Source organism: Pangasianodon hypophthalmus, chromosome 14 (assembly GCF_027358585.1).
Source record: "Pangasianodon hypophthalmus isolate fPanHyp1 chromosome 14, fPanHyp1.pri, whole genome shotgun sequence".
NCBI classification, from domain to species: Eukaryota; Metazoa; Chordata; class Actinopteri; order Siluriformes; family Pangasiidae; genus Pangasianodon; species Pangasianodon hypophthalmus.
The window spans coordinates 20264404-20396165 of record NC_069723.1 but is presented as its reverse complement, the minus strand read 5'-3'; the positions used below and the strand labels follow the sequence as shown (position 1 = coordinate 20396165).

Sequence of the window (131762 nt, the reverse complement as noted above, 5' to 3'; positions counted from 1 at the left end):
ATAACAAGACAAAAAAGCAGCTTCTCACATTACCAAGAAACCAGAACACCCTCCGTTTTTGAAGGCTTTCCCACATCAGAAAATTTAAAGTTACAGCTTTACCTCTGACACTGGAGACTCCTTTCGAAAATGCTCACATATTTGCTTTTTAATGTGGTGCATCCGCCTTACAAGTCCCTATGTAAGTTGTTACAATAGAAATGATGTTATTCATTTCTATTAAGTGTAAGATGGAGCGCATTAATAAAAACCTGTGACTTGCCTTGTAGCCAAAAATGCCGTCAGAGCGGCTGTTATAGAAAATTAATCAACACCTTCTGACCAATCAGAATTGAAAATTCAGTAGCACTGCGGAATAAGTTTTTCTTTTTTTTATTTTAATTGCTTCACATTTCTTCACTCCATTTTTTCTGCCTCATATTCTCATTAAAATCAGAACAAATTCCAGATTTGAAGAAGGAAATGATTCTAATTATCTCGTCTAAAAATATTCAGGTCAGCACAGGAACAAAATGCACCATGGTGCTCTGTAAGTGGTGATCATCATCATTGACATGGTGTGTCTTTCAGTTCAATCACTGTTGATTGGTGAAGTTGTCTCAGTATGCAGATATTTTCAACATTAAAAAAAAAAGATTTAAAAAGAAGTTGATATTTAAAGAAAATACAGTCATGGTCTTCAGTTGGTGTTAAACTAGATCATATGGAAGCTAGCCCCAGTGTTGAACCTTATTAAACCATGGCACTGACACAAAGACTACCAATGTTCCCTTTCAAATATAAGTTACAGTGTAACCTCTATATGAGGTGAAGACCTGTTCAAGCCAAGGGAAAAAAAGAGAAAAAATGATTGAGTCTTACGACCCTATATTGTAATTATGACCGTTCAGCAGCATAACTAAAACATTCAAAATGACATGACAGATAAGTCAAGTCTGTTTAAAGTGTCTTCTGATAAATTCAAAGGAGACACCCAACATGTATGAAAATGTCTCAAGTCACGGTGTGCATTATAACCGAGCTTCACCGTGCTGTCTAAGGCAGCAGAGCTGAAAATGAAACCACCACAGAAGGATGGGATATGAAGTGAAAGCAGATGAGTCTGGCAGATTTTTCACTGTAGTCCCCCTGCTCTTGTCTGGATGCTGCTCCAGCTGGGTTTGGTCCAGAGCTACTAAAGAGCAGAATACTTGACCCTCATCAGGTCAGGACTGACTGACAAACCCAATGCATGCACACAGACTAATGCTGGGTAAAGCTGGAAATAATCTGACCTCTTTTTATGTTTGATTTAAGTTGGCAAAAACAGCTCATAGTTTTCCTTGGCCTTGGGATATCTGATTGATAAAACCAGTGATTCATAATCTATAAGACATGAATCCAGGAGGCTGTAAAGGACTGAACTGTAATTGAGCAAGCTGACTTTTCAGTAATATGATTCATATGCAATGCCAAAAGCAAAGTGTTGAAAATATCACAGGACTTGTGTTAATTCCTGCACCAAAAAAAAAAAAAAGGCCTGCTGCTTTCTAATGGAAATTACGGCCTCTCACGTTATGTTTTGTTTTCCATGCACATGTCTGTGTGTGCCAAAACTTGTTATTCACCTTCCATTTCTTGCTGTTTTTCCTTTATCTGCCAAAAGAAAATAAACAGGCCGTAGATATGACTGTGAGTGTGTCTTTCTGTGTATTCAAATAGAACTTGTGAAATCGTCAACATGGGAAGAAGACATTACACACTCGCTGTTCAAGTGATTAAAGTTGTGAGAACAATGAGCCTTATTTATCAAGCTGGATTAATTTTTATTATTTGTAAATCAGTTGCAGGGGTATTTACACAGTACAAATTTGGTATTCATGAAAATCCAGTTAGTTGGGAAAAATGTTCAAACAGAAGGAAGAGTTAGTGTGTGTCTATGGTAGCTGATGACATACTTTTAGTAGACGTTTTTATTTTGAAAATATTTACATAAAACTTTACTGAAAGATTGATAAATGAGGTCCATTGTTGGTATCTGAACAGGAAATATGGACGCCAAGCATAAGCTAGCTAATAACCGAGGCCTACAATTTAGCTAGTACATTAAACAAGAGTGTAGTGACAATGCATGAAAAAGATGTAAGGAGTATGAACGTCATATGTGCTGCTAAATTACTAAGAAAATACAATATATCATTAAAATTACACATACAGAAGCATTGACAGCTAAAGCAAGTTTCCATGAATTTCACCATACTGAGAAACATAAATATTGCGTGACTACTTATAAACTTTGAGCTATTCAAAAATTTCAACTTTCAAAGCAGTGAGTGGTTCATATGGAATCTTTTCATAAAACACACGACCTCATTTAATATAGCATTTGAGTCCACATATTGTCACAGATTTTCTTAGCCAGCTAGCTAACCAAACATTTCTGAGACGATTTTTTTTGTTGTTTATTTAAACTTTGAGGTTTCCAGACGACTCAAAAGGTTTCTCATTTACAGACAAATCATCCATCTACCCCCCCTCCCGAAACTACAACATGGAAAACTCAGGAGAGTGCAGAACCCTGGTGGATGTGGGACGGCGTGTAGTTCCGTCTCACCTTCACATGAGCACTGTCGTGTTTGCTAACTTCTACAAGCGTCTGTGAGAGCTCAGAGTGTGTCTGACATGAACCTGGGATCACTTAACGGGCCACAGACCAAGGTGCTCTATAAATCTTTACTGCTTTTTGCCGGCGTGCTGGCAGAGAAATGTAGGCTACCATGTGCTCATATGTGTGTATGTGTGCCTGAGTGTCTTTGTAAAAGAGACAGAAGAAATATGCTCATAGGTTTCAGTAGGTGCTATACAATATCATGTGAGAGCTAGCGCCAACGTTCTGCCCTTTTAAGAGCAAATACCCAGGCATGTCAAAGGTCTATCGATGTTGTTTCAAATATTAATGTTACAGTTGAACCTCTTTGTGAGGTGAGTGACTGTTCAAGCCAAGAGAAAAGAGAGGAAAATTTGAGGTTTGATCTCAATAACCCTTCTTTTTACACAGAATATCAAGTTCTTGTCTCACCATATCATTTATGTGACTGTGTTGCATTCTGTGGGGGGAGTGTTTTGCTTTTTTTTCTGTATTGTGAGCTGCTTCTATTCTTACGGCAATGAAATGATGTGAAAATATTGCAGGAATTCTGCTGATTTAATGTCCATATCAACATCAAGCCACATGCAATCCCACTTGAAATGACCGTGCTAACGTCAAACATATTTTCCCATCTTTTTAAGTAGAGCTGATGGAGGTTTCTTGTTGGCTGAGATACCCAGCAGCTCTTTTTTCATTTGCTGGAAGAGATTATTCATGGATCTCAAATGCTAGTGGTTGAGAGTGAGCGCAATAAAAGTCACAATCATCAAGAGAACTTAAGAAAGTGTCATTTGGGACAGTCTACATCGATACTACTTCACAAAGTAGACTTGCTAGAAAAGAGAATGTCAACTTTTCACTATTGAAAACTGTTCAGTAGCTTGGCTAATGAATGGTTGCTATGATTCTGCCAGAGCACAGGGATGCCAAACAAATATAAGACACAGATAAGTTACAAAAAATATCTATGATTTAGTTTATTACACAGTAAAACAATGTGTCTACATGAATACTGCTTCACAAAGAACACTCTTCAGCAAAGAAAACAAAACATCTTATGCAACCTAATGCAACCTATTCGGTAGCTAGCTAAAAACTCTTTTGCTAATTGGCTACTTAGTGGTTCATACATTCAAAGAGCACAAAGATGCTAAACAAGTATAAGACACAGTTACAGATTTCATCTTATTACATAACCATTCAATTGTTACTATCATTAAAAAAAAAATCATAAAGCAACATATTTCCACACCAACATTTTTCCCACACCAAAACTGTCATAATAAATATATTTTGCACCTCATATATAAAATCAAAAAACAAACAACATAAAAAACATTTTTTCCACTGATGCAGCACATTATGGGAAACTGATGCAGCACATTATGGGAAACACAGACAGCCCCTAGATTACACCCAATGAAAAACAACTGCTCTCATAGGCTTCCATTGCCTTCTATGAGTATCCACATGGAACTGAAATTGATATATCAAAACATGTTGGAGACTCAGCAATCATTTGGAAAAAGGTTCTCGGATCTGATAAGACCAAAACTGAACTTTTTGACCTTGGCACAATGCTCTACGTTTAGTGGAAACCCAACACTGCTCATCACACTGAGAACGCCATCCACAAAGTGAAGCATGGTGGTGGTAGCATCATGTTGGGGGGATGCTTTTCATCAGCAGGGACGAGGAAACTGGTCAGGGTTGAGGGTAAGATGTATGGAGTCAGATACAGAGCAATTCTTAGGAGAAAACCTGCTCCAATCTGAAAGAGATGATGACCCTGCCAACAAGACAATAACCCTGCCAAAGCTACACGGGAGTGGATCAAAACCAAAGAACCTGAATGTGTTAGAATGGCTCAGTCAAAGGCCAGACCCCAATCCGATGGCAATACACAGACTCTTTACCAAGAAGAATGGGCAAAAATATCAGGATCCAGATGTGCAATGCTGATAGAAACATATCCCAGAATACTTGCAACTGCAATTGCAGCCAAAAGTGTTTCTACCAAGTATTGACTCAGGGGGTGAATGCTTATGCAACCAACAAACATTTTTGTCAAAATTAATATATTGTGCACCTTTAAGTGTTAGACATATTGTCTAAATTAACTGGTAAAAATCCCATTTACTCTGGAGAGGAAAACGTTGAAAATTGTGCATACGTCTCTCACATGCACTATTTAAAAAAAAACAATATACAGAATGAAGAAGAAAGTAAAGAGTGTGAGCTAATAAAATTAGCCATTATAACGACAGTTACAGCTGGTATAAATTCTAGTTTACGATGAATAAATTTATGATATGATAATGTGAACATAGCTCCACATGTGACTGAAACATCACAGGAAAAGGAAACCTGCTAAAAACTTTCTCATGCAGTGTTAATTTATGGTTGCCTGGAAGCAGGTTTTTCACAGCCGACATCCTGAGAAACAAACAGCATGAATAAAGCGTCCATGATTTAGGACATGTTTAGGAAGTGGTTGGATAATTTTCTGCTGTGAGTTGTAAAATATTTAACAAAATATACTTTCAAAAAAGTGGTGGGGACACAGTGTGCCCAGTATCCCCAGCGTCCCTGGTGTAAGTTACACTTATACACTACAGATACAGTTGACAGAAATAAGGGTTTAAAAGCACTGGAATAGTCCCTTAACCTTGTTTTCCAGTATAGTACAGTTCCAAGTATTAACAGTCCCAGTTTACTGTGCTTTTACTTTCAATTTCCCCTAATCGCCTTGTCCATCAATGGTCACTACTATGACCATTTTTTTGTTTTAACAAGGTCATTGCCAAATCTAATTTTGTGAACACAAACATCTTCCTATCAGATCTTCCTCCCTTTCATGTGTGGTCAGAGATTGGATGCATATCCAGCAATGACAGTACAACTGGATTGAGATCTAGAGAATTTCACTTTGTATATCACTGCTGTCTCCTCTCCCGCACACACACATTCATCTCTGAACTCCAAAGTGGCAGTAATAGCTGTAAAAACAGCAAAACGCTTTGTATCTGGCCTTTATTTCATCATCTTGCACTAATAATATACTGCTGGCAAGCTGTCAGAGAAAATAATCTTGGGGATGAAGGCTTGCAATGCTAGTTTTAGTTTTAGCGCTACTGCAGTAATGGTGTTTTTGTTGTTGGATATGACGCAGGGAAATCATACAAATGACGTTATTGATTTAGAAAACAAGCACATGTGGGTCAAGAGGTATGTTTTTACTAATAACAGATACGAGTCACGTACAACACAGGCATAAGGATTTGATGCGATCAGAGATGAAAATCACTATTCAGAAATTAGTATTTTAATGCCAAAACAACCCTGTTAACATCTGACTGCTTTTGCACCCCACTGATTCAGCTGCCTTAATTTCCTGGAATACTTGTGTGGATGAATGTGATATTTCTTTTCCAGAATAAAATCACACACAACATGCCAGATATGAACGTTAATCTTCAGATATTTTATTTTTTAATTGTTGAACTTTCAACTGTCAGGTTTTCTAGGTGTTCCAAGAATGTTTTTTCTTACATAACATATCTAAAGTAAACGCTCCTATAAAGTTGCTGCATTTTTTTTTTTTTTCATAATTAGTTTTTCTAATGTTCAGGTCCCCAGGTTTGATCCTGAGTGGAGAGTTAATGGTTTCTTCCCATCTCCCAAAAACATGCCAGTAGATGGACTGGCTATGCTAAATTACCCCTGCATGCCTACTGTTCCTGGGACTCCAGATCTCCGGATATACTTGTTGAAGATGATCCTGATGATCCTGTCTAACTGGAAACGTTGAAAGATCTTTGTTCCAAGAATATTGTGAAGCAATGTAGTATTGCAGAGGATGTGTTTAGATTATAGCCGAAATGTTGCTGTTGTAATGTTACATCCACAACAATAATCATTAGATTTTGATTCTACAGTTTCATTAACAGTAGGTCAAGCGTCTTCGACATGATTTCATTTGCTGCTGTAAACAAAAAGCGAGAATTGGGTGAATTTTTGGAGCTGCATTAGAGAGCCATCAGGGAAAAAAATGGTTTGTGGGTGTTTTCTATTAATCAGCTGCAGCTTTAGGGGGGATCGTAGGAGATGGAAAGAATTCAGAGAACTTGGGTTTAAGCTCTGAGAATCCTGCTTGGCACTGAAAGGTCGATCCCTCTGGATGAAGAGGTGAGAGTAAAGTGTAGGAGTCACAGAACTCAGGGAAGAGACATGAAGGTGACAGGGTGTGAAAACCAGTCATGGAGAATTGTAGTGGTGAAGAATGGTCAAGTAGGAAATATTTTAGCTAAGATGGAAAAGTTTCATGTGTGGTCCTTCTTTCTAATTTATTTGGTTATTGCATGGATTTCTTTGAGACACACATAACTAGCATCAGAATATGATTTATAATAGTGTGTATTAATAATGAAAAAACTGACATCAGTTTTATCCCAGTTTCTGGAGTGTGTAATAAATTCTCTATAAACTGTTTGCCCACAATTTGTCTTTAGAACTGTCTGAATACCTTTTTATCCTCAGAACCTCTTTTGGATTCTCTTGATATTACACCCGCACCTCCCACCCCACCCCCGTGGTCCCCTGACATTTATGTTGATGCAACCTTTTGCACTCAACTGAATATTTACTTAAGTATTTTTTATTGAATGTGTCTAATGGTAAACTACTCAGACCGTGCATCTGGGGAAAATCCTTCTTATTTCCTCTTTAACCAGAATTCTTACCAACTAATAATATGGTTCAGCCTTGTGACTGGGTTGTTTAAGATTGCAACGTACAGTGCCTTGTGTAAGTATTTACCTCTCCTTGAGCTTTTATACATTTTGTAATGTTACAGCCTTGAACTGAAACATGGTGGTGGTAGTGTCATTTTGAGCATTACTTGGTTGTTGCTGTCTTTACCCTGTCACTGACTCTTGGTGGACAGCCTCCTCTAGGCAGAGTTGCAGTTGTTTTATATTCAGTCCATTTTTTAATAATGGATTTAATGTTGTTCCATGGATGTTTGAAGTTTGTGATTTTTGTTTTTGTTACCAAATGCTGATTGATTGTTTCACAGCAACAAGGGTGAATACATATGCAATCACAACTTTTGTGTTTTTATTCTTCCCACCTCCCAAAAAAATGCCAGCAGCTGGATTGGCTATGCTAACTTGCCCCTAAGTCTGACTGAGTATATATTGTAGATATGTGTATGTCTGTGTGTGCATGGTGCTCAGTGATGTACTTGCATAGGATTGAATCCTCTTGCTTCACACCCAGTGTTCCTGAGATAGGCTCCAGATGCACCGTGACCCTGAAGATTGAAGATCAACAAATGAATGAATCCTATTAAATACCTACTAACACATAGAAAAAAACGGACAGAACAGTCTTATTGTTAAGTTACTGTTTGTAGGTAAAAGGGGAAAGTTTGGGTATCTACATCAACATTACTGAGCCAATTCTATCTGTAGTGACAGAAACTACAGACTTGCATATGGAGCATAATTAAAAAGTTTAACATTTTGTCACATAACTTCATAGAAATGAATAGATATCCAGGCCAGGTTCTGCAAATTAGGGCTGACAGTACTGCATTCTCAACTATTTATAGTCCTATTACTTTTCCTGGCTACAGAAAGTGGCCATAAGTCAGCAAAAACTCTCTGAAATTGGCTGTGTAAGCAAAAGTGTGCAAGAAAGAGATTGATCAATATGATTGAGGAGTGTGTAGTTCTTTTGTTAGTAACGTGATACCGTTGCACTTGAATGTTGCCTGTATTATTTCAACTTTAATGTAATTTTTAATCTTGCTGTCCTCTTTCTCTTTTTGATTCACTGTACCCCAATCATATTCACAGCTACAACTGAGACACCATCCATATATACATATATATATATTCATATTCACATGGAAAATCCATCTACAGCCACCTCCATTTTGTTAATGGTGTTAGCATAGTGTTGGCTGAGCGATTCCATACATTAGGACCACAACTTGGAAAGGATTACTCTGCAAGCGTCCGTAGAAAGCTAATGCTAAAGAGTCTAACCTTCCTCTAATGCCTTCATGTGTTCTCCCAGTGGCCCACCCTGCCTGCTTTTCCTCCTCGCTATAGCACAGTGGGAGAAACCACACTCCTAAAAAACCAGGCCTCCATAAACCAGTCATCTTAAGACCCCAGAAAGAAACGGCACCGACTGAGCACATCTGAAATCACACTCGCAGGAAGGCAGTGCTGGCATTTAGTATATCCTTCAGTAAATCAAAGATGCCATTAAGTATTTTCACATGTAACAGGCCTCCAGTATGTGGTCCTAATCTTTAATTTTAGCCTCTAGTTAGAAGCAGCCCTTAAACGGATATAAAAATGTTGCCATTGTACCAGACATGGTGTGCTCTAAAAATGGAGCAGATGTACGTTCTTTAAGGCTATACATTTCCCTTGCATTATAGAAAAAAATCGTTTTGTGTGAATTTGGCAGTAAAGCAGTCAGGAGTGTAGTTCTGATTTATAGCTATTTCTGGCGCTCCCAGAGCATGCTAAAGCATAAACATTAATTGGTAACAGTTGATCACAGCCAAAAAGCTTAAAAGCTGTGGATAGCTGACAACTTCATTAGGAAAGATTAAAAAGAGATCAGAGCTAAACTAACTCCTTCCCGAGGCCACATGGAACAAAATTGCGTTCCTGAGAGTTTTGTACTGCTTGATAAGGTTTAAAATGTCCATCTTGGAAGTCCTTTTTTTTTTTTTTTTTTTTTTTTTTTTACTGCCTTATGGTTCCACTCTGGTGGGCTGTAGAAGCTCAACATTTAAGGTTTCTTGCTAATGGTTTTAAGTCAGAATGCACCTTTAGGTCCTTAAGCACAATCAGCTTAGCTCTGTGCTTTGACTGTATTCTTCCTCACTTGTGAGTCATTTTGAATAATAAAAAAAATGGCTGCCAAATGAATAAATGCAAATCGTGTACAAATTCAATTCAATTCAATTTTATTTGTATAGCACTTTTAACAATGGACATTGTCACAAAGCAGCTTTACAGAAATAAATACATTCAAGAGGAACCAAACTCAAAAGGGAACTCATCTGGGTGCTAACGGATAGTGCAATTATAAATAAATACCTGTGCACTACATGGACCAATAGTGCAATTGTGCAACCAGTAAATTCATCACAGTTTTCACAAGAAGTCCAGTTTGTTGAACCTATCCACTGTCTAGTGATGGAGACCAGAGTGCAAAACTGCTCATGGCAACTGCAGCCCCAAAGCAAATCTACCTTGTTCAAAAGAGTCAGATGTGTGTTATTGTAAATTAAACATCTCAACACTTACCAAAGAGTTACTAGTCTTTTTGCTTTGTGAGAGGTGAAAAATAGACAGCAAACACACTGTGAGAGAGCAAAAGACAGTAAGAAACAATAAAGCTCCCACTAAAACAAACAACAAACAAAAAAACCCTTTAGGGAAAAAAATGTCAGATCTAGAACTTTTAAGGGTTTTTCACTTAAGCATCAGTGTGTTTTTTCTGTCAATAAGAGTTCCAGTCTAGAACCTGCTAACTCTTAACTCTAAGCTAAGAACCCTTAACTATATAAAAAATAAATGAATAAATAAAAAAAACCTTAAAAGAATTTATTTGTAAGATTGTGGTCCTTGGGTCCTTGATTGCTTTTACGAAATCAAACGTGTCAAACATTATATTAATTAATTCATTAATTCATTCATTCATTCATTCATTCATACATACATTCAATCATCTTTAGTAACCACATTAGCATGGTCAGGGGTGTGTTCAATCTGGAACCTATTCCAGAAATACTGGGCATGAGGTCAGAATCATATTTATTGGGAAAAAAATATTGATATTGCTGGGCACTGGACCTTTAAAAACTGCAATAAATACAAAATATTGGTGTTTTTTTGTACTGAATATAGGACTGTGACTTATCTGCAGTATCCAGATGAGCATCCCCACTAAAGAAAGGGTGAGACTTGAGCATAAACTATTTTTGGGAAGTGCAAATCTTTAGGTTGTCCATGCGGGACCATCCACAACAGCAAAAGGTGAGTCACAAGTGCAGAAGCTCCTAGCAGAAGTAGAGCATCAGGATAAATCAGGCATTGACATCATTTCAGGCCACAGCAGAACACATACAGCTTGAAAGAGAGATAAAAGAGAGAACAGATTAATAGATATGCTCTTATCTTTCAGTGATAACTAAAGCTAACTAAGTTAGATGCATAAGCTAGCTACATAAGAGACAATGTCACATAATGTTGACTAGCTTACTTTAACCTTGAAGAAGACTTTGAAGAAGACTTTTGGTTTACTACATTTACTGAAAAAAAAAACTGTTTATATGCTTACGCCATTTTCTCTCAATTCACCCATTTGCCAATTCCCACCCACTAGCTCTCCCAATCACATGACAGTTACCAGCCAAGGAAGGTGATTTGCTTTTTCCAAGACACTTGAAGCCTCTATATCTTTCAAACTGCTGCTCATGCTACATCACAGGGCAACGTAACACACTCAGAGGAAAGCACTAACTGCCCTCTTCTGCATACATGAGCTCACTGATGTCCATGATTGGCTAGTGTCACTGTGATTGACAGGTGACAGAGAGTATGCCGTCCCACTCACCTAGAGAATATGGCCAGCTTTGGCCATCTATGGTTGTGGCATCATTGGGATTCAAACTTGTGATTTCCCTACAATTAGGTGAACGCTTTTCTGTTTTCAGGAGCCCACAAAATTGTATTGAACTCCAATTGGGTGAACAGAATTAAAGAATTAGCTGCTCCAAGAAGGACACATGTAATGCTGCCTTCCAATTTGTCCAAAATAAGAAGTCCTAATTCAAGATTGTGCATCTGCTACATTCACTAAGTAACCACAAAGAGGGATGGAAATTCAGGTTCCCCAATGGCCATTTAAAAAAAAACAATGTGTAGGTCTTGAACAATTAACATCAGCACTGGCGTGTCCTTAACAGCTAACAAGGACACTGCAGGAGAGGAATGGCCTAAGGGAAAGAGCAGGTGCCAGTGCAACATGATATAAAGATGGAGTCCAAGATCTTTTCAGCAAGACGTTCACTCATACTCACAGAAATGTTTGCCAAGAAATTTCCACATAATAAAGAATAAGAAGCTTGTGGTAAGGCATATGAATAAAAAACTGGGCAGACCTTATGCTTGAAATGTAAGAGTGGGAGAGTTGAATGGACACCCTGTAGGGAGACACTCTGTCACGTCTGTCAGCCAAAGCTGTTCAGTAGCAGGCTAGATGAGAAAAAATAAAATAAAATAAAATAAATACATAAATACAGCTCGTATTATTTTTCACCAGCTTTTGTTGCTCTTTAAGATTTTTATATGGGAAATTTATCTAGCTTGTAAAAGAAAGATAGATAAATAAATAAGATGTACAAAACGAGACTATAAAATATTCCTCCTATCAGCCTTGATAATTCTCGACCTTGTCTACCTTGGGGGATTTCCAAAAGGTTCAGAGAAACGTTTCAGAGAAAGTTTCAAATAGAACCTTTAAGGAACACATTATTGTGAGTGTAAGATCGACTCAGAAAGAAAATTGAAAGCATGATTAGTGACTATGAATAGCTCACATTAAAAAAAAATCTTGGAAAAAAGTTTTAAAAATATCTTGAATATAGTAGAATTTATCTAGTATTTCTCATTTGCAATTATGACCCTTCAAATGGTGAAATTTTGAAAATTTTCTACTATATACAGTTCTGAGAACCACAGACTTTCCTGGACACCTGACCATCACACCCATGTGTGGTTCTTCCCCAAACTGTTGCCACAAAGTTGGAAGCTCACAATTGTATAGAATGTCTTTGTACGCTGTAGCATTACAATTTCACTTTACTGGAACTAAGGGGCCCAAACCTGTTCCAGCATGACAATGCCGCTGTGCACAAAAACGAGCTCCATGAAAACATGGCTTGCGAAGGTTGGAGTGGAAGAACTTGAGTGTCTCGCCTAGAACCCTGACCTCAACCCCACTGAACATCTTTGAGATGAACTGGAATGCAGACTGCACCCCAGGCCTCCTCACCCAACATCACTGCCTTATCTCACTAATACTCCTGTGGTTGAATGAACACAAATCCTTACAGCCACGCTCCAAAATCTAGTGGAAAGCCTTTCCAGATGAGTGGAGGTTATTATAACAGTAGAAGGGGGACTATATCTGAAATGGGCTGTTCAAAAAGCACATATGGGTATGATTGGTCAAATGTCCACATTCTTTTGGCCATATAGTGTATGCTATCAGCAGAAAACTCAATATTTTTGCCAGTTTTCCAGATATCCAACAGGTTTTTCCTGGTCACCACACATAGATGATTATTAAGCTTATTTCTAGATGTTTACTAATTTCAAGCATAGCTAAGATTAAAATTAGCTAAATTATCTGCTAAGCTTGACATTAGTAAAATGTCTATAAAAAAATTTATATTTAGCATAAGTTCATAATTAGAAATACTATATTAACTTAATTATTGAAGATATTTTCACTTTTCTGCATTGCAAATGAAGTGCTCAACTAGGATTGGATGATAAATAAATATCAAATAATATTTATAAAGTAAAATTATGATTTACGCCACTTATCTTGCCTTGTTTTCAGAGAAAGTTGGAGTATTAAGCTGTCACTCCAGTCACTGACTCAACTGTCTAGCACACTAGATGACTAGGATGTCAGTTTGTTTAGTGTCCTCCCCTCTACAAGACAAATGTTCCCAGAAAAGACAGCATACCAAGTCTTCTCTCATTGGCTCTCCTCCGTACTGTGGAGAGACTGGAAGATGTCTGTATTCACTCCATCAATCTCGTTCTCTATCCAGCCCCAGAGGCCGGGCCAGTATGAGAGCCAGAGAACCACCGAGATGGAAACCTAAAGAGAATAACCAGGACTTGTGCTGATGAGGTTAGAACAACAGAGTCGCTACTCAAGAATAACAGTGTGACAAAAAGAAGGTTAGTTTTTGAGAGACTTTCCAAACTAAAGTGCCTAAAATTCTTAATTTAAATTATTTTTCTGGATTATTTATACTTTTCCACTCTAAAATTTGTTTTCACCTCCTGCCACAGGTTGATATATAGATATATTGAGAGTTGGTGCAGGTCCACAGGTAGCAGCTAAATCAAACAAACGTTTTCACAAGTCACTTTTTAAGCACTTGAGTCTGTCATTGTTTAAAAGTTTGTCCAGGCATCCTCGATGAGAAGGCCCCGCGATCTCATGAGAACAGCAACGGAAATGTTGTGTCTGCAGCCATCGATCAGTTTGTCTGAAAAATAAACATGGAGAATGGCAAGCATGGCAGGTCACGAGATGAGAGCTGAGGCCATAAACAGTGTCTCGCCTCATGATTGTGGTGTTGATTTTTGAGGTTATGTGAAAAAAAAAAAAGTGGACATGGCTCCATCCTGCTGGTTCTTTCACAGGAACCTGTGTCATGAGTTTATGCAAGACATTTTGAGACAGTGTGTGCTTCGACTAAAAGTCAAAGCCTCTGTTTTCAGTGGAAGAGTCTCGGTTTATGAAACATTAGAATAAACCAAAATACCTTCCATAAACATTTGACTCAGCCCATGTAGAATTTCTGGCATCGCAGTTGCTGCAGTATGTCATCGAAAATGAATTAGGATGAAATCGATGAGTTAAATACACATTGTGAATAGTGTTTGGCGGTTTGGATGTATTTGATGGCATTCTAACCCAGCTGTAAATTGTTCCGTAAATACCACATTTAAAAATTAAAAACTTTGCCCAAAACGTTTAATCAATTACTTCATCATAAGGATTTGTTTGGGGTTTTCTGGTTTTCTGTTTGCTTTCATAATAAGGTGTGATTGATCAGCTGAGGCAACTTAGGAGTATAAATGATCAGGCGTAACCGCTAAGAAGCCTAAACGGTACTGATTAATTCGGTTCAGTTTCAATCCGAGCTTTGCTTTGCCAGTATTTTGACTAAGCAATGGCATCTCTGAAGACATTTCAGAGCTAATGATGACTAGCCAGCTGAAGTACATTTTATTCTGTCAGCAAGACTGATTTACCAAAACAAGGCATTGAGTACGTACTGCGTGCGTATCAATGTAAATGTCTCCAAGAAACCAGATTTCTCCCTTTTCAATTAAGCATGGCCAGCTTTCAGGCCTGGCCTTCTGAGCCAGACTCTCTTTAATGAAAATGAGGCGAGAATGAGGTAGTGCAATGGTTCCATCATGGCGGACATGAGGAATGAAAACGACAAAACAGAACAGAGAAATTAATCAAAATACTGCAAAGCGTGGAAGCTTGAGGATTGAGCAGCTGGGAACACTAATGAGAAGCAGCCCAGGGTGTCTGTTAAGTGACAGAGGCTGAGCGGTAGGGATGGAGTCGGAGTCACGGTGGCCTTCCTCTCCCCACCACTGCGGCATACTCGTTCTCTGGCAGCGTAAACCAGGGAGGCAGGGCAGCCTGAAAATGAGAACCAGACCCCTTCATCTCCACCACTGGCTCTCTTCGCCCATGGCTGCTGTTTTTTTTTTTTTCTGCGTCTTACGTTGAGGGAAAAAAAAGGGAGCATGCTTCAAAAATAGATCAGGCTCGCGTGCCAATGGGGTTTTGAAGACTCACTTTTTTCCACTCCCTCTAGTCACGCAAGTGGCCTGACAAGACCTTGAAGAGCAAGGGAGGGGAAAAAACAGAACATAGAAAAAAGACAGAAGGAAAAGCAAAATCCCTCTGGAGGTTTTTTTTGGGGGGTGGAGGGGGGGTGGGGGTGTGGGTAGCAGTAGGAAGACACCACATTTTAATTTGCCAGGAACTCAGGTAGAATGCAAAGGGTTGCCTGCAGGTACACAATGTCACATTTTCATTACAGATATTCTCAGCTATCTGCACACACTCATAGGGTATCTTCAGGATTTTTCCTGCTTGTGCCAATTTTCTAAATTTAAAACACACAATTCCCCTTTTAATACATTAGATTCAGTCCTCTGAGCACATTGCTGGACACTTGTTGATTCGAAATACCGTCTGTTTTTGCCAGCCAAGCTCGGTCTGACTCATTATGAAAGCGTCTTTTTAAATATGAGACATAAGACCAGCAGCCTTTCTCTGTAAAAGCTATTAAACTCACCAGTCGGTATTGTCATTATATTCACAACGCTATGCCAGTCTCTTTCAGAAAGGGGGCACGAAAGCTCTTTGGAACGACAGAGTAAAACGTTGCATTTTTATGCATGATAACTGAAGGTATCAGGTTATTTAAGTATCTTATATCTGAATGTGATCATCTTGTCAACCTAGTAGCACTAAACCTAGTGTTAGTTGTAAGAGACTGAGCCATAGGGTTGAGTTTTTCTCGATTCTTCATTAATTAAAGGTTCGGAGTATATACAGGTATGAACACTAATCCCACCCCTAACCCAAACCAGATATTTTTTTCATACAACCTGTTCCTGCATTCAGGTTTAACATGGAGTGGGTGTGACTTAACGAGAAGTGGTTTCTTTCTTTCTTTTTAATTAAATATGAATCCTGCCACTATGTCTGCAGAAACACTGGAAAACAAACCCAGAGGTAGAAAGGACAGCACTGTCAGCATGGTGTGTTAATTCCGACTCTGACAGTTCCTCGACCACAGCTAAATCACTTGAGTTCATAATTGCTCCAACTAAGGATGTTTCTAATCCCATTTATGTAGTTATTATTTTTGTTTATACCTGCCTGCAATATATTCTAACAAACTTAGTTTGTTCTATTTCCCAAAATATAAACAAACTAGTAGCCTAATTTAAACCAATGTGACCCTGACCAGGCAGTAACTAAGTATGAATGAATTAATGCTGTAAACACAACTGAGGTGCCACTTGTTCATAGTTGTTGTTTGTCATGAGCTTCATATCTGGCAGCTTGACAGACATCATGCTTGTGCCTCCTAATCTGTATTTATATCTGTTTGAGTTTAAGAACGTGTTATATGTTCATTACCAATAATGTATTCATATTGGTTACATCCCTAAACCCTAGGTCTTTTCTAAAGGTAAGGTATAATCAGCAATTGTGGTGGAGGTTAGCTTATTCTATCTGTTTTGAAATTCAAAATACAAACGGTCTTCCATGTCTGCTTTAAAATTACTTCTGACAGCCAAGTAGGGGCGTCTCCTTGATTGTCTGAGTTTTCATATCAATTTTAGTGGGGTGTATTTAAGTGCTTTTAAATATTTACAGAATCTGAGGTGATGCAAAAAACAGAGTTAAGTCCTTGGAGCATAGTTTATTGAAGGTGCTGGAATAGGAAAGAAACATTGCCAGATTTCACTAATAGTATTTCAACTTAAGAGCTGTTAATCCCATATTTTAACTAATCAGTAAGCACAAGTGAATCAGTGGCTACAAGCTAGAAAGAAATCTTCTATTATCATCTGAAAGAAATATTATCATCTGAATCAACAAGTGTTCTCAGGACCAAGACTAGTTTGCAGGACTTAGATTACATATCCAGACACAATATAACCTGTGTTGACTCACATCACTTTCTGCTTCAGCTTTGCCTCATCAAGCTATAGCACTGATGCCAATGGATGACGTAATGTTAGCTTGCTCTTGATTTAAATGTCTCCCCTTACCTGACCTTTTAGCACTGAGATCTGAAAGACTGGGACATGGCCTGGATACATGTTAGATTTACTTTTCACTTGGGTCTAAATGCATCTGGATTTTTTGGAACAGCACTTGATTCACAGCTCCATGGCTGGGTCATGATTTGCATTTCAAAGTACACACTTCATCATTAACACCAAGTCCAATGCTTTGAGTGAACCTGATATTGCTTTGCAGCAATGCAATCTAGATACAATGCTTGATGTATTTTTCAGTTAAAGCCAATTGAACCTGGTTTGGACATAATGCAGGAGGTGAAATCCATCAGGATTGAACTCAAAAGGATGCAGAAATGAGCAGCAATAATCATTAGTCACACAAATTGAGAGCTATATTTTCGTACTATTTTCCGTTATACAATTAGCATCGCCCTGATTTTAATGCCTTCTCTGTGAAATAATTAAAGCATCTAAAGTGAACAGCTGAAATAACAGACCTGCTCTTTACATGGAGCAGTGTGGGAAGTCAGACGCTGTTAGGTTAGGACAGGTAGAAAGACAGAGGCACGATTTTTCCATTGTGCTAAACAGATACACCTGCACTGAAATCTTCTCAGAAGAAAAAGGTAATAAACTGTACGTTTGGTCCCTTAAGCAGCTGTCTTTTGCATCTTATGTATGTCTCTTTTGTATCTTTCGCCTGGGAATTGAACATTTTCTTTAAAATTCATTTAAGGCATGGTTTTCCTACTTTCAACATGCTTGAAGATGAAAAAAAAAGACAGCAACACTTTATAGCACATTCATAAGCACTGAGTACATTTGGAGATTTTATACAGGGCTTATACCAAACTTGTGACATTAGGTGTTTCACGTGACTTTGTCTTTACATGTATGAATGAAGAGAGAAGGACCGTCAATTATCACTAGGGGCTGCCTGAGATTTCTTTTTGACAGATTATTAGGTTTTTTAAATTTATTTTACTTATTCATGACATTTTGAGAAGGTTGTAGAAGATATACACTGTGCTTCATTTATAAATGCAAATTTGATTTCACCTTAAGTTTGAGGGCATTAAAATTATTTATTTGACTGCCATATTGGCTTAATAAATAATTGAACTTGTATTGGCGTGGTGCTTCATAAGAGTTTTGAATGCAAATAGACTATCAGAGTTGGTAAGCATTCAGTTCAATGCTCCTATAAGAAAGAGATACAATAAATGTACCTCCTAAAGGAAGGATGAGACTTTATAAAAGATTTTTCAATACTTAATGAATTTGCTGTTAGTAAGCACTATGAATGTAACCGATTATGAATACATTAGCTGGAATGAACAGATACAGTTACCAATGGGAGAACACTATTTGTTTTTTGAAAGCCTGCCAGAAAGGATCACAGGGCACCTGGTTGAGGCTAGTGGCGTGAATTAGGAAACGATTTCACAGGGTGCAACAAAAACATCACATGAGTGGGATATGAAGCTGGGCAATGTGTTTACAGTATTCTTAGTAAATGCCTGATCAGGGTTAAGGAGGTTTTAATTGGGTTACTAGTTTTTGGAAAATAGAACCAACTAAAATTTTTTTTTTTAGAAATTATTGTACGAGGGGTCCAAGCAGGATTAAAAAAGAAGTCTCATGCACATCTCTAGCTGAGATGAATTATGAACTGTAGTGATGTCACTGTCAGAGCCAGAATTCACACAGTGCTGACATTTGTAAATCTGGATGTTTTTCCAGTTTTTCAGGAGCCAGAATGAGTGGGTGCGTAGATGTTAGGGAGGAAAGAAGGAAGGAAGAGGAAGGAAGAAAGGAAGTAAGAAATGTGGTTTAGGCCACACCCACTTTGGTTTTAAGTCTGAATACAAATACACATACAGATATTTGGAGCACTAAACAGATATAGATACAGATAGTATCACTACACCACTAGTAAACACAAAGTAACAACTTCTAAAAAGAAACTCACAGTCAACCAATAATAATAATAATAATAATAATAATAATAATAATAATAATAATAATAATAATAGTTCTTTTATGTAAAGGGCAATGTACTTCTTAAAGTAAAAAAAAAAGGAAAAAAAAAGACATACAACAATCTAGTATTTCCTTATAAAATATTTATGCATTCCTTATGAAGGCCCAAAGTAGGTACAATTTAAATAAAGTGTGACCAAAGATATGAAAATCTTTATAGTAGTGGGTCATGATTCAAATGGTTTTTTGACTGTACAATAGTAGTTTTTCAAAAGCACATTATATTCTCGTTCCCATGTGAAAGACACATACAAATTTTTATTTAAAAAGTACATTTGAGAGTACCACCTCTGTGACAATCAATAGTACAGATGTTTCAGTGGATAAACTGCTGTTTTTGGATACAAATTTTAAATCTGCATCGCTATTTCACTCGTACTGGAATTGCCGCATCCTGATTCCATCTGGTGCTTACTTACTTACTCTCACCACTGATGCTCTAGTTTATTCTCAGGCTTAGCTACTGATCTATCCTTCATGAGCTTCAAAGGTCAGAGGCCTTGCGCCTTTTGATATGATTAGATGATTAGATATGGTGAGATTTTGCCTTCCAGTTAAAACAAGGCCTTGATTCAATTTAAAAGTAAAACTAAATATAGAGAACAGAGAATATTAACGTCAACTATACACACTCTTTCATCATAGACCTTACACGAAAATCCTTGCAAAGATTCAAAAACAAACTGCCGTGAAAAGAGAAACGTGCGAGGAAAGGATGGCAGTTCTGGTTATGAATACATTTTAATCAGGCACTTTAACAAATACAGTACAAATGTACTCTTGTCCAGGAGACTGTAATGAAATGGTCAACGAGTCCTGATTAACATTTACAAAAGCAGAAATAAACAGCTGTTTAACCTTTGGATTATGAATTACAAAGGTTGGAGAAGTGACAAGCGAGGTTTAGAGAGCAACATTATTCATAGGGTACCACATAGTCAGCTATATGGTGACTTTACAGAGAACACAATTCAAATGAACCATGAATCTAAACATCTGTACATTTATTTTTTCCTCAGAGACATCATAGATATGGCACATCCTGAATTTCACAGTTAATTGGATTCAGATGTTGCTTGTTTATGCAACAGTACATGATTAGCTATCTATAAGACACCTAAATAAAAGCAGCACTGGCAGCGAGGCAGAGCAAGTTATTATACTACAAACCGATATACACAAAAAATCACTAGACTGGAATAATGACTCACTGCTCACCAAAACTGACTAACTCTATTAGTCGGGGAAATCAAGTTTACTACAACAAGCAGCTAGCAAATTATTAGGCACAGTGGGATTGGGTAATGATTAAGAAATGGCAATTTTCTGGAAATGTTACAGCTTGATCATATTTTTAATGCAATTAAAAAAAATAAATATATACATATAAAACCTGTCAAAATAGAGGCAAGCGCTACTTCATTGAAGAAGGACAAAGGAAAAAAGTACAGAAATTTAGACAAATAGAAAGCAACAGAATACAGGCCTAAAAAATACTATGGTTGCTAAAACTGAAATGTGGTAGCACTTTATTTTATTTTTTTTTATTAAGCTCAAATTAGACAGGTTTATTCACTATGTTGTAGTCTTTATTAAGAACTGTTTCCTACATATCTAGAGCTTTATGTAAAAGTGACTAATAGTTACATTATTACTGTGATAATGCACAATAAACACTTTATTAAATCTATACAAACTACTGAACATGAAATAATATCTTTTTAGTCCCTAATTTCCTATTAGTCTGCTAGCCAGTGATTTAGTGCCCAAGTCCCTAATAGTCTTCATTAAATTTTTACTTTAGTATATGGAGCACATATTAAAGTATTAAAGACTTATGTGGATTTTCTTAGCTCTATCTAGAACTTAAAATTCTAACATGGAAAAACAGGACTAAGAACACGTTAATTTATTATTATTCATGCTCAGTAGTTTGTATAAGAAAGTTTTAAAGTGTTTATTGCACATAATCACTACAGATAATACAATTATTAGTCATTTTTATATAAATTATATGTAGTAATACAGATATTTATGAATAAAGACCTATACATATTGAATAACAATTTTACAAGAGTCTAATTTGAGTTTAATTAAACCTAAATTAACCCCTTCTATGTGTTTATTAAAATAAAGTGTTATCTGAAATCTAGCTGCAGCTTATACGCACGTGAAAGAAAGGCATAGCCATGTGTTATGAACACATTACTAGCACTCTTAACAAGGCATCATTTAACTCCATCAAGGACATATTTTTGATTGCAAAAGGCAGAAATGATTGCAACCATGTGAAGGCCATTCACAAATAGCAATGGAAATCCAAAATACAGTACATTCTTTTTTACAATAGGCAAAAATTTTTAAATTGTATGATGACACCTTTCCAACTGAGCAGCATTTTCTATTCTTTCAAATGCAACCGTAAGTAAACACTGATAAAGCTTTGATTCTGGTAAACAGTATGAAAAAAAAAATCACTCAGTCTACCAAAAAAGGCATGGAAAAGGTCACAAACCACTGCCCCAACATATGTGTAACACAGCAGACAAGAAGAAAGAATTCTATAACCTCTTTAGCCAGTGGTATGGGTGATGCCTATTTTATGTAGATTATAGGCCAAATCTCTGTAAGTAAATTGTGACTTTTTCAAAGTTTCAAAATATTTAATGAAAATAGACTCAATTTTTTAACAGCCAACAATTAAAGGTACTGGCATGTAGTCAAAGAAACACTTTCTTTCTCACCAATTGGGCTACTATGAGAAGTCCTGACAGTCAAAAGTAATATCAACTTATAAAGGCTTTTAATGCTGTATCAGGAAAATATTCAAGTTAATAAGGTTATTTCTGATGACTTTTTTACACAATACTGAAATTAAGAATCAGTTAGTCATAACTGCAGCCATGTAGTCAAAGCTATCTTAAAACCAAACTACCACCATTATAAAATGACAATAATAAAATTTGATTTTTGTGAAGTTTTTCTTAATTTTGGCCTGTAGTGTATTTTTGCAAAGTTGATGCAAAATTGATCTGTAGTTGACTTACAACTGATTTTAATACTGTACCTCAGTGCTGTTCCATAATGTTGTTCAGATGCACATCCAATTAGTTTCTTCAGAAAATTTTTACTTTTTTACAATTTTACAACATTCCTCAGAACTTATGGCCAACCCAACAGAACTGCCTTCAGCAACAAACGACTAATTGAAAAGCAACATGCCAGACTGCCAAGCAGATTTCCAGTTCCAGTAATGCACATTATTACAGGTAAAAAGTGTATTTAAAAAAACAACAAAGTCAAGTGCTGCCACAAGCTGCCATAAGAAAAAATGGTGTACTGACTAGAATGTGAGATGGCTTTTTGTTCCTCCTGCAAAATGTTATTTAGAATTGGGATCTTTATTTGGACAAACAATGTATCAAATTAATGCAGAAATGGATGACTCACTTTACACTGGCCTTTGTTGTCCCACCCATTTTATGGAAAGCAGGACAATAATTGCTTTTGTATGAACTAAAAAATTTAGCAAGTCTTCTCACTCAGTATTTGTACTGAATACTGCTGTTCTTGCTAAAAAAATAAATGTTCAAACAATATGGCGAGAGTGCTTATGTTTCAAAATAAAGTTGCTCCTTATTTCTTATTTGTCATTTCCTAGCCAGGTTAGTTATGTGTGCCCATAGTGTAGGAGGAGAGCAGCATAAGTAACTAAATGCTTCATAGTCTTATGTCTGGTCAACCTGTAAAAAAATTTGGCCCTTTATAAATACTGAAAAAAAGACTGAAAAAAGTTCTTCATAATATCAAAGAAAAAAGTAAGACCATTATTTTAACACTGTTAGAACACTTGCAAATGCCAGCTGTAAACTAGATCAAAATTTTGTTACTTATTAGTACAGTCACATATATACAAATTCAAATGTATAACAGTTTAATCAGAAAATGGTATTAATTAATGCCATTTTCTAGTCCAAAAAACACAAATATCAGTACAAAAATATATCATACAAAAATGTCTTACTTAATAAAACATTAACATCAAAATTAGCTCCCGTGTAAAATGTGCAAATGCAGGATAGCACATGTCCTTTGCTATCTAGCTATGTTTTCTGGAGGGAGCCTTTTAATAAGCCACTGTCTGTGTCCATCATGATAATTACACACTGCACCCTCAACTCTCTGGCCAGCCAGTGAGGCAACATGACATTTCACATGACATTATCACCATGTTGGACATCTGTCATGTACAGGGTCCTGAGTCAAGTAGGATGCTTTATGAACAGTAGAAAACTTGAAGGTTAAATCCTAAGCTCAGTCTCCTCGCTGTGCTCTACAGAGTGTTCATTTGTACTAATAATGGAGGCAGATGGGCCATGGGTAACACCAAATGGTGAGATGGCTGGAGAACGGGCTGCAAGTGGGGATAAGGAGGGTGAGAAACTGGGTGACATGGCTACTGAAGAGACCGAGCCATCATGACTGATCGGTGATCTTTTTAAGGTGGACACTTGGGGAAGTGTTCGTCCAACAGCAGGTTTTGGAAGGACAGTTTTAGCCCCAGGATGAGCTACTGATGTGATAAGAGGAGGGGGGTCAATTCGAGGCTTGGGGTCTGGTTTTGCTTTGGGCTGAAAGGGTCGGCGTGGGTTAACTGGGGCATTCTCATCCTTTAACCGAGCGATTTCTGTAAATACATTAGCCAGCGGCTGGAACTGAGGGCACCAGTTAAGGAGGTAATCCCAGTTGTAGCTGCCCCTCAGTTCTTCATCACTAGCCACTATTGCTGTGAGAGAACCATCCACTATGGGCTTCCCATCCTCTGGGAACGTATAGTCTTTAGACTGAGAGATGCTAAGCCCTCTTCCTACCCCAAGGTATCCCCCACCGTCATCCCGATACACTGCTGTCTGTCCTGACAAGAGACTTCCACTTAGGCTTCCCATCTTTTTCCCTTTAAGCCACTGGTTTATGTCCATTCCAGGCTCACCGGAGATGTCTGAGAGCTGATCAGCATCTTGCTGGATCCCAGAGTCAGGTCCACGGGCAGCTATATGCTCCTGCATGGAAGATGAAATACTAGAAACTCGTGGATACTCATTGATCATTCGGATCTCGTCATCCTCTGCTGCTTCTGCCTCAGCCGAGCCTCTACCACTAGAGTGAGAAGGATCCAGTGACCCTCCTCGAGTGTATGGTCCTCCTCCACCTGCACTCTGGTCTTCAGCATATCCAGGTAGAGCTTGGTGATAAAGTTTTTCACTTCCATGAACTTTGGGTTCATCAAGAGTATCTAGTACTGTACCAGGGGTCAACATTCTAGCTCGAGTCTCTTGGTACTTCTTCCTTCGAGATCGCAGAAGGTAGAGCACCACAGCAATTATTATCAAGACCACTATAGCTGTCAAGGACGCAGCAATAACACTAGCTAGCAGAATGTTCATGTCTGTAGTTAAACCAAAGGATGTGTGAGTGACATCAATGGCAATCTGTGCAGTGGCTACACGGGAACTCTCCAATGGGCTATGCGCAATCACCTCTAGAGTCACTTGCCGGGTCTCCCTTTTAGATCGGCCGACATGCCGGCCATAAGCATCCATCTTGAGGGAAATCACTCCTGTAGAGATGTTGATCTCAAAGTAGGGAGAAGTCTCAGCTAGACTGTACAGTACAATGCCGTCTACACCCCCATCCTCATCTTTGGCAACCACTTGGCCAATGCTCTGCCCCTTCTTTGCTCCTTCAGGCACATGGAAGGCAATGTTTGAACTGGTAAAAACAGGGTCATACTCATCTTCTCCAGTCACATACACCTGAACTGTAGCAGTTGCAGAGTAGTTTCCTGCATCCACTGCCACAGCAACAAAGTGAAATGTGTTCACCTTTTCAAAATCGAAACTGAAGCGGGTCCGAATCTCACCAGAGGTCTGGTTAACCGTAAATGACTCTCTTCCATTTCCTGATTTATCCATTATGTAATATTTAAGCTGGCCAAATGCCCCTGCGTCATGATCAATAGCATGCAGTATGGTGACGAGGGTGTTTTGAGCCTGATTCTCTCGAATACTTGCTGTCAGTGTTTTAAGTGGAAAGAAAGGTCGATTGTCATTGATGTCCTTGATCTCTATAGTAACAGGGGCAAGAGCAAAGTGGCCCTGTCCATCTGAGGCTTGCACAATAAGTATGTGAGATGATTCTTGCTCATTGTCTAAAGACCTCCGTAAACGGAGAGCACCAGTCCACTGGTCTAATGAAAAGAGCTCACTTTCATCTCCAGAGATGATTGAGTAGTGCACCTCTCCATTAGGTGTGGAGTCTGGGTCAAAAGCAGATAACTGAAGTATGTCTATTCCAGTCTCAGCACCTTCACTTAGGACAACATTGTATTCTGCCCTGCTGAAGGCTGGTGGGTTGTCATTAGTATCCATTACTGTGATTACAACAGGGACACTTGAGCTTCGTTGGGGAATGCCACGGTCTGAAGCAACAATAGTAAGATTATAGGTATTCACAACTTCAAAATCAAGCCTCTCTGCTAAGACTAGAGTTCCAACTATCTGAAATCCATGGCCCTCGAGGAAGCGTATGCTACTTTCAACTTGAAATGCATTGCCAGTGTTTCCACTGGCAATGGCAAAGTCAAATCCACAGTTGTCCCTAGACAAGTCTCCATCCACAGCCTCCAGTGTGAGGATGGTGGATCCAGGGGGCTCGTCCTCTGATACAGCAGCTCTGTACTCAGTTTGGTGGAACACAGGGGCATTATCATTGACATCTGACATATGGACTTGCACTGTAGTAAAACCAGTCAGTGATGGATTACCACCATCACAAGCCTCAATTACCACCAGGAAGGATGGGCGCTCAGAATCAAACCCAGTGCTCTGTTTGATGAAGAGTGTGCCTGTATGAAAACAAAATATTAAGTTGTGAATTAGCACCTGAATCAAACAGACATCAAGCCCATAAACACAGACACAATTTTGGGGTTTATGAAGACAACAAATAACAAACACTTACCATTACTTGGGTCAATGTAGAATAGGTCTCTCGTTGACACAACTCTATATGTGACCTTGCCATTTTCTCCAGAATCTTGGTCAGTAGCAGTCACAGTAATAACAGAACTACCAGCTGGAGAATGCTCAGCAAGTGTCACCTGAGAAAGAAATACAAACAGATTTATTCTTGGCTGTTAAAAACTACTTGGACAAAATCATTAAATACACACATAACAGGGTAACCTTCAATGTGAGTTTGATTGGGGTTCCCCTGGGAAAGATTTAAATGATTAAGTAGCCTGAAGGTCTGAGTAGTTTGAGAAAAGAACTGCTGAACATTATGTGCGATGGGACAATATTTGATACAGAACAATGAAATATGCCTTTTCCTACAGCTTCAGATTTAGGTTCACAGCCAAAATATGTCATTTCTCCAATGGACTGCACCTGATAAAGGTCCTGCGTGAAGACTGGGGCATTATCATTCACATCCTCCACCAGTATTGTCAAATTGGCCTCACTCTGGTGCATGGAGTCAGATGTTCGGACGGTCACTGTATACCACGTCCTCTCTTCGTAGTCCAGCTGGCCGGTTAGGGAGACCCCTCCTCCATAGCGATGTATCCCAAACTTCCCCTGGGAGTCCGTGTCCAGGTGCAGTGTATAAGAGAGGGCAGGACCAGAGTCCACATCATTCCCCGTCACTTGGGTGATCACTGTCCCAATCAGCGTGTCTGGAAGGAGCAAAATGAAATTTAGATCCTGAAACTGATTTATAATGAGGTCACCTACAATAATACTGTGTGTACATGAGTAGGCTATTACAGCTTTTCTGCCTTAGGCTGTCATGTCCATGTATTTGCTTTTAATTTTCACAATCCCAGGAAAACATGATACTACATCCTTCTGACAGGATATGATCACCAAGATCTTTGGGGGAGAGGCGGTAATTGTAATTGAGTTGACCTTTCAGCTCTGTTAGCCTGGCTGTTTGCCCAATGCAGACCAGAGTGGCTAGATTTCACTGATAACATCAATGGTACTGAGTTCACCCAGCAGTCAACTCACTCTCAGGAACTCGCACTTCGCGAGGAACCGGGATAGTGGGTCGGTTGTCGTTCTGATCCACTATGATAACAGTGAGAGTGGCAGAGCCTGCTAATCGAGGGCTGCCCCTATCAGTGGCTGTGATGACCAGCCTGAGGACACAAAAAAACAACATTAAGTCTTTTGTTCACAAGGAGAACATTGCTGCAACCAACACAAGTGAGCGCCAAAGGAGTTAATACTTAGTCTGTGTCCAAATTTCTCTGTCCATGATGGCGGCTGTTGAGATGCTTCCTGTGAGAGGGTCGATCTTGAACAGGCCGCTCATGGACGATGACCTGATGGAGTAGGTCACCTGTCCGTTCTGACCTTGGTCAAGGTCGTCTGCCAGAACCTGAGGAAATTACAAATTTGGAATGAAAATACAGGCGGATTTACAACAGCTGCTCCAACGTAATGTGAGACTGGGAGCAATATTGGGTTTGGAACGTTCCTTTTTTTGTTGGAAAAAAGAGAGAAACAAGTGAGGCTGTTAAGAACAGCTGAAACTATATTTTAATCAATGGTAGTGAAAACACTGAAATGAAAGCAATGGAACTTTACTGGTCTACAACAAATCTGTTCCATTAAAAGACATGGGGATTGCTCCACAACCTCACACTTTCACCACTATAAAAAGTCAACCACTATGAAAACACTGGAGGCAAGTGACTGTACCTGAATGATGGGGAAATCATATCCCTGGGCCTCCCTAACATAAGCAACATAATTGTGGAGCTGGAAGCGTGGCAGGTTGTCATTGACATCCTGCAGGATGAGGTTAACTGCCATGAAGGAGCTGGAGGATGCAGTTTCAGCTTTGATCACTAACCGAAGTCGAGGGGTCTCCTCAAAATCCAGCCCTCTGGAGCTCTCCACCCATATCTCACCTAAATGTACAGATGATGTATATTGGTGCCGTGTGTTGATTGGTTCCAAATGTTCTAATTGGCCAATGTCTCCATATTTTAATTTAGAATTCTCAGTGCAAACCTACCTGTAGTGGAGCTGATGCTGAAAGACTGTAACTTGTTACCACTGAAAATGCTATAGGTAATGCCACTCCGGGAGCCGTCGGGATACTGGGCCTGAATCTGTACCACAGCAGTACCTTAGGAAAACCACAATGCAGATAAAATTACACTACTAGTACAAATTTCAATGAACACTGTGTCATTATGTAACATATGGCATTTAAAACACATATTCCAAATTCAGTAATGGCTCTTGAATTTACAATTGGGGTTAAAGAAGTAGCAGCTTGTCCATAGGGGCAAGGGGGGGCAGAGCCCCATCATATACTGTACAGTGTATGGCCAAAGGTTTGTGGACACCTGACAGGCATACCCATACGTGCTTTTTGAACTTCTCATGCCATAGTTAGTCCCCCCTTTGCTGTTATAATAACCTCCACTCCTCTGGGAAGGCTTTCCATTAGATTTTGGCTGTGGGAATTTGCCAATTCAGCCACAAGAGCATTTGTGTTGTCATGCACTGATGTCAGGTGAGTAGGCCTGGGGCGCAGTCGGCATTCATCAAAAAGTTATTCAGTGGGGTTGAAGTCCACTCCATCCTTGGCAAACCATGAAGACATGGTTTAAAACATTTTAAGCTAGGATAATTATCAGTGTATAAAGATAGTAACTGTGTATTCTTATTTCCCTTGTTGTAGAAACACATTGCTCTGCAGCTATAAGCCGCTCAAGTGTAACACTGTTGTAGATTATAGTTTTAAATGAAGTTCCAAATATGAATGGATCTGAATGGGTTTCTGTGAGGTTTATGCTTCACTAAGTAAACAAACAGTGCATAAGAATGCAGTAGGACAGACAGAGTTGTGTATTTACATGTCATGCATCTCCCAGAGCTGGTGTGGATTTAAATTTTGATTAAAGTCAATGTGTAAATGTTCAATTAGATGTGAACCTACTGGGCAGATGTTTAGGCATTGTTTGTGACCTTGATATATTGCATTAGATAATTAAATGCATTTCCTGTAGAATGTATTAGAAATTACATTTCTATCAAATTATAGTATTTAAGTTCACCACTGCTAGGTGCCAGAACTCCACTCTCACACACTCTTGCCAATTTAAACCAAAATTGCAATTGATATAAATCCAGTGGCTCATTGTGAGGATGTAACTAACACCTATACTGTACTTATTCACTGGTGAGTAATACAGTCATAGGTTTTGCATGTATGAAGTTTGCAGTCCCAAATCCATAACAGCAGATCCAAACAGATGTTTAATACTGACTAAATTCTGGCATGTTCATACAGCTTACATCACATCATGGTGGGTGAAGTATACTACAAACTCCCTGGAGTTTGGACCCAGCTCTGTACCAGGTGTAAGTATCATACCTTTGGCTGCATTTTCTTGTAGGCTGACATCCCTGGAGGTGCGGCTGAAGCGGATTCCATTGTAACTCTGTTCGCGGATATAGACCACGACCACTCCCAGTGAGGACTGTGGAGGGCTGCCTTGGTCCATGGCCTGGACTATGAGTGTCCTCTGGCTTTGAGTGAGGCCATGAAGTCTCTCAGTGGCTTGAATGTCCCCTGTCAATGAGTTTATGGTGAAGCCTTTTACAGGGTTGGCAAAACGATAGAAGACAGAACCATTAGCCCCGAAATCCTTGTCCTCCGCTCTCATGGTGGCCAGCACACGATGACTGCCGAAGCTGCTGCTGGACACATTAATGATGAGGGGATCTGTGATGAAGAAGGGTGCATTGTCATTCACGTCGAGGATGTGAATAGTCACTTGAGCTGAGGAATTGTGAGGATTGCCAGCAGAGGAATCCACAGCAAACACCTGGAAGCTGTAGAATGCAACCTTCTCCCTGTCAAGTGTTGCAGCTGTGACAATGCGACCATTGTGCTGGTCCACGATGAACATACCCTTGGACTCTTGGCTCAGGAAGTAGACCACTTGGCCATTGGAGCCTTCGTCCTTGTCAATGGCAGTCACCTCAAGCACGAACGTGCCTTCTGGGACATCCTCATCAATCTCCACCAAGTAGCTGCTACTGGCGAAAACAGGACTGTTGTCATTGAGGTCCAAGATGCTGATGTCCAGAGTGGCAGTGCTGCTCAGGGAAGGAGTGCCCAGGTCTCGAGCTTCCACAGTGAGGGTGTAGCGGGCTTTCTTCTCTCTGTCCAAAGCCCTGGAGGTGGACAGTACACCAGATTTCTTGTCCAAGTGAAAGTCACCTGAAGGGTCCCCATCTTAATAAATAAACAAAAACAATGCAAATTATAAGGTATTCAGTTTGGATAGTATTATTTAAATAGTAATGGACTGCTTTATCAGTTCAGCTCAGACTGTGAACTTGTGAAGCCTTTTCTTTAAGATCAGAACACAAGGACCCTACACAAGGAAAAAACTACTACTAATTACTAGTTTTAAATGTGTGGAATTATTATTATTATTATTATTATTATTATTATTATTATTATTTACCCACTGTGGTCAATTAATTAAAGAAAAAAAGTATTCCATTTTATAAAAAAAATCTTTGTATTTAAGGACTATTTAAATGTTGTCAATCAGTCAATCTAAGAAAATGATCTATCTACCTAAATAATAAAATTAGTGGACAGCAAAACATTTGTGACATTGGTGACATCAACTGCAGTACACCAAACATTATGGCCAACAAAACAACTGGACATAAACTGTCATGACAAAATGTTAATGACACCTTTATGATATAGCTGTGTCTATGTAACTTTTGATGCAGGCTCAAGGTAAATTTTTACCCTAAGTGTTCTTGGTATATGGGAAGTATATCTTGAGCTACATTTAAAAGTGAAATACAAAGTACACACTTTTAAAATGTACTGTATTCCACAAATTAAAATTAACACAGGGCCACTGTGTATGAAAAATACACAGGGCCATTGTGTATGAGATTGTTAGGAGTACTGCTGTTAAATAATTGGATTACTGAAAACCTTCCTAGACCATTTGACAAAATTAGTGACAACCGCTGTCAACTTTATGATTCCACATACCACATAATCACTTTTATGATCCCAAAGTGGAAGACACATAAAACATAATAAACAAGAGCAACACTTGTAAACATATGAACACAGAATTCATGGTTCCAGCAGCTCTTACCTGTGATTTTGTACTGCACGAGCCCACTGTCTCCTGAGTCCAGGTCAGTTGCTCTCAGAGTGAACAGAGTCACCGGCTCCTGGTTTTCTGGTACTTCAAGACTGTAATACACTCTGCCAAAAGCGGGCCTGTTGTCATTCTCATCCAGCACTGTGATACGCACTGTGGCCTTGGCAAAGTTAGACGGAAAACCGCCGTCTTTGGCATAAACTGTTTAAAACAAAGATTAACATGAAGAGGGTTTTTTTTAACTTCATCATCTGAAAGAATTTGCTGCTCGTTTCCTGTAGCAGCTGTGTTATGACATTAAATTGGCATAACTGAACACATTTTCAGTCATGAATTAAGCAATTACATGCCTGCTTGGCAACTGTTGAAAGAAGAGCCAGATTTTTTGCTCACTATAATGCTGTAAACAAGCAATTTTCTCTCAGTACCTGTCACAGTGTAGTCCTCTTTGGTTTCCCTGTCCAGGGATCTGGTGGTTGATATAACACCTGTCACTGGATGGATGGTGAAAACATCATCTCTCAGCCCTCCATATGTCACAATGCCATTGCTCCCTGTAATAATAATAATAAACTTTATTTATAGAGCACTTTAATGAATAAAAAAATATTAAAGTAAATAAATAAAAATAATTAAGCTATAAATACCAAACCAGAGGAAGTATTTTTCAATTAAATGCCATATATGATACATGTAAATTTATGTTAGGGAAAAAACATGTTTAAGTAATCTATAAAATCTCATCTATGTTATAAACAGATTTAAACCTGACTCTCTACGCTCTATCCATGTCTCTAATCTTTGCTTTCAGGGCACATGCCACAACTGCTGTTTGTCACGAAACGAGTAAATGCAAGCGCTGTGCTGGATCATTTTTTATTTGTTTTTTATTTGTTGTTTCTATTGCTGTATTAGCAGTTGGCTTTACTGGCCTTCGCCTTGGTTTTTTGGATGCCAGGTTGCGTGCTAAAGGCAAACAATCTGGCAGAGCATCACCTGTTTTCTGCCCTAATCGCTCCTGGGGAGTGAGTTTATAATCCTTCTGTTTTATTCGCTCCTGAGTAAGGCCTGGAGAATGCAGCCCTAACTCCGCCAAATCCATTACCATCAATTAAAACCAGCCGCTGGTATTCACATGTGTAGCTCAAGCAAGCACGACAAAGATGTGAGAGAAAAATGACGCTAATAAACAAAAATGCTTGCCGCACGCTTGACAGGCACAAGACGAACCTCCAATATGCAGAGAAGTTTAAATTGACAGCAGCTGAGCAGATAGTGTGGCTTAAATTAACAGAGGACAAGAATCAGGATGTTAATTATAACTCCGTATGAAAAATGTTTACAAAATGGAATGAAACTACAGGACAGCAATACATAGTAGCTTTCATAGCTACATCAACTGGTATTTGTAGCAGGAATGTAACATTTCTTGAAATAATTCTTTATTTGTTTAATTCAATATTTCTTTAATTCATAGTAGTGAATAATATGATTTAGGATAAAAAGTAATAAATAAATAAATAAATAAATAAATAAAGTGTAACAGGATATTAAGGAGTTAAAATTCTTCAGTGTGCTACAGGGTTACGTCTTACCTTGGTCCAAATCTGAAGCTGAGACAACCAACACAGTGGCGCCTGCTGGCTGGTTTTCAGTGATGAAAGCCTCATATATGCTCTCTTCAAAAACGGGCACTTCGTCATTCACATCAATCACCTGCACCGTCAGCTGCTGAGTACTGGACAGCCGGGGGACGCCGTGATCCTCGGCTACTACAGTCAGATTAAACTGGGCCTGCTCCTCACGGTTAATAGGCTTCAGGATAGAGAGAGACCCTGCGGGAGAGCGGAACCATGCTGAGAGTTTCTCAATGCACAAAAACTTAACAGCTTATGTAACTACCTTAATAAGTTTTCTTTTGCAATCATTAGTTGATAACATTGTTTTCTGCCACTTTAACCCAGAGCTTAATGCTGATCCCTATTTACATGTTCCCGCACGGAGTGAGCTGCTTGCATGCGATTCTCCCTGCCACATTCATAAAGTTAAGAGCACACATGGTGAGCCAACGCCTCTCTGTGGTGCACAAATGAGATGAGAACTCAAGGATGGCTAGACAAGAAGGAGAAAAAAACGTCTCCCCACACTGAGCCTTCCCTACCTGAATGTGAATTATTTTGCCTCTGTAACAGCCCGCAGTTTATGAGTTTTTTCCACAGTGAACATTTCAGTGCTGGGAGGGAGAGAGCAAACACGAGCTCAAGACACGCAACAGCTCTGCCTGCCGTGCCCTGCTGAAATTAGGGCTGTCCTCGCCTGGGATGCCAGCATAGCACGAACAGCCATTGATCTGATCTCTATTTCACGCTTTTGCACAACCCACCACACCCGTTTAGCCGAGCAGCAGCGATCAGGGTCACTGAAGGCTGTTTTGACTCTGGTTCTTATTTCTACTGAGTTTCTCACTAGCAGTCAGCTAAGATTCCCCTGAGCCATTAATCTGGTTAGAATTACCAGTTCAAATAGATATAGCCCCTTTGACTCTGCGATGATCCCTCTCAGAGTAAAGAGTCTGCCTTCATGCTCATGCTGGGGTTAATGCTGGGAAAGTTTCACTTTTGAGGAAAATTCCCCATCTTCAAATGAATCCAAAAACATTACACTGAGGTACAGGCAACAGAGTTCGTGAGAAGGGACAGTGAGGATGCTATAATTTGGAAAAAATGTTTGAAAAAGACGGGGATTGTGGTGCAAACAGGGTCTGAACCCACATGGCATACAGGCTCCTGCACATGTTTGAACTGTTTCCATATTTGTGCAGTCTTCTGACTTGTTAGTTCAATGCCTGGTGGAGCTCACAACAAAGCCTGCCGGAGGAGAGAAACACGCCACTCTGTCTGTCGGTCGGTTGGTTTGTCTGGAAATAAACACGCAGTAAATAGCTACCAGCAGTGTGGGGCATGATGTCTACTGCTCTCTGCTCTGCATCATAACATTGTAACAGTGATATAGTACTCGAGTCCTGGACTTGGACTCTTTCCATATGTAGACATGGACTTCAGGTTGTGGGACTTTAACATGGATGTTAACATTTTTACTGAATTTCACTTGCTCTGATGCGTAAAATCCAGTGGCTTGCATCCTCGAACTTTTCACATTTTGCGGTATTACAACGTGGAACTGAAATGGAGTTAGGTATATTTATATTGAGATCTTGTTGCACCAGATAATTTAGAGTTTTCACAGCAATGGGGGTGAACTATTAAGCAATCACAACTTTTACAATTTTTTCTTTGGAAACTAATTTTGCAAACTATTTTGAGTACTTGGGACTTGACTTAGCTGTAAAACAAGATGACTTGATATTCATGTGGACTTAAATGAACAAGACTTGACTACAACACTGCAATGCACACGCACTGATATTCAGGTTTACACACAGAGTAATTTCCACACACACAGTGAGTAGTTTGAGTGAACATTTGGGTAGACACATGTTCAGCAAGGATCCCTACTGAAACTCTGAACATCATGGATGAACATCATCTACACTAACCATACCACTTTTAAAGCATTACAGTGAAGTGAAGTTGCAGTTGAAGTGAAGACAAGAGTTTTATTTACACTGCACAAAAATCAATTCAAATTATTAATTCATTCATCTTCAGTAACCGCTTTATCTTGGTCAGGGTCACGGTTGATCTGGAGCATCCCCCTGGAACACTGGGCATGAGGCAGAAATACACCCTGGATGGGATGCCACTCATGCACACACACACACACACACACACACACTCATTCAACATTGGGGCAATTTAGCATAGCCAATCCACCTACTGTATTTGAGAGGTTGGAAGAAACTGGAGAACCAAAAGGAAACACACACAGACACAAAAAAGTACATGTTAACTATAAAGAGACAGTAACCAATGCTCAGGATCAAACTGGGGATGTTCAGAGCTGAGGAGGCAATACTGTCCGAGAGTGCATCCAGCATTGATTTTAACTGTGCATTTAAATAGTAGTTTAATAAACCATTTAAACCTGTATTGTGTAAATAAAAAGGGTTAGATGTTTTAGCATGTCTTACCAGTATTGGGGTTGATGCTGAACTTGCCCTCAGCATTGCCATCCTGTATGCGGTAGGACACGCGACCATTCTCGCCCTGATCCGGGTCCTGGGCCATGATGTACAGCAGGACAAATCCCACCGGCTGGTCCTCCATGACACTGACCACAGTTGGTGAGGTAAACACAGGGGTGTTGTCATTGACGTCCGTAATAAAGATCCGGGCTGTGACCTTACCATGGCGTCGCTGACTCACATCAAGGGCTGAATCAGTGGCTTGGACTACCAAAAGAAGAGAAGAGATGTTCTCATGATCCAGAGTCTGACCCAGGGTCAGGATGCCTGTGCTGGGGTCCAGCAGCAGAAGGTCTGAGCTGCTGGGCCATTGCTGAATAACAGAATAGCTCAGTTCGCTGTTTGGGCCGCTCCCGTCCTTGTCAGCAGCCTGAAAAGTGTAGATAGAAGATCCAGGTTCCATGTTCTCAGGCACCACAATGGTGACAGGATCTTCAGGGAACTGGGGTGAATGATCATTACTGTCCTGCACATCAATCTCCAGAGTGACAAAATGGCTCCTGGGAAGCGTCGTGGAGAAATCATCCACTTCAATTTGAAGCGTGTAGCGTGGTGCATGCTCAAAGTCCAGCTCACAGGCCAGATACACGTCCCCGGTTTGGCGGTCTACTACAAAGGTTCCATCCCGATCTGTACCACCCACTACCGTGTAGGTGACCTGACCCGATTCAGGAAGCGAGTGAGTGTCTGGAGTTCGCACAGAACCTATGATTGAGCCTGGCTTCGCTCCTTCCACTGGGTTAAACGAGATGGAGATCTGGTTGGAGGTGGAGGTCCCCTTATTAGAGCTGAGAACCTGCCAGAAAAAAAAAAACAAATATAACAAAAAAATTCTTTAAGTGTCTTTAGAATTGAATGTTTTCTTCCATTTTATTTGAAAGAAAACAAATGAGAATCAGTTGTTTGTGCCATTTAAAAAAAACTGCAAATAAAATCAAACCACTAACATCTTGTGGACAACATTTTTCTTCTCGTTTCCCTACGAATAATAATAATAAAAAAACTTCTTGGCCATTTTACAGGATCAAACAACAAGCCTTCTGGCGTTAATCATAGTTAATCAGATGGCTCGGCAACTGCCAGGAAAAATAATGCTGGAGTAAAGAAAGCATAATCAAAATAGGAAATTGTTTGAACATTTAAATCCACTATAAGTCATATTCTTTTAAAAACAGGTGATTTTTACACACCCTTAATAACCAATCAGAGAAACTTCAAAGAACAAGTGGTATGCAGTCTAATGGGAAAACCGCACGCTTTCCATTCTACATTCATATGACATGTTTTAATAGTTAAGAGAATAAAACAGAAAACAAGACAGATATATATACAGAGCCACACAGACTCAAGGAATGACGTACACGAGACCAGACGGTCAGACAGATGGGCAGACACAAGCATGAGCAGACAAACAAGCAGACAGACGGAGAGAGGATGTGGTGCCTGTTTGAGTTAGGGTCTGAGACTCACCACAGTGAATAAATCAACAAGGGACTACACAGAAATGTATTACTTATGGCATTCTATTAGGACAGGAAAGATGAGATGAGATGTTTGGGAAAGACAGTGAACTTTAGCCAGCAACACAGGTGCTCATAAATGAACTGTTGACTGTGGCCATGCTTAACTCCCCACAGACACCTTCACTACACTGGCAGAAAAAACGATTCACATGGAGCCAAAGGCTCTCCTTAAACTTAATATGACACTAGAGTGATTAATTCCACATTAAGTAATGAATTCGCCATCAAGAACATGAACATGAGATCACTTCCTTTCGGAATTTTTAAACCGATGACATTCGAGCAACCAGACTTAATGGGCTCAGGCGAAGGAGCTTGCTTTAATCTGGTCGCGTATCAATTATCAGTCTCAGTCTTTGTTTTGGAACACATATGGGGAAAATGAAAAGATTAAAAATTGCACAGCGTAGGATTTTCCCAACATTTCCAAGCAGAGATTTACTACTGCTGCTGTCCGCCGAGTCTGTTTCAGTTTAGCTCGTTCATAAATCATTATCTTCATTAACAGTCTCAAGGATATTTAGGCAAGGAACTTTTTCATTGCCCAGAGAGCTACTGAACACTCTTGAATCAAGAGAGAAGAGCCCAGGCACAGTTACAGCAACACATCTGAGAAATATTCTCTCGAATTCTCAAAAGTTTCACATGTTATCATTCAAACAGTTGCAAACAACTGCTGGCATAAAAAAGGGACCATCGAGAGTAAGCTACTGGTAGACACATTTTTTCAGGACATAAAATGAGTCTTTTTCTTGGCAACAGATTCCAGGACAGTTGCAGGCAGATAATAAGGGCTGATTATTACTTATTATACCTCAGCACTGTTGAATTCTCAAAGCATATTGGTCAGTAAGTGAACAATTTCCTATAAAAGCAGCTTTGACAGGACTGCAGCTCATTATAACATTATCATTTCTATAGGAAAAGCTCATTCAATCAAATATTAAATATTCAATATACATTCGATATAAACTGTGATATATACTCCTAAAATAATTATTAATAATAATAATTTAAAATTAATAATTTATTGATTTAATGTTTATTTATCAATTTTGAAAATGCTAGTATTTGTGCTTTTTTGATTTCTCTTTAACATAACAAACTGAATTTTTGTCTTATTAACTTCAAAACGGACAAAAAAGTAGATGATGAGTGATTAACTGTTTATAGCTAATGTATAAGTAATAACAGGAACTTGTTTTTTCAGATGTTCCACAACATTAAATGTAACTATAAATGGATAAAAAGTATGATGTGTTATTTTTTAATAAACTAAAAATGGGAAAATATGACAATATAAGACATATAAAACACTTTAGGATGTGCTGTTGTTTGAAAATAATCAAATTAAGGGTGGTAAGGCAACACACTATTGCTTCATTGATTATTTTCCTATAACAGCATGCTCCACTGTGTTTTATTCCTTACTTAACCGGGGTATTGACTGGTGAAATAACTTTGTTCTACTTACATACTACAGAAATATAACATCAATATCACTATTGTAGACATTAATATTCTAGACTTTAAAACTGCAGACAGAACAAACAAAAAGTAAGCCAGAAGAAGAAAAAAAGAAGAATGTAAAAGAAAGTGAATGCCAAAAAAACATCTGTGGGAATAATAAAAACAAAATGCCAGAACATGTGGTTGTTCTGGCACTTAAATAACAAAATAACTCCAGGGGCTGGTCGAGTGGCATTGTGGGTAATGTAGGAAACAGTTACATGTTAATGAAAGAAGTTTTAACCGAAAATGATGCTGAGCAAACCTCAGTGCTAGAGCTTGGTTTCACTGTGGGTAAAACAGACTGCCGTGGAGCTTACCTGTATTCTCAGAGTAGCTGTGGAGCTGCGGGGAGGTGAGCCACGGTCTGTGGCCATGATGGTGAAGGTATATTCAGGCCTCTCAGCATGGCTAAGCGGGGAGGACGAGTGCAGCTCCCCGGTGATGGGGTGCAGAGAGAAGCGTTCGGCCCTGAGACCTGCTCAGCATAATATGCAGTACAGACAGATTATTCTGGAGTCTGATATCTTGGTTCTTTGCAAAGAAGATTTTGTTGTATTAATTATTCTTGTTTACTTATTTCCAATAAGACCACTTTAAGTATATTGAAAGTGGGAGCACAGACACACACGGACTACTAATATATCTCTTTGGACTAGCGTTCATGCTCCTTTTAATGACAGACTCAATGTGGACTCCACATGGGATTTCAAATCCAACATACAGAAGCCATGTTAAATATATTCAAATAAGATGTCACTTTAGATAGCAATGAATAAGAGAGACACTAGGTTAAATATATGGCCATGTTTTTTACTATATGTGGCTCTTCCCCAAAGTTAGATGCACACAACTGCCTAGAATGTCTTTGTATGGTGTAGCATTACAATTTCCCTTCACTGGAACTAAGAGGCCCAAACATGTTCCAGCATGACAATGCCCCTGTGCACAAAGCGAGCTCCCTGAAGACACGGTTTGCCAAGGTTATAGTGGAAGAACTCAAGTGTCCTGCACAGAAATCTGACCTCAACCCCACCGAAACACCTTTGATATGAATTGGAATGCTGACTGAACCGCAGACCTCCTCGCCAGACTTCAGTGCCCCTCACTAATGCTCTTGCGGCTGAATGGGCAAATCCCCACAGCCACGCTCCAAAGTCTAGCGCAAAGCCTTCCCAGAAGAGTGGAAGTTATTAAAACAGCAAATATGGAATGGGATGTTCAATAAACACATATGATGGTCAGAGGTCCACAAAATTTGGCCATATAGTGTAAACTGTTAATGGGATCTCTTTGGAATAGCCAAGTTTCCAAGCTGCTGCTTACAATAGGCTTAATATGGACTCTGTATGTGAACAGTGGGAAACCAATTTTAAAAACCAATTTTAAAAATCCCACAACCAATATATTTTATGTGGCATAGTATATTGAAAGTGAGATCCCATTGTCCACATTAAAGCCAGAATGACTCTTTCACCTGACAGTGAGTAGAAAATGGTCCCATTTTCTCCCTCGTCTGGGTCTTTGGCAGTGACGGTGCCAAGTAAAACCCCTGATGGCTGTCCTTCCAATACCTACACACACACACACACACACACACACACACTTCAGTAATATAATAGCTTCAGTCATCAACAGCGGAGTAGCCTGATAATATTACTTGTTTTACATAAACCATTATAAACAATCCATACTGACAAATACATTTTCTACTCATAAATTTACTCAGAAGTTCATAAATGTTACTCATTTAAGCAATATTACACGAGCGAGAATGCGGTTATACTGAATATTGGCACTCAGTCTGCAGATTCATGCCTATGCCAAATCACGGCCATGCTGATATTCAGTATAACCACATGATTGCGAACGTGATATTGCTTTTATACAACAGTTCTATAAATAAGACATTAATATCACGGAACTGACATTTCAGACATCATGGCCAAATGTTTTGTTTATTTTTGCTCCATTAGTGGAAATAGATCCCAAAGAAGCTACACTCACTGACAGACCCTCAGCTAGCTGGCTAGCTAGGCCACATTGATTTGTACATTCTCATTAAAGGTGCTTCCAGTGAAACTGGCTTCTCTTTTCATCTGATGAGCTTTCGTATTTTAAGTCAAACATTATATTCAGACTAGGAAGTGGAATTTTAAGTGGCGAACAAAAAAAGCCCCAAAAAAACAAACAAAAAAAAAACCTCACTGCTTCCCCACCACTACCTGCTTAGGTTAGGTAACTATTACGACTTGATTGTAGAAATTCGACCCTGTAATTCAGAAAACCACACAGTGACTCATGGTCACTCTTTGTTCACCATAATGGGTAAGTTAGCTAGCTATTTAGCTTAGCTGTAGCTGAAGTTTTCCTTCGTCTAAAACTTTCCCTTATTGGCGTGCCATTCTTTCAAGTCCTTGAGCCTATTTGTTCAATCACTGAGATCAAACATAGTCGTCCCTAAGTGACTTTAGTAGACAAATTTGACCTAAAACACCAATTTATATAATCAGAATTTATAGAATTCACCATTACACCCATGTTTTCAAGATTAGGGGTACTATAAAAAAGGGCGTGCTTATTCTAAACAACTTTTTTACACACAAGACAACACAGTCATCACTGTAATTTTAACCCAGGTGACACACTGACTTCCACATCACGATTTTTACATTACGTCCAGTGCTCCATGTTACCTGCATAAGAAGATCTCTGCGGGTGAAGAAGGGAGCATTGTCATTTTCATCCAGCACCGTGATGAAGGCTGTCCCAGTGGCACTGCGAGGGGGAGTTCCACTGTCCTGTACCACCACCATCAACTGGTAGCTGGACTGGTGCTCTCGATCCAGTGCTAACCTAGTGCTGATCTCACCTGCGGATAGGGACGTCAATAGTGAGACACAGAGACCAGTACATAGATACATGTAGATATCAGAGTACCAAAGCAACATGCAGTGATGGTGTTTCCATTATTTAATGGTGTTCCAAATTTATTCAATAAGATTGGAGTTTACACTTAAAAAAACCTCAGTAAAAGCACCATATATATTAACAGATGCCTACATATCACACACTAAAAAAATATCTTGCTGTTTTTATAATAACTTGTACAGAGACTTGTATGTCAGATGGTCCACATAAACAAATTTTTAAAATGTGTGTACTCATTAATATTTCTGTATAATATGACATTTATTTAACATGTTCGGAAGGAGTCTCCAGTGTCTGTGCTTTGAAACAGCTAGAGTTTTAGCTGTAACTTGAAGTTTTCTGAATTGGGAATGTCTTCTGGACAGAGGAGTTTGCGCTTTGCTGTTTCTTGATAACATGACAAGCTGTGTTTTCTTTTGCTTGTTTGTTTTTTTGGCCTAATTAACTTCAGGAGAGAAAAAAGAGACGATGTTAAGGGAACAACTGTTTATAACTGCTATAACATCTGATAACAAGAACAAGCCTGTTTTGTGGACGTTCCACGACATTAAACATAACTGTAAACAGACAAAAAGTATAGCATGCCTTTTTTTTGCACTGTTTCCATCGGGACACATTACAGCACCCTATTGTTAATTATTTTCCCATATCAGCACATCCAGCTGCATTATATTCCTTACATATTATATCAAACTGTATTATGAAATTTTTAATCTAGGCTCAGACACTGTACTGTTTACTGTTCCTGCTAAATAAATATGTCACTATTATTTAGTAGTTAATATATACACAGCCTATGACTGTGCTTTGTGGAGAGTGCAGAATGAAAAGAGAGAGGAATTGATGGAGAGGTTGTATGAATAATCTACAGACAGCAGGGGCTAGACGTGAAGTATTGGTGACAGAAGGTTTTGATCGCACAGATGGCCCTCCCCAGATGTTCCTGTGATTCCTCTCAGTACCAGCGGTGACAGAATCATAAACTAGGAGCTGTTAGAGATTCCTCTGCCTTCTGCTTGGGGCGAATGTGTGGAATCAAATGGACTGAGTGTCATTTATCACACTCCAATGATTTATCGTACACTTCTATAATCACTGAGCACTGAATATCCAGAGCACAATAGGCTCAGGGCCATTAATCACATTCCTACATTTCTAATTATTTCAACTGTAATTATTGAAACATTTGGAGTGCAAAATGGAACTGGAAAAGGACTAAAAAAGCAGTGTATAATCTTTGTAATTAAAAGTGGAAATAGTTTAAAGGTATAAGTGAACTTTAGTTTGTATACAGCATACTGACATTAGCTGTGAGAATGTTCACATTATAAATACATTCTATGACTGATGCATCAATACCATTATTTTTAGACTGAGTACATGTTTTTTTTTTTTTTTTTGGCATTTGTCAATACCAATATTGAAATGAGTAACCTACTTAGCAATCAGGGGCATCTTGGGAAATGTTATTAAGCTTCATTTATGATCGTTGCTGCTTTGTGTTGCTAGCAATGAGTTCCTCATGCTAGCAACAAGTTTTATGTTTAAGATGTTATAGCGATTAAACAGTATCTTTAACAGAGAGAGTATGGTGAGAGCAAGCGAGAGCAGGATGCCAGCTGAGATGAATCTGCATTGCACCTCGGCTGGAGAACAAATTGTAAAGCTAAGTGGGTCTCTGTGCTCGCAGAACTGAAGTGCTCTCTATCACATGCTAACAGGTTCTCTGCAAGCTCACGTCACTGCTCTACTCTCACAAATATGAATAACTAAGTGTTTGCTCAAATCCACAGCACCTTGCACTGATTTTTTTTTCACAGTTTGCATTTTTTTTTCACAGTTTGTCTGTGTTGCATTGAATGCCATTAATTTTGAAATATCTCCAGGTCACGGTCATTTTGTGTCATCTGTTCATTAGGATTACATCTCATAGTATCACGTGGTATCGGATGCTGGTACTGGAGCAAGAGTAAATTAGCACATTATCAGACCGATCCCAGATACCATAATAGAAAAACACTTTTTAATTTTACTTTTTTGAAAAGGTATGGGACATATCAGCAGAAAAGCCACAAGCAACTCATCAGGTTTGGTGGTTGTACCTGAAAAGATGTCGGAGGACACTAAGAAGTAGGAAGGCACAGTATATGATGATCACCTGTGTGTGAGTTGATCTGAAAATGGCGATCCGGGTGCAGGAGTCGGTAGATGAGGCGGCTGTTGAGCCCAGTGTCTCGATCTGTAGCAGGCACCCGGCCAAAGCCCGATCCAGCTGGCAGATTCTCTCTTACAGCCAGGAAAGCTCTCTCCTGGGTAAAGCGAGGTGAGTTGTCATTTTCATCTGTCACTGAAACACGTACAGTGGCACTACCTGTCTTTTTCAGCTGCCCATGTCCGGATGTGGCCAGGACTGTGAGAAGGTACACCTCTTTAACCTCACGGTCCAGGGCGCTCTTTACAAACAGCCAGCCACTGTCCGAGATAATGCCAAAGCCTGCTGCGTCTCCATCTGTTTGCAGGTGGTAAGCAAGGGGGACTGCAGTGCCGGATCCGGAAGTGATCCCACCATCTCTATTGAGTGCACGCACCTGCAGAAAACGGGTGTTGAGAGGCGTGCCCTCCTTCAGCTCCACGCGGTAGCTGAGGGTGTCAAACACCGGCCCTTGGCTATTCTCAGCCTGCACATGCACCACCAGGGTGAAGGTGGCACTGAGCTGGGGTGCTCCCATGTCCTTGGCAAGAACCTGCAAATCATAGCGTGGCACTGTCTCATAGGACAAACTTCCAATCAGACGAATTTCTCCACTGCTACGGTCCACATTGAAGGTTCTCTGAGCACCACTGGAGAGCAGGTCGAAGGTCAACGCGCCGTTAGCACCAGAGTCAAGGTCCTCAGCCTGAATCTTATATACCACAGTGCCCATTCTTGTATCATCAAGAAGAATTAGAGATTCTGAAGATGATGGAATGAAGGTGGGAGCATTGTCGTTGACATCTACCACCGTGATATGGACACGGGTTTGACCAAAAGCTGGCGGGTTCCCACTTTGTGCCTGAACCTCCAGCTCCACAACGGGCTGGAGCTCATGGTCCAGAGGTAGACTCGTTCTCAAAACACCTGTCTCAGGATCCACTGTGAAATAACCAGTAGGGTCACCAGAGCAGATGGTGTAGGAAACATCCTTTGAGACCCCTGAAGAGAGAGAGAAAGAGAGAGACAGAGAGGCGGGGAATGACAGAGAAAGCAAATGAGAATACAAGAACCAGAGCCTGATCAATCTACAAATGTGTTCAGCACATAAACTCTAAAACCTAAAGTTATTTTTTCATCACATGAAACCATGATGGAGTACTTTGAACGTCCAAAGAAAATTGTTAAAAAACTTAAGTGGTAAAATGGAATTTATGATTAATGTTGATTCTAAATGAGGTGTGTACAATGGCCCAGGGCCTATTTGTACAAGTGGTGTCGAGTGAAGAAAAAAAAATTAACGCCGCCTTTCATCACGTTTGGTCACGTGGTCCAAAGGGACTGATGAATCTGAGTATGGACCCTGAGTTATATCACGTGTGAGCACTACTATTGCTCTGTCTACCCATGGGGCCTCACAGTAAACACCTTTTCTTCAGCTCACTCACCGCTCTTGGTGCTGGCACGCACAGTGCCCACTTGGGTCCCACGCAAGGCATCTTCAGATACAGTGAAGTAGTACTGAACCTGTTCAAACACAGGAGGTGCCACCAGACCAGCCACAATGCTGATGTTGACCTTGGCATTTACTGGAGCTGTGAGGCCACCCCCATCCTGGGCTGAGACCACCATCGCGATGACTGTGTTTGCCTTCCCATGCAGAGAGCGTGATAGTGATATCACTCCTAAAAAATGAAACAGCTCAATTAGCACGAGCTAAGTGCCAGCAACCTATAAGTCAGCCTTCAAACAATGCAGGCCTTTAAAAAGACATTTTATTTTTGTATTTCATGGATTCATAGATCGTACATTTTTACATATATATTAATATGTTATGTAAGATTAAAACTTAATGGTGCTCAACTCACCAGTGTCTTTATTCAGAGTGAAGAAGGGTGAACTTCCCCCAGGTGCTGTACGGTATATAACCCTGCCATTCTCTCCTGCATCGGGGTCATGGGCCGTCACCCGGACAACAGAGGTGCCAGGACTGCTCTGAGTACTTAGACTCACAGCATAGTGCACAGGGTAGAAGGTTGGCCAGTTGTCGTTAACGTCCACCAGGTCGACATGCACATAGGCAACAGAGCTCAGGCCACCCTGAGGGAACAAGAATTGTTCAGTTGTTACTACCTCTTGGATCCTAGCTCTTACCCTAGTTTGGCAGAATCAGTAAGACAAGGCATTATAATATTTATAATAGCTTTGGGTTAATGTTCCAACGGAGATAGATGTTCCCTGAAGGCACAGACATTTTAAAGGTAAAGGTAAATTGATAATTTCTCCAGAGAGTACTCCAATCTGTCAAGATGACATGACTACCGCTGTGTGAGCAGTGAATACTATAGAGCCTTCTTCTTTTAGGCAAGGAAGAAAGCAAGGCAAGCCTCCAACTTATTAAATATTACAGCTCTTTAAGGCTCCGCTCTCTGAGATTACTTTAACATGTCTGCTGCAATTTCCTTTCGCTGCTGCACAATGATTTTAAGTGTTATTTAGGCTGCCATGGCACAAGATGCTGTGCAACTCTTAAAGCATTACCACGAGACCCATTCCAAGTTTCCTCTTGAGCTTTTTTCCCCTGCCTTCTTGAATGCAAAAAATCCTGAATGCCTTCCTACAAAGGCTTATCTAGCCAAAGAAGCTCTGGTGCACAGCTTCTGCAGGGATTAGCATCAAGTTATGTCAATGTATTTTTACCCACATTTCTCCCAATTTAGTCATTATCACTTCCCATGCTATTATCTAGTTCCTTCCTACTAATATGACAGCCACCAATCTGGGAAACCGAAAGCTAACGCATGTCATCTCATATATGCATACTGTATACAGTAGAACAAAATTTCTAGCCTCCATAACCATGCTTGGTGGGCTTCTCTTTGATTGGGACAGACAGGAGTGTTTTCAATCTCAAAAGTTTCTGTAAACCGAAAAGACATTTCATTATTGCACTCACAAAGGTAATGTTTTCTCAGATACCCTGTCAAGTTAGCATAGATTATCCAGATGGCTAGAATTACCATTAAGGATTATCACATTTATAAATATGACTAAAAAGTCCTCTTGAACCCTATTCAATTGGCTCATGTTTGCTAGTTGACTAACAAATGTCTGAAATGTGCATATATTCTTCCCACTTCCCAATGTTTGGCGAACGCACTCGATGAGGGAAGATTTTATTCTAATATTCTGGGAAGCTAGCTAGCATTGAGGATTCTAAATATTTATGAACGTGATTACTCAGAAACCCTGTCACGTTAGCTCATGTTAGCTAGCTGGCTAGTGTAAGGACCAAAGATTATTATTATTTATGAATATGATTTTACACATTATGTTGCACCCAAAGAGCAGAGGTTTGTACACAGTACTATGTGTAGCAGTCTGGGGAAAACCCATCAGATGATGCTGTGACTGGCAAACGGTCAATGTTTCACATTTTAAGCTAACTTCCTGGAAAGATGATGTTGTATTACACAATTACACAACAGTTTAACTAACACACTGTTTAAAAAAAGTCAGTCTGTATGAAGATGTCTACAACCATAATATCTAAGTGTGATTTCCTCACACAGTGAGTGTCTCGTTTTTGGGTAGCTATATGCTGTAATGAAGTGGACATAAGTTTATTCAATTCAGTTTGTAATCAAATACTGGCTGTCAAAATGTCTGCGATGCTCCTATGCTGCTTTAAGATGCTAAAGTTTTACTTTTTACAGGACTGTAAAATGTTAAAGCTTTGCTACAACAGTAAAATAAAGATGGTGTGGCACATCTGGTGCTGGTTGATGACGTTCAAGTGATTTACCCCATCCACGGCTGTGACGACAAAGTCGTAGCTGGCAGGGCCCTGGTCACGGTCCAGACTTGCACTGGTGCAGATTTGTCCACTTTCTTTGTTGATTGTGAAGTGAGGAGGGGCTAAGCTGCCAGGTCCAGAGCCCAGAGAATAGGACACAGAGCCAAACGAGCCACCATCAGCATCCCTTGCTTTCACCTGCGGAAAGCAGAGACTCAATAAACTCATCCCAATAATCTAAAAAATAAAATGCATGTATTAAAACAACCTAAATCTACTGCACCTATAGAACAGTAGAATAGGGAAGGAAACATGTCTGAAGCAGGACCACACAACCTTTCCCACTATTAACCCTGCATCATTAAGCAATTACACTGGGCATTCATCTCTCTTCAACATGCTATATCCAGACACACACTGCCATACATGAAGACAATTTCTACCTCTCTGGAAGCAAGCAAAGAGCATATAATGACTTTCACAGACATAGAACACAGGCTAGAAATCATGCCAGATTAAGAGATGGATGCAAGGCCTGAAGAGACACTTTAGCTGGGTTTTGCTTTGAAATAAACTGCAAAAACAACCAGTTTTGTTGATCTTCATCCAACTTTTCTAACTACTCATAGCATAGAAAAGAGCAAAGTTAGTCATATTTTTTCTAAGAAGTAAGTTTTCTAAGAAATTCTGTAATACTCACCATATACCCATTATATAAGAACAATGTACATTCATGTATGCACAAATAGACAAAACCTACAGGTTGTAACAGATTTGTCAGATTTACACAAACATATTGATGCCATTAGAATAATTACAGCTTAATGTACTTAACAGTCTTCTTCAGGCCTAAAGCTATTAGATTATAACCCTCATGTACCCAATATATTTAGATCAGAAGCCCATAAGCTAAAGAACAAAGCACAGAACTGCAGGAAGATGAGCTCACACAGCTGAGATGTTCCCCCTTTTAAAATCTCAGGTCCTGAAGCTCCTTCAGATATTTTACAATCTATCAGGGGGTACTATATTAATAAACACCGCTTTACCACATGCTAAGCCTCCCACACTAGTGTGATAGAAGTCATAAGCACGGTGATGGTTCCAACCTGAGGCAGCAAAGCGTTCGACTGAGGACGTGCCTCATGGACAAAGCGATTTTCCATGAAGACTTGGCTTGACTAAAGAAAGCACAAGGACAGCTCACTCCGCGCTGGGTCTCTATCTAGCAGAGAATACGAGCTCCCGCACAGCACTCTAAGATAAACATTTCCTTCTGGTTGCTGGCCTTACTGGTGACTACTTCAACTACTTGACACAAGATATGCAAGGAGAGAAACACAAGTCTTTCAATTTCATTTGAACTGTGGCAGGACTGACATGTTTCTTTTACTTAGGAGTCAGAAAGTTGGCTCACTTGTTATGTGCATATGAAATATTTATGATTCTATGGAGCGATAATGTAAAGCATTATTAGGTTACTAAGGATGAAGGATTAAAAGGCACTTAGGACTGAAAGCTGAAATTGAACATTTCATTCCCGCACTATGGCGAACTACTGCATCTACATGTTCAATATAGTGGTTTCTGGAAAATGGGAATGAAGTGGAGGACACCATTTCAAGGGCATGTTTAAGTGTGTGGTAAGATGGCCTTGATTAAGTTGACTGCCACTTTATAATAAAAGAGCATCCAGAGTTCACTCAAACACAAACATCTTGTATCATTCAATCACTCTTTCATTGAATTCAATTCAATTCAATTCAATTTTATTTGTATAGCGCTTTTAACAATGGACATTGTCACAAAGCAGCTTTACAGAAATAAATGGATTCACAAAAATATATTGTAAATATTTAAATTTATCACTGTGAATTTATCCCTGTGAATTTATCCCTAATGAGCAAGCCAGTGGCGACGGTGGCAAGGAAAAACTCCCCGAGATGATATGAGGAAGAAACCTTGAGAGGAACCAGGCTCAAAAGGGAACCCATCCTCATCTGGGTGCAACGGATAGTGCAATTATAAATAAATCCCTTCTATTGTGTACTATATGGACAAATAGTGCAATTGTGCAACCAATAAATTCATCACAGTATTTGCAAGAGGTCCGGCTGGTTAAAATCTATCCACTGTCCACTGATGGAGTCCTGAGTACGAAGCTGCTCGTGGCAACTGCAGCCCCAAAGCCACTACAGCAATCGCAGTCCCAAGCCATTACAGTACAGCTCCCCATATGTGATCCCCAAGCCATCTCCACAGCCCCCAGGTGGCACCATCCCCAGCAATCCAAACAGTTCTTGTGAATGGGATGCCAGTTTATGCTCAGGGCATCATGTACACACGTCCACACATATTCACACCTAGGTAGAACTTAGAACAGACAATCGACCTACTGGCAGATTTGTTTGGGAAGGAGGTGGGAAGGAACTGGAGAACCCCAAGGAAATCCCCTCAGACACAGCAAGAACATGTGAAACTCAACACAGACAGTTGCCCAAGCTCAGGATCAAACGGGGTACCCTGAAGCTATGAGGCAGCAGCAATACCGACTACAATACCATGCCACCCAACATCTTGTATAGCTCTACAAGCCAAAAAAAATCCTTTAGGGTGCAAGATGGAAACCTTTTTTTTTTTTTTAAAGTGTGTAACAAACCCCATTTCTAATCTTAACCTCAGTACCCTGGACTCACTCATATTTGGGCTCAACAAAACGCTAAATACATGTGTCTGTACTTTTTGAAAGGTCCGTTTGCATTTGCAAGCATAATAACAGACATCTGTTGGCCGGTTCAGAAGTTCAACGGTGTCTCAATCGTAAGTGGGTCAAATAATCCAGAAACTTTTCTCACGTCTACTTTCCTAAATTCTTACCTAAATCCTTAGTGCTTTACTTGCTTTTCACTCACGCAGTCAGCCTTAAACACACAACACATGCTGATATGTCTACAGGCACATGCAAGATATTTCACAGAAAACATGATTTCTGATCATACCCGTGTACCAACAGGACAAAGGTTTTCTGGCTAAGTGGTCACTCAATCCTTTTCATTGCGGGTGAGAAATCGAGAGAATGCTAATGCTGGACCCCTGCGAACAAGCAGCTGTTTCTGCTTTTTTTCTGAGTGTGACACAATGAGAGCTCCACTAGAGAGGTGAGGGCAGAAATTGGCTGGGGGCTATGTTATCTTAGAAAGGGCTGGTGTAGCCAAAGATAATGTACCGATTCCTGTTGTTCATGCACTGTTTCTCTTTCCTCACTGGAAGCTTCAACCAAACGCCTTAAGATTCAGGAGACAAAAGATGGAGACACTGCAGCTCATACAATAGCACTGGCACTGGAAGATCAGTGGTGCACCGGCGTTCCTCATGATGCTCAATTACTGGGTCTTCAGAGTGCCAAGACTTTATTAATTGCTTCGAGGAAAACATGAAGTATTTTTACATCAGGCAGACTTCCAAGAGTCTTGACGTGTGGTTCTGACAGTTCTAATCAGTGTTTCAGTTGTATGTCCAGCTGCCAAGTGACCTTGCATCATTGGTTTACTGTTTTATTCAGAATGGCCTCTAAACAAACCAATTAGAAAAGCAAATTCACCAAAATACTAGCATTCTGCATCCAACACAACCAGAATGTGAATGCATGCTGTGAGCAATGTCTGATGGCAATTACTAGGCCTGCCTGGCTTGACTTAAATTGGCCCATAAAAAGACATCGAGCCTCATTTATCAAGTTGGATACAAACTAATTTAGAAATATTTAGACAAGAAATATGGTATTCATGAAAATCCAGTTTCCAGTTTCGAAAAAAAAATTGTATGCTACAAGAACTCCTGATTATGTATAAATTTATAATATTTACAATATTCATTAATAATTCAATTTATAATATAAGTAGACTCAGTTGATCAGCTTCAAATGATATAATTGGCACAAGTTACAGAAAATTTAAATACAGATTACACTGTCACATTTAAATCATTTATTAACTTAAATTTCACTCACAAATGTTTGTGAAATTGTTTATATTAATGACTTAAAGAAATCCAAAAAATCCATAAATTAAGACAAAATAAGAATAGCTATTCAATCAGGGCAAAAGTAATGGCACCCTATAAAAAGAAGTGTTAGTATTGGAAGATTTAGCACTAACTGCGCTTAGGAGGTGCTCTTTCACCATTTTGTTGGCATTTTGTTGTTTTCAGCTCTCTGTGAGCTTTGTCAGCATCATTAAATGTAAATCACTGATGCCATAAACATGCTTGGTAATTTATGGCTGATTGGCCTGTATCAATATACAGACAAGGACAAAGAAAATCAATGTTAGCGAAACTTTCATAATCCTGGTGAAAATCTTCAAAGTTTCATTTGGCCAAAAACGTTTACACACAACTTTACTAAAAGGCTGATAAATGAGGACCAATGTCTTTGGTCTGTTTTTCTTAGACTGCTGTGTATATTCTTTTTTCAGTCTATACTAAGGTTGATGGATTGTGCATGACCACAATATTCATCTTCTCTATATCTTTGAAGCAACATATTAAAAATGATCATATGATGATCATATGATCATCTTTCAAATGTCCTTGTATTCACTGGGTAAAGCACAGTATATCTATATCACATCATATGTGTTGTGTGATGTTGCAGTAGGACATTCATACACTACTGTACTGTATAAAGTTGAGTATTGTCTTGAATGTGAAACACATGGAACATTACGTCAACGTGACAGAGGCAGTCAGTAGCACTGGCTAAGTGTGATGTTCAATAAGAGGAAATTACAAAATACACAAAACCATCGGGGAGTGTATTGGCACCATTTCAAAAATTACATGGCCTCCCCATGAAGTAAAACAGAGAACGGTATGATGCAATGCAATAAGAAATACAGTACCAAAGTGTTTTTGCTGAAATATTATAATTGTACTGTTCCAGGAACACAACATCAGTGTGCTTTGTATATATCAAGTGCTTTGTATATACTGTAATGTTTGAGGGTGACGCAACAGGGCGGAAGTGGAAGCCTTTTCCCTTGTCTGTTATTGTACTGCTATTCTGCAATATCTAAATTTTAACTACTGGCAACATTTTTCCAACAAAGTTTGAGAAATTGTTATTTGGCATAGAAAATGTGTACCTACTAAAGAGGAGGCAGTGTAGAAATGCAAGCATTTTATTGATAATACAGTGGCGTGTTTGGTGCAGGAAACATAAAGAAGGAAACATAAAGCAAGATCTGTGGACTTTAAAAAGAAAAAAACATCAGGTATAATAATCAGGTATGAACGCTAGTGTTGATCCAGAAAAGGATGATTGAAGTAAGTTCATTCCTTAATTCGTTCCTCTGTTCAAGTAACAGCTTTATCCTGGTCATAGTAGATCCATAGTGTATCCTGGAAAGACTGGACACGAGGTGCGAATACACCCTGAACGGGGGACACTAGTCTACCACAGGACACTGGAGTAAGTTTTAGTTGATAATCTCAGATTATGTATGGTTACATATAGTTTGTATAGGTATAGGCTGCATTAGCCTTTTCCTCATAGACCTAAATATTGCAAAAATAGCATTTGTGCATTTAGATGTGTTGCTGCATACGAAGCTGGTTCTCAGGTGAAGCAAAGAAAGATCAAAGACAAGATCTAGCACATTCTTCAGAGTCTTATGAATAAAGCCAAGCTGGCTGACAGTGGACAATGTTCTTCACTATCTCAGCATGGCTTTTTATTACAGTTCTCAGTCAAATTCCCTGAATTATGATAGATGGCTTAAGCTACATATATACACATACTATACATATATATATGTATATATATATATATATATATATATATATATATATATATATATATATATATATATATATATATATATATATATATATATATATATGTATGTATATGTATAGTATGTGTATATATGTAGCTTAAGCCATCTATCATAATTGTTATATATATAAAAAGAGATGGGGAAAACCTCGAAAGAATGAGACTGTATAAAATTAATATAGAAAGCTTGAGAACGGATAAGAGCAAATAACCTGAAAAAAGTACCAATGCATATTGGATAATGTTGATTAGTTAAAAAAAAATAAAGACATGAGTTATCACAGCTGTTTGCTAGACTTTCCCTCTCTAACTCTTACTTTCTCTGTCTCAGTCTCTGGCATAAGATCAGAGAGCCAGAGAGTTGAGTCAAGGGGGATGCTGAGATACCTCCCACTGTCCACTGCCTCCCTGACTGTCGACAGGAAGGAAAGCAGCAGGTCTCTGCAGCAACTCAGAGCCATGGAGCTGAAGCAGTTCTGACACAGCACACACACACACAAACGTGTGGGAGAGGGCTAAAAAATTCTACAGAGGACAAAAAAAGTACCAGCAAGAGCATGAGGGCATGGCAGGCTCAGATAATGTAGAGAGAATAAAGCCAAACGCCTCCTTTAACAAAGTAGAAAGCATTTGATAGAAATGATAAACGATTCTGTTACACAACTTGGATATGTTTTTTTTTTCCCTGAGCTAAGTGCTAAAAACCTCTTAAACAGCACTTTTAGCAAACAATTTACTTACAGGAGAGTGTGACTGGATGAGAAAGCCAAAGGTCTTGGATAAACTTGCAGTTTTTTTCATCCATATCATGGACAGATTTAGTTTACTCCTCAGAAAGAACAAAGAAAAATGACTGCTGAACAAAACAAGTAATTCCTTATTTTTACATTTCAACAGGATTTGTGTTATAAAGGATCACCTTATCAAGATGCATATCAGGCTAACATTACACAGAAATTCTCTGAGACATGCTTCCCGTCCTCCATCCATCAATCGTCAATCATCAATCCTCTGATCTGCAGAGGTCTTCCTTCATCTTTTATGTCCTCTCTTCCCAGTGACCAGAAGATAATCCAGAAATGGGCATGATCTGGCGCTTTTGAGTTAGCACTCAATATTTCTCCATAACATCTTCTATATAATAGTTCAGCGTGACATCAGCGGAGCCGTCCTCCAGATTTGTGGAGTGCTTGGCGCCTTCCAGATGTCTATTAAAAAGATTCTGCTGTATTTTGACATCTCTGTAAAACATCATATACATGTCAAAACTGCTGAGCGTCTTTATTCGGTTCGTGAGCAGTGCAACCTGGGTTGAATCCCAAATATGTAACCGTGTGAGCCGCTGGCCAAGACACTATCATCATCATCATCATCACGCACTGACCGGTCAATGCTGGAATGGAGTCCAAGTGCCTCCCTGAACCCTGAGCCAAAAGTTAAAGAATTGCTATGGATGTTGGGGATGTAATCTGAGTTTTAACAGAGTACAGAGAAACACAGAAATGCATTTTATTAGTTGCTGATGCCCTGGTTTGTTATGTAAACTATTAATCAAGAATTAATAGGATTTGATTAAAATTCAACACCACAGTCAAAAAGGATTAAATCTAAGGACTGGATTTGGTCCAAATGCTGTCTTCTTCAATCAACTAGATTAAGGGCATATTTTATTTTAGATCAGCAATGCAAAAAGTGCCATATAAAAAAAACAAAAAAGTTTCAAAACCCCTCTAGAGAACCCAGGTGTGAAGAAGTCTTAGAGGAGCCAGACATTAAAAATAACAAAGTCTTCACGCATTGCGGCTTTTCGTCTCTCACCTTGACGTGGTATAAGGTGCAAAAGTTTGGCAGCAGAAGAGAAGAGTGCTAATTCAGCGTAACCAGAGGTAAGTACAAGGAGGAGCACAGACAGACCGAGGAATAGGGTTTCCTTCTCTCCTGTCCTCCTCTCATGTGAGGTTTGTCTTTCAGCTGGGCTTGCAGCTGGAGGCGATTAAAATGCTGGACAGTTTATTGAGGAAAAAACGGAGGGCATGTTTTGTTTTTTTTCAGAAAAGCAGGGTGTATAGCAAGAAAATAAGGTAGGGGAAAAGAATCAACACCAAATTAAAATTAAGGAAAATACACATGAAGGTGACCTACATGCCATGGCCAACACATCCCAAAGGGTACCTATAAGAAGACGTTAGGGCGGCTTAAAAATGACCAGCCAAAGTAAATCTACTCATACAGCTCACTCAGGCATCACGTCGTCCACCACCGCAGACAAATTTCTCCCAACAAAAGCCTTTCCTTTGGCAGAGTATATAAGCAAAATCGAAAGCTCCAACGGGAAGGTAAGCTGACAAACGCTTCCACTGCAAAAGCATGACAGAGGCAGCACAAAAAGTCACCACCGCCATCTCTGTCTCGCGCTGTGCATCTCCAATTACTTTCCAAACTTTAAAGGGAAAAACTCATTTCTGGCTCTTTTACACCAGCGTGCCGATCAGTGGCTTAGTTGCTGGAATAAGACGAAAAATAGAGCTCTTGGGGAAATTGCTAGGTTTCATTTGTGGCCTCGCAGGGCACTCACTTTAAATAACAAATCCCTGAACAGATGTGGATACTGCTATTACGGGTCAAGAATGGAAGTATGAGTGTGTGAGGGAGTGTTGGTGAAAGGGGTTGGCTTGCCATCTAGCTGGGTGTAATATTTCCATGGCTCGTGAAATTGTTTGCTATTATATAGCCGACAGAGTCTGACATGTGGTTTAAATCATTAATCTTTGCGCTTATCTCTACACCACTCCACAGCTTGATGGGGCACTGTTTCAAAGAACAGTTTCAAATCAACTCCTCCACGTCTGTCCAAGGTGCTATACGTGACCGTGACAACATTTTGAAACTTTGTGTTAATAGCACCAGTATTTGCATACCCACTTTTATTTCTAATTAGCTGTCAGAGCCAATCTTACTTGTGTAACAACCATGTGAGTCTATTGGGTAATGACTAACAGGGAAATATTAAAACTTGTAAATATGTGTGACATTTAAAAGCCATACAAGGTGTGCTAAAGTTAAAAGGTATTAGATTCTCAGTTAAATAAGGTTGAATGCTAAACTTTGAAGTGCTATGGCCCTGTAGGGTTTACCTTATTATCAGAGATTTAAATAAAATCTATTTTTTCTTGACCTTATCCATTATGTAAGTAGCTGAAAGCAGACAAAACAACACATTTGTTATAACTGACGTTTTAGGCAGACAAAATAAGTGACTGCTTCATGAGAAGATTATTCTATCCAATATTACATTCTTTTGAATGATGGCTTTAATTTTAGGCTGAAGGATCAATTTCACTGGAGACACAACTAGAAGATTGCCCTTCAGAGAATCTGCTGTGCTGGTAAAGTGGCAGTCTTTTACCACAGCTTTGGGTCTTGTTAGAATTTTAGTTGGTGTCTATTTTGTTTTCATTGGTTTTATAAGCTTGTTTTTACTGTTGGACTGTACTGCTTGTTCTTATTTGGTTGCTGCTTGCTGCGCATACTGCTCTTCATTCGTCCTTCATGTGCTTTGTTTGGCTGATAGACAATTATCCTTATTGGATACCTGGCAAAGGACCAATCAAACCTATCACCCCAATTTCAATAAATTGCATCCATCAATCCACCTATCCACATCACAAAGAGTGATTTGCTTCAAATAAGTAATTAGATGTTAATACTGAATCATCAAAATATGTAAGTGAGATATAGACCGTTGTTTTGTAGTAAACATTAGCTACACGAAAACAAATGGGATCATTCTTCCACCCATCCATCTCTCTAGTTTTCCATCCATCTAGATTTCCATCCATCCATCCGTCCATGCATGCATCCACGTTAGAACTGTGCAACAAGATTGGGAATCCATGAGAACAATGAAAAGTTTTAAATCAGATCAAAGACAGATCAAAGGACCAATCAGACCTAGAACCCCAATTTCAATAAATTGCATCCATCCATCCATCCACATCGCAAAGAGTGAATTGTTTCAAATACGTGATTAGATGTTAATACTGAATCACTAAAATATGTAAATCAGATATAGACTGTTGTTTTGTAGGAAACAAATAGCTACATCAAAACAAATGGGATCATTCTTCCATTCATCCATGCATCCTTATTAGAATTGTGCATCAGGATTGGGAATCCGTGAGACCAACAAAAAAGTTTTAAATCTGACCTCCCACTCCCATTACCTCATGTTAATGGGAGTGAGTGGTCAGATTTAAAGGTTGCAGGAAGAAGAAAGGCCAAATTGATTAACATTCAACTATATTGAATTCTGTGCATTGTGTTTACTTCATCTAGTGTACATTTGCTTAAATTGGCCTTACAGTGGGAGCGGGTGGGCTTGGTCAAACTTACTGTGGGAGCGGGTGGGAATAGTTAAACTTACTACGGAAGCGGGCAGTATTGGACACTTTAAAATGGGAACTTGCAGGATTGGTGTTACTGCTCAAGTGGGTTGGATTTGTCAAGCTTACTGGGGGAGTGGAAGGGATTGGTCAAATTTACTGCAGGAATGGATGGGATTGGTCAAATCTATTTTGGGAGCAGGTAGGATTGAGTAAACTTTTTGCAGGAGTAGCTTGGATTGGACAAACTTACTGTGGGAGCAGGTGGGATTGGTTAAACATACTGTGGAAGCAGGCATGATTGGGCAAATTTTCTGCAGAGGTGGCAAGGATTGATCAAACTTACTGCAGGAGCAGGTGGAATTGGTTAAACACTGCTGGAGTGGGTCAGATTGGTCAAACTTACTGCAGGAGTGGAGTAATTGGTCAATTTACAGTAGGAACAGGTCGGACTGGTCACATTTACTGCAAGAACAGGTGGACTTACTGTGTCAGTGGGTGGAATTGGTCACATTTTCTGTAGGAGTGGGTGGAATTGGTCAAACTTACTGCATAAGTGGGCGGGATTGTTCAAACTTTCTGCCGGGGCAGCTGGGATTGTTCAATCCTCCTGAGGGAGCGGGTGGGATTGGTCCAGACTATCTGCAGGACTGGGCAGGAAAAAAACAGTCCTGTGCACACCTCTAATTCACAATAGCTCAGACTATATCTATTTAGACTAAGCTTACTTCTGTCTATCACTCATCATCAGTAGATGTCTTATAAAAATGCTGATCTGTGATATTACAGATCTATTAACTTCTTAAGCTTTACAATTTGAAGCTCATTAAAGGCTTGTAATAATACCTACCGCTTATGATGAGCTAATTATATTTACGAACTTTCAATGTTGTACACTAATGCACTCTGCTGCTATTTATGCTGCTGCATGTAAAACTTTGCACAGGCTTTTCTGGAGCATGGCCAAGCTAGGGATTGCTGTTATAGGGAACATGAACGAGAAGGAAGAGGAGGAACTATTATAAACTACACACTGTGGAGACTGCATTGATGTGGCTTATGGCAGTGCTGTGCTACTCGAATTGGCTCCTCGAGGTTGTACAGAACGCCTGGGCCCACAGAGCATGGCATGCACAAACACAAACCACTTCCTGCAGTCCGGTGCCCACGTTAACTGCATTTCTCGCTTGATGTGCGGCTTGTGTAGGACAGTAGGGTTTTTCCCAAAACAGGAAAGGCTTTGAAATGGCCATCTTACCAACATATAGACTAGAAGCAAAAAAGGTACCAATCAAAACTGGCATTCAGTCTCTCACGTGACAAGAAAACTGGATGAAAATAAGTATAGGCAGTAACTTGGTGGTTATTTACTGTGGTTATTTAATCATTAGAAACGTTCTGTCAAATCCCATTTTTGAGAAATTTAAGAATGGATATCATCCTGAAAAAGTGTAAAATTATGAGTAACCCTTATGGGAAACAATGCTGTGCCACCATTGCTGTGATGGAGTCACTGCTTCCTAAAACCTAATAGCAAATTTCCTCATTGGGGTAACTTTATTACACTATCTCTATCTGTTTAGTGCTCCCCATATTAGTAGCTGTATTTTGATTTAAACCCATTGCTGCCATGGCCTAAATCTGAAGGGGTTGTGAATTCTGGAACTGACAATTCCTCAACCTGAGCTGCATCACTAGAGTTCACGATTGGTCTCAACTAGAGATGTGCATGGGTTATTATTTTTGGTTGGATCTGCCTGTGATATTTTCTAACAAATTTAGTTGATTCTATATCCTGAAAATATAAACAAACTGGTAGACTAATTTAAACCACTGTTGGACTGATCAGGCAGTTACTAAGGATGAATGATTGAATACAATGTTCAGTGACTGTGGTAATTTTTGTCCCGAGTAATCGGGTTATCATATTCGACCACTTGCTTGAGCCACAAGCTGTCCAGATGTCCTGTGTGGGCAAGCTTTGGTAGAGAAAAAAAAATGAATAGTACACCTAATTTTTATATTGGTATTTGTATCTGTTTAGAACACATTAGCTGTTCATTCTGAATGTATTCATATTCGCTTACATCCCTAGTCTTCATGTGAAAACTGAGGGCCAAAGGGCCCCAAAACTTTTATACTGTGTCCTTCTTCATCGTCATTGTTTTCAGCATGAGATTTGTGGAAAGGGACTATAAACAGAATAAAAGAAATTTACACTTTGTCTAAACACCCCCTTCGGACTGTTTACCTTTACTTAAAGACTAAACATTGTAAATGCTTTCAGGTGTTTTATGAGAGGCCAGAGGACTGTGTTTATGGAAAGTATATTTCCATTGCAACATGGTTTTAAGCTCGGAGAAAACAGTAATCATGGAAAAGTGGGTCAGAGACAATGGCAGTCAAAGTGTGGATTATGATTGAGCAGTGCTGGAACATACTGCTGCAAAGGCCAAACCCTTCCCAAACATGACTACGGCTTCAACAAGGCCGACTTTGAGCTATTTTCGGTAAATGTAAGATTTCAGTGTTGGAAAATGGGCAGAGTAAAAGTAAAAAAAAAAAAAAAAAAACACCTGCTTTTAACAGTGTTTGAATCACTGCCATCATAGTTAAACTCTTTACCTCTTCTTTTTTAGACTTCACATTGTTGCCACGGTCAGGTTCTTCATATTTGCTGGTGAATGTTTCAAATTTATAATTCTACGATCAAAGCATATATTTATGAGGAAACAAACAAATACAACACCAGCCACATTCCGTCTCTGGTGTGTTTACAGAGTGGGGTTAGCGGGTTGAAATTTTGAATAGGACTCTTTTAGGCGGATAAACATGACAACATGGTGAAAGACTCAACGTTCATTTCAGAGAGGAATAAAATCACAATGAAACAGTGTCACATCCTCTGAGTGCAGTTCATCAGTAAAATATTCCACTAAGCTTTATTGAGAAGGAGTGGACAGTGGAGCACATGCTTTGCACATCACACCACCACAAGAGAACGTTCACGTTGTCTGACTCGGCAAACACACTCTGCCCTGACACAAAAAGGGTAATTACCAATATTTAGCACATGTCTGCATTTTTCTGACCTGGCGCCATCATGTATCCACAGAGAAGCGTAGCTATGAAGACTTCCATCAGAACAAAAGTTTGGCTCATGCTCTGAGCTGCATCTGCAACTCATCAACAAACCATCAGCCCAAACACAGAATGTGCCACAACATTGCCTCACACTCCTCCACAACGCTGCACAACGCTCAGAAATGAGACCATGTTAACACAACAGCATATTGCCTTCCAAGTTCCCTTGCTGGCAATCACACTCACAAACACACACGTCTCTATTCTCTGTGTGGCCTCGGGCAGAAGACAATAGGTACGTACTGTGTTAGACCTTGTGAGCACCTGGCAACAATGCGTTCTCTGACAGCATCAGGCCTTTAATCAGAGACTCTGTGGGGGAGAAAAAAAACCCTCTCATCCCTCCAGCTCATCGTGAGGTGCCACTGCCGGCTCTGTGAGCCTGTGCTACATTTAACTCTAGTGGTTCATACTACAGCAGCTTCCAGTCAAGCTGTGTTTCTGTTTTAAAAGCCAGTTTGAGTTTTGTGCCAGTATGGGGACTGTGGGAACCTGTATTCACAAACCAGCCACACAAATGTTGGAACTTCTATGCATGGTGGGGAAGCCAAAGCGATGTGGTACTCCATTTGTAGCACGGGGAGAAAAGTCTTTTTCTAGAAAACTATAAATAGGATTAAAGTGTAAAGCAAGGAGGAAAGTCAGATGGTTTGGATGTCAGTAGGAATGAGTAAATGCCAAATAAGAAATGTTAAAGAACACTAAGTATGCTGAACCTAAGCTGCCTGGGCCAGGGTTGCCAGATATTTCAGACAACTAGCTCTAAAACTCAAAATATCATCTTTAAACCTCCAAAATCATGACTGCCAGTGTCAAATACATACTGTATATTATAATATTTACAGTGTGACATCTTACATTTTAAACAAGAATTCATGCAGTTTCCCTAAATAATTATTTTTATCAAAATCCTGTCTTTTAAGCATTTGGAAGACTCCCTTATCCAGAATCCCTTCAAATCTCCATGAAATACATCCTCATGCTACTACAAATAGATCAGGGTCTAAAAATACAATCAAGCTAAAACCCTTTCGGAGTGGAGTTAGTATGAAGTGGTACAGCACCAAAACCATTAAAAAATGCACATTTACGTGCATAATGCATAGTGCATGATATTATAATATTCATTCATTTATTCATCTTCACTAACTGCTTTATCCTGGTTAGTGTCAAAGTGGATCCGGTGCATATCCTTGAATGGGGAGAACATGCAAGTGTCCATACAGACAGTAACCCGAGTTCAGGATCAAGCCCAGAGACCCTAAAGCTGTCAGGTAGCAGCACTGCAAATCTGCTGTACCAATTTTCTGGCCTATTAGTTTTATTGATATTTTTAAAAAATTAAAAAAAAATAAAAATAAAAACATGAGAAACCAATTCACAAGTTCTATTATTTTTACTTCATATGCATATACTATATTTAGGTTCAATAGCTTTTTCTAATACACCAGTTCACCTGATAATTCACTATAGTTTAATTAAAAATCATCACAGCCCCCAAAACCCACAACACCAAAAAGAAAAAAAAAATCAACCAGCTAACAAAAGCTATAGTAAAACAGTAGACCTGGCAACCCTGGTCTGGTCAATTTCATACCTAATTTATTTCGTACTCAAAAGTAAAACCTTGTTAACTTACTTCTACATGCCACATAGTACTTTTACTTTATTAAGGTCATTATCCCATTTTCAAGGACCTTTTCCCCTCAATAAACCAGTTAAACACACCCCACACATTCTTATCTGAAGGATGATACAAACATCATTATAGCGTGCAACAGCTCTCAAACCTCTTCAGATTGAAATGCTCAATACACTGTAGCGCCACTCACTGCAGAAATTAATCATTTGGAGAGTTGTGGAATGGAGTGGACGCCGAGACAAGAGTCTCTCATTATCAAGAGTGTGTGGGTCAATGAAATAATCTCAGTTTACTCAAACGGTCCACATAAACAGTTTCAGGCCCATGCCATAAACACAGTTACACTCTGCTGCCTATAACAGATATCTCTGAGATATGGGTTTGACTAAAAGGAGGTCACTGCTCCTCTGCTGCAGTCCAAGCAGAAAAAACACACTCGGGGTAATGTAGATGGCGTAGACAGTGTGTGTTTAGATTCAGCTCTGTAGTTTTGATGGCAGGCGCATTAGTGAGTAAACAGATGAACGGGTTTGTACACAAGGGGCCTGGAAAAAAAAAACTTTTCTCAGTTTAAGATCCTGCAAAACGATGCCAAAGTTGTGTCTAAAAGACATGCAAATAAAACCTTTGTTTAAAAAAAAGAACACAGTTTAAGAATAATTAAGATGTCCAGTACAGATTTTTTTTCTCAGTTCTGTAAAGCTTGGAAAGGGTCTCCGCTGGAATAATGATAAGGTGTAGGGACACTCGGGGAGGCATGTGTTTTGATGGATGAAGTGGCTAATGCACGTTTGTGTGTGCAACAGCCTGCGCAGCTGCGAGTGTGTCTGAAAGAGAGATTAATTAAACCCAGTCTGGATGTAAACCAATAATTATCCTTGTTAGCATTTAAAATGTGCAGCACTATGCGGTTTTGTTATGTCTACTTTCCTATATTGGCCTTTTTTTCCTTCAAAGGAAGTCAAATCATGAATGTTGCTTCGAGAAAAACTTGTTATTAAGCCATTCCAAATATGGTCTTTGATGAAATGTTGTTCTCAGGGCTTCTGCCCAGTGCAAACAAAATGATTTCAGTGGAGTTATATTTTATTGTGCAATGATTCATTGGAATGCAGTGGGCTGAATCAGACAAAACATTACTGAATCTAGATTGAAATCAGAGCAGGACATGAACAGTTAACTGTCCAGTTAGCAGCTAGTGCATAATCATACAGAACTTTGGAACAGTGTCTTTGAGCAAACAAATTAGCTTAGTCTGCATGCTAAGTGGAGAAAACGTTATTAAGCTGGATTGAAAAACACTAAGACTGTTATTCTAGCTCTAGGTTCTCTGCAATATGCTTTATGGTAAACTGCTTATCCAGCTGCCACCAGGACAAAATCTCAACAACCCCCTGATGTTTCATAAATTATAGTGACAGTTCACTTCCAGGAGAATTAGACATACATGATTTGTGTGCCACTTTTAGCATAGTTGATACATTTGCAAGCAAAAAAGGAAGGTTATGAATTACAGTAATAAAATCCTCATGGATGTTTCATCAAGTTCGACATAAGAACAGAAGTAGAATTAGTCATTCCTCACTACGAAAATCCATACAGACTATCAATACAGATGAACTTTTCCTTTTAAACTAAGCTCTGGTTATATGTATTACACATCTGCATTTATTATTCTTACGCATCTAATTACTTACCTCTTGAACTAGTCTTAATTACTATCATTTAGGGTATGAAGTAAGGAATAAAACACCTGGTGGTGTGCTACATTGAGCACAGGCTCACTGAAACTGGATTGAAATTGAAATTGAAAGATTGAAAAAAGACCAAGTGATGTTATTACCATCTTTAGCTATCCAGTTCCATTGAATTTGTGCCCACTGTAGCCTCAGATTCCTGTTCTTTGCTGACAGGAGTAGATCCCAATACAGTTTTCTGCTGTTGTTTGATTTGTTTTGCAAACTGAGATGCCTTTCTGCTCACCACAGTTATAAAGAGTGGTTATTTGAGTTACTGTAGCCTTCCTGTCAGCAGGAATATCAATTACCAATCAGCATAATATCAATTAACATTTAAAAAAGACTAGAGGTTGGATTACAGTTGACTGTTCTGTTCTACGGACCAATGGTCTGTACACCACAGTCCAATCACTCTGTCCATTGTCCAGTAAAATCAGATGATACTAAGGTTCCAAAGACTTGAAATGAAAATCACACTGATATGTTGCAATTATCCTGTACTGGATGGCTGGGGCAGGTCAGGCATGAAATCTTGCAACTGTTTAAATTTTTGTCAAATGATCACATTAGTCTTTAGGCTTCCAGAGAGTGACCTTTAAATTTCACTTTATGCAATTGGCGTGTAAAATGAAAGAAGCACTTACTGCTGCGTGATAGGTGAATTACAACTTCAAAATAAACATTTTCAAGACTTTTCAAGACTTGCCCCCAAATGACTCCACCGCTATACTGAGCAACTACAGTTCAGGCAGGGGCGGAGTAAATATTATAAAAACAAAGCTAAAATGAATACAATGGCGAGATCCCTTTCATGGTAATGTTATATTTTGGATGTTAAAAATATGGAAATATGGAATGAAAACTAATAGCATAATTCTAGAGAATCCGTTGAGCTTTTTAAAGATTTTTTTCCAAGCTAAGAAAATAAAGAACATTTTTAATAAAATGTGTAAGGGTAAGAGTCATTACTGATTTCCAGTTCATTAAAATCAAATGTCTAGCTAGAAGTGTAACAAAAACTATGACATCTTTTTTAGATTGGCACTCCAAACTTGAAAACACAGTCATTGGGTTCAATTTTCTCCCCAGTAATGTCTGAGATAGTGTTGGAGTTGTGCCCTAGTACACACGTAATTTTCAATCCTGGTTCATGTATCGTGTCAAAACTTTCCCAGCGCTCTATGAAAGCATGGCTCACGTAACAAACTGCAAACCCTGTAAGTGTATTTTATACACTGTGATTTATACTATCATGCTGTAATATCAGAAACTATCACAGATATAAGCTTGCATTTCCTGCCAGCAAGTGTTATCAGAACTGTCCATATTGCAATCTAAACATTTCCTATACAGTCCATTTGGGTGGAAGCCTTCACCTAAGAGCCCAGAACAGGTTCTGCTCCTACAACAATCCGCCACACAAATTCTTGAAGTATTTGAAGTTGTGAGGTTCTGCACCATTTATGGTAGAACAAAAGATAACTCTGATTATGTAGGAGAACCAGGGTCAGTGGACCCACAGCACAACTGGGCCTCTTTCTTAATTCATGGTTATCACAGATCAGTTGATAAGGCAGCACAGCTCATTTGAGCACAGACCCCTTCCAGGTGGGTAATTACTGTCTGCACAGAGAACTCGAGCCAGAACTGTAGTATCGTGTGGTGTAAGGCTGGACCATTGTACCACAGATGTTTAGCATCTTTCACACTACTAGACTTTTTGTTATGATCTCACCATTTAAAACAGATGGTGAAAATAGATGGAAAATATTGGCATCACTCTTGTAAGCCTAGATGTCATTTTAGATGTCAAATGTCTTCTTTCTTCCCCCCTGTTTTCACATCTATGCTATAGTCTATTTAATTTGTCATGATTTGGTTCAGTTGGTTTGACATTGTAAACATTTTCCAGTTCACCAAACTATTTGCTCTTGGGGTGTTCCCTGACTCCTTGGCATGGCATGCTTCAATGGACTCTTCCAGTTGGTTGTCACAGAGGTTGTATAACCACCGTAGGTCATGCAAGTGCATTTTTTCCATTACAGATAACACAGAATACTACAGTTGTTAACTGTCGCAGCTGCAGCAGCCGTATACGTTACAGCACAGTGAAATTCTTTTCTTCGCAAATCCCAGCTTGATAGGAAGCTGGGGTCAGAGCACAGGGTCAGCCACGATACAGCACCCCTTCAAGCAGAGAGGGTTAAGGGCCTTGCTCAGGAGCCCAACAGTGGCAGCTTGGTAGTGCTGGGGCTTGAACCCCCAACCTTCTGATAAGTAACCCAGAGCCTTAACCACTGAGCCACAACTGCCCCCATTATTATTGATCATACTGGCATGTCAGTCAACGTACCAGTTGACTGACATGCCAATATGATCAGTAAACTTTTTTCTGACCATTTTCTATATGCACTTATGAATCTATTACCATTTTCTAGTCCCGGAGCTGCTCTACTCTTGAGATTAAAACATCAAGTTTAAAATGTATGTGAGCCAGTCAAAAGATGAATTTTTCAAAAGTTTTGAAGCGCTGGAGTTTCTTATGTTTTATTATATAGATAATTTTATTATACAGAATAGTAATTAAATAAGGACAGTTAAATCTTTGTGGAACTTATTAACTGCACACTCTCAAATCCTAATGAGAGTCTAAATGAGGGCTTTAATAACGGCAAGTGTACTTGGAGGGTAAAGCTGTGAAGCCTACAGATAAAAGACGTATACACAGCGCTAGTATTTCTGCAAAACAGAAATATGTGGGACCTAAAGTGCCTAATTAGGGTGATAAACATTTTGGCCTTTTCTGATTAGATTTAGGTAGTTACAATAAAATAGTCAAGTTTTCCAATAACAGCATGCCACAAAGTGTTTTATTCTTCTTATACCACAGCACTTTGTCAATGCCAACATTTTGCTACTAAAGAATGACACATCATACATTTTTTTCCATTTATAGTTACAGTTAATGTTGTGTAATGTCTGTGAAACCTTTTAGCTCCTGCCATGCGAGTCCCTGTGAATTAACTATTCCATTAGAAATGAATGAGTGCATTAATATAAACCTGTGATTTTCCATGTAGCCAGAACTACTGTCAGAGCTGCTGTTACAGAAAATTAATCAACTAATCAGATTTTAAAATTCAACAGTGCTCTGATATAAATTACTGTAAGACAACCAGGATTAATGATCCACATGCTGGATCTTAGACAGACCCCAGAACAAGCATCCATAATCAAATCAATCACTGGGTGGGGCTACCATGTATGCTTCAGTGTCATGGGTCATTCGGATGGCCAGCTGCCCCATCATGACCTTTCACCCCATCCTCATCTCGTCTGTTTTTTATTCATGTCCCAGCCACGCCCCACACATGAGTGAATGGTTAGCTGTATGTACTTCAATGTAAAACTGCTCCAGGACATCACCGGTCATTTATAACTGAGAGAAAAGGACATATGGATGTGTTAACATGATGCATCAGTGTGTTGGAACATGCACTCAGTGTAGGAAACGGAGCCTCCAATTACAGAACCAAAACAGGGCAGACCGCAATATGGAGTAAAATCTAAGCATGGATGTGAATGACATTCCCAAGAGCAAATTTAACATGTCAAATTTAATCCAGATCCCTGCTTTAGTCCTAAACATTAACAGCCATAAATATCTTTTTTCGCCAAACTCTTTATCTTTCAAGGCCATGTTATATTTTTAAATCCATAATACATAAGTCTTTCTATAATTAGAAACACATCATATTTAGTTACCTCTTAGCCATAGAAACATTCGAAAAGCCCATACAAACTCACACAAAAGTCATTATTAAAGAGAACCTTGAAGACGGAAAGTTTTCAGTAAGCACAAAATCACATATGTCAGCTTTAATGCGAGACAGTGCCAATCGAAGCTTAATCCTATGGTGGAGCCTGACGAAAAAAATGCTGATTTCATAAAGATCATCTCAACCACACAGCTCTAACCCAGACTGGGCGATGAGTCAGTTTTCTGTACCACTGATGCCACACCATTTCCCTGGGGTGACTTTAAGAGTGGGTTATCTTACTCTGATATGTTGATAAAGAGCCTTGGCATGTCTGCATATCTGAGATCCGAAACCAGCAACATCTTTTGCACATCAGATATTAAAATTCTTTGTTAAGAAGCTTTTACTATGTTGAATAATAATAAATTCTTGTTCTTGGGGATGTGCTGTTATAATAATCAACCTCAGGGTCATGAGATGCAGCCCAACATGAAGTGGAATTACTGTTACAACCCTGAATTTGATTATTTTCCAATAACAGCATTGTCCTGAAGTTTTTATTATTATTATTATTATTATTATTATTATTATTATTATTATACCCCAGTAACTTTCCAAAGATTGCATTTATTAATTAAAGAAAATCATGTCATACTTTTTATCCATTTATAGTTACATTTAATCTGAATAAGTGATTACCTGCTATCACTTATGCTATAACAGCTATAAACAGTCTTTCCTTCAACCGCCTGTCTTTTTTCCTCCTTCTTCAAGTTTAGAAGACAAAACACCTCCAATTGTCACATTAGCGAGTATCCAGAAGACCTCTATCCTGAAGACTTTCCAATTATGGAATACTGGCTGACTGACACTGGAGACTCCTTCCACAAATGTTACATAAACATCCCCTTACAAAAAGCTTCAACATACCATTGATTATAAATTTTCTTTTGTTAAATAGCCATATTTGTATTCATTTATTATTAAACTAGTTCATTTCATTAGCTTTTTCATTTTCTTACCAAATTCATTTATGTGGCACATCTTCATTACAAGTCCCAGAAAATCAGCTGTTACTATGGAAACAATAATATACAAGATCAAGTGTAGTTACAAATAAAACTAGTTTGAATTAAAGTTTGAATTAAAGATAAAACTACAGTCAGAGCTGCTGTTATTAAAAAAAAATCTTCAACACCTTCTGACCAATCAGATTTGAGAATTCAGCAGTGCTGTGGTATACGTTGTATTATAACATGCAAAATACATGCACAATGTGTTTCTTTGCAGCTTCACATGGATCACAAAAGAGAAGACATTACCACAATAGAAGTCTTTAGCTGGGATCAGCTGACATTTTCACTGCCAGGGAATATCTCATCATCTCCAGAACATTTTTACATAAAACAGCTTAGCCATATGAAACTGATGACAAGAACATTAACAGGGCAAAGTCCGTGTCTTTGATTTTCAATCGATTCCAGTTCACAATGCATGAGCTTTCAGTTGTGACAGCGTTGCCAAACCAGACCCTGCTGGTCAGCGTTAAAGTTCAGTCTATTAAGCCGTGATTTTCATTTTCGACTGACATTTCCCTGCACGACACTGAATAAAACAGGGTGTTGGTCTCAATTCAACCTTCTAAAGAGAAATGTCACTCTAAAACGAAATGACTAGGGCCTAGTTTGTCAAAGCTGTTGCAGCATATAGACTATTTTTAAAATAGTAGGGCGACTTCAAATTATATTTGCTAACCCCAATAGACCCTGTGTCCACTGTAATTTACGTCACATGATTCAGGAATTTTTCTTCTTTAGAATGCATAAATTAAAGGAAGGTTCACTGATTGCTTAACAAATTAAGCCCCCCAAATAATGAGATACATATGTATGGTTTTTTTTTCGAAATTCTTTTTCTGCCTCATTTATCATGGTTTATCAAGTGTAAGGAAAAAACCAGATTTTTTTGTAGTATCTAGGAAGAAAATACAAAATACAATACAAAAACTGAATGTGTTTGTATTGTTAGTAGAAACTGATGTGAACGAAGTGCTGTGCATTGAACGGCTGCACATCCTGAGGACCAAAGCATGTTCTTTTTTATTCTATCCAGCCCACTCTCACACACAAATGGATCCTTGTGGCTCTTCGGGGACTTGACCTGTAACTTGACATAGCAATTTACAATCTGTTTCATTGACTCAAGATTGGATAGCCAAGCACTAAGCAACTTTTACACCAACACAAAGGCAAATCCATTGCTTGAGAGATTCTGGGTGTGTTGGGTTTTACCTCTGTTTTATTCACAAACAATTCAGTCTTGAAAGACTCACTAAAGTAAATGAACTGATATCAATCAATGCCATGTGCTGAAAAGCTTCTTTTGTTGAGTTTCATTCTGTTGGAAAGTTCATCTGTTGGCGTTTTTCAAACATCTTTTAATTGTGTGAGTTGTATTTACAATTTTGTGTACATGTAAACTAATTCAGCCCTCCCTGAGCTGATGTTTGAATCAGTGAATCATTTATCATTTCAGGTTTTTTTTTTTTTTTTGAATGATAGCCCTTCATTTAAAACCTCTGCTTGTGCTCAAACCTGCCATAATAATTCACTGGCAATAAATTGTAAAGTAACATCATGGACAGCAAGATGTTTTTTGCTGTTTTTTTTTTTGGCTGGACTGTTAAAAAAATAGCTCAACAATATAAGAATTACAACATATAATTTCAAAATAAACATCCAAAGCAAAGATATATGCTCTTAAACATTGCTGGTCTTTCTCTGAACAAGGACATATAGGACATATTATAAAATAACACAAAATAGCAATGATTATTTTTAGGCATGATCAGGCTACATATCAATTTGGACAAAAAAGAATTCAGAACTAAATGAATCAGTAAATGTATCTGAACGAATCTCTTAGCTTATTGAAATCAAATGACTCATGCCAGTCAAGCAACTCAAAGATTTCAACTCTAAGTGGGAGCAAACTTTTATTACTAAATCTATTTTAATGATTTTTTTTAAATTGATGAGCATTCTACAGCATTTATTCATGGTTTTAACTAAAGGTGACACCATCTACTTGAATTGTGTTATGTGGTGATTTGTGAATAATTCAACCTTATCATATATGTCAGAGATTGAGCACTGACCAGGTGCTGTTCCTCAGAATTGTGAAAGCTCAGGGCACATTCCTCCGAGATCATCCTGCTGGCCCGTTTTTTCCCCCCTTTCATCTCCACCCACATTGTCTCACTGCAGGGTTATGCAACACGGTGAAACATATTTCAGCTTAGAAACATGTCATGCACAAGACACCGCTCTATACAGAGGTTAATGAAATCTCATGACAGAACAAGATTTATCATTGATGCGTCTCCATCAACAGCTGTCCATGTCAAGACACATATGGTTCATCTATCAAACGCAGATTTTTATGTTTTCGTGTTAATGTATTAGGCAAGACTTTGAAAGCACCTGTGACATGAAACACAGCCTTGTCTGAGCGTGTTTCACAGATGCTTCATAAGATATGCCTCCAAACGGTTCTGCCACATCTCTGTATAAAACTGTCAGTGTATATCTTTAGGCCGGATGCTTCCTTGGAAGAACAATGCAAGGGTCTCATGTAAGACGGACCAAAAACAAGGGGGTGGAAACGGTCTCCATGCTGAGATTTCATTAGAGAAGCAGGGGAGGTTAGTGGTCCTTGACGAGATGAAACACCTTCCTGTCAGTTTTGGTTATACAGCACTGAATGATGGGGTCATTAAGTCCTTTAGTGGTTAAAGTAAGCTGCACAATAGTGAGATAAAAAAAAAAATCAGTGGTGCGTACTGTTTAATTAGATTAAATTTGACATCCAGGGCTGAAACTGTCAACTGAAAAATACGGTGCTTTCTACCATTGCAGAAATTATATTAATTTATTTTGCTTTTATTCAATAAAACACAATTCATAAAAAAAGTGTAATGACAAACCATTCATAAAGTTATTTACATAGTCGTATCATGAAATGATAAAATAATGATAAATAGAAATCATAGAAAATGGTACATAAAATGCATTAAAGTGTTGCTGAGTTGTACAATAGTGGACCTCGCGATCTTACTAAGCACAGTATCTTAGATGAATGGTACAAATGGTATAAAATATTTGTGTTGTCAGGAGCATGACATACAGAAAGTACAAAAGACTGGACCTGTGGATTCATCCTGATGCTCTACTTCTGCTTCTGCATTTAACTTCTGCTGTTGCAGATGGCCAACATGAACACACTGAAGATTTGAACTTTCCAAAAACAGTTTATGCCCAAGTCTCATGCTAGCTTCAGTCTATAATTTCACCTGAATACAACAGATTTGTACCTAAGAGCTACTGCTGTAATCATAAAGACTGTGCTGTGCTAGGGGGCACAGTGGCTTAGTGGTTTGTACATTTGCCTCGCACTTCCAGGGTTGGGGGTTTGATTCCTGGTACCGCCCTGTGTGTGGAGTTTGCATGTTCTCCCTGTACTTTGGGGATTTCCTCTAGATACTCTGGTTTCCTCCCCCAGTCTAAAGACATGCATTGTAGACTGATTGGCATTTCTGTAGTGTGTTAATGTGTGTGATTATGTCCTGTGATAGGTTGGCACCATGTCCAGAGTGCCCCCCACCTTGTGCCCAAGTCCCCTGGAGTAGGCTCCAGGTTACCCCACAACCCTGTGTAGGATAAGCGGTACAGAGAATGGATGGATGGATGTCCTGTGCTAACCCAAGGATTCACAATCTGCTTATAACGAATATCCTTTCAACAAACGTAGTACTTTACACTTCTACACCTATATACTGTAGTGACTCATAATCCCATTATCCAGTGTCACCCAGAAGAGGATGAGTTCTTCCTCATGTCATCTCAGGAAGCTTTTCCTTGCAACTGTCACCTCTGGCTTGTGACAATGTGTACTGTTGAAAGAGCTACACAAATAAAGTTGTACTGAATTGAATGTCTACTTCAGAAACAAGCAATAAAGTTTAGTATCTGATTTCTTGAGAGTGCATAATGACTCGTCGACAAGAAGTTCAACAAGTTCAGCAAGTTCTTGCCAGTTTGGATGCACTGTTTCCAGTCCAAATTGCGGTCAAAAGCTCACCCCAATTCACTGTAAATCAGCCCTGAAATGTCACTTTGACAAATTACAACCTCCAGCCCAAGGCCATTTTCTTTTGGCATAAGGCAAAAATAGCACCGTTATGGGGGATCCTGCTCGATCTGGCAACACTGACAGTGCACAGAGGTGTTGATGAGTGGTGCATGATCAGCTGTGAAGGAAACAGGTTTTTTAACTACTTATTACAAATCAAATCATATGTAAGTGTTGTATTTTGATATATTATTGCAACAGTGTAAACAGAAACCGTAAGTATTTTTAGCTTTTTTATTCTTTTGGCTTAAAGTGGCATGACCCGTTCGTTCAGCATTTGCATTAGACCTAATGTGTGTGCAGCATAAAGTGTGTTGGTGGGAACCACATGTTCTCACAAGAGTATCTGACAGTTTTGACCATGGTTGGCCCCATGAGGAAAACTGCAGCTTAAAAAAAATGAAACAAAACAAAACGAAAAAAACCTAAAAGAGCCAAAAGATTTCCTTTTGGCTACTGAAGTTATGGTTAGAGTTAGTTAGAGTTAGTTTTCATGTAGGTGGAACACTAACTAGTTGCATTAATATACAGAACCAAAGGATGAGGCCCCAGGACTTCACCCTGGTTGCAGTATTAAAAAATACAGAATTACAGACAAAGACAGTACAGTATTTTCAACAAAACACATCAAAGAATATCTGTCTAGACAGACTGCTTCTCCACCGTTGTATCTGGCAAAAGGAAGACACTGGGCTGATGGGAAAATGTCTAGCACAGCTTAAAGACAATTTGGTCATATTATGGCTTTTCTATTAGAGGGGAAATCTGCTGATGAGGCACAGAGGGCCTGCTGGTTGTGGAAATAGAGCCACATAAAACAACATGAAGGAAACACATCATTCAACACTGATTCTAACAAATAAGTAGCTCTTTAATAATTTTAACAAGGTTTCAATTACTTTGACACGCTGTAATCTAGTGTACCATCACAAAAGAAAATCTAAGATTTACAGCTTATGGTTGGTTATTTGGATAGGCAGTCATTTGGAATTGCTGTGTCCATGACTTGCAATTTAATAAAAAAAATGGGATCTGAGCTTGAGAATATTTCAATGAGACATTACAAAAAGAGTCATCCAAAGTTCAATACAAACAGAAGGGCTTTTTGCACGTTTTTATGTTACTATATTACAGCCAACAGAAATGTTACGCAAATGTACTGTTATTTAAAAAATAATGTATTGATTAATTTTCTATAAGAAAAGCTCTGACAGTAGTTCCGGCTGCAGATCACAGGTTTATATTAAGGCAGTCTAATATATTATCGTAATATCATAATACATTATGTAATTGTTGATATGGTGATGATTTCTTCAAGAAGATGTTTATTTGCATTTTTGGAAGGAGACTCAAGTGTCAGGGCTTTACAACAGTAAGAAGTAATGCTGTAATTTTAAGTTTTCTGACATGGGAATAACTTCAGGACAGAGAGGTTTGCACTTTCAGGTTTTGTGATAATATGTCAAACTACACTTTTTTGTCTTATTAAAAACAGGCTGGTAAGGGAACTACTGTTTATAGCTGCTATAACATAAGTGACAACAGGAACTAACTTGTTTCATGGACATTCCACAAGAATAAATGCAAATATAAATGGATAAAAAGTACTAAGTGCCATTTTTAGTTAAAAACAATATTGTTGGCATTGGTGAGTTGCTGTGGTATATGAGAAATAAAACACTTCAGGATGTACTCTTCTAGTAAATCACCACATCACGTCACGCTGTTGTTGATTTTTTTTATTTTTTTTATAAAAGCATGACCCATTGTGTTTTCGTCTTATATATAAATAAACACCTGAACACAAGCAAACTGTAATCAAGAGCCCGAGATAACCTCCAGGATTAAGGCAAACAATGGATTTACGTATGTTCATGCTAAAACCTTAGAAAACCCTGGAAGTCCTAATAGTACAAAACAAAGAACATTGCTGTATTATAAGATTGAAAGAAAGAAAGAAGCAAAAGAGAACAAGAGGAGGATTAGAAAGCAAATCATGGGATCTTGTGAACTTTGTAAAATTTAAGCTCATTTGATGGACTAACGATTCTCACATGATAGTGGAAAAAATATCCTCCAGCAAAAGTGTAAAGGGGTTTAGAAGGCAGCAATTGGGTGTATGATAAGGAGATCAGCGACTATTCAAGGGGATTATATGTCATTTGGCAGAGGGGTGTGCGCAAGCAAGACCACCATGTGCAGGCTTAAACACGCCACAGCCGACTTTTAACATCAAATACTGCTGTTCAGCTAAGAAACCAGTGTCAAAATAAACCAAGACTGAGTGGACAACTGCTGGTTATATCTCAGGGGTGAAACATGATTAAACGATGAGTAAAACCAACATGAACGCCAGGCTCTGTGACACATGGCTAATCTCATGCTAACTGTGCAAACGGTGATGAGATCACACTGAATGTGACTGAGGATATTATAAAGCCATATGGTCAGCAGAAGTGCAACTCAGGGATAAGTTCAATCCACGGACATAATGGATGACCTCATATACTGATTCCTTAAAATCTCATTTTTAGCCTTTGAGCAGAGTTCTAGTCGATGACGCTCAGTCAAACTTCCAGCTTTGGCCTTTTCAGCAGTTATATATTGGGTTATCGCCTGAAGACAAAACCAATCCACAATGTTCTGTTCTTGCTTAGAAGGCATTTTTTGCAGAAGGATGTAGTCCAGCAGAACACAGCACTGAGCATGAGAATAAACTCTTTGCTAGCACAGCTGATTTCATTCTTTCTCCTTCTAGACTTTTATTACGTTTATAACTGAAGTACACAGCAGTTATTCCCTGTTCATACAATTAAAGTTTTTTTTCTTGTCAGCAGAGAATCTTATTTCTAATATATTTTAAACATAATGCATTTTCCCTTGAAAACATAACAAAACAACTCAAAACCTTTCCATTTTATTCCAAAACACAGTGTGACCAGGAGTATCTTATATACTCACTTATCAGTTATGGTATAACTAAGTCGCCTTATTTGCTGTACTGAATTTCATGGAACAAATAATTTAATCTAGGAATTTAACATACCTAGCTGATTGTTGTAGAGAAAACTGAGTAGGTAATTTAGCTAATAAATAATAATAAGTAACACTATGCAATACACACACAAGCTAACACTAGCAACTTTAGTAATGTATACACAAAGGCTACATTTACTTATTTACTAGCAACTTTTCAAATACACTTTACTTGTAAAAGTAGGTTTAATGCTTATTTAGGTTGGTTTTTACTCGAGTTACTCTGTAAAGACAAAAACCATACTTTGTACTTCATTACATTCAGTTATGTTCTTCCAGTTAATTCTCTCCATCATTATTTTGGTCACATTTTCATTCACTTGCTTTGTTCACCAGCAAAGTATTTCAGCAGATCATATTGACTCATGTAGTTTTCTAAACATGAACCAGCCCAAATCCTGTAGCAGATTAGCAAACCAATGACATGGCTTGTTTGAGAAAAAGTTGCTGACAAAAAAACACAATGTTTAAAGATGAATGGATAGAAAAGTATGTGTTTATTCGGCCAGTGTCAAACTCATAATAGACGTGTCTCATCTGTTCGCAGTCCATGGTGCTAGACAAAAGTGGAAACGTTAAGTGGCACTATGAAATAAAACATACTAATTTCAAATTGTCTTATTGCTAGCCATAAACTAAATCACATTGAATGTCAAAAACAGTTGTAAGCAAGACATTTTATGAAAGTAGACTTTTAGAAATTTAATGGAATACCTCAGGCTAGGTAGCTGATATCCATTCCAAGGTTCAGTTTGACTTGGCATTCATTTGTTCATGCAATACATCATGGTATATATACAGTTCATCTCCCATAACACAGCACACTTACAATAACTGAAGTACATGCATGAAGTAGCCTATTCAAAGAATGGAGTACAATCTGAATAGAAGATTTTCCATTATGTTCATTTGAATTCTTTGGTTACCTCCTGAGAAGGAATGTGATACCTGATGTTGTGAAATACTGCTGGCAGAGACGTTCCTGTGTCTTTCTTGGCTTTTAAACTGAACAAAGTAACATTAGGGGAGTTGTTAAGAAATGTGCAACCACACTTAATGCAAAATCCTCAGACAAACTTTTTTGTCTCTGCACAGTGGCCAAAAAAAAAAGAAAGAACAAAAAAAAAAGAAAATAAATCCTTGGCACATGCAGCACCGACAAGTGGAGCGCTAACCGTAGTTCCCTCAGGAGAGCGTACAGTAGGTCTTTCCAGTTTAATCATATCAACGTCACATTCCTGAGCGTTTGCATTGGACGTCAGATGTTTTTTTGCGCTATGAGATACACCAATGTGATGCTTGTTTCCAACTGACCGTAGGCAACGGTTCAGAGATTAATGCAGCTGTAGAACAAACTTCACACGTTGTGAAGCATTACATTCTTGTGTTTTTAGCTGACTTAAGACATTTTCCCTGACTAGCAAGAGACTCTGTCATTTTTACATTGTTTTGCTTTGCATTGGGTGAACTGGAGGAGAGCTGGACTGAGTGGACATTCCTAGAAATCTTTGATGGAAGTGCTGTGTGATTTTCTGTGCAATGCCAAAATGTGGTATCTTGACCATCAACATGATGGTGCGATAATGTTTTAAGCTGACTAATGTGTCTACAGTGTATCATGGCTCAATCTGTCCCGTGTTGGTTTATCCAATACTATAGCTTTAGGGGTTAAGGCTCCATTAACACACATTATTTAACATGAATAATTCATAAACTTCAGCATTAATACATCATTAGTGACATTAACAAAGTAATTAACACTTGCATTAATTGATGTTTTAAGACCTTAATGAACATGGTTATGGTTGATAACTGGTAAAATTCAGAAACATGTTCCAATAATCCTCGAGACCAGAGTTCAGTAAATTATCAATATTTTGTAACATGCTGTAATTTATTTTATTTAAAAATAATACCTTAGGGGCATGCTGTCATAGGAAAATAATCAACGACGGGTTAGTGTGATGCAATCCAACACAAAGTGGAGTTAGGGTTGATTATTTTCCAATAGCTGCACATCTCTAAAATTTGCCTATGCTAACATTTTTTTTTATTTATTAAACAATTATGTGCCATACTTTTATTTTTACATTTAATGTTGTTGAACATCTTGAAACAAGGTAGTTCCTGTTTTCACTTGTGTTGTAACAGCTATAAACAGTCATTCCATCATCTGACCAATCAGATTACAGAATTTAGCAGTGCTGTGGTATAATGGTAAGGGAACCTTAATGTATGTCTTAATATAATAGTGTTTATAGCATGGTTAATTATGTTCTTGTGGATGGCACATATACAAATCAAAACCATGAGATTTACAGTAAAAGCTGTATTTGCACTATGGAGGCCCAGAGAGAGCCGTTTACCTTGAAAAAGCACACAGCATGAACTCAAGCGTGACTCTTATCACCCAGGCACAAACAATAAAAATCCAATACATTTCAAGCCCGTTTTGGACCATCTTTCCTCCAACTATTCAACAAAGAGACACTTTTATCTCCAAAAACCCATTCGGAAAATGTGATGACCTCATGCAAGCGTTCGTACTGGAATGAGATAAACGAGCACTTAACTGCAATCAGCACCGTGCAAAAGGAAGATGTATACCCTGTAATGCATCACAGCCTATAGTTGCACGCACATGCCTTTCATAAAAACTTGGGACAAGGCCATGAACACACTGACCTGACAGTGAGTTCATTCCACGTTCAGGGAGTCTTGCACTGTTTGTGATTCATGTTCGAAATAAGGCCGGTGTGAATGGAAATATGGTCCCTAGAGTACTCCAGATGCTCCATAAATGATTTGGGAGGCCTAAAAGGAAGCTTCTCTCAAATGAACATGCAAAAAGTTATAATTTTAGCTTATTGGTAGGTAGAAAAGAAGATAAGATTATGCATCCATAAAGACGGCATTCTGGACTAATTTTCCTATCTACAACAACCATTTTGCTAAGGTTTGTTATGATGCCATGCTGCATAAGTCCAAGATGGGAAATTTTCCAACATCAGGCCATGCAACCCAGCATGTGACCATGCGTGAAACCCACAAAGCCATAAAAGTTTGGTAAAATTACACTGTATTTCTCTCAAAACACGGAGGCTCGTTTCGGTGGTAATTACAGCTGAATGGCCAGGCTTTGAACTTTAGTTTCCGAGTTGGCCGAGCTCAGGGAGAGGAGCTCCAGCTGTCTTTGGCTTCATCGATTCTCCAGATGGTACGTGAAGAAAGGCTGAAAAGAGCCTTCCTCTAGGGGCTAACTAGCTGGCCCTGACTGAAGAATCCCCTGCATTCAAATTGAGAAAATGTTTGGACACGTGAACATTAAAGTACCCCAGAATGTATAGCTTTAAACCATTAAAAACAATACACATTGAATAATACATCTGTAACCTATGCAAGACCTCCATTTCCTCCTGCCATCTCAAACACAGTCCCAGGTTATACTATGCTACTAGCTATAGCATGAAGAGACATTTACTCATCATGGTAAGTTCAGTTACTGATTTTTACTACAGTGTTTACTGACATTAATCAGTGCTGACTGTAGTTCATTTACTGTAGGTAGCGTTATTGTGTAGCTAGCCAGCTAGGTAACCAGCTAGGTAACTGCTTTGGTCAAAGGAAGACACATTTTTCAGTACTGCAGTCTCCATTCTCATATTCTCAAAAATCAGAATATACGGTACCATAAAAAACACTATTTTGTTTATCATATATCAGCTAAGTATGCTAACTAGCTGTTTAGCACTAGTTCGCTGACAAGCTGAGTTTATGCATAATGCTTGCTTTAAAATCATGATTTTGAGTGGTATCATGACATCTGCTTTTTTATTTACACATAGCAACGTTTTCTAATTACTTTGTCATCATATTCACTTTGCTTGCTCACCACATTGGATATAACATAATAGCACCTAATGCCCTTGAGATTCAGCCACAGATAACATTGTCTGGTAAGGTCAGGTCTCAAACATCACCACAAACATTTTCACTAAAGACTAAAGTATTGGCACACCTGGTTGTGTTTAGGTACACGGGCAGCCATTAAGTGCAGGTTTGCTGATCTGTATCTTCATTAAAATCTAGGTTTTGCCCTGCTTGTGTTTGGGTATGCTTCCATTTCAGTAAATGGAAGCAACACACACATACACATACACACACACACACACACTCACTTGGCCAGCAGACAGACTACCCTGGGTTTTGATTTGTTACACAGTGCAGCAACTCTATAAGAATGTACTTCAAATGCATGCCACATATGCACAGAGATTTGAATCTTTTCATGGATAGAAAAATAAGAATTAATATTTACTAAGTATTGGATGCATTATCAGTGATGCAGGCAAAAAGCTCTATGAAAAGGTGGATGAAAAAAAAAACTTTTCTCCTTTAGATCTCACTGTGGGATCGTGAAACACAAATGCTATTTTTTGAAAGAGGGCAACACTCCCATCACCTAAACTTGGCCAACAAAGATGGTTTTCAGGGAAGAGAGGAAAATGTTATGCCTAAATTCAAATCACAGAGGCATGCTTTCCTTCACGAATATTCACTGCTTTGTTCTTCAAATTCATCATTCCCATCCTCACTCCCCCTTCACAGCCACACACATACAGGAAGACATGCTAGAAACACCACCCAAACATTGACTAACCACACTGTCTCTCTGAGTAAAGCTGTGATTGGGAACACATGCCAAAACTGACCAAGATACAGCAAGATAAAGCAGCACCAGTAGCGTAGCAATGGTGTTTTAAAATGATGGCTGAATTAGCATTTTATTGAATGCAAGCTCTGTTGTTTGGGAAATCTTTTGAGTCCAGTGACAAGTACCTAGCTAATAATTTTCAAATCAAATTAAATCTTTCTCTCTTTATATACTTCTGACAGGAATCAACTTCCAGGCAACACATGATGGCATCACTGTGTTATTACAGGAGGGACAACAAAAACACTGCGGACATTTTTCACACACTCTTTTAACCAACAAATTTCGATTCAATTCAACTCAATTTGATTTGTATAGCACTTTTAACAAAGGACACTGTCACAAAAAAGCTTTACAGAAATCCATCCATCCATCTGCTAATCCTACACACTGTGGACAATTTGTAAATGCCAATCAGCCTACAACACATGTCTTTGGACTGAGGGAGAAAACTGAAGTACTCCGAGGAATCCCCTGAAGCACAGGGAGAGCATAACTCCACGCAAACAGGGTGGATGCAGGATTCGAACCCCCAACTGTGGAGGTGCAAGGCATATGAACATGCTAGAGTTGACACACAGAGGTGGCAAGGAAAAACTCTTCGAGACAGCAAGAGGAAGAAACCTTTAGAGAACCAGACTCAAAAGGGAACCCATCCTTTTCTGGGTGACACCCAATATTGGGATTTGGCATTACTTATCTTTACTCTTCTACAACTATAAAGTCAAACAGTATTAAATGTGTTGAAAGGATGTTCAATATGAGCATATTGTGAATAAGAGTCCTGGGATGAGCACAGGACAGTTTATTAGAAGCAGCAGTTCTTAGGTAATATCTCCTATTACCAAAAATGGAGACATACAAGCAACTTCAATAATTGCATTTTTGATTGGCATCCTTTTATGACAATTTAGTCACAAGGGTTACTCAAGGGTTTGTTAGGTGGTTAATGGTTCTAGCTTCCTAAAGGAGCTAAAGCTACTTCGAAAGTTTTGGGGTTCTACATAGAATCAGTAAGCGTTTCCTCAGAAGACAAACCAAAGAACAAGGTAAGGTGCTAACTCCTTTTATCTAAAGGAGTGTAGCCACTTCTTCCCTCTCACCCCATAGTGATCAACCTGTGAGACTGAAGGTTAACACTGTGCTTCCTCAGACACATGTAAAGACAGCTCATCATAAGTCAGCTATACGTGCTTAGAGGACAGCATTAACTGCCCCATTCTGTACACGAGCCAACAGAAGCCCACAATTGGCTATTGCTTTACTGACTCATAGGGAAAGAAGGAAACCTACCCTTGCCACCCAGCGAGCAGACCTAATTACACTCCCATGACTACTACAGATGGCTATGATGATGTTGAGATTCAAACTTGAGATCTCCCCACTCAGGAGCCAGCATTAATGTTTTAAGAGAACTATGACTGAGGCCTAAAAAACCTGAAGTTCTAAAAACCATGGCATTACCATTATCATATTACTGAATAAAAACACTGTGACTAGATTTCTGGAAATTATCTCAGTATGTAGGGCTGGAAATTGTGGTCAAAAAAAGTCCAGTGGGTCTGTTTTGCTGGAATGTTTTGGGTTCATATGTCGACTTAAAGAGAAGGGTCATTACAAATGTTTCATTTGCACATGCAAATCTTTCTAATACTAGTCACATGGCCATTTTAGCAACCCTAACAGTACTTCAAAGCTCAATGCTAAACACAAGCTAAGCCTAAATGTATAGCATTCAATGATTCAAACCTTAAATAAGCTTTTTTACACTGCTGGTACATTTGTTCCTCCAACAGGCTAGATTAGTTTCTCAAATGAATTGGATAATCCCAGAAGACCTAATTAAAATGCTTGGCAAAAAGTCTTGATTTTGGTAAGTGAAAATGGATTTTAAAAAAGCCTTAACTGTTGGTGTCAGTCCCCAGGAGAATGTGGCGTAACGTAATGCTGAAACTTTGAAACAAGCGTTCTCAGAGAAAGCACAATAAAATGCAGATTTGACTGCAGTGAAGGAAAACCACTTAAATGGTTTTCCTTCAGACTGAATACTGAGATTATAAAGACTTGAAGTTTACTGATTTGAACAAAATAAGAAATGTGCACATAGTGTTACTTTAAGAGGTTATACTTGTTAAGTACTTTGGCCAACCATCCATCCATCCACCCATCCCTCCACCTAGCCACCCATCTGACCATCTGTCTGCCTGTCCATTTGTCTGCCCACCCACCTATCTGACATCCCATCCATTCATCCATCCATCCATCCATCCATCCATCCATCTATCCATCCATCCCCGTATCCACTGATCCATCCATCTATCCATCCACCCACCTACCTGTTAATCCATCTACCTCTCCCCCTCCACCATCTATCCATCCTTCCCTCCCTCCATCCATCCATCTACATATCCAGTGATCCATCCAGCCACCCACCCACTCATTCATTTTTCCATCCATCCATCCATCCATCCTTCCATCCACATATCTATTGATACAGCTGTCCATCCACCTATACATTCATCTGTCTATCCATCTGTCGGTCCATCCATCCATCAATCCATCCATCCATCCGCATATGCATTGACCCATTCATCATCCACCCAACCACACACCCGTCAATTTGTCCATCCATCCAGCATCCCCATCCACCTTACAGAAAACAGTAGGATGGAGAAATTGGAAAATCAGGCTGAGTGTGTGTGAGTTTACAACGACTGACAGTGGAGAATTGGACAGGTGGGTAAGTACAATAAGCTGTTAAAAGGCTAAACCATAATCCACTTGGTTTGTTTCTGTGAGTAATTGGAGAATGCCAGAGACAGTATGATTGCAGGAGAAAAAGACTGACAGAGAGTGAAAGGTCAGAGGGTGACCATGTGATTATGAGTTTTACTTAAATTACTGCTAAATTTATTCACCAGTTGGTTCCAGTTGTCATGGAGATGGCTGCAAACGTACACAGAGTGGCCTGAACCTGTGATAACAAGCTCAAAGAAAGGCATTGTTCTATTTTTAAATTGAAATACTACAGAAACAGATTCCATGGATTCCTCTTGAGAAATAGAAAATGTCTTGGAGTTTAATGAGTAATCTATCACTCAAAAATCAATCAAACAATACAGTAATTACTTTCACTATACACTAAGGCCTTGAATTACTAAGATCCCAAATGAAACCATTTCATAGACTATTTGTGTGCAGCCCAAATTTTATATTTTTAAAGCAAACAATATGATATTTTGCTTATTTGATAGACACTATACTATATAGATCTTAGTAAATCAAGTTATACTTTTTTTAATGGTATCATGGTGGTATAAGTATTAATAAATTTGCAGAAGGACCATTTTACACTTTGAATATTCGGAAACAGTGGTCAGTTCGGGGGTAAAGTAAATTATGGGATATATCAAATGATGGAACTGTTGTTTTTCTTCCATCTTCAGTGACAATGTTTTTCAGGAGCAAAAGGAAGACTCTTGTACCACATCCAAAACACACTGAAAATGTATCATCTTTTAATGGCAGCATGCAAGTCCCTGCTTTATGCCTGTTATATATCAGAACAGGAAATAACTTTTCCTCAATGTTTATAGGGACTTTAACTGAACATTTGATGAAAATGAAAAAGGAAGCTCTATCAGCCAAGTAATCCAAGGTAAATGCATTCCACAGAGACTGGGGCAACACTTTGGAAACAAAGAAATCGATTCTCCTTAGATCAGCGGAACTCTTCAAATATTTATTGGCACACAACAAACGATAGAATGCATTTTGGTATCTGTGTGGGTGAGGAAGGAAGAGATCTAACAACAGCATGTGTTTTTTACCATTACCATTAAGGGTTCCCACTCAGAAGCACAAACAAAAGGACACTTTAAGGTCCTTTACACCACAGCGCTGGTGAATTCTTGATTCTGATTGGTCAGAAGGTGTTGATTAATTTTCTAAAACAGCAGCTCAGACAGTAGTGCTGGCCAACTTTTTTTTTTTTTTCTTTTTTTTTTTGTCCAATTTTTTTTTGTTTTTTTGTCCAATTAATTTCAAAAGGGGGAAAAAGAGAGGCTGGTGAGGGAATGACTGTATATAGCTACAGTAATGTTACCCAAGTAACATTACTGTAGCTATAGTAACTTATACTATAGTATACTGTAGTAACTTCTTTCTTGGGCACCCCACATGCATTAATAGTCTGATGTGATGTTCTTTAATTAATAAAAAAACTGCCAACCACCAGTTGCTGTGCTATAAGAGGAATAAAGCACATTCTTGACATGCCATCGTAGGAAACTTTGTGATGTAAACTGTAACTTTGCTTCTCTTCAAGCCGCAACACACCAAACCATTGTGGATATTTTCCTACAACAGCACACTCCATCATGTTTTATTCCTTGCATAATTTATAGATCAACCACTAGACACTTTGTTATGTGTCACCAGTTTGATCATAAGTTTAAATCTAAGTTTGCTATGTAAATCTGATGGCATAAACCAAACATTTGTTTTCAATCACACATTTACAGGAAACTTCTGGTGGTAGCAGCTGATTAATTTACAACAAGAAGAAAAAAAAACCTCAAGACAATCCCTCCAAGCGCCATATTCGCTGCCAACAGGCCTCAGCAGTCTCCAAGGCCAACAAAGTAAGAATGGATGGCGCGTGGTGAAGAAATCCTGTTAGGCCCTCTGTTGACGGGCACAGACTTTGTGGCTGTGGAGACAATGCCTGTGCTCTGTTGCACCGGGGTCATTTTCATCAATTAGCCCACATAGCGCTCAAAGGCTAATCCGATCGCACGCTGCATCCTTTCTCACGCCTGCTAACACTGAGTGAATTAGCCTTGCGGGCTGTCGGGGTGGCAGACCCAGACGCAACAATGTGGCCTTCAAAACAGATGGAGAGAGAAATGAGAAAAGGGAAGATTTAGATATGTGTGGAGTGTAAGGAGAAATGGTAGTACGACAGAAAATCCATGACTACTTCGCAAGCTCACGTTCTGAAAGCTATAATTCGAATAATGCAGCAGCTCCTTCAGATTTTCTGAATGAATGCTGTGGGATTCTAAATATAGAGAGTGTAGAGTGGCCAGCCAGGACCAGCCTATCATTTACAAGCTGTACTGCAATCCGTCAGCGCAGTTCGGTTTGACTGCAAGTGAATGAAGTCTTGCACTAGCCGAGTGGATGTAAATAGTGTATATCATGGTAAACATCTGGCAAGTGCACTGACGAGCTCAGCACAAATGGAAGCACGGAGTATCAAATGCCCACTTTTAGCCAAGAAAAGTTTCTAGTGACAAATCCGAGGCACAGTGAGATAACTCTCCTCTGGGGAAGAGATCACGCTGATTCATTGAAGATGAGGTGAACTTCATGCTGGCCAAACCGTGAGTCACATTTTCCAGAGCTAATGTGTGCCGAAAACTGAAGAATTAAAACTTCGGTTCAGCTGAGGGAAAGAGTGCAGTTTTGAGCCAGTAATGCGCTCTAGCACAAACTGTGGCACAAACCTTCATAAATATCACTGGCTACAATAAGTAAGCCACTCCTACACTCTTGTCTCGTCTTTATATGGATAACAATAGGAGTCTTTGGCTGAACACATGGACAGGCCCAGTGAGCTGAGATATTAAAGAGGCATTAATCCTGTGTTAGCTCCTGCTCAGCCTAGCTGACAGCTGCTTTTGCTCTTATGTGGATGGAGGTCTCTTCTAGGACTGGCACTGTAGTTAAAATAGATGGCTTAGAGCTATATTACACAGACTTGAGCAGAATTACATCAATTAAGTAAGGAATAAAACATTTCAGGGTGTGCTGTTATAGGAAAATTATAATAACTACCCCAAAGTTGATTATTTCCCAATAAGGGTATGTCCCAAATAGTTTTTTTCACTCCTACACCACATCGATTTGCTTTTTATCCATTTAATGTTGTGGAATGTCCATGAAAAAGTTAGTAAATAAAACATCGGTCCCTCACCTTCCCTTGAAGTTAACTGCAAAGCGCAAATTCTCTGTCCTGAATACACTCCCATTGTGGAAAACGTACTGAAAGCCCTTACACTGGAGACTCCTTCCTTAAATGTTAAATAAACATTTCCTTGTAGGAAACTTCACATATGAACAATTATACATTTTTCTTTCTTAACTAACATGTTTTATCTATTAGATTATGTAGAGCATCTGCCATAAAAGCCCCTGACGCTAAGGCTTTTGTATGTTGCATTTATAGCAGATGGAGGACTCCAGTAGGCAGCAAGATTACAATCAGCAGCATATGAACTGTGCACAGACCGTCCAGTGTATCAGTGAATTTGGAGACAAACCGGAGGAATGTGAGGAAGCCTAGAGGACAGAGGAACCTGCCGGGCAATCTTAGAAAAATATTATTCTCCGGTCTAGTCAGACCACTGCGGTCAACTGGACTAACTCACCATGACACTTAGCTCCCTGACCCCCACTTCCCCATCACCTCATCAACTGCCCCTACCAATGGCAAGCCAAGCAGGACCCACGGGATGAGGACGGGGGGGTGCAGACCTCCCGTTTCTCAATTTCATCCCTTGGGGAATCAGGCTTGTGTACCGTTTCACAAACAAGCCAAAGGCCAAAGTTCCAGGATGTGGGAGGAAGTTGGGGAGGGGGCATCTGTGATGAGTGAAGACCAAACAACAGAGCAATTCTCCAGCCATATCAAGGAATAACTTGTGCAAAATAGTACAGATTTGTTGTTTGGATAGCATGCAACAGGATAAAGGAATGCTGTTATTTATCTGCAAGCACCAAGTGAATGGAATACTTGCCGTGTGTAAGAGCATGAGGGTACATTCAAGAGAAAACAAAGAACAAATAAATATATTTTCCAGAAGATTTCCAAGCAGTGATGACAGAGCTGAGACTCTTGCCGAGAGTTTTAGTTGTTGGTTGGCATGTCACCACACTCGAACACCCATTTGTGACTGGCTTAGCGTAGGCGTGACCTGAGTATATGTTTGGGGTGTCTGGAGCCAAACGTGACACTGTGTTTGGTTACACATCATCATCTACAGCCATTCATGCGCATGATGGACTGCACCAAACAATCCATGTAGTAAAGGCAGGCAAAGGCAGGATCAGGCTGAGCTATGTGTGATATGGTGATGACATAAAAACCTAACTAAGCGCACACACATTTTCTAATTAGAGATGGAGCAGCTGCACACTTAATGTCTGCTAAAGGTCTGGGACTTTTGGTACTTTGAAACATGTTAACAAACTTCTGGAGAAGCAGAAGACTATTCTATACTGTTTTATGGGACCCCAACATGGACTGAACTGTAGTAACAGTAGGATTTGTGTGTATGTGCTCATAGGCTGCCAGAAGTCTTTACATGGTTAAAATTAACCAGCAAACATAAAGCAACCTCAAAACTGATGACGAGAGTTTACACAGCGTAGGTAATTAGCTTTAGTTACCTAGATACAAATGGTTGATGCTGCCAATGTCACAGTGTAACATACTTAGAGGAAAGCTTTATCTGCTCTCTTCCACGTTCACTAGGACTGGCTAGTGTCACTTCGATTGACAGGGGATAGAGTAATGACATCTTTCCCACTCCCACGCAAGGCCAATTTTGCTCTTGTGGCATTGTCAAGATTTGAACTCACAATCTCTTGATGATAGAGCAAACGCCTTTCTGTTGGGCCACTCAGGAGCCATGAAGCTATTGTTTGCTTTTATTGAAACTTTGGTTCACTTTGAGTAATCCTGCTCTGTACATGAAATGAATTCACCATGTGCAAAGAAATAGCATACATATACCATCTTAAATTAAACAAAGATCTGGTAATAACCTAAAACTCCACTAAAGCCAGTCAAACTTGTGGGTTCCAGAACTTTTGATTGGTCTGGAAGGTTCTGTGGAAGTCCGAGGTCAGTTCCAGACACACGGTTCCAGCAGGAAGAGATTTCCCAAACTGTTCTGAGATCTCTGCACCACATATCGGTCATCTCCCTAGAAGTCTGTCACTGCCAGATCGAGGACCTAAGTAGAGGATATTAACCTCTACTGTTGGCCTGGTTTCCCCTGGAGATATTTAATAACCGGTGAGAAATCTGCTACTCGGCTCCAGTTTCAGGCCCTGACAGCTGCTTCTTTGAAGAGTGCTGTAGCCATGGACTCGGCCCTGTCTCGGCCTAATCAGAAAGCTCTATCTCTGGGCTATTGACTTGCATGGGCTTGGGAGCACAGAGCCCATGGCTGGACGAGTTGGCCGTTTCATTTAAGGCGGCTTTGTGCAGAGACACTCTTCATTTCCTTCTCAAGCACACAAGCGAAGGCAGACATCCAGCATCCCACAAGCCCCAGACGCAGCCCTGCATTGACCTTCCCAGGTCTCTAGCGAGATATAGCTGAAGTGTGTTTGTGCGTGCGTGTCTCAGACAGAGATATTGAGTTCAGAGATTGCCGATTTATCTGCACAGACGAGCTGCTAATATAACTCTGGATCCTGGTGCTTTAGGTCTTTGGAGGAAGCGGATATTATAGGGCCCACTTATGAGGGATACAAGCTTTATACCCTCTCAATCCTCTGCAGCATTAGCTGTGCCTGTGCTGAACTGTGATCAAAGAAGGACCTCTACGCCCTACCTACAAACTTGAATTAGAAACAAACACTTATCTTCTCTGCAATGGAAATTGCCTATAAAAATTCAACAAGGGTTCTAGTAACCAAGAAATATTTAATGGAGTTTACACAGAAATTATCAGTTACACAGTTTTTGTTGCTTTGATTTTCATGAGCACACAGGATTTAAATTGAGACAATGACAAAGAGACTGTGAACAATAATTTTACATAACCCTATAACCCCTAAATCTCTTCACAAATTCAAACTTTGACGACACCAAGGTCTGGACCTCTGTATATTTGGAAGTTGAAAAGGGTGCTTTAGGTTTGACCATAGACTTTAACTTCTTGTTCACAGATATACAACACATATTATAGGATAACATCTGACATAGCTATGATATAACTGTTTGAGTTTATGGGAGAACATATGATATAAATATGGCAGTTTGTAAAATGCAAACTACTCATAGCATTGCTAGTCAAATCAATTTGCTAGCTACACTAACATTAGCTGATGGCATTTTTAATGTATGCATATATGCTAATTAGTGAGGATAAGCAAGAGAGAAAAGAAGGATGAACACACACAGTGAAATAGAGAGGCATGATTATAAACCAGAATATTTAACTCACATCAAACAGTCTGTTTACGGAAGAATAGAAGTATTAGCAATGGTTCCTGACTTTAAAGTTTTGTAACTTGAGTTATGCAAATATCTTTGTGCAAATATGTATTTCACCCAGAACTGATGCAAATGGCCTTGAAAGTGCAATCATGCAATTTAATCTAAGTGTTTAATTTTAGATCCAATGTGCAGAAGTGCAGAGTAACATAGTGTCACATTCCAATTAATCTTTTTCTGCTATTAAACCTAGACTGTATAATTATTTTTTTAATGACAGTGCCCTTCTCAGATCCCACATTCATTTTTATCACTAAAAGCAATTACCTGCCATATTAACCAAAATATCACTGATTCATGGCGTGATGGGTAACAAATGGAGTCAAGACAAAAAAAAAAGCAGTGCTGTGTTTTCTTTTTAAATTAGACAGGCGCATGGTTGATCATGCCACCGTCATCCATCACTGAACCTACACATTCTCCTTTGCAATCTGCAGCCCATTTCACTCGACTCTACCTAAACATGGTTCAGGGACAATCTGGAGACCATGAAAAAAGACCACCCTAATCATCCATCCACACACTGCTTGGGAGAGAACTAAATTCAGCACCACTCCACTGCTAGCACAGAGCTAATGAGCAGACAGTAACCAGGGACCAAAGGATTGGCGTGTCATTAAAGAGACCGAGCTTGTCTCAAAAATAAATGCTCGGCGTGAGAGAGCTCAGTCGTGCGTCAGCCTCGCCCAAGAGCAATTACGTGCAAATGGGACGGTTTTGTTGGTATTTTTCCATCTTAAAAGATCATCTATTCATCGCCACGTTTACATTCAGCCCCCTCCCCACTTTCCAATTTGCCGAGGGGTGGATGACAGTTGTTGATGGATTGGGCTTTTGGTGGCTGAAGCAGGCTTGGAAGGAGATTGCTACCAGATGAGAAGACCTTCATTGCTGTCTCCTCATTTCTGATGGTAGACCCCCATTTTCCCCTCGCTTTGATGAGAGTGATGGTAAACTCCCATGTGCCCCCACCACCCTTCTCCTCTAACCCCTCCACCCTCCTCGACTCAACGTGACGGTAGACTCCTGGAAATTAAAAAAAAACTCCCTGACCTTAAATTAATATGAACAGAATCCAAAGACAGCAGTGAGGATGGCGAGCGAGCTAGCTGTAGAAAATGAAACAGTTGTCCAAACTAAAAACCCCATCCTGGAGAAGCCACGTCTGTTCTGCAAGCCTAGCCAGGAGGCCGGAGACACACATCATGCGGTAACATTTAGAGCACAGTCTGGGGGGGAAAGGGTCCCAAGTATTCATAAAGCTTACTGTAATGAAACAGATTGTGGCTATGTGAGATGTAATGAACTGTTAAAGAGAGAAACTTATGGATAACAAAACGTTTTACTTTATAAGGGGCTCTTCAGAGATGGAAAGAGGTGGCAGATGCCTGTAGCTTTGTAATGAATGACTTTTGAGTGAGTCGGGAAAAGAGAAGACCCGAGGTTCTGGTTATTAAGTCTGGAATTTTTATAATAGAGCGGGTGCCTTTGAGTGCCTGGAACAAGCTGAGCTAATCTCCTCATGAGTAATGGGACTTACTTTTACAGCGAGAGAACTGCTATGGCAGAGAAGTCATATTTTAGGGCATGTGCACACACTTAGACAAGCACAAACACACACACACACACACACACATATACGTATACCCCTTAATCAGCTGTAAGCAGATGGGGTGTATCAGATTGCACCTCATGCTGAGACTGAACGTAAATATTATCCTCTTCGTGAGAGAAGTATACATACTAGTGCAATCTGAGCGAATATGAAGACAAAAATACCGAATTATCATCCTGCGGTTTGATCAGTGTACTGGGCCAAGTGCATTAACAAAAATGAACGTAAAAGAGCGCATGCCTCTTTGTTCACCGAGACCAAAGGAGGTCCCATGAGCTTTTTTCCACAGCACCAACAGTGCACTATAGCACATTCTCTGTGGGTTAGATAACTACATGTCTCAAGTCTCCACCGTCTATTTATATTCTCCTTATTTTTCGGAAGAAAGATTAAAGAAAAACAAGATAAAAACACACCAAGTTTTTTTGCCAAACATAAAAATCCACCCCCTAAAAAGTCAAAACCTCACTCGTGGTCAGGCAAAAGAGAGTGAGTTAGAGAAAGACAGAGAGAGAGAGAGAGAAAGAGAGAGAGAGGGAGAGAGAGTCATTCAGAGAGAAAGACAAGCAGTATAAGGAAGGAGAACAATGTCAAGATGACATACGCAGAGAAATGAATTACTGTCTACAAAACATATCTAACGTGATCCAGATGTCTCCCCGAAAAAGAGGAGAAAGAGAAAAAAAGGGCTGTGTACAGGCTGCTTAGTCCATTTAAAATCTAAAAGAAAAATATTTTTCCATGAAATCCATCCCAAAAAATGGAATATATAGAGCCTGCTTGCGCTGTCCTTACGCATTATCATGACGCACACACGCTTAAAAAATGTTTATCACAATTCATCATGCGCAGATTAGACGTTCATCAACTTCCAATTTCTGTTAATTTAAAACAGAACTATTGTATTCTGAAACTAGCTTGTTGCCAACCATAACCAGTCATCATGCAAAACATGAGTTATTTTTTTAAATAATTATGGCCTCAACACGTCTTCTCTTGACTGGTGGTACAGGAAGTTGTGTGGAAGCTGATGCACGTAAGAGTCAGAGCTCAGATAGTATAATGCTGCAGAAATACTGCTTTGCCATCGATGTTGTACAAACACACAAAATCAGTCAGTCGCTCTGGAGGCAGTGTGAATGCACTGGCCACAGGTTCAAGCTACATTTGCTGCTTTTGTCATGTTTATTGTAAATATTGAATTATATGACATTTTAAATCATTCATGCATTTATTTATCTTTAGCGACCGCTTTATTCTGGTCAGGGTTGTAGTGCACCGGAGCCTATCCCAGGAACACTGGGCACAAGGCAGGAATCCACCGTGGTTCCATCACAGGGCATCATCCACACACACAGTCACACACTCATTCACACCTAGGGGCAATTTATGTTAGCCAAACAAACTACCAGCATGTTTTTGGAAGGTAGGACAAAACCAGGGAACCAGGAGGACACACAGACAACATGAGAAACTCCGTGAAGACAGTTACCTGAGCTGAGGATCGAAACAATGTAGATTGTAGATGTAACGTGGCAATACTACTTGCTGTAGCACCATTTAGAAAAATAATGTACTTTTACATTTATCATTCTTTTCTCACTCTCTATTTCTTGACATGTGCAGACTTCTCTGTTGCAGTCAGTCCCAGTGAAGGAGGCGTGGCTACTGTGCATATCAGTTCCAGTGAAGGAGGTGTGGCCTCTGTACCTGGCAGATCCAGTGAAGTGGGCGTGGCCTCAGTGCCTGTCAGTCTCAGTAAAGATGGTGTGTCCTCTGTGTCTGCTAGTCCTAGTCCAAGGATATTTGTCCTGCCAGTGCTCAGCGCTAACCACTTTTTACACATAATGAATAAATTATAACTAAATAAATAAATTCTAAAGAATTACACTGTTTCACATTACAAAATAAATGCCAAGTATCTTATTACATCAACAGCCAAGCATCGTATTACATCACCAGAGCCATCAATAGTATGAAAATAAATCTTTGGCTTGTATAACTGCGTGCATCAGATTGCTGTATGAAATTAAATAAATGAATGTGCCTCATGCACATCACCATACACTCAGATATACACATCGAACAGCTATATCTTTTAATTATAAAATTCAACTTAGTAGTATGAGCACTATTTCCTATAGAGACGGATCAATGCTGCAATAGACTGGCTGCCAAAAAGTGAGTAAAGCCTTTAATATAGTCTGGATTATATTTTTGTGAAACAGAATTAGTTCCTTTTTTGTGTTTTGACTTACACCCTCTGGCAAGGTGCAGGAACTTGTGGCAAATGTGAATCACTGTAGCCAAAAGAAAACAGTGACACAGTAAAATGAACCCTTGGCTTCATGTGGCTGCAGCACAATGCCAGCCCCGCACAGGCTGGTCTCAGTGCCAGTGGACCCCAAACAGAGAAACTGGGCAGCCATCTCCCACCAGATGGCTTTGTGGTCTCCCCCTTTGCGCTCGTGGCGCCTCTGAGGTTAGTGGGCGGCCCTCGACGAGGCTCCTTCTCCATCCTGAACCTATTTTTACTCCACTCTCCTTCACCCCTCCCGCCACTCCTTTTTTTCAATCTTCACTTTCCCCCAACTTTCACTCATTCCTCTCTCCCGCTGTCTCTTTCTTTCATTTTCTTGAGCTGCGAATCAGTCTTTGTGCGTGACAAGCGAAAACAGGGAAAAAAATTAGAAAGAGGGGAAAAAAATCAGCACGGCTCTTAGCTACTCATTTGGATCCCAGTATGTCTCTTTCACTCTCATCCCTTTTTTATATATCCCATTCATTTTTTTTTCTTTATGTATTTATTTTGCAGCATAGCTTGCCAAAAAATGTCCAGAAATTTTTGTCACTAGCTTGGCAGCCAGTAAAAACCAAAAAGTATGTACATTTTACCAAGCTGAGCCACGCTGCATGAGATGACATCTCCTCAACTTGTTTTCCCAGCATCTATACTGGCCCAGATGAACACAAGCATGCATTCACTACAGTCCGAGTCTGATGTCTAAGAGACATCTTGATACTTCCGCAAAGAGCCTTTTAAGTAAAATCTTTCAGGGTTGCCAAGTACGCTGGAGTGACTGTCACAGCAAACAGTGCATAGTGAGAGAAAGAGAGAGAGCACGGACATTCAAAAGGGCTCCACTGGCTTTTTTCTAAGACTTGCATTCAAAAGCTCTAAATGTCACAATTATGGATCCCAGGAAGGGATCTTGTTGTTTAACCAGCTAATCTGACATGAGGAGTCAATTCACGTACAATACGGTTACGTGTATGACCCCGGATCAGGGCTTCTGCTTTCGGGTGGCATCATTATCATCACAATGCTTCTGGGATACACAGGCAGTCCTAATGCTAATGATTTATAGGAGCTGTATAATGCATATCGATGCATAAGTATCCATTGGTGGGGATACAATGCACAACTTTTACCCTAATTATAGTCATGATTCCCAATTTTTTTGTGTCTGGGCTGGTCAGATGTACTGTGTAGTTTTTTGTGGTGATCAGAGTCAACGATTGGCACAGAAAATTAAGAATTGTCCGAACGATACAGATGACAGATTTCTAGCCTAGTTCTTCCAAGTTAAGTTTCTATCCACTGGAAGCACTTAAAATATCATTCGTGACTGCAGTACAGCCTCTCAGTGGTGGACAAATCATTAAGATATGGCAGGATCACTACCGTAGGAACTACCACAACCGCACAGACTGCACAGAGAGGAAAAAGGCTGTGCTGCCATTGCCCTGAAGCTGTCGTCTGAGACCTCCATGTTTGTTTTCCTCTCAGCATCTCATAGCAACAGGAAAGCTAATGTATCTGTATGATGTTTTTGGTTTGGTTCAGCAAATGAAGTTACAAGTTGGGAAATGTGTAATCCGTAGTAGTGTGTGATTTGCAGTCATTTAGTGTGTTTAAGGATATGCAAAAATAGCCAGAAAGTGTAGAGTGCAGAATCTTTTTATACTCTGTTGGGATCTGGTGTATCCAGGATTAAATGAGACTTAAATGAGCTTTCAAGACACGAAGTCTAGCTCTACACACTGTAAAGTGATGTTCAGTGGCTGGTCAGGGATGGATAAATCAGTAGCCCCCAGGACGCACCCAGGACAATCTTTCACAAACAAAAGTTTTCATCTGGTATCTAGCTATGTAGCTACACACATCAGCCAAGGCGTGAGCTGTCTAACAATCAAAATCAATCAAATCAGAATCAATCAAAAATCAAGCAAAACAAACTTATAACTCATATCACATATATCTCATGCATATCATATACCTCTCATGTTAGCACAACAAGCAGTCACCTTCTGGTTAAAGATATCAAGAGAAAATAAAAACGCTAGCCATGTCTGAATAATATATTTTACATGCAATGTGAAGAGAAAGCAGTACTGCTCATAGTCAAAACTTTGACCAAAGACTTGCCAACTTTTTGTCAAGGGCACAAACATGATCAACATGTGACATGATCACATACTAATTATTTTCTCCTAGTCTATATTATTAAAGCACTTAACTAGCTAACTATCTGGGCATATTTTACTATATTACATTAGCTACCACTTTTTCGCCTCGTCAGTCAGGTTTCCACGTAGCCATTGGAGCTTGTACTTTTACCCAGTAGACAGATCATTTATCCACATACACCCAAGACACTGATAACGTAATTTAGCCCTGGAATAATCTGAGGAATCCATGTCTGAGAAAACAAGCCCTTTTCTAGACCTTTTTACAGCTTGCTAGAAAGAAGCATTTCTAGATAAAGGAGAGCAGCCTAAGGGTAGGCATAAATATAAATAATCTCAAATGGATTTTATCTATTGGTGATGGACATGCCAAAAATATGCTTTTATATTACATGTCTCGTAACTTGTATTGCTTTATTTGTAGTCCCTATCCTATACTACTAATACTACCATCATGCTTAGCAATGCCTTTCTTCAAATTTGCTCTTTGTTTAATTCAGGACCAAATATCATTCACATAAACAGCACTTGGTTAAAAAAAATCTGTAGGTCCCTCCCAGATCTCTTCCAAACACAATCATCCATGGGACAATGCTATGTTCCACACAGGCTCCCAAGCATGGTTAACGATATTAATTTGCATGAAGTACACAAAAGTTTACTCTAAAGTTCCTTCCAAGGCATTACGCTCATTGAGAATGGTTACCCATGCCCCATGGTGGGGGAGTTTGTGGGTAAACACACCCTATTGTGTTCTGCTGGGTTCAGTGCACGCTGTACGCTTCAGGAATTAGCGGTGTAATGTTAAACCATAACGTTTTCTGTAGTGGGCGCTCTCTGTCATGCAATGTCAAGTCACACATTTAAAATGGTAGCTGTTTGAGGTGACAGTCGATTTGGTCAAAAGAGACTAAAATATGAACTGAGAACACTCCACTCTAAGAAATAAGCCCTGGCAGGTATAACTGTCATATAGTCAAAAGAAAAGAAGCTTAAAAATAACAATTTGTAAATTATTTTCTTATTTATTTAGGGAAACATTATCATCTATCAAGGTTAGTTTTTATTTGGTGAAGTGATGAAGGGAAAAATGTGCTTAGTTGTTAACAGCAGAGGGCATTTTATAGCAAATAAGCACGAGGTTCAGGCTGCTTTGGATCACAGAGCATTGTAAGAACTTTTACGTGGAAAATCTGGGACGCATTCCATAAGCTAGCCCACGGGGAACTAAGAGAACAAGGGGTTGGATTCCCTGCCATTTGTAATGCTCCAAAAATACCTCCACAAAATCTTCCATCGAATCATCACCTATCAAACGATTCATGACTGCAAACTGCCACCTTTCTATATTAAGTTTTGTGCTTTTTGTTTCAAAATCACTCCATCCATATTATTTTCCAAAAGACAGCATATGAAAGTAGAGAGACAAAAAGAACCAATGAGTCCAGCATTTACCCCTCGTCAAGCCCCCGTTTCCATGAGAACCTCACCCCAACAGACTCGCTTTCTCAGAGAGATTGACAAAGAGGAGACACAGAAAGAGTGTTTGTTGACTAGTCAGAATGCATTTGAATAACACTTGCCACTTCGGGTTCCTTTGTTGTGATCCAAAGCATCTGTATGGAATGAAATGTTAATAGTATCTTTAGGCAAAGACGATGTGCAAATTCTCCCAAAAAAAAAGAAAGTCTTCCTCATCAACTTGTATAACATGTTTATGTTCATCTGGTGTGAACAATTTGAAGAGCAGATGAAAGGTATCGAAGTTTTGCTCAAAAAAACAGTTCTAACTTCCATATTTTAGCAAAAACAGACATGAGTGACATGCAGGAAAAACTGTGATAGAATTAGAAGAATCCTGTCCCTGAATCCTAATTGCCACCTCATTAGCCGTGTTAGTTCCTAAAATATTCTGAGGAACATGTCTGTACGTCAACGAGCAACACGAAATCAATACGCAACTCTTTCCACAAAAAGGCTTCACACACTTGTAGCCACCCAAGCCTTTTTCGGGAGACCACACCAAATCCCCTACGCCGAGGGGCCTACAGCGGCGACCACCTTTAATGAGGCTCATTAAACGAGCCTACGATGAACTGCGCTGTGGAAAAACCAGGGGCTCATATTGGGGGAATAAAGAACCGCCATCGCCGCTAGTCAGATCAAAGTCCCAACAGTTACGAGCGAGTGTGAAGTGTTCATGAACAGGCGTTCGTGAAAAAATGGGCTCTAGCGCAACACCAGAAGTCTCTGAGGCTAATGAAGACATAAGGGAGCATTCACAGTGAAGAAAAGTCTAACAGGAGGCTTAAACATGGAGTCAGTCCCTTCCACTTATGTTGTAGACAGTTTAATAAGAGCATTCTGTAGTCTTGGTAGCTTGAAAATATTACATCACTTAGGAGAGTTTATATTCTCATTTTAATTTTATATTCTCTTTCTAGACTGTATATGTCCCGCCCCCGGGGTGTGTCTTGCTCTACAGTAGCTGTTCTATAGCTGCAAACATGGTTCTTTTGTGAGTTGTGAGGCCGTGTGTCTTCTCATGCTATTCCATTTTTTGCTTGTTTGAGAAGAAATGGTTGGAATTTCTTCATTTGGAAGAGGATGGAATTTTGAGGGTGCAAGTTAACAGTGATGTTACATGCTCTTTTTGGAGGAGTAGCTTGGGGCTGTTCATTACCACAATATCACTACCTCAGGCTGATTGAGAGTGAGATTCAGTTGTTATACACCATCAGGAGTTTTCCATCAGTAAGACTAAGTAATATTTTATCAAGTAGCATAATATTTAACCAACCTGTCAACTCTGTTACCATCAATGCCTCTGAAGTTCGACCTTGGCTCAAACGTTATGTCGTAACTCGAAAAACACATGGCATCTCTTCGTCTAGGATATAGCGCTTGCTAAAGTGAACAGGCTACACAGTTGAAAAAAGGCTCTTGTTAAACTCTTTGCTGTTTAGCTAGTGGGCTAAGCTACTGTCAAGAGTGATCCATTAGGCAGGATGTGGTGCATCTCAAATGCTATTGGCTGTTAGGTAAAACAGTCAAGCACGTCAACATGCCATCACTCTGACTTCCTGTTTCAAATGGAAATGTGTCAGCATACAGAATCAAATCATGGCTCTCAAGCCGGCAGTAAAATAAAGAATTATTCATACATTAGTATAAAAAATATTCAGATTATATGACAACCATATTTTCTTTCCAAAACAATACTTATTGAGGTAATAATAATGTTTAACTACCTGATGAAAGATATTTCTTATTATCAACACAATAGTCATTTGTTCTGATGGATTGCTTGCCCAAAAGCAGTCTGTTTCTTTTCTTCGATCCAAGTCAAACATGAAGGGAAGTGATAAACAAGTTGCTGGTCCAATATGTGGCGGTGAATAGATGAGTTTGGTTTGTCTATATTGGATCAGGGAAGTCAAGGCTGGCCTGCCTGGTGGTGCATCATCAGGCCCAAATCCAAGAGCTTGTGAAGCAGCAGGGTTCCACACAATCCAATCACCTAAGCTTATCCTTTTCATTTCAGACAAGTCCTGCTGAAAAGTTAACTAAGATCTCAGCAGCTGCTGCTTCTGGCTCTGCCTCGGCTTAACGCTGCGTCTTAGTGTGCTTTGTGCCAAAACTCCTTTGCGTTTGTGTGTTTTGGCCAATCTTTTAACACTACTCATTTGCAGCAGGAAAATGCCAAATCCTGCACCAGTTTTGCAAACCTTCTTACACAAGAAGAGAGGACTGGCATGCAAATTATGGTTCTTGTGACTTTTGTAATGTAAGTTTTTCTGATGCACTGATAGAGGTTTTTTGTTTTGTTTTGTTTTGTTTTCCAGAAGACACCACATGATCATAGTTTGTTAAGCCAACATCATCAAGTGTAATTGTAGATATGGTGAAGTTTTCTGTAAGGAGATGTTTATAGGATTTTTGAAAGGAGTCTCCCGTATCCTATGATGCTTTGTATCATAAGCGACAACAGAAACTATAAAAAGATTTTAAAAAAGTATGATCAATGCCATCATTGATTATTTTCCTATAACAACATGCTCCCAAGTATTTTACTCCTTACATTCTGACTACTTTCTGACAAAACTGGCATATACAGTATATATACTGTATATGCCAGTTTTGTCAGAATGATGAAGGGTGATGAAGGCATATTTTACAGACGTCTATGAAACCTTTAGCAATTGGCCAAAGTTTTTAATGTGTCTTTTCAAGGACATAGAAAAGAAAAAAGGACCATATTTAATGACCATATCACGTCAAGCCAGGACTTGATGGAAAATGGACAAATTACAAGATCTTTTAATGGATCAATTTAAGTCATAACGGACATCCATAGATATGTGTAATCAGTCTGCACTCACTGTAGTACTGTTCAATGGGTCTCAGCTGCTTGACGGTCGATAAAGTGCATTGTGTAGGTGTGGGATACAGAGGCTCAGTCTTTTCTACTCTAATAGTCCCTCTCTTCTTAACTGTCTGACGGAAAATGGATAGTAAATTCAGTCTAATCACACTGGCACAGTGGACCGCCCTGATCGTCTATCAGAAGCCCGGGCAGACACACAGACCAGGCAGAGAAAGTCTCCACAGCCAGACACAAACCAGAACCAAAGGAGAAAGCACATAATAAAAGAAGCACAGGGGGAGGATGAGTGTGCTTCCTAGGCTGTCATGTTGCCACTGTTAGCTCAGTATACATCACACACACACTAGATAAACACATGGGCCCCAAGAGCAGTGGTTTATTTTGTGGAAAAAAAGCCCCCACCAGATACAAGCTGGATCAGACTCAACAAATATGTGACCTTTAAACCAAGGTCGCTGTTATTTCATAGAATAAACTCTGTCGCTGTGATACCACATTCATTAATCACAATCTAATTCACAGAGGTGCATTAACTGCTGGTTAAGAGGGTACGCACTGTCTGGCCTTGAAGGGATGATGATAAACACAAAAGAAATGGGATGTTCTGTTTCCCGACTGGACAGGAAGAAGACTGATAACTGAGGCAGAGGTGCAGGCAATCAGAGAACAATAGGAAGACCTGAGCACAAAACATGAATGTGTCTAAGATAGTCCTAGCTTCACCAAGTTTTATCAGTCCAAGGCTAGCCAATTTATGAATACTGTGACATTTCACCTGAGTGAAAAAAATCCAAGATTCACAGCATCCTTGTCTCAGTCTCAGACACTCTAGAAGTCTGAAGTCTGGTTTGTGAGACTATATTAAGCCATGCTGTTTCCAGGTAGTTGCACACCAGTCTGTTTTTGTTGTAGCCCCTTCCTGTGAAAGTAAGTGGTTCTTGGCCATACTGAGTGGCGAAAATTTACAGACTCTCCAGAGATATCTAGATATTGGACTTGCGAGACTATATCTGAGTTTCAGTCAGACCCTATCCCCCCTCTAGTTGTTTCAATTCTATGCCCTTTCACAATTATAAAGCTAAGAAACTTCCTTTATGCTCTCTCTCCATCCATCCTCCATCCTCCACTTGTCCAGCCTTTCACTCATATCACCCCCATGTCTATGTGGGCCCCTCTCCCCAGTACGCCTGTCATACTTTCTTCCTGTTTCCTCCTCTGAGTTCTTAAGAGTCTCCTTCCGGACACTTTGCATTTCATTTTTTCTTTTTGTTCTCTTGTGCTGGAGTGACCACTCCAAGGATCAATGGTGCCAAAGAAGTGTCTAATCGTGTGTGTGTGTGTGTGTGTGTGTGAACTAAATGTCATTTTATCAGTGGAATACTGATGAATGGTAAATAATCATGGTTAAAGCCATATTTGTGCAACTGCTTTTGCTTCAACAGAAATTCCAACAAATCTCTAGCTCAAAACAATCCTTTAACTTTACTGTTAAAATAACTAGCGTTATTTTAAAAGACATGAGACATGATGGTAGAGTCAAGATTTCAAGTTGAATCAGAGACTAAAACAGTTATACTGAGAAAGAATAAAGAATAAATGACATGGCATGGTGTGCTGTTATAGGAAAACAATTATGGGATGATGTGACGAGGGTGTGAGTGAGTTTTATTCAAAGTGGGGTTTTATTCCTTTTACATCCAACAATTACAATTTTTATTTTATATTTATTTATTTTAAGACAAGGACTTTCCCATGTTGGAAAACTTATTGTTACAAAGCAGTGACACTGGAGACTCCTCCCATAAATGTTACATAAATGTCTACTTACAGAAAACATTTCAACAAATATACGTTTTCAACAAATATACGTGTTGGTTATTATTAGTCTTAAAAGTCCCTATGAATTACCTGTTACTATAGAAACAATCACATATTAGAACAAGCACAATAATACAACCCTGTGATTTGCTTTAGCATTAATTTATAGGAAATCTGACCAATCAGATTTGAGAATTCAACAATGCTGTGATATAAGGTTAAATAATGAATATCTCAGAGGTATGATTTTGTCTGAAGATGAAGGTGAATTGTTTCAAAAATGAGTATAAATGGCAAAGCAATCAGGCAAACAAAAATGGCAAAAACACACATAAAGTGGCTCTCATCAAAGCTCTGGATTTTGGAATAACATGAACTTTGCCTGTCCAGCAATCAAGGGAGCCTTTAAGGACTTCTTCTTGGATCTACACTAAAACTAATTGCCTCAGTATAGATTCATTGGGGACACTGAACTCTGCATACTGTGGAACACCACCAGAAGAGAGGCTTATAAATAATGAAGTGCGTGTAAGTAGTGCTGACAGCGATGGCGACAGAGGCTGAAAGTCGATGCTGACTCTGCTAGTGATTTATGGCACACTGACTCAGACAAACTAAAACAATTTACCTGCACTAAAATGTCCAAAACCCCTGCATTGCTCTGGGTTAATAAAAATGGCTTTCTGCGGTGGGTACCTCTCCAGTCCAAAACAAACCACTTTTTCAGAGCCTTTGCAGGTTTCCAAATGTTGACACTCAATGTATTAACTCTGGGATGCATTACTTGAGTAACAAATCAGTGCTATTTTTGCTTGGAACAATATTCACCACAGCATGAAACAGTCCAAAAATTCTGAATAGGCATATGAGGCACAAAATGTAGCAATGTTTTATACAGATATACAATGGTCAATGAGGTCATTGAGAGAGTTTATCAACCCTGTGGTGGCTGGTGTAAATGGCCTAAAGAGGCTAAGCGCTATTTCGAGAAATTCAGTAATAAAAAAAATATAATAATAATAAGGTTCAATTTTTTTCCATAAACACTGTTTTGTTTGTTGTTAACAAACGGCTTGAAGTGGATATAGATTTACTTGAAGATTTAGGTGAAACCAAAAACACCACCACCACCAACCAACAGTTACAAGAAAAAATACTCGTATAAATAAGTAGAGCCTGGGGCTGATTTTTTTCAAGCCCAGGCTGTAGATTCAGGCAGCTTATCATTGATGGCTGTGTCAAATAAAGTATGTACACATTGGCTAAATTTACATGCAGCCTAACAATCCTTTAATAACCCAACCCATTTGAATAGAAAACATTTATATAAACACCTCAATCAGAATAGAGTAACACAACTGAAATGTAACACGAATGAAATTTCTATCCAAATGAACGAGGTGGGTAATCACAAAGTCAGTGAGGATGCAGGTTGCACAAGTAAAAAAAAAAAGTGTGCGTGTGTGTGTAAGTGGGTAAAACTTGGATAACACATCTGTATTAATAGTAGGAGATGAGTAAAACTGCTGTACCGATGGACAACGTGTGCATTTTGTTAATTTCCTCAAGCAGAGCATCCTCCTGAATGTCTGACAAATATGAAATGCTGAGCAACTTTTCTGAGGTCACGAACTTCTCTCTGTCCATTTAATAATCACACTTGGATGATGTTTTGCTGAGAAAAAGGTCATTTAAAACATTAAAAACAGAAGCAGCGTGATTAAATTCACCAAACTCACACATTTCTCATCGTTATGGTAGTTGGCACTAAACCTCCACGCATGTGCATAACTTTGCATTGGATTACATGTAATGTGCATATATGATGAGGCTTGTCTACAGTGTGTCTAGTTTAGGATACATTTAAACAGTTCATACAGATTGGTGAAAATCTTCGCATGTAAACAAAGCCATTGTGAAATGCCTCCGATATTTATGCATGTAAACAAAGCCATTGTGATATGCCTCCGAGAGCTAATCTATTTAAGCTCACATCGCTATTTAAGGCCACATCTATAACACGTCATCAGCAGTGATTGAAAAGGTAGACGTGAAATACAACAGCATTTCTTAAAGCTTTTAGAGAAGCAAACAGGTGAAGTTCCCATCATTATAAAAACTTAGCGCACTGTGATGTTGATGGGCTTTGATAAAACTATGCATTTACACTAGAGACAGACTTGGAGCAGAACTCGCGGCATGCATTACACACTTCATCCGCTTTCAGGTCAATCAGTATAAGAGCTGATTAAAGAACAGCGCCTGTGATTTTGCCCTAAAGATAAGCACAGGAGCAAATCCCCGGAAGCTTTCTATGATCCCATCTGCAAGTGTTCTTTATATAAGAAAATAATCTATAAATCTCTTAACTGCACCACAAAGCACTGGCATCTTGGAGGTGCTCTCAGTCTCAGTCTCAGTCTCAGTCTCAGAGAGAACGCTTTAACTATGAAGAATGGGCCAGTTGGAAAAACAAAACCTAATTTTGAGGCTGCTTCAGCCATTTCTGAGAGTTTTCTCCCCAGAGCCAGTTCTCTTCGCAGATGATACAGCATGACAGATCTGGAGCAGAGATCTGAGTCTTATATTGCAGTTGCATAATGACTGTGTTAGACACCTTTTTCGTCCACACTTTCTAACACTCAATCTTGACTTGAGTCACAGCAGGAAACAGATGTCCGAACCTCATTCCTCCTCGATGGCGCCTGTTTTTGCAGTTCATCGTCAATCTCCTAACACTCTTGTATCGTGATCATCTGTGCTACCGCTCTACAGAAAGCTCTTTTTTATAGGACTGAAAATTCATTGTACAGAACAAAGGCGTTGTCATTTAGTACTTTCCTGAGCAATCCATCTTAAAGTGTTCCTGGTATGTCCTTTAAGGCTGAGTGACTTACTTTTAATAGAGGAAAAGTTAAAGCAGCTAGGCAAACAGCTAGTAAAAAGCATAAGAGGTCGAGCCGTAGGTCACTGTCTTTCCATTCACATTCAGCGTGAAGGTCTAAAAGGTCTGTCCTCCTTCCTCGAGATGGACAGTTTAATATCCCTCGTTTTTATATACTGTAAGGAAAGAGTGTGATGGATGGTGTCACTGCTTTGGAGGGATTCACTGAATGTCTCCGATCTTTTTCCTTAATATGAGTTACGCATGAGCCATATGAGAAGGTTCTCTTCTATCATAAATCCTGTCTTCGTCCTGCATTCCTGCAGGTGATGATTTGAGTCCCACAGGTGCATTTGCGTTGATCTGGAGCGAAATATACGGCAGTTATTGCTGCACAGATTTCCACCTTCACACATATTTATGAAGTTTTAACCAAGAGCCCCACCAGACAAATATTTACCATGATTTATAATACAACTCTAAATGTGCTATGAAAGAAAGCACATTCTTGTTCATTAAAATGCATCTGAGACTGGCAGAAAGACTGCTGATGCTGATCTACGAGCAGCAAGACATCTTAAAACGTCTTAAAAATTCCAGAAAGAGGGTGTGTATGCCAAAGATGGTGGCTGTTTACAGCTTTGAGAAATTAGAGAACTGAAGGATCTACCAAATGTACGTTCTCCAGGGGTGTCAGTAAATATGCTGCTGAAAGTATTTCGCCAAAATACTTTAAAGCAAATTGAATTTCCATTCTCCTACCTGTCACACCGGACAGTTTTAATGCCGCATGCTATGATAATACAAGAAAGACAGTATTTGAGACGAAACAGACTTTCAATTTCAATAGGAAAAGAGGGTTTTCACTCTTGGCCTGAATACTTTAATCTGCACTTAGGACCAATTCTGAGATCGTTTGGTAAAGGGGCTCATAATCACAGGTTCAAGTTGACACAGAATTCCTTCCAAAACATGGATCGATTGCTCAATTCCATACAAAGGTTTGCAAAATGGTAGTCACTAGGTTCATCCATTTGCTGGTTTTTATTATTTTCCTTTGGTACCAACACTTATACAGCATAGAACTGTGCTGTTTGGGTTCACAGCATGCCATCGTGAAGGAATGCCTGCAAACAAGGAGCCAATCTCATATACGAAGATTTTTAGCCATGAAAGCCGGAATGAGAGATGTGTGTTCTTTGCACTGCTTTCAGTGCAAGCACTCGCACCATGAAGATGAGCTATTTACAGTGCCCAAGTCCTATGAATGTCTGGTTTTATATATTTTTCCTTCACTATCCATAACAACCCTTTCCCTGCCATCATGAAACTTGAAAGAAGGAAGTAACTTGACAAGTCAAACCAATCACATTACTCAGAGCACAGAGAAGAGAGCTGTTAGCTTCCACAACTGATGCAGACCGCACCATGGTTGAACCCCAGACCACTGTTTTCAAAAAAGGACTAGGCAACAGTTGTCTGGACCACTATTGGCTTGAAAGTAGCTTTCAAATGTCACCAAATGTTAACTCAAAAAAACTCAAGTGTGAAAGTAAGACTATCTGGAGGTGTGAAGGCCCCAACAATTGGTCAGTAAGATTTCAGAAAGGTTCTCCCCCAAACATTTCTCTCTTATATTCGCCTTTCTTTCTCCTCACCTCCTGGGAGTTCTGCTTGAAGCATATATCTGTCTTTGACTTAACATCAACAACCACAACCGTCATTTACTCAGTGTGTTTTGACCAAGTAAGCATCAACACACTTCATTTATTCGCATTCATAATGCACTCGTATATTTCAAATGAAATGCAGTCAAACCCAATTACACTCAGTCACCTTCATGCACCCCATTAGCCATCCGATTTAGTTCCAAACAAATCGATTCAAAACATAAAACGGGATAATCTGACCGCAGCCAGTGGCTATGGACCTCAATTCTGTTCCCCAGCACTGTCAGCACTGTGGAACATTCTGCCTCGCTCGTTATTGCGACTGGCAGAGTCTAATCGGAGGGCTGAGACTGCTGGCAGACTGCAGAGATGCTTTCTTAAAAGAGCTCTGGCTGTTGAGAGAGTTCTCTTGGCGGTTAGACGGCCAAAAGACATGGAAGCAGTCTAAAACTATTACAAAATGCATTTTCATGAAAGTATGACGAGGGATTATTTGATTTCTAGATAAGCAAAACATATATCTAATTTTTATTGCTTAGAACCACATATTATGACTACTCAGGTTTGTGAAATTAGAGTTAAATATGCTAATGTTATAGCCATTAAAAACATACTCCTTTGATTTATTGTTCTTCTAAATACAGACATTACTTGAGCTTTGCCATTAGTACTGAGATCTAACCAAATCATCACAGTTATCTAGCTCCAGTTTTTCCTAGAGGAAGTGTGTAAATAAGCGGACTTCTAGACAAATGTTTTAAGCCGGCCTTACATTATAAGACTTTTGGGTTGATTTCAATGTCACAGACAAAAATATTATAAAATAATTCTTTGGACATCAGTGTCTTGGATTGCATACTGTGATGTGCAGCCAATTTAGTGCCATTCAGACCAAATACAGCCAATGAAAAAGTTTTGGCAGTGTCAGAAATGATGCACTACCACGACACTTGTCTAAAAACTACCTATAGGAGGACAGGATAGGATTACGCGCAACTCGAGGCACAGCTACAAATAAAGTAGTGGCAATGGCGAAATGTAAACGTAACATGCTAATGGACAGAAAAACAGATCTTTATTACCACAAGCTCAATTTGAAGAATGTTTCAGTTTCAGCAACACTGTTTTCTGCATGAGCCCAGACTGCACTGATTGATGACGTAAACAGAATGTAGCAATATTCTTTAATCATAGGTCTACCATTAGAGAATATTCATCACATAATCTGACATATAGGCTGTAGAATTCGGCCAACATTTTATTGGGATCAACTCATACATCAGGACAAGTTATAATCTTAAATTAGCACAGTGTAAAACTAGCTTTAGACAAACCACTCTGAGCAAACTTGTATTTAGCAATTTCCTGAGTGCAAGACTTTTTAAGTGTTTTATCCATAGACGTAAAGGGACGATGAGCTGCAATTACAAAGTAGAATGCTAAATCCATAGCATTACCATGCTTAACAGATACATTACATATTTGTGAGAGAATGTAACTGGATCATGCTAACGCAATGTGCTAAATAAATGCAGTTCTCTGTAGACACTTTCACCAAACACCAAAAAATCCAGACAACAACTTTACCAGAGGGACAAAGTGACTGTGAAAAGTGGGGGGAAAAGGAAGCCAGGCAAAAGAGATAAGTGGTTTGAGTGTGTGAGAAACGAGAAGAAAAAAAGATGCACAGAAAAGCAGAACAAAGAGACAACACACAGACAGCAGACAGAACGAGAGCAGAGGGACTCATCTTCAGCCAGCTCCAACTGCCCCCCCTGGAGACAATGCTCATGTTTTCTTTCCCTCTTACCCTCTCATCTCTCACCAAGCTTACACACTCCCACAGACTCTTGGCGGCAAGTTGCCGAAGCTTTGCTCACCTGCAACAGACAGTCTGGTGAGTAGACCACAGCGTCACCCAAAGTCATCCCCATCCCAAACCCTGATCCAAATGTACAGAGGATCATATGCAGCTTCGGAAGCCCCAGCAGAACCTTGTTCCTCATAGACAGCTCAGTCAGAAGCACAGAAACGCAACTGTTTACTCCTGTGAATGACACTGATTGTACACTTGCAGGCTTCAAAAGTTCCAGTAATGGGTGCAAGGCAGAGCCGGAGACACAACCAGTGCTTTGCAGCATTTGCAGTCATGTGTCTCGTTGTGAACATTAATTGTTTGTTTATTCTCCATCTTTGCCATTTGATAACAGTTACTGCAGACAGCAAGTTAAATAGACCAAAGCAAAACAATCAGCTTTCAGGAAATATTTGTGCTTTGATGCACAAAAAAGACAAAACTAATATCTGCTTTTCAGATGATGTCTGAGAGTTCTACTGCTTAAAGGAAAGGTTCAGCTAAAAATCCAATTTATGCAATTTTCCACTTACCCCAGCCAAAACACATGTGGTCTCTGACGTTTGCCTCTATAGTTTTGCTACAAGGCTACTGAAACCCAGTTAGTGGAAATATGTCTCACCTAAAATGACCAAATGTTCATATAGCCTATTCATTCATTCATTTTCAGTAATCACATTATCCTGTCAGAGTAGCAGCAAAACCTATGCAGGGAACACTGGGCACGAGGCAGGAACACACCCTGAATGGGACGCCAGTCAATCGCAAGGCACCAAATACCTTCACACATTCATTCACACCTAGAGCCAAACCACCTATGGGCATGTTTTTGGGTTGAGGAAACCCTCGCAGGCATGGGGAGAACTTGACATGGAGAGTAACCTGGGTTCAGGATCTAAACGAGGACCCTGTGAGGTGGTGATGCTATCTGCTGCACCACTGTGCTGCCTTGGGTCTTCATACAATTGCTTCAAAAGACATTGTTAAAGCAAATGTTGGGGACTTGAGTCACATGAATTGGACTTGAATTAGACTCAACTCACAAATTTAACTCGGCATAATTAAAAGTGTGCAGTGAATCAACTATTCTTTTTCCCAACAAACAATGAATTTTCAGCAAATCAGCATCAATCTTCATTTCCAAGGTCAACATTCACCCAGTCTGACAGCCAATCAACTTGCACTAGCCAACAACAAAGTTCAACGATCGCTCATTTCCCGACAACAGAGTAGCCTTGGCCTACAAAGACTGTGCTGTCTGCAACAACACAACATCTAGAACCTGTGGTTCAAGAATATCAGACGCAAAAGCAACAACTTTAAATTTTGCTTGCCATTTGAAGTTGCACAAAGTAAATCCCAAGACAAAGGCATACAGAACTGAGATAGATTGGTACCCTTAGTGAAAATAGTCTACACCTCATCTCATGTGAAACTGAACTGAAATATTCAGTTTTTGTTGTCATAGTTATGCATCTTTCAAAAACCCATATATTAAAGTTTGTCTAGAAGGTGATGAGCACCAATTTGTAAAAGTCTGCATGATTTGTTTAAATTTAAATTTGGTAAAGAGCACATTATGACTTGTTTAGGTCTCGAAACTTCAAGTTAAGGCATGTAACTTGACTTGGGACTTGACTTGGGACTTGCCAATACCTGAGACTTACTTGTGACTTGCAAAACAATGACTTGGTCCCATCTCTGGTTAAAGCTACAGGACGTACTATTTTGTTCTGTGGTAGAAAAATGCTATTGCAAGCTAAATGAGGAAGAACTTTTCAATAACATGGGTTGTCCTGCCCTCTTTCTCCATTGCATGGATTAATCTCACACCTGAAATTGGACACATGTCGATGGAGTTCAAGGCTGTAACCCAATCCACACAATGCACACTAAGAAGAACACACCAATGGTATAGTGACATACGAGTTAGTAAAATTCAGTTCACTTTAATTTTATTTGTATAACAATGGACATTGTCACAAAGCAGCTTTACAGAAATGTATAAACTTCTGATATAAATTTTAAATTTATAAATTTATCCCTAATGTACAAGCCAGAGGTGACAAAAAGTGCAACTGTGTAACCAGGAACTTATAAGCTTATGAGCAACTTATGAATATGAGCATCAGAGTCATTTCTAAATTCATTATAGTTTTAACTTGAAGTCTGTTTCTTTTAAGTTATCAACTGTTCAATGATGCAGACCTGACTGCAAAACTTTTTTCAATTGCAGTCCTAATGCTAACCAAGGAAGAAGCAGTTTGGGATGCAGCCCAAGTGTTTTGACTTGCAATTGCTAAGTATTAGAGATGTGTTATGGGAATAAACTAACTTTATTGTGCATATCACTGTGACTTTCATGGTTACTGAGTACCAGATGAAAGAGCAAAACCTCTCAAGAAGAGATTGTCATTTAGCTGCAGTCATTGCCCAGAGGCAACATATCAAATTGTCCAAAATGGCTGCTCAATTGAGAGTGTGAAAGAAACATAACTGAGGCATCCAGAACAGTCACAATTGCTGCAGGCAGTACATTAAATAATTCCAATCAGAACAAGCATTCATTCATCATCAGTAACTGTTTGGTCACGGTTATGGATCCAGGAGCACAAAGCGGGAATACACACTGGAAGGGACAGCAGTCCATCACAGGGCACTGCACACACAGACACACACATTTATGCACACCTAGGGGCAATTTAGAGTAACCAATCCGCCTACCAGCATGTTTTGAGGACTTGGAAGGAAACCAGACTCCCCAGAGGACATGGGGAAAACTTGCAAAACCTTGCATAAACAGTAACTTGAGCTCAGGATCGAACCACGGACCATAGAGTTGTTAGGTGTTACCCACTGCATCACCACTGCTGCCATCAGAACAAGCAGCTTTCAGGAAATATGGTTCATGCCAGCCTTTCTAACCATGCTGTTAATGACTGTTCATTAACCATCATGGAGATGTGAGTATATAAGGTAACCTGTGGAATGTCACCCATATGGAGTCACATGTCAGGGTCTATGGATCATCATAATTGCTATTGTGTGCAATTGAATGGCATTTGGTGATACCCCCACAGTATAATACGAAGTCAAAAACCAAACTTCTCACTCATGGTTCCACACTGGTGGAGCAAATTGTCCAGTTTCCATATTCTCATTGTAACTTTCAAGAAATGTCTAAAGACAACGTGTTTCTAACCCTGCACATCAATTCATAACAACAATTTAGGTGTGTCCTTTTTATATGCATGTGGGTTTCTCTTGCTGCCTTGTAAGCACCTTTTTAGGAAACCAAGGTGGTGCAGAGAGTAGTGTTGCTGTGTCACTGCTCCAGGGTCCCTGGTTCAATACTGAGCTCTGGATACTGTTTTGCATACTAACATGCTCTCCCCCTGCCCAGTGGGTTACCTCCTGGTTCTGGTATCCTCTCATCTCCCAAAAGCATGCCAGTAGGTGGATTAGCAACTGTAAACTGCCCCCAGGGTGTGAATGTGTGGGTGCATGGTGTCTCATAATGGATCTGTATCCCATCCAGGGTGTATTCCCGGCTTGCACCTAATGTTCCCGGGATGATGCGTGGGTGGACGGAACTGCTTTTTAAACCAGTGAACTTTGCAGTTATCCATGCCAAGCTACTTACTTTTATTATAATCTTCGGCTTGCGTAGGGTCAATTGTTGGCTTCTTACACTTACCCAAACCCTAAAGAATTCTTCGAGTTGTCTTCCAATGTTTAATGTAGAAATATACAACAGTATTTCCCTATTAGAGAGGGTTCCAAGTAAAACCTCAATCAAAACCTAATAACACGTTCCTATCCAAAGAACCCTTGAGGAACCCATGGACAGTCGTTTTTTTCTGTAAGAGCATATGCTTGGATTGCATTCTGCCTCAGTTGCCTCAATCACTTGGATAAAAGTACCTGCCAAAATGAATAAATGTAGATGCAATACACACAAATAAGAGCTGATAGCTGCTCTTAAACAGTTCCTGAGTCAAAATCACTGACTGTGCATAAGTCTTTCCTCTCCCTCTTCTCATCGTGTTGTCTAACTACTCTAGAGTGTCCTAAATATGTCAATACTGAGTACTGTACCAGCTAGTGTTTTCACTCACACCTCGATAATTCAGTGTTAGAGCTGCCAGAAGTTTCCAAATGAAACTACTGAGATGAACAACCGGTAGTGATGTCAAGCATACAGGCTCTGACCTGGACATCCCCAACTGTCCATATGTGGGTCCATGTTTAGGCCAACTTCAATGCCACCACTTCACCATAAGTGTTTGAGGAAGCATTATATTTGCTAACACATTAAGAAGCACATCTCATTTCCTGCAATTTGCCTGCTCTGTGTAAATAGTGTGCTTTAACCACAGTGCTGGGGAGGGGGGAGGGGGGGGGGGGGGGGGCTGTGTAACGTGAAGGCATGGCAGTTAGCGGGAAGAAAAAAAGAATCATAAAGAGAACCTAAAACCAGTTTGCCTCAATAAGTAATAAGGGCTCATAGGGGCAGAAGACAGCAGTCTGCCACTGATGTAGCTATACATTTTCTGTTTTTCAGCACTTATAATGGGTAAGAGCTGGTGGTCACCTTGATTACATGGTTTCAGTAAAAAAGCACTAACTTAAAGTAGTAATTTTAGCTATTTCAGAAAGCTCTTAATATTAACTGGGGCATCATTTTCAAAAGTGAAGACTCTATGGAGCCATTTGGTGGACAGATATGTTCTTTTGTTTCTAAGCAAAACCTCTGTATATCTATATATCTAATGTATAATTATTAAATTTTATTCATTTTCTATTTCCTTAGCAACATGGGCTATTTGTAATTTATCTTGTCTCCAGTATGCTTTGTAATCATACAATTTATAATGTTCCTACTTACATTTGGATCCAAGTGGGATCTAGATCCAATTGTTGATCTAGATACACAGTAACACAGAAACGTCCATGTATTTGATATCTGTTTTTAGAAGACAAGTAACGTTTTTCCCTCGACAACCCCATAAAACTGGGAAACCGATGTAACCAATTGGAAATGAAAGCTACAACTTTGTTAGGTAGAACCTTATAATTCAAGGGTCTCATTTTCATCCATAAGCAGAAAAGAGCCAATGTTCGGCTGTCTGGGCAACCTTTTTTGAACTCCCCACTTCCTATCCCAGAAGAATTCATCATAAACCGCTTCCAAAGTCAATTTATTTGAAGCGCTGTGGAAAGCAGTGAGAATGCAGATATTTGTCACTATGCAGAGTTGCCTGGCATTAAACAAAAAAAGAAAAAAGCTTGCCTTTTGTTAATGCTAAAGGAGTGTGACCAAGTCAATTCATATCAAGAGAATGCCAGTTTGATCACAGGGAAAAACAGCATCTGATGCAAAAACTGAATGAAGCAAGGAATAGACATCTGACCATGAACAAACAGCCATATGGTAGTGTGTTTGCTGCCTAATGAGGCATACAGACTTCCACTGTATTCCTGACCTGGCAGCCGGTCCACAGGGAAGCCTGCTGAGGTCTTCCGCTACCTGATAATATAGCTGAGACTTCAACATAAACCTGGCATTAGAGAGAAACTACCAGGATGTATCAATCAAAGAATTTTATGACATTAAGGATCTGTTTGAGACAACTCATAAGAAAAGTAATAAATGGTTAAACTTTGAAATGTGAGAAAGGTCATGGCCGTAGTCGAGTTTAGCAGTTGTAGCTTTCTTTACAACTTTGTCTGTATGAAATCCAACAATATTGCTCTTACTCTTTCCCACATATTTGCACGAGACTGGGTTGTGAGAAAGAAAAATTCATATTTTCATACACATATTTCACAGCTCATCAAAACCACAAATAAATTCCTCATTCAAAACACATTAAGCAAGGGACTTAAATGACCTTAATTTACAGTTTCTGAAAAGATATTCCCATGTCTGTGGTATCATTGGCTAGCTTATGAGAATGTGGGCTTATAAAGGTTTTAGGGCACAAAAGAAATTCTAGTTTTACAAAAGGCCTCCCAAACAGCATGTTGCTTTGGAGGAACACAAGGAAACACAATCTAGGAAGTTGAATTTAACAGCCCAACACTGTTGAGTGTTCATTACAGCATTGCAAAAGTCATTTTTTAGCTTCACACCAGAGTAAATCATTACCATACAGGCCACACTTTGAAACAAAAGGATTTTTTCCCCCACAGTCAAAAAGCCGTATAATGGATTTTTCTGGGCTCTGGGACACAAGACTAACACATTTTGTCTTTGAAAACTGATATATAGAGAAACACAAGGGTAGTGTAGCAGTAAAACAAATGGCTTAAAACCATTAGAATTATATTTTATTACCGCTTGAGCAATTTTTTCCTGTTTACCTCCAAACACAGTCGTTCACAAGTTTTTCTCTCTCTTCTTAACTTTCCCACACTATAGCTGCTCCCTTTAGAAGAAGTGCTAGCACAGCTTAGTGCCACTTTAGCGCCTGCAATCACGATACCTGCAGTAATATGAATGATATACTCTAAAGTGTCCTGAACAAGGATACCCCATTGGCAGTAAGGTTCCTAGATGTATTATATTCTCCCACCAAAGAAAGCACTTTGAGTCCATTACCCAATCACTGGGGCTGTCAAAGACAAATGAAATGTGATATTAGTGATTTCTTCTCAAGGACTGCACAAACGTAGAGGTCCCTGCACTGCAGGGTTTCCAAGCCAGACAGGAAACATCTCCAAGGCTACATGGAAAACTGAAAGTTTCCTTCTCCATAATGACCAAACCAATATTGCAATATTTCACTTTGGCTTACAAACATCCAGTATCTTCTCAGGTAGCAATGGGGCCCCTGGAAATGATAAGTGCTGTCTGAAAAAATGTAGCGCTAAAGATCTGTTCTCACACTATCCTAATGATTTATGAAGTGTGATCAGATAACAGCGCAGGAGACCCAAAGATAAAGGATGAAGCCCTGTCAAATCCTGGTCACTTCCATCTCTGGGCAGGAGCTTGTCACCATTCATTTCCCCACTTCAGCTGTCTGGGGTCTCCTCTCATTTTTCTACTGGAGCCACCATAATCTAGAATCGGCCATGCACACACTGGAGTAATTCTTAGCTCCTTCCCCCCTAGCTTTATTCTACCAGCACAACTAAGATGAAGCCTACCATGTGAGAACTGTTATCAAGATTCCATCAAGGTACCAGACACAGACAAGTGTAAATGGTGAGTGTCTCAAGCATAAAGCAACATAAGGGGGTAAGGAAATAAAGTGTACCACTAACAAGCCCATGCTAACAGGGAATTGTGTAGGGTACTCAATCAATCTGAATGGGACAAAGGCCCTTCTTGGCACATTGTGAAGCAGAAACCTGCAGAGCAACCACACTCCATCTCGTTCATGGTCCTCTTTATTCAATTCGTTAAGAAAAGGGAGTCTTGACTAAATGTACCAATTATGCAGCTGCTTCACATGGTCAGGATGAAAAACTAATCACTCCAAATACTGGACACAGCCAAGGCCATGGTTGGAGGGCACAGTTAATTGTGGATGCTAAACTGTTCTAGCACAAGATACACAACAGCAGCTTGGTCTACATCTGTCTCAGTCATTTGCCAAGTACCACCTTTTCATTTATATTCCTCTATTACAGTCCAACACATGCAGAGTATGCTGTTTTAATTAGTCACCATTATTTAAGTGAAATTACACAGTTTTAATATGTATGCAATATCTTAGTGGTGCTTTATTAGAGATGATTATCTAATCACTAACAAAATTATCCATGTCCAAAAAATAGGGATTAGAAAATTTACAAATAAAAGATCATTTAATTTTTGGGAATATTTTGATGACTATTCATATGCTAGTAGCTATACATGTGGTTATATAAAGTCTGTAACCTTCTGCATTCTACATAATGAAACCAGAAAATGTTAATTGACATTGTACTGTTAAAGTGGTAAAATCCATAATAAAGTGAAAGTGTAACACTGGCTCTAATTAAACATATTACAGCCTACCATTGATCGTAATAGACACTGGGGAGGAGATGAAATTATTCACTTAAATAAATCTGCAACCTCAATACACCAGTTGCAATTCCATTTGGACTACAGATTTGTGTGGGTGAGTATAAAGGTGGTGGGAACTTCTTCTACACTGCTCTGCTAAGGGGAGAAGGCACTTATGAAGAGCACTGCGGCAATGCTTGGATGTGGATTTGGCAGCGATTTGCACCGTCTGTGTATCATCTTGCTCCCAACTGCTTTTGAGCTGTAAACCAGCTCCCATCAACTGGATCCAGTTATGGCAGAGCGTGAGAGACAGCTTGCTTTGGACCCTGGCCTTGGCAAGCTTACTAAATATGCTAACCCAAGCAACATGGTCTAACAATTGCAAATTCATAAAAATCTGTATGACTCAATTTGTCAGAAAAGTTGTGAATAGATAAGGTTAGGGGTGGGGTAAACTGGTATACGTTTTCTTGTGACTTTTATTTGTATGCAATATACTGTGAGATATTGTGAATATACTGAGAGAGAAGAAGCAGAACTATTCAAGGGGAGCCAAAACACACTGATCTGTCTAACTTCATGTGTGTCGTAATACCACATTCAACTGTTTTCAGGTTAGCGGATGCAATAAAGTCCTCTGGGGTGACTCTTCACACCTTTTTTTTCCTTTAAAGCAAATAAGTCATCCATTTTAGAGCCCATTCCCCACTTTCTTCCCATCTGCTGGCCTCTCTGTCAGTTTAAAATCACTTTACACTAAGCTGAAGTGTAATTTTGATTATTATGAGACAACATGTTCACAGGTTTTTCAGTTTAATGCTACTCTATTGGTCATTCTGAAACAGAAATGAAAAAAAATCTTTAGAAACACAATGGGCACAAATGAGATGAAATTACAGCCAGCCACTCAAGCCCTTTTCTCTCACTTTTTTGTGCTCCACCACATTTTTCACAGTCAGACAAAAGGCCATTTAGTCGAAATTAAGGCCCATTCATCATACAAAGCAGCTCGAGATTGGAACAAACTGTAAGTGCTGTTAAAATCTTGACTGTGTCTAATTTAGAGGCAGAGCCCGCTGCTTTTAAAATAAGCTCCACCATACCCTCTTCGGTACCCTGGAAACCTTTGTGAGGTGAAGACGAGGACAGCCAATAAAGAGCAAATCCCTTTCAGCCAGAGGACAGCAGGTAACTAATAACGCAAGGACTCCAATTTAAACACAGCTTTTCGCTAAACTGTCCCAAATGTCTAAATCCCTTTCAGCTGGAGTGTTTAAGTCAAGTTTCTAAAACATCTGTTCAGATGTACAGCATTTTCAAGAATGGTTAGCTTAATTAAATGCAAATAACAAACTGGATTTTACAGATCGATAGATAGATAGATAGATAGATAGGTAGATAGATAGATAGATAGATAGAGCGGGTCACTGCAAATATAGAAGTAGTAGTCCTACCTCCAAGAAGCATGTCCCTGCTGCAGTGTTCTCCTTAAGGGATGCATTGTAGAACTTGCTTCCAAAAACAGGCTCATTGTCATTAATATCCTGAAGGATAACTTTGACTACAGCAGTGGAGGTCAGAGGAGGTCTACCCCTGTCCATTGCCACAATGATCAAACTAGGAGTAGGGTCCGTCTCATAATCCAGCTGAGTGAGCGTGGTGATGATGCCAGTGACAGCATCAATGCTGAACCAGTCAGAATGAGTCTCAAGGTTCTGCAGGATACTATATTGGACATCTCCATTAGGGCCCTGGTCTTTGTCTCGTGCTGTGACCTGTAGCACAAAGCTTCCTGGAAAGATTACTTCTGGAATTACCTGGGTGTATTCTTGTTGGTCAAATATAGGTGGGTTGTCATTGACATCAGTAACCTGGATGGTAAATGAAGACTCAGCCCGTAAGGGAGGGGTTCCAGAGTCTGTGGCCATGACCCTCAGTTCATAGCGGTCCCGTTCTTCACGATCCAGGATCTCATCTACACATATGAGGTAGATGATATTATCTTTAGTGGTCAGAGCAAATTTTCCATCTCCACCCTCCAAAGACACATTGACATTGGAGTACTCCCCATAATCAGGGTCTGTGACAGAGATCCGTGCTACATACTGGCCAGGCTGTGCACCTTCAGATATGCGCGGTGAGCCATCTTCGCTAAGGAAGATGATGGTCATGGTGGGCTGGTTGTCATTATAGTCCCGCACATGTATGGTTACAAAGGCATTGGTGACTTCAGGTTGTGTAGCATTGTCCCTTGCCTGAACAACCAGCTCATGAACCTTCCTCATCTCATAGTCCAAGGGCTTATTCAGAGTTATTACTCCAGTCTGGGAGTTAATGACAAAGTAGCGATCAGGGTCACTCTGTCTCCTGTTAATCTCATAAAGCACCAGGCCATTGTCACCCTCGTCAGCATCTGAAGCAAATACTTGCAATATGTTGTTGCCTGGCTGCAGGTTTTCAGAGATCATGGCATGATACCTGCTTTGGTTAAACACTGGGGCATTGTCATTGATGTCCTGCACAGTCACGTCCAGGATCATCTGGCCAGTCTTCTTAGGAGATCCACCATCAAACGCTTCCAAGAGGAGAGTATAGGATGACCTTTTCTCCCTATCTAAGATGGCATTGACTACCAAATCCAGATAAAGTACTTGATTGGAGCCTCTTCTGGTTTCAAGAAGAAAAGCCTGCCCCACATTTCCATCTGTTATAATGTAACCTTGAGTTGTTAGCTGGTCCTTGTCTGCATCCAAGGCAGGTTCAAGGGGGAATTTAGTACCTATGGTGGTCTGTTCTGGGATTTTGAAGGAGGCCCTTTTTCTGGGGAACACTGGAGCATGGTCGTTGATGTCATTGACTAAAATGGTCACCTCCACTGTCACTGCTGTCATGGTAACTGCTATGAAATTGTAGCGATCTCGTACCTCCCGGTCCAAGACCTTTGCTGTCCTTATGATGCCTGTGTTCTCGTCAATGTCCAGGTCCGTTCCAACACCTGTTCCCTCATGATCTGAGATGAAGTAAAGAGATGCTGTAACACCTGGGGGCAGGCCAGCACTAATGTCTCCAACAACAGTACCTGCTGGTTGCTCTTCGTCTAGCTGGAGCTCCAGTGTACCAGGCACCATGGAGGAGTGAGCTGTGAAGAGTTCAAGAGCCACACAGAGGAACACGAGCAGCCTGCTATCCCATGTCCTGTGTTGATAGATTTGGTCCATTATTGTGCTTCCCACTCCTGTTAGCACTTTCTTCATTTTAACTGCTTCTTACCAAACCTATAAGTATAAAATAAGAAGCTATTAGCTTGAGACTTAATGACTTGACATTCATCTATATTGCCTTCCAGACAATAGAAATTAAATTTTCATTAACAACCTGTTATTTTTCTAAAGGATTTGGTAAGGTAAAGTTAGGAATACTTAAGAAGCATTCCATATTTGTTATAGGCCTAGTTCGTAACCGCACAGTGGACACACATTTATGTAAATTATTCTCACCTAATAAGTCAACACATTATTCTTCTCGCCAAGAGGAACAAAAACCACAGACCCAGTGTATAAGCCCAGAAAAAAGAAGGCACAAGCCTATTTTATTGCTTTTACCTTCTAGTTAAATTGAATAAGCATGGAACCTGTGCTACTGGCCAAGACAGTTTCATCGTGCTTGACGCGTAACAGTACCCTATAGTACATGAGTATACAGAGTTAGTGGGTGTAATGGAGACTCTGGGACCTGAGAAAATGTTGACACACACTCACTACTAGGGTGTGAGCCCTGATATCGGGAGTCTAAAAAACCCTTTGCAGTATTGAATACTCCCTCTGCAGCCATTCCTTTTGGTGTGTTAACTTGAAGAATGTCCTCTTGTACTAGCCATTCTGTGCAGACAGAGACCATGATCTTAACCAGAAAGTGCTGCTTGCAAGGAAAAACATAATTTTCTACATGGGTCCTGAACAGAAGTACTGAAAGCTAGGTGGAGTCATCAAAGCATAACGGCTGTTAACTCAATCATATATCAATGGCAAAGATAATATATCGGATTATAATCAAGCCACTAAAATGTGAATTGGCAAAAGCAGAGGTCTCTCTCAAGTGCACTTTTGGCACTTACAAAATCTTTAGTATTGCAAATTAAAATTGTGCCTCGCAGACTTATGCAGAGATAATTAAGATATTCAATGTCTGAATTTAACTCTTTTCAGATAATTCCATGATTCAATATGTTACTAAATGTGTTATAAATACTATGTGAGACAGGTGATTCAGTATTTATATATGCTTGTTAGATGATGGTAACATTTTCCATTCTCTAGCAGAGACATTTTTGTAAGACATATAATATGGATTTTTTTTCCTACCAAAATAAGAATGAATTATGTGTTTTTCTTTTAGTTAATGAGGTGTAAGAGCTGATGAAAATAAATTACTCACTAATGTGCACACCTTAATGTTTTCTTTAATATATTAAACAAAGTTTAGTTTATTAAGAGCTGGGCTTTGCTTTAAACACTCTGCAGGACCACATAAATCCAGAAATACATTACAAGCAATGTAAAATGACTTCTCAAAAGGACCCATTATCACTACTTTCACTATAAACTAGAGGGGAAAAAATGAAAACAGACTGTTCTGGTGGCATGAAAACACTATAACAAGAGCTCTTTAAAAGAACACACCAGTTTACAGGTAATCAGTCTACTCGATTAGTCAGATCAACTCTGTTGGAATAGGACTGGAATTAAATTCTGTAGGAGAACTGATCTCCAGGAACAATGGGATAGGAATACACCCTGGATGGGATGTCAGTCCATCACAAGTCACCATGCATACACATTAACACATTCACACCTATGGGCAATTTAGGGTAGCCAGTTCACCCACTGGTATGTTTTCGGGAGGTGGAAGGAACCTGGAGAACTCCTGCCACCCTTAATAATAAGTGGCTCCTCCATTTTTTCATTTTCTTTTTTACCCAACAAAGAGACCACAGTCCTGCCCACTTGATTTCTACTGGCTCACATGAGAGAGGCTTGTGAATTCGCAGGTCAAAGTTCACCTAGATAAGATCAATGCGAAACCAAAGTAACTGCTAGCAGGAGCACATCCTTTCTTTTCCACTGAGTGATCCTTATTCAGCACTCTATCTGAAAAATGTACAAAAGCATAATATTCTGGTGTCCCCCATATCACTACGGTGAGAGGTCAAAAATCGTAAATGCTACACCTAAACAGCAGTTGCTGAACTTGCGTAATTTAGAAGAGTGCATTCTTTTTTGATGGAGATGACTCAGAGAAACTAAAAATGCTTAAAGGTGCACATTGCACATATTACAGAGTCTCATGTGAATACGTATATGTTTCGAGGTTGGTGGTAGTGCATGTGCTTGTGCGAGTGACAGATGTGTGCCGTGCGCCTGATTGTGGTGGTCTGTGTACCCAATAGTGGTGACAGTCTGCGTGTGTGTGTGTGTGTGTATGTGTGTGCGTGTGTGTGTGCGAATGAGAGAGTGGGGATGGAGGGCTCCACGCAGTCTGGCCTGCACCCTCTCTGGCTCTGCTGCATTGTAATTGGGGTGTGCTGGAAGGCTGCCTGTGCATATGGGAATCCAATCCTCATTTAAGTCTGTCAGCAGTGGAGTGACTGAAGCGCTTACACACACAAGGAAATGCTCACACATACATTAGACAGTAGGAGAACACACACACACACACACACACACACACAGAGGCAGATGCATACACGCAAAAAGCGGATAAAAGGAAAAGCTTTTAAAGTTTGAGTCATGCAGATATTTCAATTCAATGTGCCTAATATGCAAAACTCCGATATCAAATATCATAAAATAGCTCAAATGAAACAGCTATTAGCAAAGATGAAAAGAATTGTTTTTATTCAAACAGAGAGGTCGTACCTCCAGTGACTGGCCCTGGAATGGAAAAGGGGGTCTCTAGAGATTTTGGCCCTCTACCTAATGGATATAGCAGACCTTCACAGGCCACACTAGACTTGCCCTGTGTCAAATGAAGCTAGACCAATACGGTTCTCCATCCAAGATATCTTTCTTATTCTTGCATTTAATACCTAGTAAAAATATATGATATGAGGAGTCTACTGCTGGTTTGTTTCCAAAGTGTGGAGGCTGTAACACACCACACAGCCAGACTGATCAAAGTGATTTTTTTCAACGAGGGAGTTCCCAACGCTTAAAAAAAGAAAGCTGCGCATGCTGCTGCCAAGGCTTCTCAAAATATATACTTTGAAGATATTAGGAGTTCATCCTGCCAAGAGGTGTGAGTGCTCATTTGAAATGTTTTGGTCATAGTTACTAATAGTAAGAAAAAGAAGGTTTTCCTTAAAACAGTGGATAGACAAGCTTTAATCTGAGACACATTGGGTCAAATAAATGAAAAAAAAATATTATTAACCACTGGCAAATCTGTTAAAAATACACCTAATCACGTCTTATGGGGTAACACAGTGGTCTCTAGAGGGAGGTTTTCCACAAGAAAAACCCCGTCCTGATGGCACAATTTTTAGACGGCAAATTAAATCTAAACCCCTTTGGTTCATCTTTCGGGGAAAGGTTCAATGTGGAACCCTACAGAGTGTTTTTCCCATCAGTGAAGGTTCCAAGAAGTTAAGAACCTTTAATACCAAAAAATGTCACCATTAACAAATCTGTTAAAAACATGGCTACTTGAATCTTAGACGCTGTGGTCTCTAGAGTGAGATTTTTCCAATCTGAATGCTGGGAAAATCCTATCCTGGTGACATAACAACTGCAAAAAAACTTTTGAAGAAATATAACTGCTTAAACTCCTAAAGGTTCTATGGAGAATCCTTTAATTTTCCTTCAGGAAGATTTTACACTTTAAAAAGGTGTATTTTTAGCAGTTAATACTGATATACTGTATTTACTTTTATTTATATTGCATTTTTTTTTGAAGATTTCAAAAACAGAATGACCTATCAGCTTTTTTTTTCTTATGCAAAAAAAATGGGCTCCACATATCATTCATGCACATGCATGACCCTCTCTTAAAAAAAAAAAAATAAAATAAAGTTTAAAAAAAAACACCCTAAAAATCAAAGGATATAATACCTCAGCACTGTAAAGAGAACCAGTCTTTACAATGCATATAATGACTAAGGAAACGGCTTAGAGGCAAACAGCCGCAGGATGTTGGCTTTATAACGTCGTTTAAAGTTATATGTTCATGGTGTTACAACAAAAATCTGGAAGATTAATCGGGACAAGGTTTTCATCCTTCCTTCCTAGCTCCACCTTTAGGTCACATGGTTGACCCTATAGCCAAGATGACAAAGCGCACGTGGTCCGTAATTATAGAAAATGGCCCAGTTGAAGGAAAAGAAAACATTCACTTTGTAAATGCCACAATATCTCCCGTGATGGGGTCTGACAGTACTAAAGTGAAAACAGGCCTGCCTTATTTGCTTAAAAAGCATGCCCCAATAACATGTAATGGTCATTTTAAATTCCCACTGACCCCTAAAACCTCAGGGGGATTTTTAGCTCTCCTGTAATGGTGCTTAAAGAACATGTGAACTCTTACATTGTTACTATCTCTCCTGATGCCTTTGCCCTTTCAGCCAGTAGTTCTATTTCACAGAATGGGGCCAAAGAGCTGACAGAGGAGAAAAAAAATTAATCTAAACAAAGCCAAACAAAGAACGTCGTGAAACACTGTTACCATTCTGCCGAAGTGAAAACAACCACAGCTGGTCTGAGCAACTGCGTTCTCTCTCTTGTGTTCAGGATGTCATCTTCCCACCGGCGGATGGTCAGCATCGCCTCACAAACACCTCAACTATCAACACTAGAGATTATGTTTAAAAGCATGAGTGCAGAGCCAATCAAAATCTCCTTATAAGTTTACATTTCTTCAAGGTTCATTTATTCAAAAGGGTAAATGAGGAAAAGGCAATATATTTGCCAAAGTATGTTCTATCTAGGCCATGAATAGGTTTCTTCATGTTCGCTGTAGAGTCCTACCACTCACACCACCTACAACATTCCAACACTGTAAAAAGGTTTGCATTTTTATGGATAATACTGTTATATTTACATTATATTTACCTCTATCACTTTTAACCATATATGGCAGATAACAGAATTTAATATTGTTATCCATATTATCACTTTTGAAGTGACAATCCATAAAATCACATCACCCTAATTCATTATTCATAAAAGAAATCTGTAGTAGCACGAGAAATTGCCACTAGAGGATTCCATGAGTATATTAATTTTATATTTTAGTATAGCTGTACACTTTTTTTCCCCTTAAAAAAGGTAAATCTAAACCCTTTCAGTTCATCATTTTTGGGAAAAGTTTTGTTGTTGTCTGTTGTTTACAATCAGCAAAGTTTCCAAGCAGAACCCCTTTAGTAAGCTAAGAACCTTTAGGGCCAAATGCAGACCTTTTCTTTTTTTTAATCACCCACCATACTGTAGTAGCAATACTAGTACTACTACTACTAATAATAATAATAATTTTACTATTCAACATGGTGTATTTGTCATACAAGATGTGTAATTTGAACCTCCTGCAGTCAACAGTAGCAGATAGCGCTAGTATAGTTTCTGATACAAGCTACGAGAAAAGCTTAAGATCATTTGCACACATATTTTGCTGCAAAGCTAAACCTCACACTAGTATTTTCTAAGGATGCAGCAATATTTTGTTGGTTAGGTTGAAGTTTATTTATGTTTATTTCACATTTCTGGAAGGAGCCTCCAGTGTCAGCACTTTATAGTTAAGCAATATCGCAGAGGCAAGAGTGCTGTTATACTGAACATCCACACGGCTGCTTATATTCAGTACAACAGCATGACTGCGAGTGTGATACTGCTTTTATACAACACTTCTATAAACAAGAAGTTAATATCGAGTAACTGGCATTTAAGACACAACATGGGTAAATATTTTGTTTATTTTTGGTCCATCAACGAAAATATGTCCCAAAGGAGCCACAGCTGGATAGAGTGCTGTGTGTTGCCATGGTAACACTGAGACTGACTGACAGCCCGTAGTAAGTGTAGTAATGATTTCAGTGTAACGAACTGCTGCTAGAATTGGAATTTTATGTAACAAACACAGACAAGCGGAGTGATACGAACAGTGCGGTTACACTAAATATCAGCACCCTTGGAATACCGCTTGTCCAATCAAATTAGTGATGATGTGTTATTCATTAAAAGATGAAAAATTGTAATATTTGGTAAATTGTTTGGTATAAGAGTAATAAATCACTTCAGGATGTGCTGTTATTAGAAAAAAATATCACATTGGGGTGGTAAAGTAACTCGCACCACCCTGATGTTGATTATTTTTCTGTAATAATATGCCCCTGAGCAATTTATTCCTTACTTAATCTACACTAATTGAGCAACAGGAGAATCCACATACACCCGCACTCACTCCCTTTAAGAGCTCAGCTGCTGAGTACATCACAATTACAGCCCACTGATTTAAGCTTACATTACTTAAAACATTCTCATTCTACAACAGAAAGTAGTATTTAACAGTGATAATACTCTACACTGAGTAATATGTCGTCACTGGGAAGATGCATTCCTGCAGATGAGATAAGCCTGATGAATGGATGGAGATCCACAGGAGCCGATAAGGCTGGCAGGAAGAAGAAAAACACATCAGCACTCTGATGTGTGCACACTCTTGTGTTACAACACACCCTAACACGCACGGAAAAAATAATAAATAACAGCGCCTCTCTTCATGGTTTATCCACCGGTTGGTGATCAGCTCTTTCCCACAGCCGCCGACCCGGAGTGTGTGTTTGTTGAACTGTTTATGGAGGAAGGCTGGAAAAAAACAAGGCACTACGCGTGCTGCAGGGGCCTTTGAACATGACACCGGCTGACACAGCTTCAGTTACGCTGCACTGATTGGAAACATCTGGCGGCTCAGAGAGAAAGAGTTCAGTCCAGAGTTTACGGAGTTCACCGTGCGCAATTTTAATGGAACACAGCCTGGTCGCTCATCGTATCTATAGGATGTATCATTTCTGCTATCTCCCTAACCATATGGAGAACTGGACCTTCCAATAGTTGCACCTACTGCTAATAAATCAAAACGGTGTGTGAGTAGAAACATGTTTCATTTGTTCCTGTTCTTGGGCCTGTGCCTCAGGACATGAGGGAAACAATTAGCACGCACTCTGCTTTGATAGCTATCACATTTATGTTCTTTATCACCTGGGAACATATCTTTGTTGTGCTTTACCCTCTCCAGAACTACACGTACACCAAGATTTATCTTGATTTATTGCAGAACAAGAAGTCAACAGAGGAAACAGCCTCTGGATTGCAGTCGCAAAAAACAAACGATGATGATGCTGGGACGATAAAATGCCAGTGGCTGGGTAGAAAAAAGTAGCCCCGAGTTCAGTATGGCAGTAAAATATATGAGCAGGTAGAGTTTAATGAGAAACTCAATGGCCATCTGGTATCCAGTGTACACTCAATAGTTTCTATACTAACCATTTTGGAAAGATTTCACAAGGTATGATGATAATGACACTACATCTCATTTAAGAATGGAGCAATCTAGTGCAAAACAAAGATTGCGGAAGATCACGTGTCGTCAGCGAGGTACCAGTTTGGAGCCAAAAGAATGAAATCCAGAGTGATGTAAAGTTATGAAAGTGGTTGTAATGACTTTTTTCATTGCTCTAACAGAACTCAGTTCACCTAAGGCAAGAGTTGAGGAGTGAATTACTACTCTACAGGGAAGAGTGTCTACTGACATAATCTCTGGATTGTCTTGAAAGCCCAGCTTCGACTCAGAGCATCCATTCTTCGCCTGTTTTCTTTGTAAACTCTATAAATTTTGCTCAAATCCGGTAACTAATAAAAAATGTCTCAAGCGCTAACCTCCTTCCCGTCGATTTGGCTCTCTCTGCTGAACCAAATTTTCTCCCTGTCTCCTCCGAGAGTTAAGATTTACTGATCGATTAGCTGCAATCTGCATTATGTTCTCTGGAATCAAACTTTCAGTTCTCCCTAAAAGATCATCATGCAAATGATGCTTAAATACGATGTTTTTTCAATCGTATGGAGAAGAAGTAACGCAAATCAAACGGGTATGACGCACGAGCTGTGTGAATCACAAGCCGAAAAACAAGTGAGCAAACGTATGGCATTTGACAAATGATCTAAGGTTGCTAGAGGGGAATTGGGTTGTACTGCCTTTTTCTAGTAAGCCAAAAAAAAAAAAAAAAACAGTCAGGAGGAAAGAGTAGCCAAGTCATGAGCAGTGTGGGACCATAGAAACCGTCAACTGTTTCAATGAGACACTGGAGTTATAGTAACCAGAATTCATTAGTTAAAGAAAACACACTCCTGGTGCACGGGCACGCTGCTGCTACTATAATGAATATTAATTATGGTAACCCTCGGAGGATGATTAGGAATGTGGTGTGAAGGAGCCTCAACATGGCACTCATACAAAAGCACAGCACTGACCCACAGCAAACAAAAGAATTCCACTAATGGAAATTTCACAAAAAAAAAACAACAACTAAATTTTAAAAGAATGTCTTGGAGAAAGAAGGGGCAAATCTATATGCACAGACATGACGGCTGAGAAATAAATGAAATTAGAGCTCAGCCACTGTTATTCCACATGTGTATTCCACTTCCTTGAGGTGGGTGGCTTTGCTAAAAATACTCCAGTTTCCAAAAATGCACTTGTGCAAGCAATGAAGAATATAATTCGTTGTAAAAGAGTCCAGCAAGATATGAAATATTCTCTTATCTACTGTAAACCAATTTAGCGAAATCACCAAGCATGGTATTTGGAGATATAAAATCCTACACTGTTCATGTGTACACTGTGCTACTCAAACACACAGAAGAAGCAGTTGGTGATGAGAATACGCAGGGTGACTGGCAGCAATTCACACTCAAGCACCCAGCTTCCAGAAAAAAAAGAAAAATAAAAGGGCTCCTGCATGCAATACATTCATTTAAAAAAAAGGTTTGGGAAAAAAAGAGAAATGGTCAGAGTGCTCTTGCATGCACTTCACATCAATGAAAAAAAATAGAAGAAGAAATTTATCATACTACACAGTTTCTGTGTACAATTCATTATCAAATCAAACATCCAGAAAGAAGAATAAAAGAGAGAGAATAATGAAAAGATGATCAAAATACACAGTACTCCTGCATTCACTTCACTCTCAAACATTCAGCTTTTGGAAAAGAAAAAAAAAGAAAAAAAAAGAAACAAAAAGGTCAGAATATACCATACTCCTGCATGAAATTCACTCTTAAAAAAGGTTTTTGGAGAAAAAGTTAAAAAAAAAAAGCAGGGAAAAAAGGAAACTAAGAAGAATTAAGAAGAAACTAAGAAAAGAAAAAAAATGCTTGGAATAAACAGGACTAGACTAGAGACTAGACAGGACTGCATGTAATTCATTCTCAAACATCCAGTTCTAAAATAAAAAAAAGAAAGAAAAGAGGAAAAAAATTGAAATACACAGTGCCCCTGCATGCAGTTCACTCTCACAAAAACAGCTCTGGGGGAAAAAAAAAGGGGGGGGGGGGGGGTGCTGTTCACTGCAATTCACTCTCAAACATTCAGCTTTTGGGGTGAAAAAAGAAAAAGGAAAAAAGGGGAAAAAAGGGGGAAAATTGTTAGAATACACAGTGCTCTTGCATGCAATTCATGATCAAACATCTAGATTCAGGGGGAAAAAAAAGAATTAGAATTAGAGTACATAGTGTGCAGTCCTGTATGCACTTCACTGTCAAACATCCAGCTTTTGAAAAAAAAAAGAAGAAAGAAAGAAAAAAACAAGAAAAAAGAGAGAAAAAGATGGCCAGAATACACAGCACTCTTGCATACACTTCACTGTCAAACATCCAGCATTTGGAAAGAAGGAAAAAAAAACAAGAAAAAAAAAGAAACATGGTCAGAACACACAGTGCTCCTGCATGCAATTCAGTCTCAGACATCCAGCTTTCGGGAAAAAAAAGAAAAGATGGTCAGAATACACAGTGCTCCTGCATGCAATTAACTCTCAAACATCTAGATTTGAAAGAAAAAAAGGGGAAAAACAAAGAAAAAGGGGGAAAATGGTCAAAATACACAATGCTTCTGCATGCAGTTCACTCTCAAACATCCAGGTTTTGGGGAAAAAAAAGAAAAAAAAGAAAGAAAAATAATTCAATGCTCTGGCCCGCAGTCAGATTTAGGCTTTGTATATAATGTAGCCTGACACTCTCTCTCCTCTCCTCAGTGCTCACTGCAGTTCACACTGCTCACTGTAATTCATAATTAAGTGTATAATATGAGATGATGTTCTAACATCCTTCAGCACACATGCAGCAATCCTCAGAAGTTTGAACTACAAACGTTTAGCATCTCCTCCGTGATTTATTTCGGTTTTAAGACTGACAGACTTCACTGAAGCCAGAAATGAATGAATAAATAAAGGATATTTGATTAATAATTAATAAGGCGTGTCAACAACTTGTCTTGAATCTCAGAGGTGTGTGTTCATCTCATTCTGTTAATAATAGATGATTAACATGAGAAGCAGCAAAAGTGCAAATCAACAACAACAAAAAAAAAACAACAGAGGGGTAGTGATGCCTGTAAGAGTGTTAATGATGATAAATATTTCATTTTTAAAAATTTGGTAAAAATCAGCATTAGGTATGGAGAAGCAGATTGTTCAGGGTGTGATGTCATCCTGATTCCTAAATACAACATATTTATGGGGGGAAAAAAAAGATTGATGCTGAAAGCATGACAGCATCACAGTAAAATAAATAAAAAATAAAATAAAATAAAAATACAAATAAATAAATACTACTACTGATAATAATAATAATAATAAATAAATAAATACTACTACTGATGATAATAATAATAATAATAATAATAATAATAATAATGATAAATACTACTTCTGATAATAATAATAATAATAATAATTATTATTATTATTATTATTATTATTATTATCATAACCACAGTAGGAAATGACTAACACTGTACTGGAAATGAAGTCATTTACAGAGACAGCATAAAGTTTACACACAACCACTGAGGTACTTACACACACACACACACACACACACACACACAGCAGTCAGTGGTACTTACACTCATCTGCTCTTGGTTTGCACTGAGGCTGATTTTTCCCCAAAACTCTGCACCAAAAAGTCTTCTCTTACTCAGGGAGGAAAAAACAAACAAGCGATGCTGAGACAGTATCCTCTTAAATTATATCCATCTCCCGATCTGGTCCTCGTGTGTGTGTGGTAAAAACATTCCAGGTTTTGTGTGTGTGTGTGTGTGTGCTGTTGAGTTTCCAGTTGTCAGTGTGTGAAGATCTGCACCGCTTTCTAAACGGATTTCCCAGTGAAAGTGTGCCTGGTTACAAACCTCTCCAGCATCCAACTCTTCACTCCACACTTCAGGGGACGCGCACGAGACCCCGCCCACTTCTGCCAAAACCACGCCCATGTTTTCATTTGAATAATTTAAGCGCCACGTGCGGGGCCGTAGCCACGCCCCCGTCCCTCTGCAGGAAAGGGGAGGACACTCAGTTTCTAACAGACTTTGGTGCCCCCAATCTGCATAAGAAGGAAATTACTACTATTGGGGAAAGCAGTGGGGGTGAATGAAATT

The 131762-nt window shown here is 39.3% G+C and overlaps 1 protein-coding gene across 2 annotated transcripts; it reads right to left on the bottom strand.

Moving 5' to 3' along the window:
- Positions 1-20027: 20027 nt before the first annotated feature.
- dchs1a (dachsous cadherin-related 1a) lies at positions 20028-131533 on the bottom strand. 2 transcript variants are annotated; one of them, XM_026934808.3, is made up of 21 exons: positions 131235-131533; positions 118526-120346; positions 47638-47826; positions 45701-45932; positions 45281-45517; positions 43800-44834; positions 41407-41582; positions 40188-40284; positions 39031-39188; positions 35625-36474; positions 33130-33369; positions 31963-32088; positions 31526-31735; positions 29761-30627; positions 28390-28503; positions 28071-28282; positions 27596-27747; positions 27375-27505; positions 26754-27040; positions 26326-26464; positions 20028-26209 (listed from the first exon to the last, which is right to left on the bottom strand). In XM_026934808.3, exons 2-21 carry the CDS (start codon positions 120323-120325, stop codon positions 23607-23609), a joined length of 9855 nt encoding a protein of 3284 aa, XP_026790609.3. In that variant the 5' UTR covers positions 120326-120346; positions 131235-131533; the 3' UTR covers positions 20028-23606. The 2 variants fall into 2 exon arrangements, with proteins under 2 accessions (XP_026790609.3, XP_053095515.1); XM_053239540.1 differs by lacking the exon at positions 131235-131533 and adding an exon at positions 124788-129332.
- Between the last annotated feature and the right edge of the window lie 229 nt (positions 131534-131762).

What these genes read in the sequence shown, in the direction of transcription:
- dchs1a (XM_026934808.3), bottom strand. Translation starts at nt 120,325, where the DNA reads ATGAAGAAAGTGCTAACAGGAGTGGGAAGCACAATAATGGACCAAATC. An exon ending in GAAATTTGGACACAGACTAA is followed by an intron (nt 27,506 to 27,595) that starts GTATTAACTCCT and finishes TTGTGTCCTCAG; the next exon opens with GCTGGTCATCACAGCCACTG. An exon ending in CGAAGTGCGAGTTCCTGAGA is followed by an intron (nt 27,041 to 27,374) that starts GTGAGTTGACTG and finishes TGCTCCTTCCAG; the next exon opens with ACACGCTGATTGGGACAGTG.